Raw genomic sequence first — 144,179 nt, 5'->3', positions numbered from 1 at the left:
GGCTGCAATGAGACCTGCACGGCTCCCTGCGATCTCATCGCGGGTGGCTCATAAGGGACCTTGGAATGTCGGTCGGGGGGGTTAAATGCTGCCCTCAGAATTAACAGCTGCATTTAAAGGGTTAACATCTCAGGTGAGCCGTTTGGCTTATTGGAGCTGCTGCGGGCGGGTGTCAGCTGTACGAAACAGCCAGCACCAGCGTTGTATGGAGCGGGATCGCCCAGCAATCTCCCTCCATACATACCCAAAACATGCAGGACGTAACTGCACCTCCTATAGCGTTAAGGACTCTAGTCAGGGTCTATTAATTTATTGGTTTGCTATTTTTTAGGTGATCTGGTTCTCTATTAGATTAGAGTGTCTAGTCTGTGGGTCTGTGCAGTGACTCAGACATAAGAGGCAGTTAGCAGTGGGGCAAAAACAAGATGGTAGTCACGGTGGCTCCACTGCTCCTCCTGGCAGATGACAAACCTAATGGTCTGTTGGGCCAAGCTACAGCCAGTGGTGAAAATAATAAATGAACTAATAAAAAGGAAATAAAAATAGGTAGTTGTTACAACCTGCTACCCGCAGACTCAGATAGAGTAAGATGTTAGTTTTTCATGACTCCAGCCTGTATACAGGAAGGGACCTGATTCAGGCAAAAAATAAAAATACAAAAAGGGGGGAACTAAACAAAAATGGGGGTAGTAGTCCTTCCACTCCTATAGTACCATGTGATGTCTCAGTGCAGCTGTTGAGAAGCACTCCAGGAGGCAGACTTTGTATGAAAACAGAGAGAGTACTTGGTGATTCAGTAGTTACAATACTTGCATTATATTCGCTTGAGGTAAATCACAAACTTTCCTTACATTGTCAGCATGTAGGTTACAGACTGTGGTCTGTATATGAATGGTGGTGGGTGAGCATCATTCACTGTGGATTCGGTTAGTGAGTCTGGGACTGAGGAACATGAACATACTGACTTGCTTCTAATTCTCTCTCTGTTGCTGACACTCCAAAATAAACTTGATTTCTTTTCCTTTCTCCTCTATTCTCTTTTCTCAACAATCTTTAGGGGTTAGTACTCACATGGGATGTTATTCTTCCCACTGCACAGGCTAGACATTCTCCTAGAAGACTTTGTGAAGATGTTCGCATTGAAACTCCCTGGTCTCTATCTCTGACTGTCTTCTCTCTATGAACTCCAGGACTAGACTGGTTCTGATGAGTGATAAGATCTTCTCCTAGTTCCTTCCTGGTCTCTATCACAGGCTCCCCTGGACTAGACTAACTAACCCCGCCCACACTCAATCTTTTATACTTTCCTTGTCTACCAATCCTGAGCTAGGGAAATAGTGACTACCCAATCTGAGACTAGCTAGGGCTGACTGACAGGTGTAAGAGCAGGTTAGGGTAAATTCTGCATAGTCATATAGTGCTAGGTAGTGATAACACTTTCAACCCATTTAAAGGCATATACACATTATTACACACATAAATAAGCATATACATGACATATATGTGATGCTGTGGGACCCCAACTCTGGGGTACTAAATCTGTATTAATTTAGAGTGTCTGGTCTAGGGTCTGTATGTAGGGGGTCTGGTCTGGGGTCTGCATTAGTTTAGGGGTCTGGTGTCTATATTTAACTTCGGGCCTGTACTTCTTCAGAGGTTATCTGGCACCTGTATTAATTTATATGATCCTGTATCTGTATTCAGGGTGGCTTCACACGAGCGTGTTTATGTGCATGCATACGCACGCACAAAACCACGCGTCTATTACAACCAATGCATTCTCTATGGTGTGTTCACATGCCTGTGTTTTACAGGCATGCGCCTGTAAAGATAGGACACGCATGCACCATAGGGAATGCACGCATTGCTTTCAATGGAGCTGCGGCTGCGGCCGGCGGCTCCATTGAAGGCAATGGTCTGCCAGCACCCCTTAATTGTTTTTCAGGGAAGAGCTTTAACCCTTTCCAATCCACTGTCTGACGTTTGAAGACATTATGATTGAAAGCTGTACAGCTCTGATATCAGAAGACATCCGGCAGGGTATTCTTACTGTATATTACTGGCCGCTCTGTTGTCGGGGGATTCTCCAGCATGTCCCACACCGCAGTACTGGCTCTAGCCAGCAGATGGCGACATTGTATAATGGCAGAAAGAAAAAAGCCCCCAAGGAAACCCTGAATTCAAAATTGGATTGCAAAGGGTTAAATATAAGCTCTTCCCTGAAAATCAACCATCTTAGTGTAAAAAAAAAATGTGTGTGTATATATATATATATATATATATATATATATATATATATACCTGTCCCCAGTGGGGGTGAAGAACACATCTACCACATGCGACAGATGTTTTCTTCATCCCCACGGGGAATAAAGATTTCCCTGCTGCACCTATCACAGATGACGTCTACAGTAGAGGATCCAGCTGCCGGCACCCCTTAATTGTTTTTCAGGGAATGGCTTTAAATATAAACCCTTCCCTGAAAAACAGGCCAAAGTAGTGTAAAAAATAAGAAAAAACACATACTCACCTTCCTTCAGCTGCCGGGGCTCAGCCGCATCCTCTCTGCGCTGTCCCCGGCTCTGCAATGAAGTGCTTTCAGCAGCCAGGGAATTCAAATCCCCGGCTGCTGTAAAGAGCTGCTTCTGATTGACAGCGCAGGGAAGAGTTTATATTTAAAGCTCTTCCCTGAAAAATTACTTCTGGCATGTCGGCAGACTATTGCCTTCAATGGAGCCGCCGGCAGCAGCCGCGGCTCCGTTGAAGGCAATGCACGCACCTGCATACACGCGTGTTTTTTGCGCGTACAGGGGTGTGCACCCATTTACGCACAAGCACACGCTCGTGTGAAGCCCCCCTCAGACGTTTTTTGCTTAGAGGGTCTTTGATCCGTATTAGTTAAGCGTATCTTGCATCTGTATATAGGAGTTCTGTTCTGGGTGTTGTGAGGTGTAGTAAAGGGGCTATAAGTAAAACACCAGATAGTGTACTGTGCCCTATGTGCATTGCGTCTTCCATTCTCCCTGACGTGACTTCTGAAAAGTTGCTCAGTATACTTTAGAAGTTTGATCCCAGTTTTGCTGATACACCTAACGATTGCTGGAGCCGAGTCAACGCACAAAAGAGGATCCAGCTAAAATAATAAATAGCCGCTGTAGTTAAAGCATGAGCCGCCAACTTTCTCGCTACCTCAGCGTTATTTTCATTGAATGTAGCTGGGTCCGAGCGAGGGGGACGTCTACTGTCAGCACTTACAGTCAGGCCTGGGCTGTGTGCGAGAGATAAATAATGTGAGAGAGGTGACAAATCAGAGGCCGCTGGTAACTTTTATGGTTTAATTTAGGATGTCATTGATCTGCCGCATAAAGCTTCAACCTTCAGTCGCGTCCATCATGAATAAATCAATGTGTCTGCAGCTGGCTGCCATCTTGTCATGTGACTGAAGTGATTGATGTTGCATTGTGCATCTTATTTCCGTGGCTCTGGTGACAGCTTTGTTATTTATGGTTACATTGTTGCCTCTGTGCTACATTTATTTTATTAGAAAATCGCTCCGATAAAATATGGCGAGGACTCAAGTGTCAAGTGTATAAACAGACTCCATTTTTGTAAACGCATTAGAGTCTATCTCATTAACTAAGAGTTCGTCTGGTTAAAAAAAAATCTTACAAATGTGAGCTAATGAGGTGCGGGGAGCTGTTCGCGATCCTCATTTATTCGGAAGAGTGAAGCGAGTCTCTCTGTGAAGGATCCAACACATTTATGCATTACAAAGGCAGACTGTTTCTATAAGAACTGTGTAATGCTTCTTTTTTCCTGTGGAGGCACTGCAGGGAAATTGAACACTTGCTGCCAGGTTCTAACATTCAGTAGAGCTGATTGCTGGTGGTCATTGCCCCCGGGACACCCTGTAATCAGAACCACCTCATTACTATTGATAAGCATTTTTATTTTTTGTGTCGTAATACATGGCACCTTAGGTTCATATAGTTTTTGCCTACAGCATTAGCATAGTCAGCAACACTATTCTGTGGTCCAAAAATAACAGCTAGGATGGGTATGGTTTCTCCTTAGGGAGAGCACCTAGTGAGGAGGCATATAAGGCCATCCATGCTCCTCTTGGAAATTTTATGCAAATGGGAAGATGCAACAGTGCCTCTACAGCACCACCTATTGGAAGTCAACATTCCTGCAAGTCAAGGTCAGATCTTTTGACAAGCCTTGCAACAATGACTGGGAAAATAAGCCAAAGCCAGAGTCTTCTCTGGAAGGAAAAAAATTAACCAGCTGTATGTGGATTGAGCTTCATATATTTTTCTTCATGATTTCAGGGCTTTCATGTATTTCTGCATATTAGGACACTCTACAGGCCCATCCTAATAGAATGCTAGCAGAAATACCATATACTGCAATACTTAAGTATTGCAGAACATGGTATAAGCCATCAAACAATTGATTGCAAGTTCAGGTCCCCTATGGGCACTAAATAATAGTGAGGGATCAAGGGATCAAAAAGTTCTATGTACTCCAAAATGGTACCAATGGAAACCACAAGTTGTCCTGCCAAAAAACAAGCCCTCAGACTTGGAAAAATAAAAAAGTTAGAAGATGGAAGCAGAAAATAATTTTTTCACAGGTACCTAATCTTTTAATAGTAGCACAACAAAAAAAAGTATAAATTGTACTGACCCATAGAATAAAGTTATGGCATTTTTGCTGCAGTGTCTACTCTGTAAAAACAACCCTCCCGCCCCCCAAAGATGGATTTGAATTTTTTTTTTTAATTTCACTCACTTACTATGGTACATTAACCCTTTCCAATCCACTGTCTGACATCTAAAGATATTATGATTTAGGGCTGTACAGCTCCGATGTTGGAAGACGTCCGTCGGGGTTCTCTTACTGTATATTGCCAGCCTCTTTGCTGTCGGAGCCTATCCAACCTGTCACCTCATGCAGTACTGGCTTTAGCCAGCAGATAGCGCTGTTGTATAACGGCAGAAAAAGAGTAAGCCCCCTAGGAAAACCAGGATACAAATTGCATTGGAAAGGGTTAAATAGTACCATTGGAAAATACAATTCAAAAGTCATCTGTACTACAAAATGGTGCAAATAGAAAACTCAGGTTGTCTTGCAAAAAATGCGCTCGCAGACATCTACGCCGATGAAAAAATGAGTGAAATGGGATTTTTTTTGAAAGTGGAAAAACAAAAATTTTTTAAAAAGGACTGCGTCCTTGGGGATTAAAGGAGTTTCGAAAATGTTCATATTGCCCCATCTTCAATCCACTGGGGTGCTCCTCCTGGACCAGACCGGCGCCTTCACATTCCTCTCCTACCAATGAACCTTGGGGACCCATCACCCTGTCGCCGGGCACCGACTGTCCTTACTTGAGGAACTTTTGGTAGGTACTAACGACTACAAGACTGCCTGTTCTGGAGACCCTCTGACTGCCTGTTCTGGAGACCCTCTGACCAGTGAGCCACACATCGCGGTTCGGCCTTGTCACAGTCGCACACCTCTCCATTTTTCCCTCTTCAAACATCCACTTCAAGAATTGACTTCTTCCTTGATCTGTCCCTCCGGCAGGCGTCATTGTCACCGGATGCTCAGTGTCATTCGCTTCTCCTCTCAGTGGTTTTAATGTTCTGTATGTGAAATGTAGCACTGGATTTGATATGAAGTCATGTAATGAGAGGTAGAAGAAAGGACCTTCTGAGGAAGCAGTAAGGGCGGTATGCGGCAGTAATCACCCCCGGCTTGGCGTTCTGGCTCCTATAATGCTTTTTTGATTTGTTATCTTGTGCAACCAGAGCATTAGAACAACAAGACTTAAAAGTGCGCAGTGCGCTTCATCGGCTTATCTCCCGCACTGTGTAGATATCAATTAATGAACTGAGTAAAAATAGGAATAAGGAGCACAATGGAAATGAGATCGGCGTGCGATCGACTGAGGCCGCAGAAATGGGGTTGTATTAAGGAGACTGGGAGGACGTTTCCATGACTGGTGCTTACATGGTGTCTTAAAGGGAATGTCGCATGGATGTAATGCATTAGATTCCAGTGTATGGAAGAGAAATAACAAGATTGTTCTATTTTTTTTATATTTTAAGGATATCCATTCTGTATAAAAAAAAGAAAGAAAAATACTCTGGGGGCGGCCATATTGGAGAAACACACATTGGGGCTTAGTCACAAAGACCCTGTGCCTAAGTTATGAGAGGCCTCTTAATACATTTATCACATCTCCCCATGCACTAAAAGCTGGAGTCGGTTTTTGCTATAGGCTCTGCACAGTCCCACCATAAACTACTAGCCCCACTCACTTTTTTTAAATATCTCATGGCATGAATGCCCTAAAAGTAACAGTTTCAGTGCTTGTGCCAAAATTGCAACTTTTGAACACTAGAATTCTGGCATCCAGAGCACAATAAAGAGGTCCCATTGTTTGTACATACAGTATAGCGGGCCATGTGCTTTATGACATCAGAAGTGAATGGGAGTCATTGGACAAAAAATGTCATAAATTATTACAGCCGCCAGGAAGTAAAATATAGCCCCTCCCCCCAGATACCAGGGAGTGATAGGGAGCTGCACACAGTGCCTTATCTGTGTGTATAGGGTTACTGTCTTGCCTTATCTAGGTTTCTAGCAGTACAATAGAGCTGTCAGTAACTTCCCTGCCCCCTAATGAGATGAGTCTGCTTATCCTGTCCAAGTCTATATAGCAAAGCTGACAAGTGAGCTTTAGAAAACAGGAAGTGATGAAATACAGCCCTTTCTACAGAGACCAGGGAGTGACAGGGGTGCTGCATACAGAGCCTTATCTGTGTGTATTACTATCTCGCCTTATCTAGGTCTCCAGCAGTAAGGGTGCATTTACACACAGATGATCGCTCAAAATTTGCCAGAAACTGACAGTTTTCAGCGATCATTATGCATAGGTACTAAAGGGCTAATCAGCCCTTCAGTACTTCATATGCATGTATTTAGAGAACAGCGGGTGGTCTGTTCTCTAAATACATCGCTATTGTTCTCCAGTGGGACAGCTGCTAGCTGTTAAAGAATGATATCAGCGCTGCTCTCAGAGAATTCAGCATGCGGTCTGTCTTATCTTATCATCCTGAGGGACAAGGATTTCAAGAGGACCTGAAGTCAGCGATGAACGAAAAGTGCACGGTAAGTGCACAATGGGCACACATTTACACACAACGATTATCACTCAAAAGATGGCTTTTGAGTGAATTTTGAGTGATAATAGCTGTCTGTAAAAGTGCCTTAAGATAGAGTTGTCAATAACTCCTCCACCCTCTAATGATAAATCTACCCATTCTGTCCCAGTCTATACAGCAAAGCTGACAGGTTAGCTGTAACAAAAAAATTGGAGGTTTCATCCTGTTGTGGGTTTTAGTAGCTGGTCTGCAAATTGCAAGATTTCAAGACACAGTGTAAAAAATAGAAATATTCCTTAATGATGACATGTCATCAATGACAACCGTTACCTCTAAGAAATAAACATAGGGGAGTGTTTAAGTTCTTTTGATTAAGGCCCATTCTGCCCCAATCTATACAAGTTAGCTGCCAAAAGTTAGAGGTGCAGGTTTATTGTGGGCTCTAGTGGTCGGTCGTCAAATTGCAAGATTTCAAGACATAGTGTAAAATATAGAATTATTCCTTAAAGATGACATGTCATCAATCACAACTGTTACCTCTAAGAAATAAACCTAGGAGAGTTTATAGGTCCTCTTGATCTGGGCTCATCTTGATCCAGTCTATACAGCAAAGTTGACAAGTCAACTGCAGAAAACTTGAAGTGATGGAGCACAGACCCTACCAAAGAGACCATTGCATGACAGGGGAGCTCCATAAAGAATCTTATCTGTGTGTTTAGTGTTACTATCCTGCCTTATGTAGGCCTCCATCAGAGTGGTAGAGCTGTCAATAACTCTTCCACCCTCTATTAATAAATAGATTGCTCTACTCATCTTCCCCAGTCTACACTGAAAAGCTGACAGGTGAGCCACTGTAAACAGGAAATCTCAGTCTACTGAGTGGTCTAGTAGTCAATGTGAGACTTAAAGACATAGTGTAAGAAATGTACTTCTGCTTTAATGATGACTTGTCATCAAACATGACTGTCACATCTATGATATAAACATGGGGGAGTGTGTGGGTTGTCTTGACCAAAACGTTTCTTCTGAGACATTAGCAGCTAAATTATGGTGTTACCTGAGCTTAACCGAATAGTTGGACCACAGCATCAGCCACAGAGCCTCCAGTGGCAACCATCGTACCCACAGTCTGTACATTACTGACCTTCTTCTCTCTTCTTCTCCCTTCATCATCTTCTACTGTTTTTATGTCAATCTGAAAATGTCTTCATGGGTGAAGAAACCTGTGATGTCTGGATAGAAGCATTATGTCTCGGCTGAGTGAGTCTGTCCAACTCTGTTCACATTTGCATCAGTAGTTCAGTTTGGAACCTCCATTGCAAATTTAATACAAGGTACAGCATGGAATGCAGAGCTTCTTTTCCCATCACAGTGCTGTGTACCATGTAAGAAGCACAGTGGACCCCACTGTAAGTAATTTTGGTCCATTGGGTGCCGTTATTATTAATTGATTATAGCCATGTACTAGAGATGTGGATTCTCGAAGCTGCCATCCACTTGGCATTGGCTAGACTGGACTGGGATGCAGAATTTAAGGGATGCCCTGATCTTTAAACTAACCCCCGCAAGGTGGTGAGGACTTTGCTGCAGGAAGATCCTCAAAATAGTGATCGATTGACAGCATTATCCCTGATGAAGTAGTGTCAGGAAAAGAGCCAAGGGTCGGGTTTCCACCCGGCTCAGCTGGTAATCAAGTCCAAAGGCTGGTGCCAGTATTTATTTTTTACCGGCCATATTAATGATAAAAAATAAATGTAGGCTAAGAGCAGCAACCATGCACTATCAAATATGTCACTATATCTAGCTGCAGACACTGTAACCCCTGACCTCTCCTCCTGGCGTATACTCCCTGTATGGAGCGCAGACATCGGCAGGAGAGGTCAGGGGTTATAGCCTCTGAATACAACAGCGATGGACAGCCTCTGATTACAACAGCTAGATAGAATGAGCAACATACTGGATGATGCGGGGTTATTGCTTGGCTGCAGGTTCAGGGTGTGTAGGGAACAAAGAGGAGACCCTATTACTATTGGGGGTAACTTCTGGGGACACTGTTACTATTGGGGACACCAATGCTACTGGAACCACTACTGAGGGCACTGTTACTGTTGGCGCCACCACTGACAGCACTCTTACTACTGAGAGCACTGTTACTATTTGGAACACTGAGGGAGAAACAATTACTAGTTGCAGCCACTAAAACAATGGTGGTAAGCCATGCTCGAACCAACGAAACCACACACCCCTTTTAAATAAAAGTGGCAAGCCTAATCAAGGGTCATCAGTAAGAGAATGGTCGAGAGGTGAAAAGATGGGAGCATAGTCAGGAACAGAGCCAAAGACTAGATCCAGAAGTAGACCAATCCTGAGGGTGAGGCAGGAGCGAGGTCAGGAATAAGACCAAGGTCACAATCAGGGTCAATCTGACCAAGGTCAGGATAGCCAAAAATAGAGATATGTGACAGCATCGATGGTGCAAAACAAATCCTTCTTATTCCTCCCAGACGCACTGACAGCAATGTTTTGACTCAAGGAGTCTTTATCAAGCATCCGTTTCTCTGTTCGAGGTCAATGAGGAGTCAGACTCAAAATGAGAGCAAGGAAAGAGTAAACGCCTATTTAGACACAACGATTAACGCACATAATTTGCTCAAAAGCCATCTTTTGAGCAATAATCGTTGTGTCTAACGCGCTGCCATCGTGCACTATTCGTTCAGCATTGATTTCTAGCATGCTAGAAATCAAGTATGACTCTTATCAGCGCCGCATAATGATTTTCTCAGTGGGTGGTGCTGATAGTATTCTTTCTGCTAGTATCCTGCTGGGACTTACCAGCAGGATACCAGCTGAAAGTTCCGAGAACAAAGGAGCTGTTGGCGCTCCTGCTGTTTCTCGGAGTTATCAGCTTAGAGGGACACTGCTCATAACTGTGAGAACAAAGCAGCTGTTTGCATATACAAAACAGCTGCTTTGTTCTGAGTTATCAGTGGTGTCCAGCTCCGCCTGCATTCAACTCTTTAAGTAGCTAATTAGCTACTTAAGAGTTATGCAAAGATGATTGTTCAAAGCTGTCACTCAAACTGCCATTTGAGTGATTTTTGAGCAATCATCTTTCAGTCTAAATGCACCCTAAAAGCAGCAAACAGCAGACTGATTGGAGACTGATTGCCTCTTAGATAGACCACCAGTCACAGGGTTGCCACCAGGCTGGTAAACCACTGGCCTGGCCAGTAATTTACTCTAGAGGCTGGTGCCGGTATTTATTTTATACCAGCTATCTTAATGGATGGTAAAAAATAATTTCCGGGTGTGGGCACCTCTGGTTGGGCAGCAACTTTTTCATCAAGCACTCTAACTCACTGTAAAGTTCTCATTGGAATGCTGCTGGGGCCAGTAAAGGAAGGCACTAATTCTACTGGGGTTACTGAGAGTTGCTACATTAGTATTAGGACCACTAAATGGGCACTGTTACTGCTGGGGCCACTAAAGGGGAACTATTATTGCTGCGGCCACTAAAGGCAACACCAATACTACTGGGGCTAGTGAGAGGGGCCACTAATACTATTGAGACCACTGAGAGGAGGTACTATTACTACTGGAATGGAAGCCCTATTATTACTGGGTATAAATGCAGGTTAGAAAAAAGGGGTGGAGAAAAACCTGTGTGCTAAGAGTGGCCCAAAGAAAAGGCAAGGGCCATATGAGTTAGAAGTGTTAGAAGATATTACTGAGGAATGATGTTAAGAAGGCCGAACTTTTAAATTCCTATTTTGTATCTGTTTTGTTTTAGAAAGTAGATATAACATCAACTGATATTCCCTGTGCTACTGGGGAAATAAACGAATGCAGGCTATCTATAAGCAGAGAGATGGTGAGGGAACACATAGCTAATAGAGATGAGCGAGCATACTCGCTAAGGGCAATTGCTCGAGCGAGCATTGCCCTTAGCAAGTATCTCCCCGCTCGAGAGAAAAGGTTCGGGTGCTGGCGCGGGGGAGCGGTGAGTTGCGGCAGTCAGCAGAGGGGAGCAGGGGGGGGGGGGGGAGAGGGAGAGAGCGATCTCCCCTCCGTTCCTCCCCGCTCTCCCATGCAGCTCCCTGCCCGCCGCTGGCATCTGAATCTTTTCTCTTGAGCGGGCAGGTACTCGCTAAGGGCAATGCTCACTCGAGCAATTGCCCTTAGTGAGTATGCTCACTCATCTCTAATAGCTAACTTAAATGAATTTAAGTCTCAAGGTCTAGATGAATTACATCCTAGGATAGTAAAGGAAGCAGCAGAGGTAATTGCTGAGCGACTCGCCATAATCTTTGAAAATTCCTGGAGAACAGGAGAAGTCCCAGAAGATTGGAAAAGGGTAAATGTTGTCTCTATCTTCAAAAAAGAGAAGAAGGTGGATCCAGGAAACTACAGACCTGTGAGCCTGACCTCTATACTGGGAAAGATCTTTGAACAAATTATTAAACAGCATGTATGCAAGTACTTGAATAAAAATGTAGTAATTAACCAGAGCCAGCATGGGTTTGTAACAAACAATTCATGCCAAACGAATCTAATTTCTTCTATGACAGAATCACCAACTGGGTTGATCAGGCAAATGTGGGGGATATAGTACATCTTGGCTTTAGAAAAGCATTTGACAAAGTATCTCATATCATACTTATTGAAAAAATGACCAAATATGGGATTAACAAGGCAACTGTTAGGTGGATTCACAACTGGCTGAGTGATCATACTCAAAGAGTGGTCATAAATGGCTGCACATCCAAGTGGAAGAATGTATCAAGTGGGGTACCACAAGGCTCTGTCCTAGGCCCAGTGTTGTTCAACATTTCTATAAATGATCTGGAGGAGGGAATTGATGGGAAACTGATGAAATTTGCTGATGACACAAAGCTAGGAGGGATAGCAAAAACTATGGAAGAGTGGGAGAGTATTTAAAAAGATCTAGAAAAGCTTGCACATTGGGCGGCGACTAACAGAATGGTATTTAATAAGGAGAAATGCAAAGTCCTACATCTGGGCAAAAAAAAATTAAAAAAGCACATACAGAATGGGAGGAATTGGGCTAAGCAGCAGCACATGTGAAAAAGACTTGGGTATACTAATAGATCACAGACTGAACATGAGTCAACAATGTGATGCAGCAGCCAAAAAGGCAAACACAATTCTGGGATGTATTAAGAGAAGCATAGAGCCTAGATCACGTGAGGTCATTATCCCCCTCTACTCTTCCTTAGTCAGACCTCATCTGAAATACTGTGGCCAGTTCTGGGCACCCCACTTTAAAAAAGACAAACTGGAGCAAGTTCAGAGAAGAGTTACCAAGATGGTGAGCGGTGTACAAATGAGGAATGATTAAAGTATCTGGGAATGTTTAGCTTGCAAAAAAGAAGGTTGAGAGGAGACTTAATAGTTGTCCACAAACATCTGAAGGGCTGTCACAGTGCAGAGGGATCAGCCCTATTCTCGTTTGCACAAGGAAAGACTAGAAGCAATGGGATGAAGCTGAAAGGGAGGAGACACAGATTAGATATTAGAAAAACTCTCTGACAGTGAGGGTGGTTAATGAGTGGAACAGGTTACCACGGGAGGTGGAGAGTTCTCCTTCAATGGAAGTGTTCAAACAAAGGCTGGACAAATATCTGTCTGGGATGATTTAGTGATCCAGCACTGAGCAGGCAGCTGGACCCGATGACCCTGGAGGTCCCTTCCAACTCTAACATTCTATGATTTTATGTGTTGCCGACCCGATACTGCTCCACTTAACTGTGCGTGGTTGAACGGAGAGATAAAAAAAGAAACTGGTGGCTCGACGCAGCACTCCAGGAGCAGTCAAATTATAGAATCATTCTTAGGACAACTAGGTTCAACATCTCCTTTATTTGGTAATATACGCAACCAGCATTGGAAAACTGGTTTGGGGGCGAATCCTCTTCATCTGGATTTCATACTGTTTCTAAGCAATACCTTGTCGCCTTGCATCTTTACAGGCAACAGATGAATGAGTTTTCCCCCGAAACATGTTTTCAAATGCTGGTTGCTTTTATTACCAAATAAAGAAGAAGTTGAACCTAAGCGTTCTAAGAATTTTTATTTTCCTATCTCTGCTATTGCTACTGGGGTCACCGTTATTACCAAGGTCACTGAAAGTGGTCACTCTTACTACTGGTGCCACTAGAATAACAGGTTAAAACATACCTTGTGATAAGCCATGCCCCTAACACCCCCTTTACCTTGCCCGGTATTTTTTGACCACAAAAGTGGTAACTTCCCCAACCAGGCAAGACATCAGTGGCAGGTGCCAGTTGCCTGGTGAAGAGCTAAGCTACAGCTGAATGCAGTGGCTATCAGGACTAGAGAAGGAGGCACTGGCTACTACAGCCCCACTCCTTGCAAGAACCCCAATTAATTATCTCCACTGTGCTTCTGATGTGCAACTTTTTGGCCAAACACATAGAAAAGATGGCTTGTTGGCGCCCCCTAGTACTCAGTGCTAGAACACCTCCCTCCACACACAGGTGCACCCCTGCAGCAGGAATAGATTTCTACATCCCTCATCAGTAACTACTACCATTCAAAAAGTTGAACTCTTGGTGCCAACCATTGTGTAAGTTCTTCTGGTAGTCATGTAGTTTTTCTAGATGTGCCATTTGGGACTGCTGGAAAGCTGGATGACAACTTACAAGTCCCCATTGACTGAGCATCGCAGAAGTATTTGCATTTCGAGCAGCTGAATTGGTACTTGAATTTAATACGAAGCTTTTGTTGGCAGCAAAACTTTCCTCTGCTTGGGCTCTGCTGGGTTCAGAGTAATCTGCAGCCTGCAGGACTTGCCGAGAATAATGCGTCTTTGTAATGCAAATAGCGGAGGGAAGAGGAAAAAGGGGCACAGCTGGATGGCCGGCTGTAAGTAAAGAAATAGGATTCCTCCTAAGAAATCCCGCAGAGTCTGAGGACAGCGGCGCTCCCAGCAAGAACTTTTTCTTCTTCCTTCAGCATTGTAGTGAAAAGGCCTCTGGGTAATCAAACTCTTGACATAAAGAGCTTATGGAATCTGATCAAGAGACACGTGGGGAGTGTGAAAGTGCCGACGTCTGCTGGGGTTTTGCCAAAAACCCATCTGAGTCGTAAGAAGTCCTATAGAATTCTGCAAAGTGTGCGAATTGCAACACATCTAAGAGATCTCCTGCAAACAACTGCTGCCCGCCAGGGACAAGCGGGATAGATATGTAATGCACACATAGTTAGCACATAAAAGTTTACACACCCTCCATACGATGGAAGTTCTGAGATGCTTCAGTCCTGCGGGACTTTTATCAAACAAATCAAATTACAGTAAAATCTGTAAGAATGTGTTATCCAGGCATCAAAATATGACATTACCGACATACCATACCTTCTAAATGATGTTGAACAGGTCAGCGCACTCGGGATTTTTTGGCCGGAAAATCTGGATGGAATATTTGCAGCATACTCACCTTGTGTAAATATACCTTAACCTCTTTCCAACCTCATAACACCATGTGTTGGTGAAGCTATGGAGAGTGCTTGGAAGCCAAGTCCTCTAGATGCCCAGCGGCTATGAGCTGTTTTTGACAGCTGCCGGCAATTGTCCATGATCACAGTTATTAACTATGTTGGTATTGCGGTCACAGCTCATTAGGCATCTAAACAGTCAGTTGAAGTGGGAGGCCCTTCCGACACCCTAGTAATGGCTTCCAGGGCTGCCATGCATGGATGCTTATAAACCCTTTGCAATCCAATTTTGGATTCAGGGTTTCCTAGGGGGTTTTCTCTTTCTGCCATTATACAATAGCGCCACTTGCTGGCTAGAGTCAGAACTGCAGTATTGGACATGCTGGAGAGGCCCCCGACAACAGAGCGGGCAGTAATATACAGTAAGAATACCCTGCCGGACATCTTCTGACATCAGAAGCTGTACAGCCTTCAATCAGAATGCCTTTAGACGTCAGACAGTGGATTGGAAAAGGTGAAAAGGGTTGTCCAGTTGGAAACTATTGATTGGATTCATTCAGGATAAACCATCAATAGTAGATCAGCAGGGCCTGGGATCCCTTCCAATCACCTGTTCAACAGGCTGGTGTCCTTGTACACTGCACTGATTTCTACAGGACGCAGCCAGGCTTGGTACTGCAGGTCATTCACTTCGATAGGAACTTTGCTTGTAATACTGTAGTGGAAACAGCTGTCTCCTTCCTGCAGAAATCAGCTCAGTATACAAGTGCTTCTGCCCAGTTAACAGCTGATTGGCATGGATCCCAGGTATTAGTGTAGTATGTCTCCACTGGAAGTATGGGTTGGGCGGGCTGACCTACAGGTAATGTCCAGATCACGTTCAGGTCACGCCCTAAGCTGACAAAAGCTCCTGAGTGGAGACATACTACACTAATCCACCCTTCCTTTGTATATTCTAGGTTTGTCATCTTTTTCTCCTGGATCCCATGCAGCAGACCTCTGCTGAACCTCTTCTAATAGATTAGGCCATCAATAATTTACAACTGGATGACCCCTATAAATCCTACCTGTACCAGGGCTTAATAGGTGTAGTGGCCCAGAGTTAGGGGCCCCTCCATCACTTTAGAGAATATGTCTTGTACTATTGTCTTGAACGTAGAATGAGTCAGATTTATGTGGACTGGATGTCTGCAGGCATGAATGGGTTAATGTCTGGTCATGTCTGAGGTTGTCTGAAAAATGTATCGTTTTGTTCTGCATGGTATAAAAGTATGGTCATGTGATAGTTAGGAGGAGAAGGAGTTAGTCAAGAGAGAGTGAGAGAAATCAGTCAGTGACGAGTACAGATTGGAGACATGGAGTAGTCTGAGAGGTGGTCTTCCGTTCCCACCTAGGCCCAGCCCTGTAGAGAGACTACCTATGACCTCCATCTCTAAAGAGAGTGAAAGCCCGGACATGATGGTGTGTCGGGAGAGAAATCTAACAGATAACTTAGCCTGTGGATTACACGAATGCCCCGAGAGACTTCACTATATCAACACTATCAATTGTTTCTGTACTAAGACTCTTTATTAATCTACATGTTCAAGAGTTGAGTAAAAGCAGCAAGACCGCCCATTCCTGGTTTTGTCTTTGAAGATACTTTTCTGTGTGTGGACTACATTATTTCACCGAAGAGATCCGCAGCAGAGAAAAGAACAGTGGCGTCACGAGTGACAAACAGGACTACAGGTAACCACCGCTGACCTTTGTGATATCCCCCTGCGGTAAAGGAGGTCTCTAGCTACTCTTAGGGTTATCTCTCTACCCTGCTGCCTCCTCGGCTGAGGGCCTGCTCCTCGGGGTCCCTAGCTACCCTTAGGGTTATCTCTCTACCCTGCTGCCTCCTCGGCTGAGGGCCTGCTCCTTGGGGTCCCTAGCTACCCTTAGGGTTATCTCTCTACCCTGCTGCCTCCTCGGCTGAGGGCCTACTCTTCGGACGCTGCACAGGCAACATTGAAAAGTACTGAATTAGCTTTATGTTACAGCTGTGGACTTCTTAGAAGATACTTGCATGACTTTATGTCCATCACACGGGATTTCTCCTCCAGTACTGTGTGAATGGCAGGTTGATTTGATGGCTTTTCCCAATACCCCAGAATGAGGTATACATAAACCCCATTATGGTGATATGTGTGTAATTGTTGGACCCCGTATACATTGTACCGAAGGCTTATTAAGCTCCTGGTCTACGTCTTCTCATTGTGACAGGGACAATAAAGAGCAGGGGGTACAATTCATCACCTCTCTAGAGATCGCCTTGTGCATCATCATTCTAGTAAATGTTCCCATAATTAGCCGCCCGTCACCTCCTGCAGCTGCTCTGGGGATGCGGTGATTTATTTTTTCCCACGAAGATCCATGTTGTCTTGATTTAGATGAATCGTGGTGTCCCGGGCATGAGATTACTTCCACCAGACACAAAGCGCAGAATATGTCGCCGAGCGCCGGATCATCTGTCAGTAGGATCCAGGGTTATTACTGCACCATTTGTAGTCATGTACGGGGACAGAATCTGAAAGACGAGGGGCAGTACTAAATTATATGGACGGGATCATCCCCAACTGCTCCCTCTAGACTGGGCTGCAAGGAAAGGACAGATGATGTCACTGAGGGCAGCGTGAGAGCAGTGACCACGTTCTTTGTAAGATACAACGGAGCAGAATTTTTAATCCTCCTGATTGAAGAAATAATTTCTAATAATCCCAAATCATATGTAGAAACAAAAATAATCCTAAAAACTGAAAGCAGCCAACACCATAACAGGAGGATTTAAAGGGGTTGTCCAGTTGTAAAACTACAGCTGGCCTATTCTCGGGGTAGGTCATCAATAGTAGATTGACAGGAGTCTGCTGGCCAGAACCCCTGCTGATCAGCTGTTTGCTGGGCCTCTGTGCTCTTGCACAGAGCTGATTTCTACAGGAAGCAGACAGCGCTGACCACACTGTAGTGGCCTGTATTGGTATTGCAGGTGATTCATTTTAATGGGAACTTTGCTTGTAATACCAAGACTCACCAATGCAGTGACAATGGAGCTGTCTGCTTCCTCAGAAATTGGCTCAGTGCACAAGTAGAAACAGGGAGTCCTGGTCGGAAGGCCCTTGCCGACGAATAGTTTACAACTGGACAACCCCTTTAAGAACCTAAATGTCTCTGTTAGGCTTTTTGCACAGTTATGTGTAGAGGAGATCGGCCCCAAACTGACAGGTATTTCATCCCATCTAGATGGTGTCAATATTATAAGCTCTCCAGCTATTTTTGCCCGTGATGCGCCATTGACACATCCCAAGGCTCCGCTCATCTGACGTCTGACATCCATAGACCTCATTATGCAGCTAGAATGTGAATGAGGGAATCATTTATTGATGATGACTATCATTACTTATTCATTTTGCCATTCTTAGTCATTTAAGGTATTTAAAGAAAAATGGGAGTGTACATTATTCAAGAAGTCCATGTATAGAGAGAGTGTCTTATTTTCTGCAGAATCCTCTGTAAAAGGGAGAAAAGTCTTGAAAAGTTTGAAGAAGTATTTCAATCTTGCCACTTCCAGGATGCCACAATTGTAATTGTTCCCTATGATGCAAGAAGTCTTGAGAGAGCAGTAGTTAGGTGGCGGAGCGCCCTAGCAAAGGTGTATTGCTAGAGCGTTGGGACGGGAATAGAGAGAGATTGTCCTTGGAGACAAAGACTTTCTTTCCTACGGAAGGACTAAAGGTACTCACCCCGTTTTCCCAAACTCGCTCCCCTCTTTCTCTAAATAAAAACCTCCACGCAAATTGGCTTTTTAAGTGGTATGGCCACAGCTTGATTAACTTCCAAACAAATCTTAAGATTCTCTAAAACTTTATAAAAGCTTTAACTCTTTAGCACTTTCCATGATTGAAAAACCGAAGTCCAAAAGGCGTTGGAAAGCCCCGGGTTTGAAAACCAACCTTCTCCCACTACCACTGCTGGCATGGGAAGAACTTTCTGCCTACGCCTGTGACGACTTCCAAGAATTCCGAATCCCATATTGCATATAAAACAATGTATTCCCATGAACAGTAGCTTGATAGTTAAATCAATATGTAGCGCTACAAAGAGTCACCGTGTAGCCCAAGTCTTGCTGCACCCGGGGATCACCATCTTCTCTATCTAAGATGTTTGGCACCACTCTCAGCCGAATTTCTTTTAACTCTGGCTTCTGCCAGCTTTTTTGCCAAAACAAATGTTTACAGCATCAACATAATGCCTGTTCACTGGAGCATAACACAATTTCTGGGTGGACAATCCACAGTGTCTTTGTCGCTATCCCCAACCAGGGCATCTAGGGGCGTCCTCCCCTGTCAGACTCATGACAGACACGGTTTGGTCCGCACCAGAACTCAGGCCTGCAGCTTCTGTAGCTTTCTCCACAGCCTCTCTCCCCCTGAGCAGGAGAGTGTCTGGAGGTTTTATCTCCTCCAGCCACATCCCTGCAGCTGTCCCAGCTAATTCAGCACACAGAATTCCTGATTTTATGCCCCCTAGATGCCATCCTGTGAACTGCACTTTTATAGCGCATTTGAGCAAACATTCATCTGTCAAAGCCCCATATGTTGAGTTTTTATATTCATTGTAGACACATTATACAGTATCAACACACATTGTACAGTATATACACACATTATATACACATTATACAGTATATACACACATTATATACACATTATACAGTATATACACACATTGTACAGTATATACACACATTATATACATATTATACAGTAAACACACATTGTACAGTATGTACACACATTATATACACATTATACAGCATATAAACACATTGTACAGTATATACACACATTGTACAGTATGTACCCACATTATATACACAATATACAGTATATACACACATTGTACAGTATATACACACATTATATACACATTATACAGTATAGACACACATTATACAGTATATACACACATTATATACATATTATACAGTAAACACACATTGTACAGTATATACACACATTATATACACATTATACAGTATATACACACATTATACAGTATATACACACATTATATACACATTATACAGTATATACACACATTATATACATATTATACAGTAAACACACATTGTACAGTATATACACACATTATATACACATTATACAGTATATACACACATTATACAGTATATACACACATTATATACACATTATACAGTATATACACACATTATATACACATTATACAGCATATAAACACATTGTACAGTATATACACACATTATATACACATTATACAGCATATAAACACATTGTACAGTATATACACACATTATATACACATTATACAGTATATACACACATTGTACAGTATATACACACATTATATACACATTATACAGTATATACACACATTGTACAGTATATACACACATTATACACACATTATATACACCTTATACAGTATATACACACATTGTACAGTATATACACACATTGTACAGTATGTACCCACATTATATACACAATATACAGTATATACACACATTGTACAGTATATACACACATTATATACACCTTATACAGTATATACACACATTGTACAGTATATACACACATTATATACACCTTATACAGTATATACACACATTGTACAGTATATACACACATTGTACAGTATGTACCCACATTATATACACAATATACAGTATATAAACACATTGTATAGTAAAGAAACATTATGTACATTGAGCATGCCGTCCTTGGAAATATTTTTTATTACTGCCATGCTGAACAGATAAATAGTTGAGGATTTTTGGCCCCCGCCGGTTGTCCTCCCGGAGGACCCTCCGTCACTTCCACACAGGATGGATGGCTGCAGTTGAACGCAGGAATTGATATTGATTTACTGAAGAAACTGATCTGGGATTTATTGCAGAATAGATGAACAGATCGGAGAAGGACCTGCAGCAAATCCCGATAATATTTTAAGTATTTTTTATTTATTGTCACAGCAAAAATTAAACAAGTGACCAGAAAAAGAGGTGACACATCTAGAGATGAGCGAACCTACTAGTTTCGAGTAATTACTCGATCGAGCACCGCGATTTTCTAGTACTTCCGTACTCGGGTGAAAAGATTCGGGGGTCGCCGGGGGCAGGGGGAGGCATGACGGAGGGGGAGTAGCAGCGGGGAACAGGGGGGAGCCCTCTCTCCCTCTCCCCCTCACTCCCCGCTGTAACCCCCCACTCACCCACGGCGCCCCCCGAATCTTTTCGCCCGAGTACAGAAGTACTCGAAAATCCCGGCGCTCGGGTGAAAAAGGGGCGTGGCTGAGTAGGTTCGCTCATTTCTAGACACATCAGGACAGCCCAAATGGACTACGGAGACAATGGAGGGTGAACCTGAGTAGAGAGGCGCTAACAAGCATCGGCTGGTGCTCTGGTGAACCCCAGTCCAGCATAAAGTATTTGGGTGCCCCTTGGAAAGGGGCATCATTTATTATTTCAGATGCAATGGAGGAATAAAAAAGGGTTTGAAAAGTTTACACACCCTTTAATATTAACCCCTTAGTGACCAAGCCTGTTTGCGCCTTAGTGACGGAGCCAAAATTTGGAAATCTGACCTGTGTCACTTAACATAGAATAACTCCGTAAAGGTTTTGTACATCCAAGTGATTCTTTCATTGTTTTTTCGCCACATGTTGTACTTCATTTAGGACTTTTACCCACTAGTGTTTTTTAATTCTGCGATATCGCTGCGTTTTTTTCAATGGGACTTTCTAATGTTAAAATCGCATCGCACAAAAAAACGCAAGTTTGTGCTTTTCCGATTTTTGTGCGATGCGATTTTAACATTAGAAAGTCCCATTGAAAAAACGCAGCGATATTGCAGCATTAAAAAAACGCTAGTGGGTAGAAGCCCTTGGGTTGTAAAAATAGACCGATAGACCTTGTGTATATTTATTAAAAGTACCAATATTGGGAAAATTTTGAAAAAATTGTCATTTTTTTCACATTTTCAACTGTAATATCTCAAATATGTGCAAACATACTGTACAAATTTTTGCTAAGATATATATTTCCATCTATTTACTTTATTCTGGATGCACATTTGAAAAACTTTTGTTTTTTTTAACCACTTAGGAGACATTCAAATTTAACATTACTTTTCAACATTTTGAAGAACACTTTGTTTTCCTGCACCAAACCAAGATTGCAAAGGCTCATAGATGTCAGAATGATAGATACCCCCACAAATGACCCTATTATAAAAACTGCACCCCTTAATGTATTCACTGAGGGGGGTCAGGAGTATTTTGATCCCACAGTTTTTTTCAGAAATTAATGCAATTTAGAGGAGAAAAAAATAAAATTTCATATTTTTGCAAATATGTTATTTATTTTAAAGACAATTTTTTTTTCTATAGTGTACATGAAAATGAGGATTTACACCTTAAAATGGATACCCCTGTTTCTCCCGTGTTCAGAAACATACCCATTGTGGCCCTAATCTTATGTCTGGGTGCACAACGGGGCCCAAAATGAAAGGAGTAGTCAGTGTCTTTCAGAACAGAAATTTAGCATGACGGTGATTTAGGCCCCATTGCCCACTTGTAGAGCTCTTGAGCGGCCAAAACCATAGAAAACCCCCACAAATTACCCCATTTTCAAAATCAGACCCCTTAACGAATTAATCTAGGGGTCTACTGAGTATTTTTACTCAACAATTTTTGAATGAATCTAAGCAAAGCAGTAGGAAAAAAATTACGATTTTCATTTTTTTGGCAATCAATTTAAAAACAGTTTTTTTTGTACAGTGTACATAAGAATGAATATTTTCACCCCAAAATGGATACCCCTGTTTGTTCCGTGTTCAGAAACATACCTTTTAATCTACTTACAGGACACATGGCTAGGCCTATAATGGTAGGAACACCCATGGGATTTCAGGGTACAACTGAATAAATTCCAGGCCCCATTGCTCACTTGTGTGGGAAAACAATTGACTCCCTAAAAATAATCCCCTACCCCCTACGCACTCTTTTTGGCGTTCCCCAAATCTCAGATTAAAGTAATACTGTAAACTGTGTGCTATAACCTAAGACAGGGGTAATTATGGAGGCTGGTTGGGATGGGTACATCGGGCAAAAAAATCGGAAACTCCCTTCTGCCATGCTGTTTGGAGGTATTTCTTGACCTCAGCGGCAGGGATAGGGTGTAAAAAGTGGTGCTCTGTGAGTCTCTGTAAGCTTGCTGAGGTGCGGCGGTCTCACACAGAAGGAAGCTGCTCCTGGAACTATATGAAGGCGAGCTTTCCCAGGGCTTCTTGTAATTTACAGATTACAGGTCGCGGTCTGAATAACGCCGGGTTCACACGGCCGGATGTGGAACCTGTTCGCAGAGGCCTGCAGCGGATCTCAGCTGTGAGCCTGGCCATAGCCCTGTGTACTGCGTAATGTACTGCACATAACTGCGTACCCACACTGGCGGTCATGCGCAGTACACCTTTTTTTTGTTTGTATTTCCCGCACCGTCGCTTAGCGATGACACGGGTACCCGCAGCCCGTATACAATGTAGTTGCGTATAGGCAGCGGGTATATCCGCGGTAAAATAGAACCTGCTGCGTTCTCTTTTCTGCGAGTGGATTACGTAATTCCGACCCGCTAATGTGAGCGGAATTGTGTAATCCAATGCGACTGATATGCATATTACCGCAGATCAGACGCATGCCGAATCCGTAAATCCTATGCAGTCATGTGAGACCGGCCTAAGGTAGATTGCTACCTTTTTATCACTTGACCGGCGACCGCTCAACGAGGCCACCCGTCACTGCTCCAGGCTCTCAGCGACCATTGATAGTGGGAGCAAGGAGATTTTAAATTTCCTGGGCTACCCGACTCCTGCGCATGTGTCCGGCATTTTGCCGGCGGTCGCATGTGCAGAATCCGGGAAGGTCCACGGAGGAGGAACGTGTCGGGGTTCAAATACGGAGGCCTCTGGTAAAAGGTTTCATCTCCTCTCACTGATCGCATCGGTAAGAGGAGTTGAAACTTCAATTTTTTTTTACTTTCACGTGATCGCCATTATCCATTGGATAACAGCGAACACGTGATCAGGAACCGCTCACCACAGTTCCTGCATAAAATCTCCAGGCTCTTGGCTAAGTTTTGTAGCCAGGAGCAGGGAGACTTTAAATTACCCTGGCAATCCACGGTTTTTGCGCATGCGTCTGCCATTTTGGCGAAGGGGCGTGTGCGCAGAAGCTGGGGTAAGGTCAGCAGATAAACCTGGGGACTTAGATACATAATTTCATCCTCCCTCACAAATATGAACCATGAGGAGAGATGAAGCATAAGCTTTTTAAACTTTTTTTTAACTTTTTCAAACTTTTTATTTTTACACTTTTTTTACTTTAAATGATGACTGTTATCTATTGGATAACAGTAATCATGTCCCCGGTGATATCTCTCTGCTCCTGGCTACACATGGTAGCCAGGAGCAGAGGGACTTTAAATTTCCCGGGGCGCGAGCCCCTCTGAGCACGCGCCCAATGATTGACGTCGGGCAGGCATGCGCAGAAGGAGACTTCAGGTCTTGGAAGACCGGGACATCGCGGAGGATCCAGGGTGAGTATTTTCACCTCCCCCATGGATCCGATCCATGAGGGGAGGTGAAACTTAAACTTTTTTTGAACTTTTTAAAACTTTTTCATGATCGCCGCAATCCATTAGATAGTGGCGATCACGTGGCCCATGGTGACATCTCCTGGTTCCCGGCTGCCTTCAGGAGCTGGGAGCCAGGAGATTTTAAATTTGCCGGGGCTCTCAGCCTTCTGAGCATGTGTGTGATGTCATACATCCGGCGCACATGCGCAGAAGAGCGGCAAGGGGTCCCGGAGGACCAGTTCACTGCAGGACACCACAGAGAAGGCGGGTGAGTATTCCATATAGTAAGAGGCAGCATCAACGGCAATTTTTTTGAATAAAAGGGAACGTTAATCCATTATGGTTCCAACAGCATACACAAATGGAATTCACAGCAGTACAGCAGCGGTGGTGACAGCTCTAGGGTTTCAATCCTAAGAGGATGCATGTTTTTACGTCCTCTAGGATTAAAGCCCACTTAGCTAGGACGTAAAAAGGCAATGGGGCCATCACTAAGGGGTTAATGCAATTCTGTCACCTCCTGTGTCTTGTAAACTTTTAGCCACTTTGACCTTATTACCCCTGGCATTAGAAGAGTTGATGCAAAGTTCTGTCTGAATTTTAAGGCCACACGTTGCTGCTTTTTTAGATCTTGTGTTTTTTCGCCGAAGCAGACTGCAATTAACTGAATGTTATTGGTGACATTAGGCGGCGGAGTATCGTATGGCACGACTCGGTTTTCTCGAGGTAAATGGCTATGCAATTTATTTTTGTTGCCTGGATACAAAAAAAGATCTGCATATAAAGCATTTACATCCTGTGTCGTACCTAAAACCTACCTGATTGTTGCTACGACAACATTACAGGATTAGCGCAGGAAACATAAAGCAGACGCGCCATTAACCCACAATACAGCGGAGTTCATGTTTCCTCAAGAACCGGCGCTCACTCCGACCTGAACCTAAAAAAGAATGAATCTGCTACTAAAGTTACATGAAGAAATATATTCGGCACTGGGTGCCTTATACAGCGCGCTCTCCCATCCTCCAGACCCTTATATATATTGAATGGCCCTTTTATTAGACCCCCATCTAGTAGTGCATTGGACCTCCTTTGGTCTTCTTCACCAGTGTTGTATTTGGCTGACTGTTCAGAACAATTGGTCAGAACGATTCCTGACATCCTCCTCTGACCCCTTTCAGTGATGAGTTGTTTCCATCCACAGGATGCCCTTTTGCTGAATGTCTTTCCTTGATCACACCATTCTCTATTTACTCTCCAGTTCACTACATAAGAAAACCCCTCACAGTTGGCAGTGAAATCCTGGCCACCGACTAGTCTAGCAAAGATGACCCGGCCTTGTTGGAAGTCGCTGAGATCACTGGATTTTCCCATCTAATGTGGATTCACACTGAAACTGATCCGCGGAAAACTTGTCAAGTGATTTTAATGCTGCACTCCAAGGTTACGGTGAGAATTTCCATACAAAGAAGCACCCCGAAAGTGTTGGGGGCTTTAATTAAAGGGCCATAGTGAATATTCAGCAGCTATGCTGCTTGACTGTGTGAGAAGCGGGGAGCAGCCATATATACAGTGGTGCAGTCTTCAGAGCTCCTAATATTCTCTTGGTGATGGCCAAGAAATCAGACTCCATCACTTCATTAACATATAACAGTGAGCCATTATCTCTCTGCCTTCTTTTTTTCTGTTACTTTAAATTTCATAACTATAAAAAATAATTCAAAAAGTTCTTCGTGAGGCATCTATATTGTCACCAGGATCAGACATGGGTGACTAAGGGTTTTGAAAAATGAATAAGAAATATTTTGTAACTCAGAAGCAGCTTGCAGCAGCAGAGAGCTTCCCCCCATGTTTCCAGTGGAAAATAGGCAATTAAAGGGCTTTCCAAGATTAGAAAAACGTGGCTGCTTTCTTCCAGAAACAGCGCCATACCTGTCCGCAGGATGCAAGTGAAATAGCAGCTCAGGTCTATTAAAGTGAATGGAGTTGAGCTGCAATACCAGACACAACCTGTGGCGGGTGTGGAGCTGTTCTTGGAAGAAAGCAGTCATGTCTTTCTAATCAGCAGAACCCCTTTAATTCACTGCTGTAGTAATAATATAAATGTGTTTCTTATATCAGCCTAGGCAAACGTACATATATTTTTCATATATTCACCTTCAGGCCTTAGTCACACGGGCGTTTTTTCACGCGATTTGCGCATCGCATGACGGATGCGCATGCGCAAATCGCGTGACCGGCGCCGAAAAATCGGCCCAAAAATCGCCCGAAAATCTGCTCCTAGCCGCGTTTCATTAGAAACGGGCCGGAGCTGTCCAGCGCATTGCATTCAATGGAGACGGCAATACAGCGGCTCCATGAATGCAAGCGCTGCGGGCGAGTGTGGGATGAATTGTCGGTAAGGGGTTAAATATATAACCCCTTTCCTGCAATGCATCCTGAAAAGTGAAAAAATAAAAAAAATGTATGTACTTACCTGCTCCCGGCAGCTGGAGATCCCGGCGGCCGGCCTGCAGTGGGTGTGAAGGGGGTGTGACTCAGGCTTGCCCCTGATTGGCTCAGCGCTGAGCCAATCAGAAGCAAGTCTCAGTCACACCCATTCATGAATTCATGAATGGGTGTGACTGAGATCAGCCTCTGATTGGCTCAGGCTGAGCCAATCAGGGGCAAGCCTGAGTCACACCCCCTTCACACTCACTGCAGGACCTCCGCGGGGATCTCAGGCTGCCGGGAGCAGGTGAGTACATCCTTTTTTTTTATTTTTTCACTTTTCAGGATGCATTGCAGGAAAGGGGTTATATATTTAACCCCTTCCCGACAATTAACCCCGCGCACGCCGGCAACCCATTGCTTTCAATGGAGCGGCTGTATTGCTGCTCCATTGAATTCAATGGGCAAACATCGTTCTTCTCTGCCACAGCTGGAACAGCTGTGGCAGAGAAGAATGATTTGTCTTCTATATGTTCTCATTGGGGTCGGCGCTGCTGCCGCCGGCCCCATTGAGCGCATATAGAGAAGAGAACAGGAATCGCAGATCGCAGATAGGTGCGATCTGCGATTTCTGTTCTCTAATTTATCGGACGAGCGCATGAAAAGCGCTCATGTGTCCGATACCATTGCAAAGCAATGGTTTTAAAAAATCGCCGGACGCATGCGCATGCGCAAATCGCGGCAATAAACGCCCGTGTGACTAAGGCCTCATAGGAAATAGCTAGCAGTTAAATGGTTAACGAGCTCAATATAATACCCTGGTATGTACAAGTACAATGTTGAAGCTAAACCCCTATGCATCTTCCCAGCGCTACCTCACAAGGGGAAGAACTTCTTATCTCTTACTGCATTCCTTCGGTCCAGATTGGAATATTAATAAAGTCTGTGCTACTTGGGTATATAGGAATTACATGTTCACATAGCGACATACACCTGGGGCGTAAACATATGTTAATCATTAGTGTCATTACATACTAGGCCAATCATGAGTTGTTATGATGTTGGGGGGGGAGGGGCGTGCATGTAATTGGTGCATCATATTCAACTATATCTGTATTGTATTTTCTTTGAATAAATCAGAAAGGTATTGGAGGCTGATGGATAACAACAGTCAGCTCAAATACATATATTCATGCATTAAGCTTCTCATTAAAATCAATTTGGAGCAGATCAGTGAAATCTTCTGGAATATGATTTATTCCCATAACAACCTGATCACTACTGCAGACATAGCTCTAAGGAAGCTTTCTGCTGTTGCAAGCTGCTTCCCCAGACACAAAATAATTCTTGCTCCTCATGTTGCTCCTCTTGTTTTTCTAGTCCTGGCATCTCCACGCAAAAGTTAAGTTTTTGTCTAAGTCAAAGTGCAAAAATTAAGTTATATTGTATTAGAGGTGTTGGAACAAGGACCCTGCACTGTACTGATGAGGGGCAAGAACCCCAAAACAGTCTGACTACTGATAGGTCACTCTTCCTTTTGGAGGAATCATTGGTTTGGCTCACATGAGCTAATTTGCATACCTTTTCCCATTAAGCATTGCCTAAAAATAAGTCTCTATACACAAGCTTGGTCTCTTCAGTGATAATCAGTGCCCCCAAGCCATGTAGTTTATATATAGTACTTTTTATGGTGGTGGTGGGCCTCCCTGTAGAAGCACCCCTAAGACATAAAACAGGACGTGATATTTTCTTCGATGATCACTGAATATAGGAAGCAGCAGAAGTATTTCATTATGATGATGTAAGGAGGGAGCCCAGGTTCAAGGTTGTGTTGTAATGAGCTATGTTATGGTTCCTATAGTTATGAAATTTGGGTGGTATACTGCAGTTTGTGTATTTTTCTATGGAGTGTTGTATGTGACTTCCCATTGGCTGCAGAGGTCAGGTGGGATATTCGGAGGACTTAAGATCACAGAGAGCTGCAAACTGCAGAGCAATTCCAGTGGTACTGAGTCTTAAGAAGGACTGCATTTCTGGGAGAGAGAGCAGCCAGAGGAGTGAGAAGTCAGCTTGGGGAGCCGTATGAGACATGTCCTGGAGAATCTGTGCCTGTTAGAGAGAAACAGTGGCACAAGAAAGGAGGCAGACAGTGTTTGAGAAGCTCAGCTCCATAACGTACTAGAACGGACGACACTGAGAGAACAAAGCTTCAGGTACTACAGCTAGAGAGACTTCTGCAAGGGATTCACATTGTCCCGCAGTTCTGCAACTCGGTCTACCCCCAACAGATGTCCAAAGATGCATCAACTACATTACAGTACCAAACACACTGGAGATATGTAAGTGAGGTCGGCCCTCGGGACAAGGCTGACGTGTGCACACAGGTAGTTAAAAGAAAAAGTGAAACCAGCTCACCCACACCAGACACTATCCTGGAATCTAAGAAGCATGGTGCAGGGAAGGAAGCCGCCTCAGCCAAGGATGGATCTAATTCCAAAAAACAAGATTTCTTCTAGCACTCATATGACGTTAAAAACAAAACTTTTATCTAGCATCTTTAATAATAATAGAAGCAGATGGAAAAAGAGGGAACAATTTGCATGTTTCAAGCCAAAAGAGCCAGGTTTGTGGGGCTTGAAACATGTAAATCATTCCTCTTTTTTTCCTTCTGCTTCTATTAGGATGTTTTGAAGGATGCTATAATAAAAGTTTTGATTTTTAACTTCACATGAGTTCTGGAAGAAATCTTGTGTTTTGGAATTACACACACGTAGTGACTTAAAAGCAGGCCTGTCACTTAGAATATGTGAGCTCGAGCCGATACCAGAGGTACACATATTCATCCGCCAGTTGCAGACAAGTTATTCAATAACACTTGCGTTACTTTCGGACTGTGTGTGGGCGACCACCATTGCTGGGTTGAAACATAGGGTGGTACTATCACGTGTTCTACAGTGAAGTGTGTTGCTGATCTCTGTGGTATATAACAGATTGTTACCATCCCCCACTCACATTAGATTTAATATTGCTTTTAGTTGGAGTCAATTAGGTTGTCTAACGTTTCCGAATAACCGCATGTTGCTTATCTATTAACAGAAGTTTCTACGGCAACTTCATCTACAAGTGTATTTGTTCTAATAAAAAGTATATATTTTTGTAAGCCCGGTGTCCGCATCGCACCCTGATTCCTGTGTCGCCTGCCCCTACTGCAACAACGACACTGTAAATGCAGAGCATAATCTGTATATATCAGTATACGGCTCCTGAGAGCACAGTGTCATAACCAGAGTCCCCTGCTGTCACCTCCGCAGCAGTGCTATGGCTCGGAGCTCCGGGACTCCAGCAGATCTGCTGATTACACAGCACTGGCACTTTGTGTCCCTCGGTCATTTGCTCAAATGGCAAGTGCTAAGTGTGCATGACTGCACGATTGTCCTGCGGGCCTCAACTTCCTCCAAAGACATCTTATGTAGCTGCAAAAAATAGACTAACACAAGTTCTCCTCTTCAAAGGACAAAGACAGGCAGCTCCTACAAGTCCCCCTCGCTACACTTCAAAATGCCGCAAATTAAAGAGGATGTGAAGGACACTTTACCTTTCAGGATGAGGGTCCTTTTCTCCTGGTAGGTGGGAATTCTACAGGTAATTCATAGAATATCCTGTCTAAATGCACAAATAGAACGTAAAACCCCTTTAAGACTGCCAGTATAGGGAGGAGACAACGCTTCTGCCATTTTTTGGTTGCTAACAATGCATCTGTGAGGGTCCTTAATGTGCAGGTGCTATTAGGCTTAATATGCAATCTTTGTCCAAAAAAATCCCACCCCTAGAAAAAGTTGTCATTTTGCTGTAAAACCCGTCCTACAGTTCCATCTCAGGCAGATCTACAAATGATGAGAGTTGTGGTGATTAGATGAACGGTCTTGTCACCGGAGGCCCTAAAAGTGGTTCCCCCCTTGGCCTATAAGAGGCTCTCGGAGGCTCCTTGTGTGTAGTGACCTCTTCTTCCGCTTGTGTAGAGCTTGTTGGCCACTAGACGCCTCTACGACGCAGAGAAGAGATTTCACCCCGTTACCAGAGTCTGAGAGGGGCGCATTATTGGGATGTGAGAAGTTGGATGATCGTATCGATGAATTGTCCCCCACCGGCCATTCTGACCAGACTATTAGAAGGTATTGGGACCAGTGGATGTGTGAGGGCACACAAGGTGACCGGGCTTAGGACCCCCTGACAGACCACCAGTAGAGAGGGGCGTCTGACCTGACTGTTAGGAGGTGTTGGGACCAGTAGATGTGTGAGGGCACACATGGTGACTAGGCTCAGGACCCCCTGGCAGACCACTAGTGGAGAGGATCGATTGAACCTCCAACAAGCACGAGCAGCTCCAACTGTTTCTTTGTTCACATTCAGAGACAGGTGGTGCCATTGTTACATCCCTGTTTATGTCAGAGGCATTTCCAGGTGCTTGGCTGAAGGACATTTGGTCTCACAACGCCCATTACATGTACAGCGTCTGAGGAGCGGGCCCACAGCTGACGAGATAGAGGGGGAAGAGAAGGCCTTGTCACGGGTTCTACCATCTCCTTCCCTGGGATTAGCACAGGACCCGAACAAGTTACTGCAGGGAAAGTTTTACCAGATTTTACCTTAAAACTTCTTTCTTAGTCGTGATGGCACTGTTTAGTCCTCTGCGGTGAATCTAGAAGTTGGAAAAAAAATAGTCCACACACAGGGATAACTTTCTGAGTAAAACTGAGAAGAGTTGGTAGAGCACAATTACTTGCATAAAACTATTTGCAGTCCACAAACTTTACATCAGCCAGTAGGACACCAGTGTAGATAGGATAGGGGTGTGACAGGGAGTATTCACAGGATGGCAGATGAGTCCACAGTCCCAGTTATCTGTGGGGTTCTGCTCCCAGTGACTCTCTTGTACACACTCCAACCTTCTACCAGTATACACTCACAGTTAGAAGTCACACTCAGCGCTGCCTGGCGGTTCCTCTCACTCTGTCTCAGCTTTCCATTTTAGCACCGAGGAGGCCTGGGTGATTTGCTCCCAGGGCAGACATTAGGCCATCGCTCACCCTTTTCCCTCTTGGTGATCCTCGTAGGACAAGGAACAGTTTCTCCTACTCAACAAAAGTTCCTTTCCCTCAAGACAGGCTCCACTACTTGCACTCTTGCAGACTTGCATAGACTTAGACTCTTGCCAGACTGAGTACAGCAAACTGTTTGCAAGAAGACCCTTGTACTACACCTTGCAAACATATATATATATATATATATATATATATATATATATATATATATATATATATATATAACATGATCACGTGACAAACAACAAGATACATTTCCCAGATATAACCCAGACGCTAACCCATTCAGTGCTGCAGAGGTGCAATAGACATCAAATGCATACAACATAGAAGACGCGGACAATACAAAGGCACGAGACAAACATTATGGAGGGGCCCCATTAACTCTGGACCACTACACATGTACGGCCTCTGACACCCACCGTAGCCTCTGTTTGCAGTGGTGTTGTCAATGATGAAACTGGACACTATGGAGTGGAACCGTATTGTCTTCAGTAATGAATCCAGGTTAAGTTTGGGCACTGACGTTGGCCATGTTAGTGTCTAGAGACCTCGGGGAAAGCACTATGACTGTTACCATCACAAATAGAAAGTGTTACGTGTTGCTCGTTGGACCTGTAGTTTTATGGGTTACTAGGAGCACATTTCCACAGCTGTGGGATGATTGGTGGTGATTGGCTGGCTGGAGCAATCCACCCACCCAGCCAGCTCAATTGGTGCAGATAAGTACTAGCCCAATTTGCTAGAGGGAGTTGGACATTTATCCATTTACATCATTCCCTCTCAAAACTTTGGTGTTTTGTGTCCATGCATATTGCTTGTTTGAGTTGTTTTCCCCGCCTTCCCTGAAGACGCTCTGGACACCAGATCTCCCGGTCTGCATGTTCTGCTCCCCCTTCTCTCTTCTCCTGTATCAGGTGCTGCCTCCAGACATCAAATGTCCTTTGTTCTGTCAGATGGGTGATGTCTAATACAATGATTCCTGCTGCCGTCAGATGATTAGTATCTGACGATCTTGTTCCTTTCCTGGTGTGGGGGGAACTTAGGATAAACCAGAGGCTGCAGCCATGATGCCAGAAGAAAGTCACATGACTGCTGCAGTTTCTGATTGGATGCAGCAGTCAGGTGATAGTTATTCATAAACCAAGAGCAGGAAGACCGCAGGAGCCGCAGTGCTAGATTTATGGGTCAATGAACCGGTTATTGCCGATGCTCTTATTACAAAAGTAACTTTAATAACTCGTTATCTAGGGTTGGATATTCATAGCAGTGACAGGCTAGCTGTGTCACCGCTACATCACTGGCGGGGAATAGAGTCTCCTCTCCTTCAGCCTCACCCCAGGCTTCAACAAAGTGATGCTTTGACCCATCATCCTCTGCTCCTTTGGCACATCTTTAAGGCACCAACAGGCACCTATCACTTAGCTGGTCTGCTCTCCCCATCCTGGTGTCCCATTCTGGCCAGGTCCCAAGCCCCAAGGAACAGGTTTACTGGCTTTGCTCATTTTTGAGTGGGTGGGGGTCCTGCCTCATGAACCTCAGAGCGGGTGCATGGTTTGTCACTGCTGATCAGCGGTAAAATATATATTTTTTTATTTGTGGTATTTTTATTTATTTTTTACATTTTTTTGGCACTCTGCAGTGTTTCCTCCAAAGCATAGAGGTGTGGCAGAGATAGATTTCTTCACTTCTTGACTAGCGCACTTTGCAGCAATATTTTGCCCACAACTGTTATGCACACGGTCAAAGAGGAGCAGGAAGCGTTTATCAGACATCTACAGACAAAAAGTGCAAAGGCCAAAAACATTCAACATAAAACATGCAGCAAAAATTTGGGACACACAAAAAGCTGATGTTTCTTTCAACGTTTTTGGAATGTTTTGAATGACCCCATCATGGCCCATTTTAGCTATAAATGACCCGTGTAGTCGCACGAGGTGCTAGCCACCAGCTTGTAGGGGCAGCACTACGCTGATGTTGGCTGGGGGCGATTGCCCCCTTAGATCCTTTCATCCATGTGATTTCCTTCCTCTATGTGGAAACATCTTATGGAGCTACATGAATAATCCTCCTCGTGGCTCTTTCTCCTCCCCTCTGATGTTGTGAGGCACTGCTGTCAGCCCACTGGCACTCCCTTACTTCTTCTGCTGCATTTATGTCGTGAGCTTGGTTCTGGTGCTGTACTTATGTACTGAGCTTGGTTCTGGTGCTGTATTTGTTATGAGCTTGATTCTAGGGCTGTATGTTTGTTATGGGTTTGGTTCTGGGGCTGTATGTATGGAATAGGTTTGGTTTTCGGGGCTGTATTTATGGAGCGATTTTGGATCGGGGGCAGTAGTTATGGATTGAGATTGGTCCTGGAGCTGTAGTTATGGACTGAATTTGGTTCTGGGGCTGTAGTAATAGACTGAGTTTGGTTCTGAAGCTATAGTTATGGACTGATTTTTGTTCTGGGGCTGTAGTTATGGATTGAGTTTGGTTTGGGGGCTGTAGTAATGGACTAAGCGTGGTTCTGGGGCTGTAGTTATGGACTGAGTTTGGTTCTGGGGCTGTAGTTATGGACTGAGTTTGGTTCTGGGGCTGTAGTTATGGACTGAGTTTGGTTCTGGGGCTGTAGTTATGGACTGAGTTTGGTTCTGGGGCTGTAGTTTTGGACTGAGTTTGGTTCTGGGGCTGTAGTTATAGACTGAGTTTGGTTCTGGGGCTGTAGTTTTGGACTGAGTTTGGTTCAGGGGCTGTAGTTATAGACTGCGTTTGGTTCTGGGGCTGTAGTTATGGACTGAGCTTGGTTCTGGAGCTGTATTTATGTTGTGAGCTTTTCTGGTTACAGCATTTATTTACTGAGTTGTTCTGGTATATTTTAGTGCTGAGCTTGGTTCTGGGACAGCATTTATTCATTGAGCTGTTCTGGTGTGGGTACATTGCTATCTCACAGCTTTCTGCAGAATGCAGGTAGACTGCCCATCAGCGCAATATATGTAGTGTTCTCTTATGATGGTAGAGCACCAAAAACTATTCTGCACATTATCTAATAATAATGATAACCATCTCTATATAGCATGAACATATTCCGCAGCACTTTACAAGTCAAGGCCCGGCATTGCTACCAATAAGAATTTGTTCACATCTGTGTTGGAGTCTTTGTCAACCAACAGACCCCATAATAAGTACATAGGGTCCGGCAGGCGCTGCTGGTGTCCACTGTGTGATGTGTCTGCACTGTGGCATGGTTACTGCTTATAATGGAAACTGCAGCACAGATGTGCACAGAGACTAATCCTAAATAGTGTTACATTGTACAGTGCTGCGATACTAACCCTCGCCCTTCTGGTTGGCACTACTTGGCACTACCCATCGGAGTACTTGGCATTGGATTTGTCTCGGAGTTCCAGACAAAAATCATTTCTTCATCAGATTTGCAATTTGACAGCTTTGTGCAGCAGCTGCTGAGGAGACTTTCCTCTCCCTCCGGAGCCCCTTGATTTTCTTCCGTAATACCCGGTTTATTATAGTTGGAGCCTTCTTCCTCCGCACATCTCATTTCTCGCTCTCCTTCGGTCCACATGGGATGAGGCGACTCCTCACAATTTGTTTTTCAATTAAAAATACAGGTTTATGTGTTTCAAATTATGGATTATCCTGGACCGTGGGGACGGCGAGGAGCCGTAATAACACGGGATTTAAGCTTTTACAACTAATGCTTTTCAATTTAAATAATGTGTTCCTCACTGCGGTGTCGCGCCTCATGCCTGCAACGTCACCCCAGCTGGAAAAAATGTAAAAAAGGACATTGCTTTAGTAATGTTATTTTTTTTTAATAACCTTTCACACAACAGATTGTTTTTTGGGGCCACTGGGGGTCAAACAATATGGCTGCCATTAGTAGCCCCATCCTGGATGTCATCCAGTTCTCCCTGATTCCGGAATGGTGAATATAGCGATATTGTATATTGGGGTACGTCCACACAGAGACAGATCTAACAGACTGAGTCCTGGTTTGTTCCTGAAAGTTGGGTCCCTACTTCCCCGTCATGCTGCCACAATCATATCAATAGTCAACACATCTAAATTAATTCAGACCACGGACCAGACTCATAAGGACCATCCTCACTCCCGGCTCCTCTTGTATTCTGTCATGACACTGTATGTGCAGGGGGTGGACAAAATATGGAAACACTGTATGAAGTGCCAGAGATTTTAATCATTAGCACTGAGTTGCCCTTTTGACTCCTGCTTGTCTGAAAACTCTCCTGCCAAATTTGTGTTTACTTCACCTCTTGCCCTGCTCTGGGTGGTTTTGGGAGCAGCTGAGTGGCTCAAACTCCTGACCAATGGAAACTTGTTGCTTGGGCAGATGTTTACTTTCCTGTCATATTACTTCCACTAAAATCAGTCTCTACTTGTCTTATTAAAATATGATTTATAATGCCATGTAATTTAAGGCATTTATTTCATACAGTGTTTCCATATTTTTGCTCACCCCCTGTAAAATCATACTAAGAGCTGCATCAGGGGATGCTCACATGTAGCCGCTGTGCTGTGGTTATTGCTGCGTGGTGGAGAATGCACAGTTTACCGCTAATTGCTACAGTTTCGATACAAGTACTGATGAAGTATATGGTTTTTATGTGCTATATCTATACTTGCTGCAAAACAGCAGCAATCAGCAATAAACCGCATGCAGTTTTTTTGTCGGGTGGTCCTCGATGGCTTGGTGATAAGTGCAGCTCCATGTGTGGATGTAGAGGGGGACCTCGGCTAACTCCCATTGTTCCCAAGTGTATAATGAGACGCTGCTTCTTGAAAATGTGAGCAAGGTGACACAGCATAGGGGCGACATTATAAAGAGGGGGGGAGTCCATGCATTTAACCCTTTCCAATCCACTGTCTGACATCTAAAGACATTCTGATTGAAGGCTGTACATCTCTGATGTCGAAAGACGTCCGGCAGGGTATTCTTACTGTATATTACTGGCTGCTCCAGCAGGGTATTCTTACTGTATATTACCGGCTGCTCCAGCAGGGTATTCTTACTGTATATTACTGCAAGAAAATGACTGACACTAACTAAAGCCATCGCCATATGAGCCCTGTGATCCAAAGCTATACATATTTATCAACAAAATGAGGAACTTCCATTTATTTTAGTTTAAAATGAAAAAAACGAAAAAAAAAAAAACAGGGAAAAAGATATAAAAAAAAAAAAAATCCTATATGTCACATAAAAAAAACACAGCAAAAATAATTTTGGCAGCTGAAGAAAAAAAATATGGCAGTAAAACCACCACATGGGTAACATCCCTACAAAGTGTCTGGTCTTTTAGGACCAAAAAACCCTGGTGCTTAAGGGGTTAAAGTAAAGTGGTGAATTCAGGTGTGCAATTTTTTGTGCAGACCAATGCTGCGCATAAAAAAATCGCAGGATGTCCTGCTTCTTATTCATGGACCAGTTGTGCCTATGAACGTCTATGGGAGATATGTAGCAGACACGAGGACAGGGATGATAGATGCTCCTGCGCTGCATTGTTTATGCATGGGAAAAAAAAGGGAAATTCGTTGGGTCTTCTTGTTTTTTTTTTTTATCCATGTAAAATATGGATGGCAGACATATGGCACACGGACATAAGAAAAACACATACACAACTAAAACGCATGCAACATGCACATACATGCAAAGTGAGAGTTGTCTGTTTTTTTATGGACCGAATGTGGTCAGGTCAGCAAGTAGGTAAGGAGGCTGGCAGGGCGGCTACGGTCAGGGTCGGCTTCAGATTTACGGGGGCCCTTGGTTATTAAAATCTCCATGAGCCCTCCCCATTTTACACTTACCAGAGGATTGAAACAATGTGTCAACTTTCTATACTGTTCACGGGTATCACCGAAATAATGCTATGCTATACAGAAAGTCCCCTACTTACCAACAGGTTCCGTTCCAGGAAGCTGCTCGTAAGTACATTTGTTTGTATGTCCAAACAAATGCTTGTATAGAGGGGGATTGCAGGGCGATGCCACTCCATAAAATGCAGCTACCAGCTGTTTCTTACAGCCGACACCTGTCTGCAACAGCTCCGATAAGCTGCGCCGCTCATCGGAGCTGTTTACCCTTTAAATGCTACTGGCAGAATTTGCTTCACATTCGCTTCGGGGTTCCGTTTTCCTGTTCCATGCAGCCAACCGGCCCCGTCTTATGATGTAACTGAACCCCATTGACTATAATGGGACCTGTTTGATTTCTGTTCAGCTGCATGCAGCGCTTTTTCTTGCTGTATTTTGTTGAGGATCCAGCGCAAATATTACATGGGCCTTATATTATTGGAAAATCATTTTTTCCCCTGAATGTCAGGTGAAAATCCCCTAAAATGCATTGATTATCGGTTACGGAGAGTCGCCTGCGGCGCGGTCACACAGTTAACGATACAGCACATTTCCAGTTATGAAATGGATTGCAAAATTCATGTCCGGAGAATCAGAGGCTGAATTATATTCTCAGGAGCAGCGTGCTTGAAAGGAAATCTATGGCCTGGTCTTTACGGCTCGTATTCTGTCGCGGACTGAAAACTGAAGTGCATTGATTAATAGTTACAGCTAACGAGAAATGTCCCTTCGCTGCCACGCGAGGATGTGATAAATATCGCGCAGACGCTGGTCCCTGTAATGGAGGTATTCCCATGTTGGGCATCAATATTCACTATGAAGCACCGGCTGTCTGTGTCCGGCTGCGGAAAACAATGGAAAGAGAGAACAAAATGAGAAGCACGATGGCCGAATCTTATAACTAAGCCAACTATAACTGAACAGCGTGGGATGCGGGAAGGGTTAATCCACATACACAATGGGAAGAGCTATGAAGCTGTCTAAAAGTAAGACTGTCTGTTGCCCATAGCAACCAATCACAGCGCAGCTTTCCTTCCTCGTACTGCTGCGGTATAATGAAAGCTGCTCTGTGATTGGTTGCTATGGGCGTTGAAGACGCTGCACTTTGATGCTTGTGTGAGCAACCACATGGAAATGAATGGGAGCGATGTACAGCGTTTAGCGCAGCGCTAAATGCTGTACAAGAACGTTTGTGTGAGGGAGGCCTTATTTTTTTGTCTTAAGTACCAAAATTATTTTTGCAGTGATTTGCGCAAGCGCATCTAAAAAAAGCAAGAAGACACCGAAATTAGACGGAACCATGGCGACGGGGACGCTAGCAACGGAGCAGGTAAGTGAATAACTTCTGTATGGCTCATATTTAATGCACGATGTATATTACAAAGTGCATTAATATGGCCATACAGAAGTGTATAACCCCACTTGCTTTCGCGGGACAACCCCTTTAAAGGTGGCTTCACACAAGCAGGTTTTTGTGCGTGCATACGCGCACACAAAAACACGCTTCTATTAGAAACAATGCATTCCCTATGGTGTGTGCACACGTCCGTGTTTTACAGGTGCGTGCCTGTAAAGATAGGACATGCGTGCACCATAGGGAATGCACGCATTGTCTTCAATGGAGCCGCGGCTCAATGGAGTCCATTACAGCTTGCTGTGCGTTTGGTGTTGAGGATGAGCAATCATAAATCCTTGTCCGTTGTAGCTTGCTGTGTGTTTGGTGTCTTGCTGGTTCATGTCCGTTTGTACATTTATTTTCTGTCAGATTTGTGTCAGTTTGTTCTGCTGCCTTTGTTTGCTATTTCTGTGCTAGGTTGGCCCCTAGGGTCCTCTAGTAGATGTGTCTTGCTAGTGTAGGGACTGCAAGACACAAGGGGCCTTGCCGGGGCTTGCAGCTTAAGTTCATTGGCCAATGTAGGAACTAACACCTCGCTTTTAAATTCATCTTTACCATCTGCTGTGGAGTGCGAGATTGTGTGGAGTGTTTGTGCATTGGGTCAGTTTTGCTGTTTTGCCTGGTTGTGAGTATTCCTCTTTCAGGGAGAGTGGGGCCGCCTTTATAGAGGCGATCGCCCTGCATAGTAGGTAGGGCCTTATCATCTTCCCTGTAGTTCAGGGCCAGTGTTTAGTAACCCATGCGTGTATGCATTCCTTGGACACGATCGTGTGGATGCTTAGTTTGCCCACACGATCGTAATAATTCCTTACCACAACTGTAACAGATGACAGCTGTGGTAGGGGATCCAGCTGCCGGCATCCTGTAATTGTTTTTTCAGGGAAGGGCTTTAAATATAAGCCTTCCCTAAAAAAAAAAGGGTGATAAAAATAAAAAAACATACTCACCTTTCTTCAGCTGCTGGGGCTCAGCCGCATCCAGCTGTCTTTTCTCCTGCACCGCTCTGAGGAGTATTCAGCAGGCGGGGATTTAAAATCCCTGCCAGTTGAATGGGCTGCCTCTGATTGGCTGAGCACTGTGACCAATCAGAGGCAGCTCTCAGCTATTGAATGACAGCTGAGAGCTGCCTCTGATTGGTGTCTGTGCTCAGCCAATCAGAGGCAGCACTCACCCATTCATGAATTCATGAACAGGTGAGTGTTGCCTCTGATTGGCTGAGCGCAGGGACCAATTAGAGGCAGCTCTCAGCTGTTATTCAATAGCTGAGAGCTGCGGGGACATGACAGCAGCAGACAGATAAGTATTTCTTTTTTTTTTTTACACTAAAATTCTTCTTTTTCAGGGAAGAGCTTATATGTAAAGCTGTTTCCTGAAAAACAATTCAGGGGTGCCAGCAAACCATTGTTTTCAATGGAGCTGCGGGCAGCAGCCGCTGCTCCATTGAAGAGAATGCACGGACCGGCATTCAGGCTTGTTTTTGCACGTACATGGCGCACTTATGTATGCACAAAAACACGCTCGTGTGAAGCCACCCTAAGGGGTTAAGTCAGTTAACTCATGCATTATAGTTCCTGCAGATGTCACAAGAAGAACTGACTTAATGGCGGTTAACCTATAGATGGCCACTCGCATGAAGACTTGTGAATATTTGATGATTCCTGGGGGACCTTGTAACTACTTATCCTGCTTGAAAATGAGTATTAAAACCCGTTAATAGCAGGATGTCCATTATCTAACTTCCTCCTCCTCCAGTACCACCTGCTACTTTGGGTATCTTCAGAAGCTAACAACCCCCTGGTGCCTGTGAGGCCAGTCCAGTGCTGTATTATCAGATACTCAGATAGTATGGGGCAGATTTATGGCAACTGTCTAAAAGGAAGACTGTTTTTCCTTGTGCAAATGCGAATAGGGCTGTTCACTCTTCATTGTGACAGCCCTTCAAATATTTGTAGACAGCTATTAAGTCTCCTCTCAGCCTTCCCAGATCCTTTAAGCGTTCTTCATAGAAGCAAATTAGATTTGTCTGGCATGACTTCTTTGCTACAAACCCATACTGGCTCTCGTTAATTACTCCACTTTCATCCAAGTACTTCCATACATGCTGTTTAATAAGATCTTTCCCAGTATAGAAGTCAGGCTCACAGGCCTTTAGTTTCCTGCATCCACCTCCTTCCCTTTTTTTTTGAAGATACGGACAACATTTGCCCTTTTCCAATCTTCTGGGACTTCTGCTGTTTTCCAGGAATTTTCAAAGATACTGGCAAGTGGTTCAGCAATTACTTCTGCTGCTTCCTTTAGTATCCTAGCATGTAATTCATCTGGACCTTGAGAATTAAATTCATTTAAGTTAGCTAAGTGTTCCCTCATCATCTCTCTGCTTACAGATAGCCTGCATTCTTTTATTCCCCCAATAGCACAGGGAAGATCAGTTGATGCCCCATCTACTTTCTGAGAGAAAACTGATACAAAATAGGAATTTAAAAGTTTGGCCTTCCCAACATCATTGTTAATCAATTCACTATTTTCATCTTGTAAGCATCCAATAGCATCTTTGACTTTTCTTTTGCTTTTGACGTACCCCCAAAATCCTTTTTTATTGCTTTTAGCTCTGTTACAAGCCTCAATTCATTATCAGCTTTATCTTTTCTGACACTTGCCCTACAGTTTCTGCAGACTCCATTATATTCTTCTTTAGATATTCCCCCTCTTTCCATTTGATAAACATATTTTTCTTCCTTTTTAACATGTGGGAAAGTTCTGTGTTCATCCATCCTGGTCTCTTTAAATTCTTCCCATTCTTCCTTCTTTTAGGGATTGTTTACGATTGTGCTTTGAGAATCTCATTTCTCACTATTTCCCAACCTTCTTGGACATTTCTGTCCTTATGAACATCCAGCCATTGGATCCTTCCTATCCTCTTTCTGAGTTCATTGAAATCCGCCTTTCTGAAATCCAACCTTGAGGTCTGAGTCTTCTCAGGTCTTCTTCACCTTTTTATCCAAAATTCAAGGATAGCGTGATCACTGCCTCCTAAGGTCCCAGCCACCCTTACTTCCTCAACCATTTCCTCTCTGTTGGTAAGAATTAGGTCCAAGATAGCAGATCCCCTTGTTTTCTCTTCTACCTTCTGGAAGATAAAGTTGTCAGCAAGAGCGGATAAGAATTTGTTGGTTCCATTACTTTTAATGTTCCTCCATATCTTCGGCTTGTCCAGCCGGCCTATAGTAAATGCCTACAGTGGTGTGCTTTTTGTTGTTCTCTCCTTGTATTCTTACCCAAACAGTTCCTACAGAACTCCCATACTCTGAAGCTGGAATCTCTGTGGAGATGAATGTTTTCCTAACATACAACACAATACCTCCTCCCCTTTTATTAGGTCTGTTTCTTATAAATAAGTTGTATCCTTCAAGCCTTGTATTCCAATCATGTGTATCATTCCACCAAGTTTCCGTGATGTCTATGATATCATATTTCTCTTCCTTAGGATCTCCTATTCTCCTTGTTTGTTTCCCATGCTTTGTGCATTTGTTTGTGCATGTTTGTTTGTGATCGGTGTCTCTTGCTCCTCTATTTGCCTTCTGAATTTTTTGTCTTTGTTCTTTCTTTCCACTTCTAATAGCGAGGTTCTCAAATGTATTAATAAGCTGTATATTTTTACCGGGCTTTTCTCTTCCCTTCCTACATTGTTATAGTTTAAAGCTCTCCTATTATACAAGTGATGAAACGCTCACAGGTCCCCAAAGGTACTAAAAAGGAAAGAAAAATAAGCTTTATGAAGATTTTTAATTATTACACAAAAAAAATATTAAAAGACTTGTGGCTCGTGCTGCATAAAATCGCAAGTTTTCCATGAAGCAATTTCAGTATAACTCCACACTTGATGGTAAAATCCAGCAATCTGAGTGACTTCCATGGAGGCCTAGTAATCGGTGCTAGACTAACCGTGTTTTTTTTTTGGTGTAATGGTGTGAAGAGTATAGTGACAATGGCGTGATCCAGGAAAAACATCCAGCTAGAAGGCATTCTGTGGATGGAAACAACAGAAGGGGTCAGAGGAGGATGTCAGGAATCATTCTGACCAACAGGCTCTGCAGTCAGGAGCAGCCGAATACAACACTGGTGTTCCAGCTTACATGTGTGTACACACAACTTACCATTCCTTAAGGACTATAGCAGCAGACAACCAGTTCCAGCACCATTGTGTCTAAGAGAAACAGAAAGATGAGACTCCAGGGGGCAAAAAAGTGCAAAAATTATATCACTGAGCAGCGGAAAAACATCTCCTGGTCAGATGGATCCAAGTTTCTGTTGCTCCATTCTGATGGGAGGTGTGAATTTGCCACAAGCAGCATGAATCGATGACCCCTTCCTGTCAGCTGGTCAGAACACGTCAGCACCGCCATCTAATCTGCGGCAATTACAAGAAGCTTCCTGTCCACAGGGGCCGATATTCCTACAGAATGATTTCATCACCTGGTGGGATCTACACCACGACAAATTGCTGTGGTTCTGATGGCCAAAGGAGTCCAACGTGCCACTAGATGGGGGTCTCTAATAAAGGGGTCATTCCGTGTATAAATTTCAAGCAATAAATGAACGATTAAATCAATGGTTCCTAGAAATAAATTGCGCATTCTCCCTTTGTGTTGAATCAGGTAAATAAACTGCCCCCCCCTCCCTGTTGCTGTCAAATAAATCAAATCCTTGCGAAAATTAGCCGCCATAGTGGTAAAGATTGTTCTACCTGTTTATATTAAACTAATATCACGCCTCGCTGGTGGCGGTGATTACAGAGCAGCCATAAAGCTGTAAGCATCCGCTAAAGGAGCTTTTATTAAGAACGGGCCATGCGGCCGTCCCCATCAGCGGCACAGTGTGACATATATGTACAGTCGATACATTTCTCACAGTGACCTGCGTCGCGGCGTCTCCCCCAGTCATTGCTTTATCAGCATGTCTTCCCATCGGCGTCCTAAAATCAATCTATATTTGTAGCATGTGAGGTGGTGATTATAACAGATGATGATTCCAGATGGCTGCCATGCGGACTATTTCTTATCAGCGTGCGCCGCTGTCTTTTTCCAGCTAAGGTTATTTGCTTATCCTGATAAGTGCTTTTTTTTGTAGCTTGTCATTAAAATGATCACCAGCCATATGGGGTCGGCTGTCAGCAGGAAGCTGTATAACAACGTACTGAATGAAGGACACACAATATAAGGCTGCATAAAAAGAATGCAGCCAGTGTTTGACTAATGGCACCAATTGTAATAGTATAAGCTCACACGCAGCAGTTACCATGGGAAACAACACTGCAAAACCATATGGAGCGCCCCACTGTTTAAAGTGGTTTACCACTTTTCGCTGTTTTGCTGCAGGAAGCAAACAGCTCCATATGTCGCGCAGTGGCCTGGGTTGGTACTGCAGGTTGAGTACCATTCACTTCAATTGGACTCTGTGGTAGCAACCCAGGAGATTCGGGTATACCATATATACATTGTACTCTATAAGAACACAGTTTACAGTAATCTCCTGTATAGTCATAGAGTACAGAGTAATCTCCTGAGGTCCCCCTAGTGGTGGCTGCAGGTAGTAGAATGTTATCATGTAACTCTATGACTATACAGGAGATTACTGTATACTGTGTTATTATAGAGTACAATGTATATACAGTAATCTCCTGAGCTCCCCCTAGTGGTGGCTGCAGGTAGTAGAATGTTATCATGTAACTCTATGACTATACAGGAGATTACTGTATACTGTGTTATTATAGAGTACAATGTATATACAGTAATCTCCTGAGCTCCCCCTAGTGGTGGCTGCATGTTATGTAGAGTACAATGTATATAATGTATATACAGTAATCAATGTACAACCCTAATTTTAAAAACACTGTGACTCTGTAAAATGTAAGTAATGGTTAAGAAAAAAAAGAATGCATTGATTTGGAAATCTCATTTAACTATATTTAATTCACAATAGAGCATAGAACACATATCAAAAGGGAAAAGTAGATATTTTTCCATTTCATTAAAAAAACCTCATTTAGAAATTGATGGCAGAAACACATCTCAGAAAAGTTGGGACAGGGATAACAAAAGGCTGGGAAAGTAAGTGGTACTATTGGAAAACAGCTGGAGGGGCGATTTTCTAAGTCATATGACTGTGTACACAAAGAACCTGTTAGAGAAGCAGAGTTTCTCAGAAGCAAAGATGGTCAGAGGTTCACCAATCTGTGGAAAACTGCATCTAGAAATTGTGGAACAATTTCAGAAAGATGTTCTTCAACATAAAATTGTGAAGACTTTGAATATCCCACCATCTACAGTACATAATAGCATCTAAAGATTCAGACAAGGGACAAGGCAGACGATCAATATTGGATACTGGAGATCTACGGCCCTCAGGCGTCACTGCATTAAATACAGGCATGATTCTGTAATGCAAATCACTACGTTGGCTCAGGAATACTCCAGAGATCATTGTCTGTGAACACAGTTCAACGTGCAATCCACAAATGCAAGTTATAGCTGTATCATACAGATGCAGAAGAAGCCACAGATGAACATAATCCAAAATCGTCTGCATCTTCTATAGGCCAAAGCTCATTAAAAAAATGGACTGAGGCACGTGGAAAACTGTTCAGTGGTCAGATGAACTCAAATTTGAAATTCTTCTTTAAAACCACGGAGGCCGTGTCCTGCAGACTCAAGAGAAGAGGAACCATCCAGCTTGTTATCAGCGAACAGTTCAAATGCCTGCATCTCTGATGGTATGGGGTTGTATTACTGCCTATGGCATGGACAGCTTACATGTCTGAAAAGGCAATATCAATGCTGAGCAGCATATTGAGGTTAGAACAACCCTATGCCGGCCTCATCCATGCAAAACAATGCTGAACCACATACTAAACCCATCAGAACAGCATGGCTTCCCAGAAGAAGAGTCCAGGTGCTGAACTGGCTGCCTGCAGTCCAGGCCTTTCACCAATAGAAAACATTTGGCGCAGCATGAAACGAAAAATATGACACAGAAGACTCAGGACTGTTGAGCAGCTACAATCCTACATCAGACAAGAATGGGACAACATTCCTCTCCCAAAACTCCAGCAATTGGTCTCCCCACTTCCCAGACATATACAGCCACTTCCATCAGGGCGCATTTGTAAAAAAAGCCAGGGAAAATGGAGATGCAAAAGGGGCGGGTAAAGGGAAGGTAGGTTCCCCTGCAGAAGAGCTGTCAGAGGAGCATCTGGAAAAGACAGGGCAGATAAAAGGGCAGAAGGGTAGAGGGAAAATATGTTTTCCCTGCAGGAGAGCTGTATGGAAACAGGTACATTCTCATCCTGGAGGATACACTTGCCCTCCCTTCAGAAGAGCAGGAGCTCCCCGGCACCAGACATCCTCTTATGACAGGGAAGCGAAAAACCAGCCTGCCACTGATCTAATATTGCTCCGAAGAGAGAAAGAACTGATACAGTGTTTCTGGGAGGTGGTACTGCGACACAGGTCCAGGATACGATACAGCAGACGGAGTAACCAGAATATGCAGAATTATTTTAGAACACAGAAATAGCAATGGATAAAAGGATAATGATGGAGAAGAAGCTGAACTTGTACTTTTCAGTCCCTAGGCACTATCTACCACTAGCTAAAATGTAGGAATAACAACACTTTATGCACAATACGTAATAACAGCAACACGTTATTGACTATATCAATAATGCTGATAGCCGAGTGAGTATCAGTGAAATGAAGATGATGAAATACAACACACAGCATTATTTTTGTATCAACCACCCCAGTGCAATATCTTAGAAACAGCAGTTCCAATATACATGGGCAATGTCTCTACCAAAAACACAGTCCAAGACGCGGTTTGAACATCCGCAAATTTGCACAATGTTAGTGTCCTTTATATTACCCCTTCCTACAACAGGCGTGCTAACATATTGTCCCTAGTGGTGTGCTCAGTTTTACTGAGGCCAGCCTCACTTACATTTTTCTTGCCAATGAATGCTCTGATCTCATCCTTTGCCATAATCCGTTGCTCTCACAGCACAATGACATTCCCTCTAGCCTCTGCAAGGCTTCAATCTGGATCAGCAGCCTCCTGTCTCTGTGTCCCAGCATTCTCTCAACCAATCCGGCAGAGCTTCTTTAACAAACTTGCTTGTAGCCCCTGTACTCCATGCAGACTACTGCGCTTTTGGTCTGCAGTGCTCTGGCAACACCTCTGACTCACTGTCCCACATTCTGTGCTCTCCCTGTGGCGCAGCAAAATTCGAATGCCTAAAGAAAGATATCATGCCACTACCAGAGGAACGTTCCCAGTCCAGACCAGCCGCACAAAGTCATCATACTCACCCGATCTGCTGTAGCAGTGCCAAAAGGCCAGGAAGAGTTTGCAGCAGCTCCTTCTGACTTATGCAAGGATTTGCGTCATCCGCATTAGTTATGTGCTTTTTTTTATTCCGTCTTCCTTTTTTGTTGCTTTTGGGTAATCTTTTGGGGCTTCGTAGCCAATTACCAGTTTTCCATAGAGTACTAGTTTCAACATTTGATATCTTCACCATGCAATAGTCGTCCCAGAACCAATTAATATTGTTCGCTGATAGACCGCTGTATATTGTCACGGATCTTCCCATTACTCCTGAAGAGCATGTCTGTCTAGTTATGTCCATTCTGTCCCCTACTCTCTGACACCCAATTCTAACCATCATGTCACTGATTTGAATGGACTACTGCATAGCTTTTCAGCAAGAGAAATCTCGGCGCAGTGCCAAAGGGGTAATCGGAGATAATCTAGTCACCAATGCCCCTTTTTCACATGTATCTATGACATTTCTGAAGATCATTTTGACAGGATGTCCCCTTTAAGGTTTCAGCACCGCTCAGCCGGACAGCTCCTGCTCGCATATCTTGTATTACGCCCATTGATTACTTGTTGGTTATCGGATGCTCTTTCTTCCTATCAGTTTCTTTCAGACAGTGAACAATGAGCAGCTCACGCACTGTGCCCCCTGCTAATCCATATCTGGAGGTGCAGGTTGATAACTGTGCCCAGGCAGCTGGATGGTATTATACTCGGCTTATCTCAGCTGATAGGGAGAATAGTATCTAATATAGCATAGGTCATTTCCCGGCAGGTGGCGGTTCATATGACACAACTGCAGACACACATACAGTGCAGAAACCACGTCATACAGTTTTCCTCTGTGATCTTGGACTAGATAGGTGCCATCACGCCCCACACACATCAGTGAGCCTTGGGTAACCATGACCCTGTCACCGGTTACCGCTTGCCCTTCCTTGGATCACATTTAGTAGGCACTAACCACTATATACCGGAAACACCCCCCAAGTCTGACTGTTCTGGAGATGCTCTGACCCCGTCGTCTACATATCACAGTTCGGCACACATCCCAGTCGCTCAGATCCGCACACTTCTCTTTTTTTCCTGCTTCCAAAATCAACTTTAAGAACTGACTGGTCACTTGATGTCTGATATATCCCATAGTAATATATGCCATATGATAACATACATCCCCACCTGACAGGCATCATTGTCATCAGATCATCTGTTATTCACTTTACGTATTAGTGGTTTTATCGCTATGGCTGAGCAGTGTGGGAGATTTAAAGAGGCAGCGTGCTAACGCCAGAGGATTTTATATACGGCACACAATTACGAATAAGGCCAAGCTTGTTATTTATTAACGATGCATGTACAAAGGAGTCTGCTATTAGTCAATTAACACGGAGCACTAGTGAGGTCATTATACATGGCAGATAATCGGGAATGAACTGGTAGATGTCAGCGTTTATTATAGAGGCGTTCACCTTTATCCATCGCTGCCACAGAAAATTATCTAACAAAGTGCTAAATACAGATTATGTGTAAAGCAAAACACAGACCAGTTGTGGATGAATGAGTAGATAGATGGATAGATAGATAGATAGATAGATAGATAGATAGATAGATAGATAGATAGACAGACAGACAGACAGACAGACAGACAGACAGACAGACAGATAGATAGATAGATAGATAGATAGATAGATAGATAGATAGATAGATAGATAGATAGATAGATAGATAGATAGATATGGAGATAGAAAGATATGGCATAGATACTTATATGAAATAGATAAGTATATAGATATGAGATGGATACATAGATGGATAGATATATCGATAGTTATGAGATAGATAGACAGATATGAGATAAATAGATAGATAGATAGGAGATAGATAGATAGATAGATAGGAGATAGATAGATAGATAGATAGATAGATAGATAGGGGATAGATAGATAGATAGATAGATAGATAGATAGATAGATAGGGGATAGATAGATAGATAGATAGATAGATAGATAGATAGATAGATAGATAGATAGATAGGAGATAGATAGATAGATAGGAGATAGATAGATAGATAGATAGATAGATAGATAGATAGATAGATAGGAGATAGATAGATAGATAGATAGATAGATAGATAGATAGATAGATAGATAGGGGATAGATAGATAGATAGATAGATAGATAGATAGATAGATAGATAGATAGATAGATAGATAGATAGATAGATAGATAGATAGATAGATAGGGGATAGATAGATAGATAGATAGATAGATAGATAGATAGATAGATAGATAGATAGATAGGGGATAGATAGAGATATAGATAGGAGATAGATAGATAGATAGATAGATAGGGGATAGATAGATAGATAGATAGATAGAGGGATAGATAGGAGATAGATAGATAGATAGATAGATAGATAGATAGATATGACATAGATAAGTATATAGATGTGAAATGGATAGATATATAGATAGATAGATATGAGATAAATAGATAGATATGAGATAGCTAGATAGATAGATACTTATGTAATAGATAAGTATATAGATATCAGAGAGATAGATATATCGATAGATATGAGATAGATAGATAGAAAGAAAGAAAGAAAGAAAGAAAGAAAGAAAGAGACATCAGATGGATAGATAGATATACATGAGATTGATTGATATAGGATTATATAGATAATAATGGATGTCTATACATTACATGTAGGGTAAATGCGAAGAGTAGTGTGATGAAGCACATATATTATATGTATCATCTCCCACCCCTCCATTATCAGGATGCTCTACTCAGAGCTCCATTAACCCCTCACCTCCCGCCTGGTGACAGTCAGCACTGAGGCTGTGCGCCATCGTGTGGGTGTGGCGCACTCTCCAGCGCTGGAGCCGCACAGACACAGGCAGCACTCAGCACCAGGCGGGCACCGGGCACAGCACCATGGCTTCATCTCACGGGAAGAGCGACACGCAGTTCGCTGAATGGATGGCAAGCCTGCCAGAGAGGATCCACAGGGTGCCACTCACAAGTTTAGCCATCCCAGGTAGGTGCCCGCAGCCTAGCTAACAACTTTGTTCCCTGCAGCACCTGGTGCTGGCATCCCCTGCAGCTACTACTCATATCCTTCCATGTGCATGCTGGTATATGACTGGTGCGCCGATATACTACATGTCTGGCCGTATAGAATATGTGCGGCGGGGAGACACGTGGATGCAGCTTGCGCTGTCTGCACTGCACAGGTGTCTCATACAGCCATGTATATGACATCGGGATTTAAAGTGGAAGTCAACCTTCTGGAGGTCCTGCTAAAACCTTCCATTGATATGGATGGAAATATCTATTGGGGCAGAATAGTGATATTGGGAGGGGGTGGGTGGTGCAGATATTCTGGATGTCCTCACCTTCATCCCATAGCTTCTCCCTATCTTGTGCTCTCAGGATATGTGGGTAACACATGCTTTAAGTTAAGGAGATATTCACACAGGCAATTTTTTTTTCAGTCTTGAAAAACGTACACACGTTCTGCACACTTTTTTTTCTAAGATTGCCATGGTTACATGCAGAAAAAAGAGATCGCAATCGCATCAAATGAGTGCATTCCGTTTTTTGAAGCACACCTACAGACTTGAATGTACTAAATTGCTACAAAATAGAACATGCTGCGATTTATTTTTTTTTTGCTCGGACTGTGCGTCCCATTAAAATCACACGTGTGACTATAACCATTTCAACGTATAGGCTTTATCTCTGTCTGCTTTCTGTCCGAGAATCAGACAGACAGATTGTTCATGTGACTATACCCTAAGGGTCCCTTTAAGAGCATTAGTCATTTGTCCTCAAGTCAAGGTCTTTGCACCACTTGTGTGTCCGGATCGCTTTGCGTCGCTTGGGTGTCCGAATGAACTGTCGGCTTGAAGACAAAAGATGTGATGTAGGATGCAGCTTCAAGGGTTAAATCTGTGGGTCATATTTAAAGTTGGATGATACATTTTGTTACAATGTATCTGCTGATTAGAATCACATTAAATATTATGTATCACACTCCATTGCATCCTACAGTCTGAGGAGGCATAAAGAAAAGCTCTTTTATAAAACGCATGTGTGAACCGCGCCATAGATGTGCTGGACAATCGCTGCTCTACCATCACACAGCCCCGGATCATTAATATTCTCCTCAAGTCTCTGCTAAATTGAAGTTTCATACAGTACAATGTTAGGCACTAAGCAAAGGTTGCAGCACAGGAGACGAAGCTGCGGCTTTTCTATCAGGTCAAGCATTAGGCTGGAGAATAGATATCAATCAATAGCATCTCCATGTGGGACATTGACTCCACAAGGGGGGGTGTAAAAATGGCGGGGAGGGGGTATAATAATGGAGGCTCAGTATTCAGAGGACATCACTAAAAGTCGTCCCGAGAGCTGAAATGGGCAATTTATGGCTGCAGAATTAATTAGATGTGAATCTTATTGCCTGGAGCTGAACGGCCCCGGCTGTAGCCGTTCACAGGACGCAGGGGGCGGCGAATCGCTGACTAATTTGTAGGAGAGCGAAGGTTAACGGGGAACATGTTGGGATTATATGCCATTGTCTCAGTAGATAACTAGTGGGTGACTCTTGACTGGGAGATAACGTTTTTTTTTTAAATGTATGTGGCTATATGTTTTAACACATGCATTATAAGGGAGGGGGTCACTTTTTTAGTTTTTTTTTTCTTTATCAGGTTGTGAGTTTTATCATGTCCCCATTGTTTTATATTTTCTGCAGTTTCCTGGAGATGTGAACCTCAGGATGTATTCAGACCCTATATTTTCCGTATTATAGCCGTTTTTTCACCTTCATTGACCTCTATTGAAATACATGCAACCCATAAAAGGTATTACTGCCTCTTGGGGCATGTGGGCTGCAATGTGGACATTCACTTAGTGAATGAGTGTCTTTAGCTTGTGTATTAACCATGGTGTGACAGAGAAATGTAACTATTGATGGAGGCAGGAGTGTTTATGTATACTTGTACCTTTTAAGATGGTGGGTGTTAATTTCGTGCAGGGCGCATCTATGGCAACCCTCACGAACATCACCATCATGTTAAAACAAGATGTGATTATGTCCATAAAGGACCAACATTTAACACCTAGATGAGGGAAAGACATATATAAGAGAGGGAATGCTATCCCTAACCAATTATGGCATGGAAGACTCTGACTAAAAGCAGGGTGATCATTCCAATAGGGATGACCTCACGTCTTTAACCTAGGGGATCTAGCCTGTCCCTAGATGGAGGATAGGGGAGAGTATATAACAGATGGAAATATAAACAGGGCTAGGCAAAGGAACATAACTGACAGGAGTCTAGTGCCACACCAAACACCACACACAGGACATCATTCAGATAGGTCAAGATTCAGGCATCCAGCAAACCATCAGAGGGAGAGAGCAGACAGGACAAGAGTCAGGCATCTAACAACCATTCAGATGGAGGAAACAGACAGGACAGGACTCAGACATTTAGCAGACCTTCAATCAAATGGAGGGAATAGGCAGGACAAGGGCCAGGTATCTGGCAAACAGTTGGATGAAGGAAACAGAAAGGACAAAACTCAGGTGTCCAGCAAATCTTCGAATGGAAAGAGACAGGAGTTTATTCAGGCATCAGGATAGGACTTAGACAAAGCATACAGACAGAACATTACTCAGGTGTCTGGCAAACCATCGGACGGAGGCAACAGACAGTACAAGATGCAGAACAGGACAACACTCAGGTATCCAGCAAACATTCAAACAGAAGGAACAGGCAGGAGAAGACTCAGGCATCCGACAGCCATTCAGATGGATGGAGCAGATGGGACAAGATTCTGAACAAGGCAAAACTCAGACATCTGGCAAACCTTTGGATAGAGGGGGAACAGACAGGACTTTACTCAAGCATCTGACCACCATCGAATGGAGGGAAAAACAAGGCAGAATCTAGGCATCTGACAACCATCGGATGGGTGGCTCAAACAAAAGAGGACTTAGACCAGATAAACAGACAGGGCATTACTCAGGTGTCTGGCAAACCTTCAGATGGAGGGAACAGACAGGACAAGACTTAGGCATCTGGCAGCCACTCAAATAGAGGAAACAGACAGGACAAGACTCAGATGTCTGGAAACCTTCGGGTGGAGAGAGAACAGACAGGACATGACTCAGGAGTCCGAACACCATTAGTTGAAGGGAACAAACAAGATAGAACTTAAGCATCTGACAACCATCGGACAGGTGGCTCAATCAGGAAAGGATTTAGAGCAGGCAAACAGATAGAGCTCGCACACAAGAGAATAACCAGCCCCCATATAAGGTTGGGACCAGAATACATGGACACTAGTTATGACTGATTGGCCAACCAGTGAAAACAGCTCCCTCTTGGCCAATCAGTGAATACACCAGAGGAGGTATTGAAGCAGAAAAGAGAAGAAAGGAGCATTAAACACTGAGGGATTCCTGAGAGATGACACCCAGGGGAACTTATGCAGTGAGAGGAAAGAGCTCAGCATGGAATTCCCAGGGGATGATGGGCACAAAGCGTGATCACATGCATCGGGGATGATGTCATGACACCAGTGTGGCTCCACCTCCTAATGATGACTTACTATGGTTCCTAAATCGAAAAGGAAGAGAAGCTCTTGAGCACAAACAGCTGCTCCAACAATTGAACTGTATAGATTTGAAACATTCATGAGTGTATGTAAAGCTCTATTTATTATGAGGAGATGTAATTTAAGGGGGTAAATGTTACAGCATTGGGGGCCCAGACACTGGGGTCCCAAATTAGAGTTTATGGGAAATCTTCTCACCTATATCACCTGGTATGTATTTTCCTTGATCATACAGACCTACCATATAGTTCTTCCACCTACAAAAACCCTTTCAGTTAACTCCATATTACATTTCACCTCTAGCCACTCTAGGCACACGATAAAATCTATACCTGTAAGAGAGTTTATCAGAGCGAAACGTGCAAGCTGTGATGGTAGGGATTCTAAAAATCTGGAGGATTTACAGTCCAGATTTAGAGAGAGACAATACAAATCACGGCTGCTACAAAGAGCGTCTACTAGAATATACAATAAATCTGGACAATACCTTCTTTTTCAAGTGTCCAAAAACAAAAGTAAAACGTTTGTGCCCGTCTTTTGCTCCCCACATGTCAAAAATATTTTCTTGAAACATTTGCGTATCTTGCATCAAGATGAGAGCTTCCATAGTATCCTCGGTGGTGAATGTAGAGTGGTTGCTAACCGAGGTTGGACATTAGGTAATATTGATTACTAGAGATGAGTGAGCATACTCGCTAAGGCTAACTACTCGAGCGAGTATCTGCCCGCTCGTCTCTAAAGATTCGGCTGTTGGCTGCAGGCGGGGAGCGGCAGGGGAGAGCGGGGAGGAATGGAGGGGAGATCCCTCTCTCTTCCTCGCTCCCCCCTGCTCACTCCCGCAACTCACCTGTCACCCACGCCGGCAGATGAATCTTTAGAGACGAGCAGGCAGATACTCGCTCGAGTAGTTAGCCTTAGCGAGTATGCTCACTCATCTCTATGGTTACCATAGACCCCCTGTTTAGACTACGTGGTGGTCCTTTAAGGGACCTTTCACACTGGATGGAATATTACTCTGTTGCAGAATGTTCTGTCCCGTGTGAAAAGTCCCTAAGGGTTTTCTACAAATACGTTTTTTTCTCAATGTGCAGCTTGTAAGCATGCGGCCAACTGTACTACTTTTTTTTTTAGTTCATCCTGGCAAAGAAGTTATAATTGATTTATTTATTAATTGCAGAACTAAACATGTCATATATTGCATACAATGTATTCTTGTAATATTATATATATTGGATGCACATGCTTAAACCGAGAATATTAGAAAATCTCTGTTACATATCTAAAAATACCGCCAATCATGGGGAGTGGCACGCCATTTATACATACATCTTCACAAGACACAACGTCTTTTTCATTCTTTGGTATAGAAAGAGAATAAGGAATAAGGAAGGATCTGCAACACAAGTTGTATGGCCAGCAGGTCTATTGGATTTATTTCTGCAGTACTGGAGCACCTAACGGTTTGACCCTGAAAGAAGACTTATAGTGTTATTATATTGTTAGAATATTCAATCTGCAGATGTATGATAACTGCAATGAGTTACAATGTAATGGCAATTTGTGAGTAACATGCTGTATAGTCCTAGAAGAGCAAATTCCTGTATCCTATTGGTCCACTTGGTCATGCCATGAGTAGGAACCACAAGGTTTAAAATGTGTTGGACTGGGGTCTGTGTGCCATATATGTTGGATTTTACCAGTAATTGAGTAAAGATTATATGATTTTATGCCTCGACTGACACACCTACTTTTGAAATATGACCCCCATAATTTGTAGAACGGGGAGGCTCCAGTACCCCATTCCAACCCAGCCAGCATGGACATAGAGGAGTCAAGAGTTGTGGTTGAGCATTTGTGCTGCTGCTCCATTCATATTCTTTGAGAGTGATGGAAGCAATGGAGCAAACGGACCTCCAGTAATCTAATATTTACCGCCTGCTCTGTGATAGATGTCTGTGGCTGGAGTACCCCTTAAATTCATGCAGGATTGCCACATAAAAGGATTTTCCTCTTTGGAAAATCCATTTTGGTTAGAAGGTTCCATTGATGATAAATTGACTCTCGGTGAGCAGCTGTAATCTGTGCGAGATCCCACTAGCAATTGTTCAATTTCCCCATAGCGCCACCACAGGAGAAATGAAGCATTACACTGTTCACGTTAATATTAACGGGCTGTCCACATAATCTTCACATATGCTGGACCTTCCATAATACTCTTTATACCCACTCTCTTCTTAGGTGGGTAGATGGTGGTCTTCAAGTGGGATCCCCATTTATACCTGCGAAAGGTGGTGTGAAAAGAAAAAACAGCCACCTGATCCCCTTTTATTATCATTCCACCAGTGCCATATTGCTCTCCAATTCCTGCTGCAGCAGCGATGATTGCCTAATAATGGAACAGGTGACCACTACAGCAGATGATTGGCTGCAGCAGTCGCATGTCAAGGGGGTTTATGACATAATCACTGCAGAAGGAAGTAGAGAGCAGCCAACCCCTCCTCCCCTGTTTTGATGGCGCCCGCTCCCCGCTGCTTCCAGCTGCTGCAGTGACATCACCAACACCAGGGGCATGTGACCACTGCAGCCATTTATCAGTTCACTTTGCTCACATGTACTTCATCTCTGTTGCAGCAGAAAAACATCAGCAAGTGGACACCGTCAAAATGGGAGCTATGGGGAATTGGGATACATCTTTTTAAAATGTTTATACACCAGCTTCCAAATAATTTTGGGGGCCTGGATAACCCCTTTAACTTAAAGGAGTTGTACCAAGATTTCAAGTTAGCCCCCTTGCTGATCAGTGGTGGTCTTACCGCTGTGATCCCCGATGACCTGGGAATGGGGGTCCCATGCTGGAGGTCGCCTCTTCCCCCATAGTGACATCACTCTGAATTGGGCATAGGCTGAGCATGCAATGTCAATGCTCCATTCATTTCAATGGGGCTGACGGAAATAGCTGAGCAGCTGCCGCTGCCACTTGCAGATCCAGCCCCCCCTTTCAGACTCCTCCTCACAGCGAGGGGTGCAGTAACCTCGCAATGAGTCGGAGGGAGGACATGAGACCCCCACTGATCAGCAAGTTATCCCTTGGACACCCCGTGGATAGGGAATAACCTGAAATAAAACTTGATATAACCCTATAAATCTTTTAACAGGGTGAGTAAAATGGGTTTTCTAAAGACAATCCCTTTAAGACAAATTATTCCTATTGCCTCCTCCTGTTCCTACAGCAGGCGGTGGCACGCACCAGTACTGACAGAGGGTATTATTGCTGTGTCTCTGTCTTGGCATGTGTGGTGGAACTATAGGACATTGCCAGGGACAACTGGAGCGGGCACAACGCAGACACTGCTGAGGGAGGGGGTGCTGGAAACTGGAATATAAAATGTAATCAATTGTGGAGAAGCACTTCAAGCATTGGTCATACACGGGCGCATCGTATATCTGTCTACTTTATAAACCATAGGTCCTGCGCAGTATGTAAAGGGCGTCACGCCATCCAAAAACATAATAAAAAATCAGTCTGACCCCTGAAAAAGACAGCTTTGAGTCCCTTTTATCCAGGTTAGGTAATAATGTATCCTTATTGTTGTTACATTGATACTTTTGATATTAGATACAATGTTTCTTCATTATTGTTGTGTTGATACATTTGCTATTTACTTGCCGCCGGCAGCAGGTGTATATAACAAGGGAAGGAGAGTGCGGCTGCCGGGGAACATAATCGATTCCTTTTATTTTATTCTTGTATTCATGGAAGGATAATTGCTGTTTATTAAATATATGGTAATAAGCTTGATAAGCGCGGAGCCCTGAAATTACCGCAAACAGCTGGAAGGTGCAGCTGCTGATTTATTTATTTGCTGTAATGTTTGTATTACGGAATAAGATGCAGATTCCTTTCTGGCTCCGTCTCACATGGAATAAATGGAAACCTATTACTCCGCGTGTCGCTGACAGCTGCACCACTCCGGCTTATTAGTCCTACATTTTTTAATCAAATGCAAAAAAAAATTAATAGAGAAAAATGGAGAAATGAGGCCGGAAAAGTAGAGGAAAGTTTCTGGAAATTTAGCGGAAGATTTTGGTGACCAGGCTGAAGTCGTGAAGATTCACACGTGGAGCATTCGCCTCGGGCTCTCTGCAAATGCGCAACAAATACGCAGCTTTATAATGTGGATTTTGCCAGGGTTTCATTATGGATCTACTGCAGGATTTAACCCTTTCCAATCCACTGTCTGACATCTAAAGACATTCTGATTGAAGGCTGTACAGTTCCGATGTCGGAAGACGTCCAACAGGGTATTCTTACTGTAGATTACTGGCCGCTCTGTTGTTGGGGGGGGGGGGGCCTCTCCAGCATGTCGCATACCGCAGTACTGGCTCTAGCCAGCAGATGGCACCATTGTATAATGGCAGAAAGAGAAAGCCCCCTAGGAAACCCTGAATAACCAAAATTGGATTGCAAAGGGTTAACCCTTGTATTGCAGGGGTTGAATTCCACAGCAAAAGGCCAATTTCAGACGAATCTATAGAAATACGTCCGTTATACGTCCGTTATATAATAGATCCATATTACGGACGTGTTTCGGATGACATTATAATAATATGTCATCAGTATTTGCCCGAATAAAATATGAAGGCAAATATGCAAAAAATAGGTCATGCTGCATTAAAAAAAAACAGCCACGAAAAATACGGCCATGTGACTTAATACATAGATCTACATTAGCTCTGTATTACAGTTAGCAAAGCGAGGACCAAATATGGAGCTAAAATCTGGAACCAGCCTAAGGGCTTGTTCAGACGTGCATATATCGGTTGGGTTTTCACGCCCGACCAATATACGCTGCCCTTCTCTGAAAGGGGAGAAGGCGGAATGGGCCGGTAGCTAGTGCATTGAGCTCCCACGGCCTCTCCGCGGCACTGTTTGCAATAGAAGGGGAGGGGCAGAATTTAGCTCCGCCCCATGCAAACCCTCCCATTGTAAACAGTGGTGACAAGCGAACAGGGGGCGGGAGCTCAGTGCACTGGCTCCTGTCCCATCCCGCCTCCTTCCCTTGCAGAGAGGGGCAGCGTATATCAGTCGGCCTTTAAAACCCGACCGATATACACCCGTCTGAATAAACCCTTAATATGAAGAATAAATTGCCATGTTGCAGATTTAGAATCCGCAGTGTAAGGGACCTCTCACACGGGATGGAATTAGTCCACCGACAATCCTGCATCACAATGCTATCCCTATGGGGCTTGAATTCTGGATCTGTTAAAATCAGCGCGCCTCGACTTCAAAATGGCAAGATTAAATTCTGCAGCGGAAAAGCCTCCTGCTACAGAATTAGGGACGACTTGCAGAATTTTAGTTGTTGCAACATTCAGCAGATGTAATAAAACGCAAGAACGGAAGAAACCGCATAAAATTCTGCAAGATGTTCTGCAGATGCTAATAAATAGGACCTGCCCTATTTGTGCGCGCCAAAGAGACCCATAGAGGTCTATGAGAGGTGCGAAAAAACACATTTGTGCCCGTGTGCGTATGCGCCAAATGTAGCGCATATCTGTGATCACTGGCACTGCTTTAGGCTAATTAGCCATTTAGATCATGTTGGGGTGATTCCCCCGCCCGTGTACATGGGCAGGGCCTGCGCATATACGCTCCGTATTTGCACAGGAACAAGCGCAAAATGCACAAAGGAACAAGCATATTACGTTACACGCCATTTGTCGAAGTCCCAAGTGCATGGTGTTTGTTAAAACCCCTTTCACTTCCATTGTACTGTACATTGCTGCAGAATTTCAGCTTTATACGGGGCAATTATCATGCAAATCGCTTGTTAGATGGAGCGGATTGCGTGATAATTGTGCAGTGTAAACGCATGCAGTGAAATGACGGTCAGCAATAAATCACTGATTGGAACTTTCATCGTCGGTCTGCCGCTGCATCGCTCAGTTAGAACAGGCAATCAATCATCTATGAACGACTGCCTGTTTACAGTGAACAGAGGTGGGCGGCCGGAATGATCTCCAGCCTCCATTCAGTGAGCGACTAGGTGGCTGTACATCGGTCAGTGGTGGCAGCAGGTTTGGAGAACATGTCAGGGCGTGACTGATTCACCATCTTGCAGGATTGTAGGAGTGGAAGTCAGTCCGTGGTCGTTCCCTGAATCATGAGCCGCACGTTTTGTTGACAGGCTATGTTACCTTTTATGTGTTACTTTTTAAAACATTTTTGGGGTATTTTATCCATTTAAAATGGGTTTTTGTGAGAAAAAAATGCAGCTTCTTCCAAACTGGATTTTCTCTTTACAATAAATGTTACTGAACTTTCTTGACATTATGATGTTAGCCCTTGAAGGGGGCTGGAAGACGTGTTCATTCGATCTCTAGGATAGTACACTGCATTACTTCTGCAGTGTACTCTACTAAGCCTGTGACAGCAGCCTATTAGGCTCCGTTAAAGGCCATTCTTAATAAATGTCAGCCAAAGTACTACAATCACTTTGTAACAGAAAGTAAACTCTCTGCCCCCTTTTCTTTCAGACGGATGAAGATGTAGGAGTTGGTGTAGAGCTGCTGGATATGTCGGCGCTCATGCTGAATCCTGTTACATTAGTAACGTTCGGGGATCCACGTATTTGCTGTAAGAATAAATGATGTAAATGACGCCTCATACTCTCTACCTTTAGCTATCAGTGGCACATAAACTGTATATCTAGTAGGTCCCTCGGGATTATGGGAAGTAGAGTGACAGAAACATTACGGAAATAGCTGTCATGTCTGGGCCTCTCAGTATGGCCGGAGGCTGTATGTAGGGCTGGTGATGCTCAGGGGTGAATACTAAATATACTCCTCCACATTGTATATGGGGATATTAGTGTGCTGAAGTCAGCGCCATGAAGAGCACAATATATAGTACCATATGGTGCCCAAATCATACAAACAGAGCTGTTCTTCCAGATATTACATATCGTTAGTAAGTCTATTAGTGTGTGGTTGTAGGGGGCTCATCCCAGGACTCCACCAATTAGCAAAAACAAAGGGCCAGCAGTGCTCACATCATTACCCGTCAGCAACCTCCATATACCCCTGTTTCCCTGAAAATAAGACATACCCTGAAAATAAGACAGCATGATTTTCCAGAATTTTTGAGGATGCAAAATGATTTTTCAGGCTTTTTGAGGATACTTGAAATATAAGCCCTTCTCCAAAATTAAGCCCTGCTAACAGCTAATTAAAAAAGTCAAATTAAATAGTGTCCAGTAGAGATGAGCGAGCGTACTCGGATAAGCACTACTCGCTCGAGTAATTGGCTTTATCCGAGTATCGCTGTGCTCGGGTCTAAAGATTCGGGTGCCGCTGCGGCTGACAGGTGAGTCGCAGCGGGGAGCAGGGGAGAGCGGGCGGGAGAGAGGTAGAGAAAGATCTTACCTCCGTTCCTCCCCGCTCTCCCCTGCAGCTCCCCGCTCCGTGCCGGCACCCGAATCTTTAGCCCCGAGCACAGCGATACTCGGATAAAGCCAATTACTCGAGCGAGTAGTGCTTATCCGAGTACGCTCGCTCATCTCTAGTGTCCAGGTAGCTATACATGTAAAAAGTTAAACCTTCTTGAACAAAAATTAATATAAGACACTGTCTTATTTGGGGGAAACAGGGTGTATATATATATATTATATATATATATATATATATATATATATATATATATATATACAGCTGCAGAGCCACGATCCGTTCATAAACACACCACCAGAACTATGCTCAATAAATAGATACAATACCGGAAACAAGCTCATAAAATATATACAGCAGCAAGCTCACTACATAAATACAAAGCCAGAGCCAAGCTCACAACATGAATACAGCACCCAGACCAAGCTTAGTATATAAATTCAGCATCAAATCCAAGCTTATAATATTAAATACAATACCATAACCATCATCAGTACATAAATACAGCTCCAGAACAAAGTTCATAACATAAATACAGCATAAATACAATACCAGACCCAAGCTCATAACATAAATACAGAACAAGAAAAAAGTTCAGTACATAGATGCTGCATGATCGCCACCCCAGCAGCACAATTGGTTCATTCTGACACAGTATTAGTGTTATGAGCTTGGTTCTGGCATTGTAACTGTATACTCAGGTTCTGTGTTTGTTATGTTCTCATTCAGTATTTATATACTCAGCTTGGTTCTGTTGCTGTTTTTTGCACCAAGCTTAGTTCTAGTGATTTATCTATGTGCTGAGCTTGGTTATGATGCCGTATTTATGTTATGAGCTTGGTTCTCCTCCTCCATTTATGTACTGGGCTGTATTTATGTTCTGATATTGTATATATTGACTGAGTTGTTCTGGTGTGGGTGTGCTGCTACCTTGCTGCTTTCTGCACAAGCAGAATACAGCCAGACTGCCTATCAGTGAAATATATATATAATTTCTCTCTTATGACTGGGGTGAGGGGGGGGGAAGCAAAAAACCTGCTCGGCACAGGGTGCCATCTATGCAAAGGCCGGCACTGTCCAGAACTTCAAGCTCGTCTCTATAGGAATATTGGGTAGACTTGCAAAAACTGCTTCAAAAGAAAGTTGGAGCAGTTGCCATAGCAACCAGAGTTGAATCTGCAGTGTAATTCGTTGCTATGGGAATCTGCTCCACTAAATCGCCCCGATCACGCGATTAGCAGCCGCCGGGCACTCATTGCAGGGTACATGACTGTAATATCTATCATTGGGGATGAATGTCAGATCCTTCTCTTTGGTGCACAGTAACATGTTTGGCGCTGCTGTTCCCGCTCGCGCCGCCGCTCAGAGCGTGCATATGGATGAAAGGAATGAATGAAGCGCAGTATGTATCTCTTTCAATTAATATCATGCAGGATTTCTCTTACAAATGGAAATTGAAAATTGGCTTTCTGCCTGCATTTTGTGCTAATTTAGGAATTGATAACGGTAATGTTTAATGGATTGGCTTATGAGGATCCTGCCAGACAGAAACGCTTCCATTCAAGACTTAATGAGCTTTTCTTATCTGCTTCTAAAAAAGAAATCAAGAAAAAGTAAAGAAAGAATTTTTAATTATAAATAAAGTTGAGAATGACAGATATTAACCATATGGGGGCCATCCCGACCATACATCATGTTGTCCTGACGGACGTCATATCCAGCTTTCCACTCCTGACCCCTGGCTGTATGCTAGATTGGAGAGCCACTGCAAAGGGCCGGAGGTGATCGCCGCTGCACCCGCAGTGATCAGATGTTCACCAGCAGGTCCTCCTTCAGGGAACGCTACCTGTCCACTGGAGTCCACTGCAGGGTGCGTTCACACAGGCGAGAGCGATATCGGATCTATGTCACATTAAACGGAGCGCTCTGCATCTATGCTTAAAAAACATATTACATCTATGTACTTGCGATTTTCATGCACGTTAAAAAAATCACAAATGCCTCCAATAGCTTCAATGGTAAAAAATCGCACTTGTATGCTAATCACATGGCATGCGAGTGCAAATCATTTTTTTTAAAGATCCCACAGGAAAAATAGGACATGCAGCGGTTTTTCAATCTCACAGAATCCATGCATTATTTTCACATGTAAGTTTGGTCCGTATCGGAATCAGAAGTCTATATGTGATGGTTACCGCTCATCTCCTCCCCTCCCTGCAGAGGTCACAAAGCATGCCCACAACACTTTCCCATAGAAGTCTATATGTGATGGTTACTGTTCACCTTCTCCCCTCCCTACACAGGTCACAGAGCATGCCCACAACACTCATCCATAGAAGTTTATATGTGATGGCTACTGCTCTCCTCCCCTCTCTACACAGGTCACAGAGCATGCCCACAACACTCATCCATAGCAGTCAATATGTGATGGTTACTGGTCATCTTCTCCCCTCCCTGCAGAGGTCACAAAGCATGCCCACAACACTTTCCCATAGAAGTCTATATGTGATGCTTACCATTCACCTTCTCCCCTCCCTACACAAGTCACAGAACATGTCCAGAACAGTTTCCCATAGAAGTCTATATGTGATGGTTACCGCTCATCTCCTCTCCTCCCTACACAGGTCACAAAGCATGCCCACAACAGTTTCCCATAGAAGTCTATATGTGATGGTTACCGCTCATCTCCTCTCCTCCCTACACAGGTCACAGAACATGTCCACAACAGTTTCCCATAGAAGTCTATATGTGATGGTTACCGCTCATCTCCTCTCCTCCCTACACAGGTCACAAAGCATGCCCACAACAGTTTCCCATAGAAGTCTATATGTGATGGTTACCGCTCATCTCCTCTCCTCCCTACACAGGTCACAAAGCATGCCCACAACAGTTTCCCATAGAAGTCTATATGTGATGGTTACCGCTCATCTCCTCTCCTCCCTACACAGGTCACAGAACATGTCCACAACAGTTTCCCATAGAAGTCTATATGTGATGGTTACCGCTCATCTCCTCTCCTCCCTACACAAGTCACAGAACATGTCCACAACAGTTCCCATAGAAGTCTATATGTGATGGTTACCGCTCATCTCCTCTCCTCCCTACACAGGCCACAAAGCATGCCCACAACAGTTTTCCATAGATGTCTATATGTGATGGTTACTGCTCACCTCCTCATCTCCCTATACAGGTCACAGAGTATGCCCACAACACTAATCCATAGAAGTCTATATGTGATGGTTACCACTTACCTCCTCCCCTCCCTACACAGGTAACACAGCATGCCCACAACACTTTCCCATAGAAGAGAATAGGTCCTCAAATACAGATTTCTATTGTCCATGTGGCTGCTGTAAAGCAAATCTCTGAATGCTGTTAACAGCAGCATAGGTAAGATGACCACCCCCATAGTTATGTACCAATCATAAAATAAAATAAAAAATCACTATCTGTATCTAATTATTAAAAAAGTGATTCATTCCCTTTAAGGGCAACATTTCAAAAAGGAAATTGCTGCCCACTAGTAGAATCTGGGCCGAGATCCCTTTCCTGCCCACATGAGTCCTTATATCATTGAGTTTTCATTGTACTGTTCTGCTGGTTTGAATCCTCATCGCTGCTGTATCTTATTGACTTTGGCCATAACTACCAGGGTAGCAGGTATGGTAACTGCCATGGGGGTCCGGGAAGTAAGGGGGCTGCAACTCCATTTAGAGATGACTGTGGTTGATTGAAACCTTAATGATTCTGGAGTTGTCTGATAACAGGTTTTAGCTGTCACCCAGCAAGTGATGTCCCACCGCGGCTCATCCCAAAGTGTAAGGGTCCTTTTACACGGAATGACCTGTTGGTCACAGATGCCCAGCAGGTCGTCTCAGCGATGCTTTTACACAGGAACCATCATTGCTCAGTGAATGGAGGTGGAGTGGGCTGGGGATTGTTCCATGCTCCATGTAAAAGGCCCAGGGGCGTAACTAAAGGCTCAAGGGCCCAGGTGCAAAAGTTCAGCTGGGCCCTCCTTCCTCCATCTGTATTCATACCAGAGGCGTAACTTTAAGATTCGGGGCCCCAATGCAAAATGCTTAATACTACTAGGCTCGCTATATAGAGAAGATAGGCCTTATGGGCCCCCTAAGGGTCCTGGGCCTGGGTGCAACCGCATCCCCTGCATCCCCTATAGTTACGCCCCTGAAACAGCCCCTACAGCAGTGGTGGTCACGCTGCACACCACCACTCCACTCACTTCAATGGGAGCTGATTGCCAGAGGTCCTGAGCAGCAAACTGCCACCATTCAACTATTGATGACCTGTCTTGAGGTTAGGTCATCAATACTGCAAGAGGTAAACTGCCCAGAGTATCCCCTTAAACTTGTAAATAACGAGTGTAATTTTATGCCGCTTTCGTGGTACACCCCACTGCTCCGGATAGACTCTACACAATCTTTAAAAGTCTTGCAAGAAGGAAATATGGCATGTGCCATAATATATGATTTTTCAATTGTGATGCAAATACAAGAAAAAAAATCCCCTCCATGTACGCCCCCAAAGCACATAGACTCCAAGGGAGAAAAGCTGCTACATCTCCATTCCCCTCTTCCCCTTCTCCATATATCCCTTCACACCACGCAGACACTGAATGAGAGAACCTGCTGCATCCCCCTTTTATCCCTCTCCCTCTATCCCCTGATGGCACACACATACTGCTGGAGAGAACCTGATGCAACTGCACACCCCCTCTCCTCCCTCTAGGTTCTCAAAGTGCGCAGACCCTGAGGGAGAAAACCTGCTGCATCTGCATCCCCCTCCTCTCCTCCCTTTATCCTCTCACAGCACAGAGACACTGAATGGGAAAACCTGCTGCAGCATACCCCTCTTTTCCTTCTCCCTCTGTTCCCTCACAGCACACACATACTACTGGAGAGAACCTGCTGCAGCTGCATACCCCTCTACTCCTCACTATACCCGCTCATAGCACACATACTACTGGAGAGAACCTGCTGCAGCTGCATCCCCCTCTTCTCCTCCTCCCTTTATCCTCTCACAGCACAGGGACACTGAATGAGAAAACCTGCTGCAACTGCATCCCCCTCGTCTCCTCCTCCATTTATCATCTCATAGCACGCGGACATGAATGAGAAAATCTCTCCCTCTATTCCCTCACAGCACACACATACTACTGGAGAGAACCTGCTGCAGCTGCATCCCCCCTCTACTCCTCACTATACCCGCTCATAGCACACATACTACTGGAGAGAACCTGCTGCAGCTGCATCCCCCTCTACTCCTCACTATACCCACTCTGATCACACACACTGAGTGAGAGAACCTGCTGCATCTGCATCCCTCTTCTATCCTCCTCCCTCTATCCCTTCACAGCACACAGACACTGAATAAAAGAACCTACTGCAGCATCCCCCTCTTTCCCTCTCCCTCTATTCCCTCACAGCACACACATACTACTGGAGAGAACCTGCTGCAGCTGCATCCCCCTCTACTCCTCACTGTACCCGCTCATAGCACACATACTACTGGAGAGAACCTGCTGCAGCTGCATCCCCCTCTACTTCTCACTATACCTGCTCATAGCACACACACAGATGGAGAGAACCTGCTGCAGCTGCATCCCCCTCTACTCCTCACTATACCTGCTCATAGCGCACACACTGATGGAGAGAACCTGCTGCAGCTGCATCCCCCTCTACTCCTCACTATACCTGCTCATAGCACACACACTGATGGAGAGAGCCTACTGCAGCTGCATCCCCCTCTACTCCTCACTATACCTGCTCATAGCACACACTCTGATGGAGAGAGCCTACTGCAGCTGCATCCCCCTCTACTCCTCACTATACCCGCTCATAGCACACACACTGATGGAGAGAACCTGCTGCAGCTGCATCCCCCTCTACTCCTCACTATACCCGCTCATAGCACACACACTGATGGAGAGAACCTGCTGCAGCTGCATCCCCCTCTACTCCTCACTATACCTGCTCATAGCACACACACTGATGGAGAGAACCTGCTGCAGCTGCATCTCCCTCTACTCCTCACTATACCTGATCATAGCACACACACTGATGGAGAGAGCCTACTGCAGCTGCATCCCCCTCTACTCCTCACTATACCTGCTCATAGCACACACACTGATGGAGAGAACCTGCTGCAGCTGCATCTCCCTCTACTCCTCACTCTACCTGATCATAGCGCACACTCTGATGGAGAGAACCTGCTGCAGCTGCATCCCCCTCTACTCCTCACTGTACCCGCTCATAGCACACACACTGATGGAGAGAGCCTGCTGCAGCTGCATCCCCCTCTACTCCTCACTATACCTGCTCATAGCACACACACGGATGGAGAAAGCCTACTGCAGCTGCATCCCCCTCTACTCCTCACTATACCCGCTCATAGCACACACACGGATGGAGAGAACCTGCTGCAGCTGCATCCCCCTCTACTCCTCACTATACCCGCTCATAGCACACACACGGATGGAGAGAGCCTACTGCAGCTGCATCCCCCTCTACTCCTCACTGTACCTGCTCATAGCACACACACGGATGGAGAGAGCCTACTGCAGCTGCATCCCCCTCTACTCCTCACTGTACCTGATCATAGCGCACACTGTGATGGAGAGAACCTGCTGCAGCTGCATCCCCCTCTACTCCTCACTATACCCGCTCATAGCACACACACTGATGGAGAGAACCTGCTGCAGCTGCATCCCCCTCTACTCCTCACTATACCTGCTCATAGCACACACACTGATGGAGAGAGCCTGCTGCAGCTGCATCCCCCTCTACTCCTCACTATACCTGATCATAGCACACACACTGATGGAGAGAACCTGCTGCAGCTGCATCCCCCTCTACTCCTCACTGTACCTGATCATAGCGCACACTGTGATGGAGAGAACCTGCTGCAGCTGCATCCCCCTCTACTCCTCACTATACCCGCTCATAGCACACACACTGATGGAGAGAACCTGCTGCAGCTGCATCCCCCTCTACTCCTCACTATACCCGCTCATAGCACACACACTGATGGAGAGAACCTGCTGCAGCTGCATCCCCCTCTACTCCTCACTGTACACGCTCATAGCACACACACTGATGGAGAGAGCCTACTACAGCTGCATCCCCCTCTACTCCTCACTATACCCGCTCATAGCGCACACTCTGATGGAGAGAACCTGCTGCAGCTGCATCCCCCTCTACTCCTCACTATACCTGCTCATAGCACACACACTGATGGAGAGAACCTGCTGCAGCTGCATCCCCCTCTACTCCTCACTCTACCTGATCATAGCGCACACTCTGATGGAGAGAACCTGCTGCAGCTGCATCCTCCTCTACTCCTCACTATACCCGCTCATAGCACACACACTGATGGAGAGAGCCTGCTGCAGCTGCATCCCCCTCTACTCCTCACTATACCCGCTCATAGCACACACTCTGATGGAGAGAACCTGCTGCAGCTGCATCTTCTGTCCTCCTGCTCCATGTACCCTCTCACAGACATTGATGGAGAGAACCTGCTGCAGCTGCCTCCTTCCTTTCGCCTCATCTCTCTTCCTCTCACAGCATGCAGACACAGAGAGAGAACCTGCTGCAGCTGCATCCCCCTCTTCCATTCTTTTTGATGACTATGGATGTTTGTGAATGTTGACACCAGACATGCAGACAGGTAAAAGGGGAAATGTCAGCCTTGGAATGCTAATTGACACCTTTGTAATGTCTTATGGTACACTCATGTTTGTTGCCACCCAGCTGACCCCAAAGGCAGATATGTATAGTAAGCGGTGCATATTTATCGTTACACCAGACACACATTTCATTCATTCCCATCATACATAATATAGCCACCGGCCATTTCAGAGCTTTTATGGGCAAAGAACATGGTGAATCTACGTCTCTACATCTGGCGTGCCGTCTCTTGGGTCTGCTCACTATTATGCAGTTTATTACCATTTTATTCCATATAAAGGAGTGGGGACTGAAGGAAGGCGGAGAGGAAATTGCAAAAATAAATCCTCACAATAGATATCCATCAGAATGTAACATTTCGGTAGGATTTCGCTATCAGACCACAGATCTCATCTCCGCTAAAATGAAATCCTATATATTATGTGGAGCAAATAAATCAGTCACATTATAGGAAGAACCTCAGATCTGGGAGATATTGTGTTCTCTACTCCGCATTACCAGCAGGCTGAAGACGTCTTCAACCATACTTATACAAAGAACGAATGCCGACCACACAAAGCTAGGAGGGATAGCTAACACTAGAGTACAGAGAGAGAGGATTCAAAAAGATCTAGAAAAGCTTGCACAGTGGACGGCGACTAGCCGAATGATATTTAACAGGAAGAAATGCAAAATCCTACATCTGGGCAGGAAAAATTCAAAAAAGCACATACAAAATGTGAAGAATTGAACTAAGCAGCAGCACATGTGAAAAAGACGTGGGTATACTAATAGATTGCAGACTGAACATGAGTCAACAATGTGATGCAGAAGCCAAAAAGGCAAACACAATTCTGGGATGTATTAAGAGAAGCATAGAGTCTAGATCACGTGAGGTCATTATCCCCCTCTACTCTTCCTTAGTCAGACCTCATCTGGAATACTGTGTCCAGTTCTGGGCACCCCAATTTAAAAAAGGCATCAACAAACTGGAGCAAGTTCAGAGAAGAGTTACCAAGATGGTGAGCAGTCTGCAAATCATGTCCTATGAGGAACGGTTAAAGGATCTGGGAAGGTTTAACTTGCACAAAAGAAGGCTGAGAGAAGACTTAATACTGGTCAACAAATATCTGAAGGGCTGTCACAGTGCAGAGGGATCAGCCCTATTCTCATTTGCACAAGGAAAGACTAGAAGCAATGGGATTAAACTGAAAGGGAGGAGACATGGATTAGATATTAGACAGTGCGGGTGATCAATGAGTGGTACAGGTTGCCACAGGAGGTAGTGAGTTCTCCTTCAATGGAAGTCTTCAGAGGCTGGACAGACATCTGTTTGGGATGATTTAGTGATCCTGCACTGAGCAGGGGGTTGGACCCGATGACCCTGGAGATCCCTTCCAACTCTACCAGTCTATGATTCTATGAAATCAGCATGACAGTAATATCAGCAATATCCACACATCGCAGGAGTCGGTCACTAGATATGTTTACTGGATTGTACATGGGCCAAAGGGGACAGATTTTCTGGGACCTCAACTCTTTCTCACCCTCTGTACTCTTTATAGCAGGGGGCTAACAGTCCCTGTTTCTATCCTTGAGACCTTAGGCCAGCTTGTGGCTCCATTGTTTGAGCACTGTACATAGCATAATACATAGCCTTACTATTTAGCTAAAATATGGCAACATTGTTCAGCATTATGTGGAGGGTATACATTGTGTAAATGCATGAGCCTATTATTCGTGCATGATGTGGAGTGCTTTTCAGTACTGAATGCAGGGTATACATTGTGTGATGCATGGCTGTATTACTTGGGCACAATAAGGCAGTATTTTACAGTACTGTGTGAAGGGTATACATTATTCTATGGCCCTATTATTTAGGCACACTATTGAATATTTTGATCATTCGTGTCCTCTATGGCTCTGTATGGCTCAGCTATTTGTATATTTTATAGTACTTTTTTGTACCGGTTTACCATATTCATATATAATCTGTTACAGGAAGCCAGAAATTCACATGTTATTTTCCTTTTCCTTCCAAACAGTGGGCCCAGTAGACTTTGCTCTGGCCACCGCTGCCAGAAATATATTTTTTAGCAGTCTGTAACTGTTGGGTATTTCCATCACCATTCATGCTTTGTTTAGCCCTGCAACTTTATCCATCTTTTTAGGAGTCAGTCTGATCATTTTCGCATCTATGGTCCAATTTTTGGAGAGGGACTCTCTGCCAATCGCGCATCATAACAATACTTGATTTCATCTACACTCATTGTCAAAAAAACAATCCCTCCCCTAGAAAAAGTTGTCGGATGGATGGAACTTTCTCTGTGTGATTGTAACGTTGATATGAGTAAGTGGTTACAGTATCAGAGCAAAACCATCATTTATTGTGGAGAACTGACCCCTTGTAGGGAGGCTCTAGCACCCTGTTGTACCACCTCTAGCTTGGATACAAGATGTGATACAGGTGGGCATGGAGGCTCTAGTACCCTGTTGTACCCCCTCTAGTTTGGATACAAGATGTGATATGGGGGACATGGAGGTTTTAGTATCCTGTTGTATCGCCTCTAGCTTGGATACAAGATGTGATACAGGTGCGCATGGAGGTTCTAGTACTCTGTTTACCGCCTCTAGCTTGGATACAAGATGTGATACGAGTGGGCATGGAAGCTCTAGTACCCTGTTGTACCCCTTCTAGCTTGGATACAAGATGTGATATGGGGGACATGGAGGCTCTAGTACCCTGTTGTACCGCCTTTAGCTTGTATACAAGATGTGATACGGGTGGGCATGGAGGCTCTAGTACCCTGTTGTACCACCTCTAGCTTGGATACAAAATGTGATATGGGTGGGCATGGAGGCTCTAGTACCCTGTTGTGCCGCCTCTAGCTTGGACACAGGATGTGATATGGGTGGGCATGGAGGTTCTAGTACTCTGTTGTACCGCCTCTAGCTTGGATACAAGATGTGATACAGGTGGGCATGGAGGCTCTAGTACTCTGTTGTACCGCCTCTAGCTTGGATACAAGATGTGATACGAGTGGGCATGGAGGCTCTAGTACTCTGTTGTACCCCCTCTAGCTTGGATACAAGATGTGATATGGGGGACATGGAGGCTTTAGTACCCTGTAGTACCGCCTCTAGCTTGGATATAATATGTGATACCGGCAAGCATGGAGGCTCTAGTACCCTGTTGTACCGCCTTTAGCTTGTATACAAGATGTGATACGGGTGGGCATGGAGGCTCTAGTACCTGTTGTACCCCCCCCCTAGCTCGGATGCAAGATGTGATACGGGTGGGCATGGAGGCTCTAGTACCCTATTGTATTGCCTCTAGCTCCTATACAAGATGTGATATGGGTGGGCATGGAGGCTCTAGTACCCTATTGTACTGCCTCTAGCTCCTATACAAGATGTGATATGGGTGGGCATGGAGGCTGTAGTACTGCCTCTAACGTGGATAAAACATGTGATATGAGCAGGCATGGAGGCTCTAGTACCCTGTTGTACCACCTCTAGCTTGGATACAAAATGGGATACGGGTGGGCATGGAGGCTCTAGTACCCTGTTGTGCCGCCTCTAGCTTGGACACAGGATGTGATATGGGCCGGCATGGAGGCTCTAGTACCCTGTTGTACCGCCTCTAGCTTGCATACAAGATGTGATACGGGCCGGCATGGAGGCTTTAGTACCCTGTTGTACTGCCTCTAGCTTGGATACAAGATGTGATACGGGTGGAAATGGAGTGATACAGGTTCTGTATGGTATCCTGCGGCATATCGCTTCACATTTGCTGCAACTGAGTCTCTAGATCATGCAAACTCACTTGTAGATTGTGGAAGTTGGTGTCCCAGATGGTCCCATACATGTTCTATTGGTGATACATATGGCGACCGGTAGCTATATAAGTGTGACAATGTTGTGGGGGCTTCCTGTGACCCCCTTGTGTGTGCAACTGAGCATTATCCTGCTGGAAGTCTCTTGGAAGTCGCCATGAGAGGAACACGTGTGGCTGCAGGATGTCCTGAGCATATTGCTGAGCTGTCCTTGTCCCACGTATCACTACTAGGGGTTTGTCGTATGTGATGGCCCCCAGATCATCACACCAGCAGGGGGCAGTGTGCCGCTGTACAGCAAAGGCAGAATTTTGACGCTAACCCTGGGGTCTCCAGACAGGAACACGGCCATCATCAGCGCCTAAACTAAACCTGGATTCATCACAGAAGACACCCCGGATCCCCTCCATAGCATCCAGTTTCATCAATCACCATACCAACGCAAATGGAGGTGATGGTGGGTGTCAGAATCAGTAAACATAATGGGTGCCGTGAGACCAAATATCCTTCAGCCCAGTACATGGAAATGGTTCTGACAGGCACAGGGGTGTAACGATGGTGTCCCCTGTCTCTGGATGGCGGACAATAAAACAGTTGGAGTTGCTGGTGCTTGTCGGATGATCAGACGCTCCTCTCTACTGGTGGTCTGTCGGGGGTCCTGAGCCCAGTCACCTTCTGTGCCCTCACAGATCGACTGATCCCAGCACCTCCTAACAGTCTGGTCAGACGCTCTGCTCTACTGGTGGTCTGTCGGAGGTCCTGAGCCTAGTCGCCTTGTGTGCCCTCACACATCCACTGATCCCAGCACCTCCTAACAGTCTGGTCAGATGCCCCTCTCTACTAGTGGTCTGTAGGGGGCCCTGAGCCCAGTCACCTTGTGTGTCCTCACACATCCACTGATCCCAGCACTGCCTAACAGTCTGGTCAGACGCTCCTCTCTACTGGTGGTCTGTAGGGGGTCCTGAGCCCGGTCACCTTGTGTGCCCTCACACATCTACTGGTCCCAACACCTCCTAACAGTCTGGTCTGATGCTCCTCTCTACCGGTGGTCTGTCGAGGGTCCTGAGCCCAGTCACCCTGTGTGCCCTCACACATCCACTGGTTCCAACACCCCCTAACAGTCTGATCAGAAAGGCCCGATGGGGTACAATTCATCGCTACGACCATCCAGCTTCTCACATCCCAATAATGCACCCCTCCCAGACTCTGATAACGGGGCGAAATCTCTTCTCTGCGTCGTAGAGGCGTCTAGTGGCCAACAAGCTCTACACAAGTGGAAGAAGAGGTCACTACACACAAGGAGCCTCCGAGAGCCTCTTATAGGCCAAGGGGGGAACCACTTTTAGGGTCTTAGATGACAAGACCGTTCATCTAATCACCACAACTCTCATCATTTGTATATCTGCCTGTGATGGAACTGCAGGACGGGTTTTGCAGTATAATGACAACTTTTTCTAGGGGTGGAGGTGTTTTTGACAAAGAGTGTATATCAAAGCCTAAATTAAAAATTTGGATGCATTTCTTATTAGCACCACAAGTCCCATTACTTTTTATGGAGTTGAGTGTATAAATTATAGCTTAGACCTTCATCGAGCGCCATCACTCATGCATCCGTACGCTATAATTATCCATTTGTGTTCATATGCAGGACGCGCTGTAATCTATATTTATTAGTCTCAAGCAGCTAAAGCCCCTATAATTTGGAGCTGCACATCACCGTAAATTCTTTTGCATGTCACTATAAAGCTGCGGCGAAGTCGACTCCTCCTTTCATATTCAGAATTATGCATTTCCTAGCAAGAACAAAGGATCAAGGCGAGCAGCTTTTTGTTATAGCACGGCGTTTTTTATTCAACACTCACATAGATCCCAGGAACGAATGCAAATATATTATAAGTTTCAGGTTACCGTAGCAACAGTCAGACTTCAAAAAACATTAACAAATGATTGGTAAAGCAGTATTTAAGGAGACGATGAATTTTAGCTACTAGTTATTAGCCTCCGCTTGGGGTGTTTAACCCTTTCGGAATAGTTTTCACAATTTTGACATTCACAAAATTGTACAATATAAAGAAGATCCCCATATCCCCATACCCAAGTAGACAGCTGGCACATTGTGAAAACGCCACCATGCATTTTAGACTTGCAATCCATCATGCAATTTTGCATCAAAGCGTAAAGTTTTGTACCAAAAATACCTAAAAATTCATGTTTATGTCAAAAAGTCAGGTCCAAGTTGAGCGTGAGACACATAACACCTCCTAAAAATAAAAGTCCAAGAGGCACAGAGTTATTTAAAGGAACCTGTCACAACAATTTTGTGTGTTAAATCAGCAAATATCCCCTGCAGGGCAAGTGGAAGCAATCTGAGTCAACTTCTTTTTGTGGCCAAATGACTCCAATTACCTTTGGAAATCAAATTGTTCCCACGCTGTATGCTAATGAGTATAGAAGAGTCATATTTTCTGGAGTTGAGTCACGGCACTCTGGATTTCCTCTGAAGCCGCCCCCCAAAAACAGTGATTGACTGCATAAAAAATGTATTGCTGCTAGTGAAAACCTGCGCATGCGCCGCCCAGCTGTATTGCAGCACATGCGCATGTTTTCACCAGCACCAATACATTTACTATGCAGTCCTTCATTGTTTTGGGGACGTGATATGTTGTTGTTGGACCAATAAATCCTTAACCCTCTCATGTCTGATTCCAAATTGGTAGTATAATACGTTTTAACGAGCTCGGAGAGAAGCAAAGTAGACACCAGTCTCTTGTGGTATCACGATTGTCTAATATATTCATAGCAACAGGTTGCTTATATACACAAAGGGACGTAACAGTACAGACACATACCTTTAAAATCCATAAGTATTCAGGATAGGTTCTAACTTCTAATGATTAACATATGTTTACGCCTTAAGGTGTGTGATACTATTCAGACATGAGAAATGGATCTGGAACAAAGGAAACAAAACTTACAACCTAAACTAAACAGTTACCAACTTTAAAGAATGCAAAGGTGGGGGTATCAGCAGTTCCTTATTAATTAGAGGGGTGGAAACTGCTCCAAGAGGGAGAACATTGCAAATACAAGCATATAACATTATACACGTTAACTATTTAGCTGCTGCTTATACTAGCAGGGTGCTATATATATATATATAAATGTTGCCCGGTCTAGAGCTCTTAATACATATGTCCCCTTATGCCTCACATGATGTCAGTGGCTGTGCCATGACTCATCTCCCAAAAATATGACTCTTCTATGCTCATTAGCATATAGGAAATATTCAAGATTGCAAAGGCAATTGGAGTCATTTGGCCATAAGAAGCAGTTGATTCCGATTGCTCCCACTTGCCCTGCAGGTGATTGATGTGGGCTTAACACACAAAATCATCATTACAGGTTCCTTTTCATGGCTTTATGTCCATGTCTACATGCACATATCATCACACAATCAGCAGGACTGAAGGAACCCAAAATCTCTGTGATCCAGATGCTGAGTCGTAGTCAATAAATGTCTGTATTAGGTGCGGGCGGTGAATACATTTGCAACTGGTCATCTTTTCACCCTAAGGCTTGTGACACACTAGCGTTTTTTTTTGTTGTTGAACATGAGAAAAATGGGCGACACACAGACAGCATACGAACCCATATTAGTAATGAAGATGTTTTTTTTCTTTTGCGTTTGAAAAACGTATAACACGCAGACATTGAAAAATGCATATATGCAACAAAAATGCACGGCCACAATATCTTACTGCAGGCTCACTGTAGTGAAAACGAGATTTAAAAGAATGGTGGCCGAGCATGTGCAGCACCTCTCCATTCATTTTAATGTGGCCGATGGAAAAAGCCGAGTACAAGCCGTGAGATCCACATTGATCAGACTTTTATCATCTACCCTATGGATAGAAGATAGAAGTCCATTTTGGTACAATGATCTGGCAGGAAGGTTTTGGTGGGAGTGCGCTGGATAGAGGAGAGCATTAAAGTTTGGGCGCCATTTTGAGCAGTCCTGGGTGGAACGTGTAGTTCAAACATTTGTAAAATGTTAAAACATTTCTTCTTTCTGGGTAGTACCTCTGCATTACTGCCAGCATGACTGTGGGGCACGGAAGATTCAATCCTGTTCGTGACGCCAAGAAGAAGTAGCGTCCTGCAGCATCTCGTAGGGTGACCCCAGATACATGGCATACGCTGAGGAGCTGGGAGAGCAAGATGCTGGCTTGTCACGGTGGCACTTACCATGCTCCCTCCCGGAGGGATGCACGCAGCCAAGGCCAAGGCAGCACTGGGCCCTTTTCCAGACACCCCCGGCATGGCATTGCCCAATAAACAGTAGAACAGGTGATGAGGTTGTCATGGGTTATGCCACCATTCACCTCCGGCATAAACATTGGCAAGGAAAGAAATGAGCCACTGACAATGATATAGTACCTCAGGTTCCTGGAAATGGTCAGGGCCTGGAATAACTTTACTTGAATAAACACTCCAAGAATACAAGGCAAAGATAGACAGTGCTCCAAGTGCAGGTAGCATTAAGACTTGAACATGAGTATCTCCACACAGCAATCCTAGACTTCAGGACACCTGTGTGTTTGACAATTGAAGACACGTACCTCCTCCCAGTGGTCCCAGACTTCAGGACCTTTGGGCGTGAACAATTGAGTAGAAGAGTACCTCTGCACTGGGCCTTGTGTAGGAAAGCCTTAGAAGTGGCTCACGCTCTCTCTCTCTCTCTCTCTCTCTCTAGGGGCTCACTTACTAATCATGCTGATCCTTGCATTCGGGAAATCTCTCCTCCTCTTCCATCTTCAACACATGAGGGCTGAAGGTGCCCTCATGGGCCTCTGTGCTTTACTCTCTCTAATTCAGAAGATGGAAGACCCCTTTCCCGCTCTCAATCACTCACATTTATAGCCTCACTCATACCATGTGACAGGATAGAAATTGATACATTTACAGACAGTTTTGGCAGAACAATGAGACAAGGTGACTTTTTTCACTAAAAAGGGACTCTTTTTGAGTTATTAGGGTACAGTGCAGGAAAAGTTGTTGGAGTGATTTAGTGATTAACAGAGTGCATATTGTTATAAAGCCTAGTTAGATCACGCTGTCTACCTGTCAGTTACACATGTGAGAACCTGATGACGGGCTCCCTTTAACCCTTTGCAATCCAATTTTGGATTCAGGGTTTCCTAGGTTTTTTTTCTTTCTGCCATTATACAATGGCGCCATCTGCTGGCTAGAGCCAGTACTGGAGTATGGGACATGCTGAAGAGGCCCCCAACAACTTAGCGGCCAGTAATATGCAGTAAGAATACCCTGCCAGATGTCTTCTGACATCGGAGCTGTACAGCCTGTACATCAGACAGTGGATTGGAAAAGGATAACAAGTTTTAACTCTTTTCCTGCTCTGGCTTGCAGCTTCTCCCCCTACCTCTCCCCTACACAGCACTAGGAATAAAACTGCCTCCCCAACTTCAAACAAGTACTGCATCCCTATGGTTATGCTTCCGACTAGATATGTCCATTAATAAAGAATGGGTGACCATTGAGTTTAATAGAAGCCCTGTAACACTGTGCTGCAAAAAATGTGTAGAATTAACATTATATTTTGTGGGTTTTTAGTAGCAGGACCCCTCGCCATCAACCCTTGGCAAATAAAACCCACAAATTTCAATGGGCTTGTTTAAAAGGCCAGTGCCCCCCTGATAGAGTACTGATGTGACCGGATCTGAAATGCTGCCAGTTCCTACGTAGCTTCGAGTGGACAACCCCTCCTCCATACCATTATTATAAAATGCACAAATCGGATTATTCTAACTTTTTTTGCAGTTTTTGCACAAAACAGCCGCTGAGATTTTCTGTATTCCCTGCATGCTCCTAATTATGGTTATTTCCAGCCTTTTAGTAATCCTATTTCTCAGCAGAAAAAGGATAAATCTTGGCAAGAAGAGAAGTAAACTTGACATTTTCCATCAATGGCTTATCTTAACCCTGCGTGGTCTCTGATAAGTGCTGCTGTACATCCTCTCAGTCTGGTTAGATACAGCAGAGAACTGCTAATTAAACACCCCCAACAAAAAGAAAAGGAAAAAAAATCACTAATTTGGAGCATGTGGTCCATTAGACTAATGACTAAGTAGGTAAATAAGATTTCCTCCAAGAGACTGGAGGTCGTGAAAGCTGGAGGGCGGCCGCTCAGGACGGTACTTTTCATTAGCTCCTGTATTAGTGATACATATGGAGTGGAAATGAAACAGCTCAGCGGTAATACATGAGGGGCCGGAGAACATATGGTGCTGCGAGAACATGGCTCAACTCATGTATGAACCCTCTTACTCCGAAAATAAAACGGTGCTCAAAAATGAACTTATTCCCCATTGTGCCCCTCATCTCATACTGAGATCAAAAAGATTTATGTTCGGCTGTTGTTGCATCCCTTGTGAAAACGCCATATGGGTGGTATGTTCACACGTGGCATGTATGCTAGGGATATCTGTATTATGGCAGGGGTATATGTAGGAATCATGAGGTCCCATAGCAAGAATTATAAGGGGCCTACTACCCCCCTCCCCCCCCCCAAAAAAAATATATTGCCGAGATGGAGAGGAAAAAAAGAAGGGACAGAAGAGATGGCGAAGGAGAGCAGAAAAATACAGAGAGAGTGGGATAAAAGTGATGGACAGAGTGGGATAACTGAGACAAAATGGAAAAAAGGAGCCGGTGAGAAAGAAAAAAAAGAGAGCGCACAGAAAAAAAGAGCGGATGATGAGAAAAAAGAGACAAGAGAGAGACAAAATAAGGCTGAAAAAGAGCACAAAAAAGAGAGGTACACACATACAAAGAGTGGACAAAAGGAGATGGAGAGAGTGAGAAGAAACTAGAAATAGAAAGAGAGAGAACGGGCAAAAAGGTGGAGAGAGTATGGGGAAAAAGAGACGGAAAGAGCGCAGAAGAGACAATGAGAAAAAAGAGACGGAGAAGAGAGGTAAGAAAAGAAAGAACAAAAAAGACAGAGAGGTACATGCAAAAAAAAAAGAGTAGGAAAAAAGAAAGCAGGGAGAGCAGGAAAAAAACAGAGAGTGCGGGAGAAAAGTGATGGAAAAAGCAGAAAAAAGCAATAGAGAGACAGCTAAAAAAAAACAGCAGGAAAAAGGAATGGGAGAGAGTGGGGAAAAAAGAGACCGAGGGGAAAAAGGAAGAGACATACAGTTGAGCAGTGTTAGCCAATCAGAGCAGTGTGCAATGTACCGTATTAGGGCTCATTTACGCGACCGTATCTGTAAAACATTGCAGGGGTCCTGCAGCGTTTTACTGGTCTATGTGAGCCACTTGCGGCAGCGAGTGCACTGCGGATGACCGCGTATTACACACGCACGGACATGCGCAGTGTGACTCTGCCTTTTTTAAAAAAAATTCCCTACTCTGTTTCATAGTGGGGTTTCGTATGAATCGCCGTACATATGAAATGTATTGCATACGGACAGCGTTGCATACCCTGCTCTAGAAATGAATAGGGATCACGCTGCATGGTATGCGGAGAGATGGAGCACGCTGCCATCTTTTTCTTACGCGTACCTACAAACAGTGGTCACACACTAATGTGAATGGATCAATGAAAATCCATTTACTTTCATTGACTCCAATCGCCGCGTTTCGCGCAGGTGTAGTACGCGTCTACATAACGGTCGTATGAATGATCCCCGTGTCACATGATTGCTGCAGTCAATTCTGTCTTCAGCACTCGTGTGCCATTGATGCATACATGGTTGGTGAGGCCAGCAGTCATGATGCCATTGTTTCCTGTCTCAGTGGGGATTGAAGCATGGGGACGGCAGTGCTGGATAGGAGGCAGTCAGTTGAAGTGTGAGCAATGGCGATTTCATTTTTTTAATGCCATCCTCCACCCCGGGGCAAGTTTTTTTACGTTTTGGAAACCCCCTTTAAAGGTGAAATATGGGCAGATTCTTTAGACTCCATGCCTTATTTTAGCCGGCGCCAGTTGTGTCTTCGCTGAGCCACTTCTTTCGTGAGAACGTATCCCTCCCACAACTCTTCACACCTACGCACACCCTTAGAGCCATAGAAGCCTGATGTTTTGGGGCTGAACAGAAAATAACGTAGGAGCTTGAAGTTGTTTTTATCATTATTTTTCGTATTTACACTACGTTATCTCCTTGTGACTCGGCTTCTCCCCTTTTCAGAATATTTGGGTTTAAATACAGTATTTAGAGTTTCACTGAGTGTGTGGGTGGACGACATGTATGCCACTTATTATAGGCTTCTGGAAAACTATGATTGAGCGCTACTTCTCGCTGAAAGCAATCAAGAGCCAGCTGGATTTTCCAAATTATTATTGTCTAAGTTTTGACATTTCAGGCAGCGACTTCCCAAGTGTTACTTGTACTAAATATTTGGCAGCAAGAAAATTAAGCCATGAAACTATGAATACGAAAACGGAGCGCCGGTTCTGGTGCACGGAGAGGTGACCTTTATGTTCAGTGAATGGCGGTGTGAAGTAATACCCAGAAAATCTCTCAGAAGTACCGTATTTTGCCAAAAATAAGACCCTGTCTTATATTAATTTTTGCCCCAAGAGAGGCACTAGGTCTTATTTTCAGTGTATATCTTATTATAGTTACCTAGCAGGCTTGGTCCAGGTCCCTCCTACTGCTCTCCACAGCTCCGACATGGTTCCCGCAGTCCTTGGCTGCTCATAGAACATCACTTTCTGCTTACAAGGTTCATATATCCCGCCTCTAGGAAGTAATGGCTTCTTCGACCGCTGCTCAGCCAATCAATGCAGCGCTGGATGAACCAATGCAATGGCTGTGATTGGTTTATCCAGCGCTGCATTGATTGGCTGAGTAGCGATGGAAGAACCAAACACAGCCATCGCTTCCTGGAGGTGGGATTTATGAATCGCGTAACCAGGAAGTGATGTTGTACGAGCATCTGAGGACTGCAGGAACCGTGCCAAACCTCTAGAGAACGGTGGAAGGGACTTGGACAGCGCCTGCTAGGCAATGTATTTTTTTAGGTAGTTTACCTAGGGCTTATTTTCAGGGTAGGGATTATATTTCAAACATCCCTGAAAATTAGGGAAGTGTTATTTTCAGGGAAACAAGGTACCCAGTATGGGTCACTTTTGCCTAAACACCGCCCCTTTGTGGTTTATTTCATGGCCCAATTCTGGGAAAAATGGGAAGGCTGGGAAGTATGCAGACCCATCAACAGAGGCAGGCTTAAGTTAGATGGCACCCTGTGCAGAATATTTTCTTTGCACCCACCTCCTCCCTCGTATCATTCATAAAAAATGGTTTATATTGCACTGATAGTCAATCTGCCTCTTTTCTGCAGCAAAATAGCAGTGTACCCACAGCAGAACAGGTCAATGAATAAATACTGTGCCAGAACAAAGCTCAGTACATAAATACAGCACCAGAACCAAGGTTATAGCATAAGTACAGCCCCAGAACTAAGTTAATAAATACAGCTCCAGGACCGAGGTAATAAAATACAGCCCCAGAACCTAATTCATAAGTACAGTACCACGACCAAGTTCATAACATAAATACAGCACCCAAACCAACCTCAGTACATACAACAATTACAGTAGCAGTACTAAATAATTGTGTTGTGGGGGTTTCAATTGGCAGACAGCCGTGTTTGGGTGTCTGCACGTTGAGGGATATGGTGTTTTTACCTGCCCTCTTGTATTAGTACTGTTTATCAGTAAGTATATGGCCGCTTTCAGTGATTTTTTTTGTCTAGTTCTAGTGTTGCATCTATTTACTGGGTTTGGTTCATGTTATATTCATGTTATGAGCTTGAATCTGGTAGTTCTGGTGCTGTATTTATATAAGGAGCTTGGTTCTGGTACCGTATTTAGGTTATCAGTTTATTTTTGGTGCTGTATTTATATTATGAACTTGGTTCTGGTGCTTTATTTAAGTTATGAGCTTAGTTCTGGTATATCTGGTATATCATTTATTCCCTGAGCTCTTCTGGTACTGAAATGTTGCTTTCAGCACAAACAGATTGCCTTTGTAGGGATGGGGCAAGAAAAATGCGACACAAATTGCCATCTAACCTAAGACTGGTACTGCAAACGTACTGACAGGAGCACCACAGCCCCTTCATAATGCTGATCGGTAGGGTCCTAGACGTCAGGCATCCATTGGTTGAATATTGGTGTCCTATCCTAATGGTCGGTTATCAGTATTAAAGCCCTGGAGATCCCTTTAACAGGAAATGATAGGACAGAACTATTGTGTTGATATTGTAGCCGTTTGCTGAGTTTAATCTGAGGTGAGACTACTGAAGCAGAAGATGGTTACACTGTTGTCAGCAGTAATGAAGGAGGCTTTGGCAATGTGCTTCGTGGTGCCCTTCCGAAATAACAGGGTGTGCCGCACGTTCACATGCTTCAGATGAGCTGAGCAACAAATTGTTATGTTTGTACAACCTGCATCCTGTAAAATTACAACTCTTGACTCCAGTAAAGACTGGATGCTGGGTTTATACTCGCACCTCGGTCATGTTGTGGGTTTTGCCATCATTTTCTGAAATTGTGGAAAAAAATGTAACTTGACTGCAATATACGAATAAGCCGGTACAGTAGTGCAGGTTACCCGGAGTATCCCCCATTCCAGGTTATAAGAAAGGGAATCGCAACCAAATAAAGTGTCCATAATAATCAGTGAGAAGCCTGTACTTTTATTTGTCTGGAGCCCCCATTAATACCTGTCAGAAAACCCCTCAGAAAGTGCAGCCGTTCAGCTTGCGGGGTAACATAAGTAGCGCAGAATACAACGGTGTCACTTCATAGATGAGTTTGAAGATATCTGCCAAAACATTGGGTAAAACTGACACCGAAAAGCACTTGGAGAAACTTATGTGATAGTAAACTAAACCTTAGCAATCCATGCCAGGCAGCTGCTGCCAAGCCAAACAAGAAGATGGGATGAATCAAATGTCTAAATGCATATGATGAGAACATAGTTCTACTTCCATAGGGAACAACAGAGATAGACCATGCATGGAGCACGTCCCTTTAAACGTAAGCCACACCTTTTGTGCTCCCTTAGAGTAATAGTGCCCTTTATTGACCTTTTCACAGGAATAGTACCCCTCAGTAAACCTCTCACAGTAATGGTGCTCCACAGCAACCCCCTCACAGTAGTAATGCCCCTCAGTAAACCTCTCACAGGAATAGTGCATCGCAGCGACTCGCTCACACTAATAGTATCCCTCAGTGACCTCTCTCACAGTGACCCCTTCAAAATAATGGTGCTTTCATAGTAATAGTGCTCCTCACTGACCCCTCACAATAATAATGCACCTCAGTATCCCTATCACTATAATAATGTCCCTCAGTTACTCTCTCACAGTAATAGTGCCTCGTAGTAACTCCTCCACAGTAATAGTGCCCCTCAGGGACCTCCTCAAAGTAATGGTGCTCATTAGTGAACCTCTCACAATACAAATGCCCCTCAGTATCTCCCTCACAGTAATAGTGCCTGTCAGTGACCCTCTCACAGTAATAGTGCCTGTCAGTGAGGCCTTAGTCAGACGGGCGTTTTTTCGCCGATTTGCGGATCGCATGACGGATGCGCATGCACAAATCGCGTGACCGGGGGCGAAAAATCGCGGGAAAAATCTGCACCTAGCCGCGTCAATCGTCGCAGCAAAACGCCCGTCTGACCGGAGAAAAATCGCCGTGCGCATCAAAATGCTCATGAAACTTAGACTGGTCGGCGAAAAAAACGCAGCTAGCTGCAGTAAATGATTTTGGTGCGCACATAAAACGCCGAACGCAGATAGGCGCGATCTGTGAATCATCGTGTCCTATAATTTATCGCATATCCGCATAAAAAGCGAACATGTGACCGATACCATAGTGAACCATTGGTTCTATATATGCGCGAATCGCATGCGCATGCGCAAATCGCGCGAAAAAACGCCCGTCTGACTAAGGCCTGACTCTCTCACAGTAATAGTGTCTGTCAGTGACCCTCATACAGTAATAGTGTCTGTCAGTGACCCTCTCACAGTAATAGTGCCTGTCAGTGACTCTCTCACAGTAATAGTGCCTGTCAGTGACCCTCTCACAGTAATAGTGCCTGTCAGTGACTCTCTCACAGTAATAGTGTCTGTCAGTGACCCTCATACAGTAATAGTGCCTGTCAGTGACTCTCTTACAGTAATAGTGCCTGTCAGTGACCCTCTCACAGTAATAGTGCCTGTCAGTGACCCTCTCACAGTAATAGTGCCTGTCAGTGACCCTCTCACAGTAATAGTGCCTGTCAGTGACTCTCTCTCACAGTAATAGTGCCTGTCAGTGACCCTCTCACAGTAATAGTGTCTGTCAGTGACCCTCATACAGTAATAGTGCCTGTCAGTGACTCTCTTACAGTAATAGTGCCTGTCAGTGACCCTCTCACAGTAATAGTGCCTGTCAGTGACCCTCTCACAGTAATAGTGCCTGTCAGTGACCCTCTCACAGTAATAGTGCCTGTCAGTGACTCTCTCTCACAGTAATAGTGCCTGTCAGTGACCCTCTCACAGTAATAGTGCCTGTCAGTGACTCTCTCACAGTAATAGTGCCTGTCAGTGACCCTCTCACACTAATAGTGCCTGTCAGTGACTCTCTCACAGTAATAGTGCCTGTCAGTGACTCTCTCACAGTAATAGTGCCTGTCAGTGACCCTCTCACAGTAATAGTGCCTGTCAGTGTCCCTCTTACAGTAATAGTGTCTGTCAGTGACCCTCATACAGTAATAGTGCCTGTCAGTGACCCTCATACAGTAATAGTGTCTGTCAGTGACCCTCTCACAGTAATAGTGCCTGTCAGTGACTCTCTCACAGTTATAGTGTCTGTCAGTGACCCTCATACAGTAATAGTGCCTGTCAGTGTCCCTCTTACAGTAATAGTGCCTGTCAGTGACCCTCTCACAGTAATAGTGCCTGTCAGTGACCCTCTTACAGTAATAGTGCCTGTCAGTGACCCTCTTACAGTAATAGTGCCTGTCAGTGACCCTCTCACAGTAATAGTGTCTGTCAGTGACCCTCATACAGTAATAGTGCCTGTCAGTGACCCTCTTACAGTAATAGTGCCTGTCAGTGACCCTCTTACAGTAATAGTGCCTGTCAGTGACCCTCTTACAGTAATAGTGTCTGTCAGTGACCCTCTTACAGTAATAGTGCCTGTCAGTGACCCTCTCACAGTAATAGTGCCTCTTTATGATTCCCTCATAGTCATAGTGCCCTTCAATAAACCTCTCACAATAATACTGCATCTCAATAACTGCCTCCCATTAATGCCCCTCAGTGACCCCTCACAATAATAGTGCCCCTCAGTAACCCTGATAGTAATAGTGTCCCTCAGTATCTCCTTCACAGTATTATTGCCCTCAGTTATTCTCTCCCAATAGTAGTGCTCCCATGCAATTCTGGGTAGTACAATCATGTAGAATATTCACTGGTGGCAAGGCTGAAGCCAGTGATTGGCGGCAATGATCACGTGCTTGATGGCACCAGAGCAGTGGGGGGAGCGAAAGTGGTCAATATAGGCTGTTTTTTTATTTTGTTCCATTCCCAGCTGTATAGTTGGTATGTCCTACCCTGTGGATCGTGTCTTCTGCTCCATGGGATAGCTGGACAGCCCCAAAATCCAGGACTGTACCACTAAACCCATGTCTGTTGGGCAGCATTCAGTGAGAGAGTTACCGGTTGTGCGTTAAGCACTTGCGTGGCAGTTTACATGATGGCGCACAAATTACTTAATGTTTCATGTTTAATAGCATTCACCCTAACACCATCGAGCGGAATCAGTACGACATATCTGAGCAACAAGACACTTCGTCTGCACGTACATCCACCAAGTAACTAACCATCCTCATCGTTTGTACTATATTCTCAAAGGTCCATGGCATAATACAGACTTCGCGGCCTAAGGCCCCGTCACTCCTGTCTAACCAGCTGACTGTGATTCCGAGTTCTGTGGCAGCATGGATGCATGCACCGTAGGTGCGACATTACATCCCTAATGTATGGCTCCTGTCTCATGTCCACTTTCATCGGGTCACAACGCCCCTATTACAAAGTGCCTTGTCTTTCTTCTACAATACAACTACATATAGCTTTTGCATGCTGTCACAGTCCCTTATGGCGAAGTACTCTCCCAGTCCACATACGTCCTAACAATGTCAGAGACCGGTCTCTTATTTAACCGGGAGCTTAGTCATTTACTCAATCCATGGTGCCATCTGCATCTTCAGGAATCCCATGCGGGAAGTCAGACTCCCTCTCCTTCCATCTAGTACATCATATTTAGCACCTAGGTCGTCAGGGCACTTTGGTAGTGGTCACTTGGTTCCTTGTCTGCTTCCCAGCATGGGGATGTGGCCTGCTGTGCTGCCCCTCTGAATGGTCTGGTACTGTGTGTGTTGCAGCGCTCACACAGTCCTGATGGTCTGTGGTGTGTGCTGCTGCTGTAGTAAGCCCTATGGCACTTAGTACCTTCTTGCTTCTTCGGAAGGGGGATCTGGTAACCATGTTACAGCTGATGTCACCGAGGGGGCATAGCCTCCTTCACCTTGTGCTGATAAGCACCTTTTCTCTTTTTCCCCAATCTCCCTCCAGCCGCATTTCTGGTAGGAGGGGGAGGAGATTAGCGTGGCTCTTTGACCCGCTTGTCAGGGCAGCTGAGCGGCTTCAGTTAGGGTGACAACAGGGCACCGCTCACCCCTCTTACAAGAGCAGTGCAACTATGGGAAAGATTTTTTGTCCTGCCTTGTAACTCAATCTGTTAGACTCTGCCTTCGGCAGAGTCTAATTGGTTTGTGTCATAGCCATGGTAAAATGCACTACATAAGTAATGCAGTGTATTATCTCAGTGATCTAACAATTGCATCTTCAAGTCCTATTCGGGTACTAAAAAGTAGTCTCAAAAAAGTTCAATAAAGTATAATGAAAAGAATACAATTTAAAAAAAAATACACATTTTTCTTCACAAAAAAACAGTTTTAAATGGCTAAAATGCTCCCAAAATGTGTTTGTAAATAAAAATATTTTGTTATTTTTCATGGTGACCGCTGTTAACATAATTTTAAATAGTAATATCAGAAATGCTATTTTTCTTTTGTTTGCCTCCAAAGAAACATAATAAAAACCAAATCAAAAGTCACATGACCCTCAAAATGGGAACAACACAAACTACAACTCTTCCCGCAAAAAACAAGCCTTCACAGAGCTCCACTGCTGGGAAACTAAAAATGTTCGGGATCTAAGGGCTTATTCAGATGTCCGTATATCGGACGGGTTTTCACGTACGATATACGCTGTCCGTCTCTGCGCACTATTTGCAATGGGAGGGGGAGGGGAGCGGGGACTTAGCTCCGCCCTGCCCTACCCCTCCCATTGCAAACAGTGGTGAGAGGTGAAGAGGAGGCGGACCTCATTGCACTGCTCCCGTCCCGTCCCGCCTCCTCCCCCTGCAGAAAGGGACAGCGTATATTGGCTGGGCGTGAAAGCCCGGCCGATATACTGACATCTGAATAAGGCTTCAGAATGCGGCCATACAGTTTCAGTTGTTTTAATTTAAAAACACATTTTTATTGTGCAGGAGTAGTAAAAAATAAAAACCTCTCTATAAACTTATCGCAGTAATCCTGCGGATCAGATCAGAAAGTCATCGTGTTATTGTTACCGAATGGTGAACGCTGTTAAAGCAAAACTCGAAAACGATGGCAGAATCTCTGGGGCGGTTTCCACCACCCACAACAAAAACAAGTTCTGAAAGTTCTTCAACACATTATATGGACCCCAGAGTGCCGCCATTAAAATATACAACTCGTCCCACAGAAAATAAACCCTCGTACGGCTGTCAACGAGTTAAAGGTGAAAATCGCTTGGTCCTTAAGGCACAAAACAGGTTAGTCATTAAGGGGTTAAGCATCGACGATGCTTTCATCAGGGGTCTAATGGAATCATTCCATGTAAAGCACTACTACTCTCATCCTTCTCTGGTTTAGCTGCACCGCAGTCCCCTACTGCAGTGTTATATGGTTAGCTGTAATGGTAAGTTGTCAGTCCAGCCGGGCCCCATAGGAGCCCCAGAGAGGAGAGCATTGTGTATATGACAAGCAGAAGGGCTGGTGTTTTATCTCATTAGATGGACAGTAACATCCTGCATATTGACAACTCCATGCAGCGGAGGGGAGGGGGATGCACATACAGTGACAGACAACACAACTCGACTCCTGACGAAGCTGCACATCTCCAGCAGCTTCTCCCTCACCTACGTCATCAGTGACATTTTCTACAGTTTATTGACGTAGTAGAGCTGAATTTGACATTTGGTACAGTCTTGCATTCTCTGTAGATTTACATGGGACTGCAAGTAAACTTGTTGCATGAGTTTATCACTGAGAATTACCCCCCTTATTGACCGGCCTCTTTTGTGCCTCAATGACCAAGCGATCTTCATAGTCACATTGCAAGAGCCATAACACAAGTGTCAGGGCCGAACTCTGGCATACATATAATTAAGGATGAGCGAGTATACTCGCTAAGGCACTACTCGCTCGAGTAATGTGCCTTAGACGAGTATCTCCCTGCTCGTCCATAAAGATTCGGGGACCGCTGCGGCTGACAGGTGAGTCGTGGTGGGGAGCAGGGGAGAGTGGGGGGAGAGAGAGATCTCCCCTCCGTTCCTCCCCGCTCTCCCCCGCAGCTCCCCGCCGGCCCCCGAATCTTTAAGGACGAGCAGGGAGATACTCGTCTAAGGCACATTACTCGAGCAAGTAGTGCCTTAGCGAGTATACTCGCTCATCCTTACATATAATGTATATAATGTGTTCTAGAACTTTTATTACATTTTTTCTTTTTTTTTGGGGGGGGGGGGGTTGGGGGGAACGTGCACAGCGTTCACCATTCAGTAAAAATAACATGATGATTGTCTTATCTTGATCAGCACAATTACTGCAAAACTAAGTTTATAGAGATTTTTTTTACATTTTTTCTATTTAAGCACAAAAAAAAAACAATTGCATCAGAACATTTTTATTTTTCCAGCAACGGAGGGTTTGTTTTTTGCGCAGAGAGTTATATTTTTTATTGTTCCAATTTTGCGATACGTGTGACTTCTGGATCGCTTTTTATTGCATTTTTTGGGAGGCGAACAAAGAAAAATAATAATGCTGGCATTACTTTTTTAAGTCACCAAGCGAGAGAAATATCAAAATATTTTCCTTGCTTAGGTCATTACAGATGTGATAATACCCATTATGTTTGTTTTATAAAGATGCCATTTAAAAAAATTAATAGGGTTTTTGTGGGGAAAAATATGTCTTTTCTATTTAAACTGCATTTTTTACATTTTAATTACATGTTATTGAACTTTTTTGACACTTTTTTGTTTCTCAAGAAGAACTAAAGATGTGATCGTTTGATCGCTGTGATAGTACACTGCATTACTTATATAGTGCATTGTACTATGCCTATGACATCAGCCTATTAGACTCTGACAGTGGCAGGGTCTAATAGGCTGAGTTACATGGCAGACATGGAGGCCTTTAGCAGGCCTTCGGCTGCCATGGGAACCCATTGGTACCTTGCGATCACATTGACGAGAGCCAGTAGGTGATAGAAGGAGCCCCCTCCCCCTGTCATCTGTTCACATGCTGAAGTTGGCATTGATTGTGGCATGTAAGGGGTTGAACTGCCAGAATCTGAGGTTTCTCCATTCCTGTCAGTTAAGAGCCTTGCTGTAAATAGTCAGCTAAGCCACCGCCTTAAAAAGATGTATGTGCATGTCTAAAAGCCCATTAGTGAGGTCAGTAAAAAGATGTATTGGTGGTCACTAAAGGGTTAACATATTGCCGAAGTTATCGTGATATGTATGTGTCAGTATATCCTTTGGGCATTAATATTTAGCCTATGTTACCTTCATAACCCTTTTTTTGCTCCACTACATCTAAAATGAAGTAACTTTGCTAATAGTCTTCATCAAAAAAATGTCTTATTTTTTATGTCTGCAGCTCCTATGCAGAGCAATGTGCCTCTATGGTAACAGACAACACACCCTGTGTAGTCTGATCCTAAAATCATACTTCCTTTTATTTTTCTCCAACTTTTTGCTAATCTACCAAATGCAAGTTTGTCAGAAGTAGAGGACAGATGGAAGGGAGTATTTTTGTATCTACAGTCAGGAACTTTATGCGTTCTTTCACATATCAAAGAGAACGCTGATGGAACCCATTAGAAGTTAATGAGATCTGTCAGGTTTTCTTGATATCTGTTTGAAAACGGATCCATCATAGCAGTAATGGCTCATTAAAAATAGCAGACATGAGACTAGTTTTAGTGGAACCCTATATATATATCTATATCTCTCCCTATATATAGATACAGATTATATATATATATATATATATATATATGTATATATATATATTTATACACACACACATATCTATTGTATATCTGTAGATATATACGTATACATCTATGTCTACCTCTCTCTATATATGTAGAATATATATTGTAGCAATTAGGGGATTAGTCACCTCGCAGGATCACCCCTCCACCTAGATGGGTGGCTGCACTTCAGTGACCCATATCCGGACCAGAGTAAGTCGTAAAATTCAGAAAGTCCATTTTATTTTGGCAGCAAGTAATAGTTACAAAGGTAATAACTCTGCACTGCTGTTCAGTCACAGTGCACACAGGCAATAACCGAAATTATAGCCATCTTGCTACTAACTCACAGAGGATTCTCTCCTACCTAACACAATGGCCTTGTGGAACTACATGTTACAACACTGTCTAACAGCATACCCAACTGGGTGTCAGTCTAGGGACATCCTTCCCTGTCAGACTTGTGGCCATACCACAGCCACAGACCTCAGGGTTTCAGCCTCCTCCCAGCTTCTCTTTCAGGGAGTAGCTCCAGCAGCAGCCACCAAACTGAATGTGGCTGCAGGCCAATCTGTGTACTGCCTTGCCAAAAAAAACAAAAATTATATATATATATATATATATACATATAAAACAGACTGGCCCTTTATTAGAGCCCCCAGGTCTCTGATGATTGGCACTTTTTCTGTAAAATTCTCCCCGTGACCCCAGAGTACACGTGACAAGTTTTCTGTGGGTCAGTTTCAGTGTAAATCCACACTAGATGGGAAAGTCCAGTGATCTGGGCGACTTCCAACAAGGCCGGGTCATCAGTGGTAGACTAGCTGGGGACAAGATGCCACTGCCAACCGTGTGGGGTTTTCTCATGTAAAGGTGTGGAGAGTATACAGAGAATGGCGTGATGGAGGAAAACATCCAGTGAGAGGGGACCCTGTGGATGGAAACAACTTACCACTGAAAGGGGTCAGAGGAGGATGTCAGGAATCGTTCTGACCAACAGGCGCTACACAGTCAGCTGAATCCAACGCTGATGTTCCAACTAGCGTGTCTGTACACACAACTCGCCGTTCCCCAACACGGATGGTCAATAACAGCAGATGACTAGTTCAGGCACCATTGTGTGTGTGTGTGTGGGTGGGGGGGGGGCAGAAGAGCACCAAAATTATATCACTGAGCAGCGGCAAAACACCTCCTGGTCAGATGGATCCAAATTTCTGTAGCACCGTGCTGATGGGAGGTCAGAATTTGGTGCAAGCAGCATGAATCGCTGACCCCTTCCTGTCAGCTGGTCAGAACATTAAACAGAAGTTGGCTAGCAGCACAGCTTCCTCACCATAATATGGTAGGACAGGTTTATGATGCCCAGTCACCAAAAGGATCCGAGCCCAGGGTCCACTTCATCCACAGAAAATAGGTAGCGGTGACAGCATAGAAGGTGCAAATAAAACGTTTCTTTATTCCTCCATAGTTTACATGCTGGTCAGAACATGTCAACACCTCCATCTAATCTGCGGCAACTACAAGACGCTTCCTGTCCGCAGGGGCCGATATTCCTGCAGAACGATGTAATTACTTAGTGGAATGTACGCCATGTTGAATTGCTGCTGTTCTAAAGGCCAGAAGAGGTCCAACGCGCTGCTAGATGGGGCTAATAAAGGGTCCATTGTGTTACATAAAATCTTACCTTGCATTACTGCAGTATGTGTTTTACTATGATAGACAGGGGCGTAACTATAGAGGATGCAGGGGATGCGGTTGCACCCGGGCCCAGGAGCCTTAGGGGGCCCATAAGGCCTCTCTTCTCCATATAGGGAGCCCAGTACTATGTATAAAGCATTATAGTTGGGGGCCCCATTAAAGGTTTTGCATTGGGGCCCAGAAGCTTCAAGTTACGCCTCTGATGATAGATATACACACACGTTCTCATCCACCCTCACACCACGTCTATACTTCCAGCTCCAGTACCTTTGTGCCACCAGATGCGGGCTTGTAAGGTGCGCTCTCAGCTGTGCTGGGCCCTGCTGCTGAATGTTATTGATGGGCATTGATTTTGGTTAAGACTCTCTACCTGGGGATTGTAGATGGCCGTCATCCAGACCACACTCTGCTGTGTTCCAGGCTCTTGTTGCAGATTAAATATAACTCTGCAAAGAGGCCAATAACTCGATCAGCTTACATGTCTGTGAATGAAAGATCCAATCTGTAAATTAGAAAAGTAAGTTAATTACTGCAAGAAGAAATGTCCTTTGCTCCAAGCCTTTCATCTCATTTACCTTAGTCAGCAATGCTGGTAATTTCTTAAAGTAAAACTACTAAAGGGGTTTTCCTATTAAATATCGTTGAAGTCTGACTGCTATTAACCCGCTGATCACTAGAATGAAGTAGTAGCAGCGCAGGGAAAGTGGAAACTTCAATGCACTTCATGTGATTTCTTTCCTGATTATACTCATCTCTTCCCATCTCCTTTTCACCTGATTTCTTTTTCCTCCCTAATTCTTTCCACTTTTACCTCCCATTTTCTTCCCCCTTCTTCTCTCATTTTCACACTTCTCATTATCATCTTCCCTTTCTTTGTTTTTCGTCCTTGCCTTTATCTTTAGCCTTTCTGCCCCATCACTTCTTTTCCCCTTCACTTCCTCATCCCATTTCCCTTTCCATTGCTTTGCTTCTCCACCCCTTCTTTCTCCTTATCTTCGCTTCTCTCCTATTTTTTCCTTTCTGTTGCTTCTCATTGCATTTCTTTCCCTTCCTTTTACTTCTCCCATTACTTTCCCTTGACTTTGTTTCCCCGTACTACTGTATAAAATCTATTTATTTCTTCCTCCCTTCCGCTCCCATTGTTTCTCTTTCCCCATTTGTCTCTTCCTTCTCTCTCTTTGCTTCCCCTACATTCTCTTCTGTCTTTCTTTCCTTTCTCCATTTTTCTTTTCACGTTACCTTCCTTCCTTTTACTTTTGTGTGATTCTCCATCCTTACTTTTCCTTGCTATCTCATCATTCCCCTTCCCTTTTCCCCCCCATGCGTTCCTTGCTTTGCCCATTTCTATCCCTTTTTCCTTTGCTTCTCTCCCTTCTTTTGCTTCACCTCCCCTTTTCTAACTTCCTTCTCCCCCTTCAATTCCTTTGCATTTCCTTCTTCTCCCTCTTTCTTTTCCTCCCCCCTACTTTTCTTTCACTTTTCTCCTTCTTCATTTCCCTTTCATTTTAATCCGCCTTTTGAGTTTTCACTCCTTCTCCTCCTCTCTCATCTCTTTACCATTGCAAACTCTTCTTTTTTCTTCCACTCCCTTCACCCTCCCCTTCCTTCTACTTTTGCTTCTCCTCCCAATTTCTCTCCCTTCCCTTCGCTTCCCTTTTTTTCTTCCACCTTCCCTTCCTCTTTCCCTCCCTTTCCTTAATTTTTCCCTTACTTGCCCTTCCTTTTGCTTCACCTCCCCCTTCCCTTCATTTCCCCTTCTTTTGTTTATTGTTTTCCTTCCTCTCTTCTGTTCACTTCCTCCTTCCTTTTGCTGGTCATCCACATTTCTCTCCCTTCCCTTTGTTTCCCCCTTTTTCTCTCTTCCTTTTGCTTCTCTTCCCCTTTTTTTTGCTTCCCCCTTCCTATCGCTTCTACTGATTTCTTTCTTTCTTTGCCTACCCTCTCTTTCCTCTCCCTTACTTATGCTTGTCTTTCTCCATTCTCTCCCTTCAATTCCTTTTCCCTTTGCTTCCTCCTTTCTCTTCTTTTTACCCCCATCGTTCCCCTCTTTTCCTCTTCTTGTTTGCTTACTTTCCCCTTCCCTTCCCTCCACTTCCACCTTTCTTTTGTTTGTCTTCCCCATTTTCTCCCTTCCCTTTGCTTCTATCTTTTTTGCATGTCTTATGCCTCTCCTCCCCTTTCTTTTCCCTTTCATTCCCTTCCCTATTCCTTTTATTTGTCTTTCCCTTCCTTCTTTTCACTTCTTCCTTTCTCTTCTTTTCCTTTTTCTTCTTCTTTTTCTTCCTTTTGTTTGCTTGTGTTTCCCCTTTCTCTTCTCCCTTCCTTTTATTTCCTCCCTTCTCACTCTTCCTTTCACTTTTTCTCCTCCTTCTTCCAGCTTCCTTTCACTTCCTTTTTATCTCCCTTGCCTTCACTTTCTCCTTTCTTGCACTTTCCTTGGCTCCTGCTCCACCTTCCACTTGTTTCCTCTTCCTTTGCTTATAGTCCTCCTTTCTTTCTCTCTCTTCCTTTGCCCTTTCCTTTTGCTTGTCGTCCCTATTTATCACTTTGCTTCTCCCTTTTTCTCGCTTCCTTATGCTTCTCCTCCCCTTTCATTTTCCTTTCCTTTGCTTCCCTTTTCTTTTATTTGTCTTCCCTCTTCCTCTCCCTTTTCTTCATTTCTCCCTTTCTCTCCCTTTTCTGCCTTACTTTTGCTTGTCTTCTCCTTCCGGTGCCTTCCTTATGCTTTTCTTCCCTTTCCTTTCACTTCCACACTCCTTAAGCTTCTCCCCTTTCCTTTCCCTTTATTTCTCATCCCCTTTTCCCCTTTTCTTTTCCTTTTCCTCCTTCCTTGCCCTTTACCCTATCTGCTATATTTCATAAGTGCTCTTCCAGCCTGTATCACCTCAGTACTGATGTCTCTTCTGGCCTGTATCATCTGAGTACTGATGTCTCTTCTGGCCTGTATCATCTGAGTACTGATGTCTCTTCTGGCCTGTATCATCTGAGTACTGATGTCTCTTCTGGCCTGTATCATCTAAGTACTGATGTCTCTTCTGGCCTGTATTATCTCAGTACTGATGTCTCTTCTGGCCTGTATCATCTGAGTACTGATGTCTCTTCCAGCCTGTATCACCTCAGTACTGATGTCTCTTCTGGCCTGTATCATCTGAGTACTGATGTCTCTTCTGGCCTGTATTATCTCAGTACTGATGTCTCTTCTGGCCTGTATCATCTGAGTACTGATGTCTCTTCTGGCCTGTATTATCTCAGTACCGATGTCTCTTCTGGCCTGTATCATCTGAGTACTGATGTCTCTTCTGGCCTGTATTATCTGAGCACTGATGCCTCTTCTGGCCTGTATCTGAGTACTGATGTCTCTTCTGGCCTGTATTATCTCAGTACTGATGTCTCTTCTGGCCTGTATTATCTCATTACTGATGTCTCTTCTGGCCTGTATTATCTGAGTACTGATGTCTCTTCTGGCCTGTATTATCTGAGCACTGATGTCTCTTCCAGCCTGTATTATCTGAGTACTGATGTCTCTTCTGGCCTGTATTATCTCAGTACTGATGTCTCTTCTGGCCTGTATTATCTGAGTACTGATGTCTCTTCTGGCCTGTATTATCTGAGTACTGATGTCTCTTCTGGCCTGTATTATCTCAGTACTGATGTCTCTTCTGGCCTGTATTATCTGAGCACTGATGTCTCTTCCAGCCTGTATTATCTGAGTACTGATGTCTCTTCTGGCCTGTATTATCTCAGTACTGATGTCTCTTCTGGCCTGTATTATCTCAGTACTGATGTCTCTTCTGGCCTGTATTATCTCAGTACTGATGTCTCTTCTGGCCTGTATTATCTCAGTACTGATGTCTCTTCTGGCCTGTATTATCTGAGCACTGATGTCTCTTCCAGCCTGTATTATCTGAGTGCCGATGTCTCTTCCAGCCTGTATTACCTGGGTACCGATGTCTTTTCTCTCCATTGTCTTCTGCGCTCTCCTGCACTCGCTGCATGGAGCAGAGCTTGCAGACCTTTTTGCTATTTCTGTTTAGCTTTGCCAGGCCCATTTCCCGATGCTGAGAACAATGGTCTTGGTGCTCTGTCAGAGATCTGTCAGCTCCTGCGGTGTGATAGGAATAGACAGTAATAAGCAGGATTTTGCTGATATCATTTAGAAGTGTTATGCCAGGAGCGCAGTACGGCTTTGATGCGGCAAGGGTCGACTTTTTTTATCCTCTAAATGACTGGGCTCTCAAATTGTCAGGCAGCCGCTGGTGAGGATTACATCACTGTGCAGGCGGCTGCGCATGTTAAATTCGGATCCATTGCAATGAACAGACTGTCTGAAGTAGCTCTAAGTGTGCCAAATGGGCAGTTAAATCCAGGGATCTGCCTTTACAATCCCTTGTGTCCACCAGCCAATTGAATTAATTACAACTATATAGCACTTTGTGTCTACAGCTCCAGTGCAGATCTATGCGTTTCCATGACTACAGACTAGAACCAGAATCTGTGTAGTCTAATCCATTAATCACATGTTATCAGGGGCTTCCACTAGGTTCCAGGGGGGTATGGACCAAAGTATGCTCTGGGGCCCATTTGACTTTAGTTATGCCTTGTGAGTTGTCTTTTTTTTCTTTTTTTAAAGGGCCACTATTCCCCCAGTATATATAAATCGGCTAGTCTTACCTTTGTTAGTTATTTTTTTTCTGTCTGAAATCCCTGGCATCTTTTTCTTCAGATGGTCATGTGAACTCAGTTTGACCAGCTCAGATCTACTTGGGTTTTTGCTTGAAACTAGTCAATTTCTCAGTCTGTGTTATGCTGTTGCATGAATCCTACCACAGAAACTGCCTAGAGGGAGACACAGATACTCCTGTCACAGTTACTGATGATGATCACACAGCTGCTGTCACACAGGTATAATAGAGGAGATCACCGCTCATCCTTCTGACTGTATACTTATGGGCTGTAGCTTATTTAGAAAAATATAGAGGATAATGATACTTAAACTGTACCCCCAGCTGGCGGAAATAGTATAGCCTCTAGCTAATGTTGCATTGATGCATTATGGGATTGATATAAAACTGGTCTCAGCTTCAAGATAGTGCCTGATAAGCACCAGACAGGGGGCTGCAATGCATGTAAGTGGCTGCAATACACAGAGGAGAACTCCAGTGTGTGACTGGCAATCAGGTGACGGCGACAGGGATGGAAAACTGCATTTTCCTTAGAGTGGCCCTTTAAATAATACTTTTCCAAAAATTGCTTTCCTTTTTCCTTCTCAGTGCATTAGAGCGATACAATTAGTTACAAACTGATCTTATTCTTAAAATCCTTTGTGTTTCTGAGTTGCCGTGCCATAAAAGTAAGCCGCTTGCGTGCTCGCTGTAAGACGTTTTTAGATGGAACAATTGGATGAGAAAGGTATAATCAGGAAGATGTAAAGACAAAGCCGGTAGATCTGACACTCGCCCATTACACAGTTTGATTCATGTCACTTTCTGGGTAATGATCACCCATTGTAATGCATGCACATATTTACAAGTGCTGAGTAAATGCAGTCCCAGCAGGTCGCCCCATTCGTCTTCTCTTGTACATTTCCATTTGTTGCAGCAGGTGGAGGTGGGAATGTCATTGTCACCTCTGCTGATTACTGAGTTGGGATGTGCTGCTGTTCTCTGTGCACTGACAGGTCATTAGTCAGAGGGAAGATAACTGATCGCCTGCTTTTAAAGTCCTGTATTTTAACTCTGTTTTAGGAAAGCATGAACTGTTCTTTGTACTTTGTAGAGGCAAAAGTATGGAAACACCCAAACTGGGTTGGCAGATGGTGATCCAATTCTGCATACAAACTGCAGAGGAAGGGGAAACCCAACATGATGAACATTTTGAATGCCACCATCTTGGATTTAGCTCTAATTTTTTTTCAATGGGAAGCTAGGTGTGTGATATATCAGACTGGTGGAGAATTTCAATCAATGCCATTCAACCAGACCTCCCATTACCCCCAATGCAGTTACCAAACTTCAATGCAAATTCCAAGAAACAGGTTCTGTCACTGGTGAGCCAAAATCTGGCTGACCAAAATATTGAAATCTGCAGTGATGACACATGTGCTTTGTTCACCTGACACAAGGACGATCTCAACATGTTCTGCTTGAAATAACGCCGGCATTCACATTGCCTGGAATGAAATTAAAATCACTCTATTACCATGTGAATGAATAAAGATAGGATAAAATGAAGCACACAATTGTTTTTCTGGTGAAATTCTCTGCCAGTTGGATATATCACACATCTACCTTCCCATTGGAACAATTACAGTTGCATCCAAGATGGCGGCGTTCAAAATGGCCATCATGTTGGCAACATGACCTGACAGGTTTCCCCTTCCCCCGCAGCTTGTATGCAAAATTGCATCACTGTCTACAAAATCAGCTGGGATGCACATATCCCAACTGACCAATCAATCCACACAGCAACAGAGAAGTGTCTCCATTGGCGTACAGCACTGAAATGAACTGAACATGCTCTGGCATGAGGATCACATGGGCCAGGGCTGACTCCATGACGTCAACCCAGTCTCAGTCCTACAACCCTGCTAGAGAGCTGTGACAGTGACTCTTTGATTTCAGTAAATGAAGGTCCAAGGACTACCAATAGTCCCAAAGGTGAGCCCTACACCTGTTAAGCATTTATGGCATATTCCTCTTGATGGGGACCTGGAAAAATCTTTCCGGTATTTTTGCCTGCTGCTCTATTCTTGCCACCAATTATACCGGAATTCCAGTGGACAAACCCCATTAAAGTCAGTGGGATTCATCCATGTCTGTTTGGGTCCCTCATAGTGTTGTGGTTTTTGCTGTCAACCAACTAATCATACTGATTAAAATTTCCCTTCTCTTGTAGGATCACACGACTCATTCAGCTTCTACATCGATGAAGCATCTCCAGTTGGACCAGAACAACCGGAAACCGTCCAGAACTTTGTCTCTGTTTTTGGTACAGTTGCCAAAAAGCTGATGAGAAAGTGGTTGGCCACTCAAACCATGAACTTTACAAGCCAAATGGAGGCTGGAATAAGGTATTTTGATCTTCGGATTTCGACTAAACCCAGAGATCCCGATAATGAGTTGTATTTCGCTCATGGATTATTTAGTGCCAAAGTTAACGAAGGTCTTGAAGAGATCAACTCCTTTCTGTGCAACCACAAGAAGGAAGTGGTATTTTTGGACTTTAATCATTTTTATGGCATGCAAAAATCCCATCACGAAATGCTGGTGCAGATGCTTAAGGACATATTTGGGAACAAGACTTGTCCAGCAATCTTTGCCCAAGAAGTCAGTCTCCAGTATCTTTGGGAGAGGAATTACCAGATCCTAGTGTTCTACCACAGTCCCGTAGCTCTTGAGGTTCCTTTTCTTTGGCCTGGGCAGATGATGCCAGCACCTTGGGCCAATACGACAGACACAGAAAAATTAATTCAGTTCCTACATTCATCAATCATTGAGCGCAGAAAGAAAGGCTCCTTTTTTATATCTCAAGTGGTATTAACGCCAAAAGCTAGTACAGTGGTCAAAGGGGTGACCAGCGGACTAAGAGAAACCATCACAGAACGGTAAGTGATACCTTATAATTTCACTTACATTGTCTTTTATTGCACCTTTTTTGAAAAGAAGATGATTTAGCTGAAGTAAGTGAAAGATATTGATTGTTCTTGTGGAGATCCTGCATAGGTTAGGGAGACTTTGATGGAATGCATCTTGGGAAATATGCTAAATATCTCTTTCCAAGAAGGAGGAAAATTGTCTCTCCACTTTACCCTGTAGCTCAGTCAAGACACTGCCACAGGTCATGTTTTCTGGACTTCCTCAGTGTTGCACAGGTGATGTAATTATTGTTGGTGCCTCAGACATTGCCACAGGTGTTCTTACCATAGGATATCCTGAAAACATGACCTGTGGGGATCCCTGAGGACTGGAGTTGACAAAACACTGCTACACAGTCAATTAGAACTGTCTGAAGGCTCTTTGAGGGGTGGAATATTGACTGACATGGTAGTCACCTATATGTGGCACTGGAGAGCTGACCTTCTTTCTTCTAGAAGACCACTTCAGTGTTTTGCAGAATTATCTTTACGTTTCTTCTAACAATCGTTTATCTCACATTATTTTAGTGGTTTGATCCAGGTAGATCTAAAAATCTTATACCTTTCTACAGATACATAGATGGGTTTTTCTGCACCTGGGGCAAAGAATCAGCTTGGTGCCCCCTTGCCCTCCCATACCTTCGATCTGAAGCTGAACTCTACCACATGCGCCCCCTCCCTACCACCAATTAATGTAATATGAAAATCACACATTGGGACCCTAGTAATCTGCCATTTATCACCTATACCATCAATAGATGATTAATGTCTATTCTGGGAATGCCCCTTGTGGTGTGTTTTTCTTTACTTTAATTTTTCATATCGGTAAAGGTACCTTTACAAGGGAAAACTAAAAAACCCCAAAAGCAAATTAAAATGATAGTCATTCAGAGTGAACATAGCCACCTACAAGTAATAATACCCCCTTTTGCTTCCAGCTAGTAATAATGCCCCCTTTTGTCCCAGTGAGTCATAATGCCTTCTCGGCTCGCTTTTAGAAATAATATCCCCTTTAGCCCCCCTTTTAGCTATAATGCAATATTATGATGTAATGCCACCCTTAGCCCCCGTTGGAAATAATGACCCCTTTAGATTCCTGTTATACACAATGCCACTTTTAGCTTTTCTCCCTAAATATATGCTAAAATAAAACCACAGTATATACTCACCCCGTGTTGCTTCCCCCGGCCGCTGGTAGTCGGTGCAGCTCTGTCCCCTCTTCCACATTGGATAGACATTTGACACACATGATCTCTGCAGAGTCTACTGGGATTGACCGCAGCGATCATGTCACATGATCACACAATGCGGAGGTCAGAGGGGACAGAGCTGCACCGACTACCAGCGGCCGGGGAGTAACACAGGTGGTGAGTATATGCCGTATTTTTATTTTATTAAACACGCTTTTAAAAAAATGTTAAAATTAGGTGGGCCCAACTGTTGTGCTTGACCCAGCATTTTGAGCTCCCTTGACTGGCTCACTGGGATTTCTCCTTCTGCAGTCAGTGTGTGCCTGCCAGCACCTAGCACCTTCTGCATCCGGGTCCAGGGGCGGAACTATAGAGGATGCAGGGGATGCAGTTGCACCCGGGCCCAGGAGCCTTAGGGGGCCCATAAGGCCTCTCTTCTCCATATAGGGAGCCCAGTACTATGAATAAAGCATTATAGTTGGGGGTCCTGTTACAGGTTTTGCATTGGGGCCCAGAAGCTTCAAGTTACGCCTCCGTCCGGGGCATATGCCCCGCCTGCCCCTCACTAGCTACTCCTCTGCTTTATATGGAGTGGAGCTCAATTCTGTTATACGCAATTCCTTTCACATAGCTATGGAGCACAGGATATGCCATAAATGTCCAAGAGGGTGGGGGTGGGGGATCCTAGCAGAACTGCGGGAGGATATTGCAAACTTTTTCACATTATTTATTTCACTCAGCCACGTAAAGGAAAATGAAAAGAAATGTGTTGAGGCCCAGGGAACTCAACTGTGTGGGAGCTCTCACCAGAGTCCTTCCATGCTACAGCAGCCATTCTATCAAGCAGACATACCTCCATGGGTTTCAGAGGGGTCCCCTCCGCCTTGTGGAATACCAAAACTTCGGTACCAGCTGTTCAGAGTTTGCCCAACAGCAAGTAGTAGGTCTTCATGCTACCTAGTCATTATCTCTCCCTTGATTGGCTCGACAATGAGTGGTCTATAGACTTCTATACACAGTACTGTGCAGAAGTTTTAGGCAGGTCAATTAAAGGGGTTGTCCCGCGGCAGCAAGTGGGTCTATACACTTCTGTATGGCCATATTAATGCACTTTGTAATATACATCGTGCATTAATTATGAGCCATACAGAAGTTATCAAATGTTATTCACTTACCTGCTCCGTTGCTGGCGTCCTCGTCTCCATGGTTGCCGTCTAATTTTCGCCGTCTAATGGCCAAATTAGACGCGCTTGCGCAGTCCGGGTCTTCTGCTTTTCTCAATGGGGCTCCGTGTAGCTCCGCCCCGTCACGTGCCGATTCCAGCCAATCAGGAGGCTGGAATCGGCAATGGACCGCACAGAAGCCCTGCGGTCCACCGAGGGAGAAGATGCCGGCGGCCATCTTCACCGGGTAAGTAAGAAGTCACCGGAGCGCGGGGATTCAGGTAAGCGCTGTCCGGTGTTCTTTTTTAACCCCTGCATCGGGGTTGTCTCGCTACCTCTTTGTGTAATCCCAGACAGACTGATTGATGATGAGATCCGGGCTCTGTAGGGCCAGTTCATCACTTCCAGGACTCCTTGTTCTTCTTTACGTTGAAAATGACATTGGCGGATGTTTGCGGTCGTTGTCCTGCTGCAGAATAATTTTAGAGTTGATCAGATAACTGTTTATGATAACATTCTTAGGGTATATCCATACGCCGGAAATCACTGTAGAAAAACGCAATGTGATTTCCACCTCTAAAATCTGCATCAAAACCTATATCTTTCTTACACTGATTTTCACGTGGATTTGCATGTGGAATTTGCCCTGTCAGTGGATAAAATACACATTTGAAATTTCGAAACGGTAATGACATGAAAGCAAAAAAGTAGCGAATTGTCACCTTTTGATTTGGTAACGCACAGAAACAAGAATTTCTGCGTCAAAGTTGCACCTATGGATTTTGCCCAAAGACATTGATTTTATAGGCGGAAATCGCATAGAATTCACATCCTTGTTACCTATCCAGCAGCACTGTGCTCACTAGAAGCCGCCGGGTGCCCAGTGAAGGAAGCACAGAGAGCGCAGAGCCTTTAGAGGTGAGGGAGGATGCGGCATCTTCTGAAATCAGCTACAAAAGTGCAGCTAATTTCAAGTCAAAATCCGCACCATCAACTCTGTATTGGTTGTGGAAATGCTGCGGTATTTTCTGCTAAACAGCCCGGACTCCAGACTGATACATCTTACATAGCTAGTCCTGCTCTCAGCTGTGAAGTAGATACAATTGTATCCAGTGTAGACAATGCTCTGTGAGCTAAACAGCCCGGACTCCAGACTGATACATTGTACACAGCTAGTCCTGCTCTCAGCTGTGAAGTAGATACAATTGTATCCAGTGTAGACAATGCTCTGTGAGCTAAACAGCCCGGACTCCAGACTAATACATTGTACATAGCTAGTACTGCTCTCAGCTGAGAAGTGGATATAATTATATCTAGTGTAGACAATGCTCTGTGAGCTAAACAGCCCAGACTCCAGACTGATACATTGTACATAGCTGGTCCTGCTCTCAGCTGAGAAGTGGATACAGTTGTATCCAGTGTAGACAATGCTCTGTGAGCTAAACAGCCTGGACTCCAGACTGATACATTGTACATAGCTAGTCCTGCTCTCAGCTGAGAAGTGGATACAATTGTATCCAGTGTAGACAATTGTTACGGTATACTACCCTTGATACGCCAGCCTGGGTTGCCCTAGATCCCACCCACAACCCCTGTCTCTGCCTGCTTGCCTCTCCACTCCTGGCTAACCCCAGGCGGGCAACTGGGCGGCAGTCCCTACTCATACTAGGGACCGAGGAGGGACACTGGCGTACCTGATGGAAGGGTAGAATACTGACAGAAAAGGCAGATGAAAAGCAACCAACAGGAAAAAACTAATCAGAACCGAGGCAGATGGAAAAACCTGGCAGAGGGTAGCAACTATAGCAGACAAGCTGATAGAGGCAGGAGACCTACTAGCTAGTACACTGAGGGAAACCAATAACTGGCAGTGACTGCAAGTCCCTGCCAGAGCTTTAAACAAAAGCCTCCACCCAGGGGCAGAGGGAGGGAGACAGCCCACTCCCAACAGATCATAATGAAAGGGAGCTCGTGCACGGCAGCTGCACTCACAGTTGCGCGTGGCCTCACCAAAGGGACAAAAGGTTTCAATAATGACTTATGAAACGCCCTATGAACCCTCCATGTAGCTGGCAAATCAAGTTCATAAGCAAGCGGGTTTACTATACGCATGATTACAAAGGGACCTACGTAACGCGGTGCCAGCTTCAAAGACGGAACCCTCAATTTGAGATTTCTAGAAGACAAATACACCTTCTGTCCCGCCCTGTAAGGTTCAGATACAGACAGACTCCTCCCACTACGCAACTGCATACGAGCCCCCGTTGCTTTCAGGTTCTTCTGTACTTCTTTCCATACCCCCTGCAGCGCATCTGTGGCAACATCAACTGCAGGACAGGCAGACGGAGTAGAAATAGCTGTAAGGAAGCGAGGATGCTGACCGTATACACAAAGAAATGGAGATACCCCAGTGGAACAACAAGTACGGTTGTTTAGCGCAAACTCTGCCAACGGCAGGAACTCTGCCCACTGATGAGCCTTTTCGCTAGCAAACAACCGTAAATATTGCACTAAATCCTGGTTCGTCCGCTCAGTCTGACCATTAGTTTGCGGGTGCAATGCTGAGGAGAAGGAAAGCGACGTTCCCAGGTTTCTACAGAAGGCTCGCCAGAATTGCGCAACAAACTGAACCCCGCGATCAGATACAATGTTCTCGGGAACCCCATGTAGACGAATGATTTCTTTTACAAAAATCTTAGAAAATTCTATCGCAGTAGGTAGCTTCTTTAACGCCACGAAATGTGCCATCTTTGAGAAACGGTCTACAACAACTAGGATAGTGGTGAACTTCTGAGACTCGGTGATAAAATCTACCGATAAATGCGACCCCAGATGAGAAGTCACTGGTAATGGTCTCAGAGGCCCCTCCGGACGACAACTTTAACCGCGTGCACAGACAGAGCATCCCTTAACAAAGTCATGGATCTCCTGAGACATGCCTGGCCACCAGTAGTGTCAAGTACAAAGATCCAGAGTCTCCTGAACTCCCGGATGGCCTGCGAGAACAGATGAATGAGACTCTTCAATGACTCTGAGATGCAAGGTCTCTGGCACAAACCATCTGCCCCCCGGCACCCCCAAAGGAGCGTTCTGCTGACAATTTTGTAGATTAGGAACGAGATCAGATTCTACAGCTGCCACCACCACCCCAGGTGCCAAGATATTCTCTGGAGCCACTGTCTCACTTTCTGGCGAACTGAAACTCCGTGAGAGGGCGTCCGCCTTCATGTTCTTCTCCCCTGGAATATACTGTATGTAACGACGAAGTTAAACCTGGCGAAAAACAACACTCACCTGGGCTGACGAGCTGTGAGTCTCTTAGCATTGGCGAGATATACCAAGTTTTTATAATTAGTATACATGATAATGGGATGCCTTACCCCCTCAAGATGGTGACACCACTCTTCTAGAGACTACTTAATCGCCAATAATTCACGATTACCCACGTCATAGTTACGTTCCGCCGAACTGAACTTCCGCGAGAAGAACGCTCATGGACTATACCGAGATCTCCCGCTGACTTCCTGAGACAATACAGCCCCCGCTCCCACCTCAGACGCATCAACCTCAATAAAGAACGGTCGCCTCGCGTCAGGCTGTACTAGCACCGGGGAAGCAGTAAACGTCCTTTTGAGATGACTAAAAGCCTCTAGGGCCTCTGGTGACCATCTTACTAAGTCGGCCCCCTTCTTGGTAAGATCGGTCAGGGGTTGAGCAATAACAGAATAATTCTTAATGAATCTACGGTAGAAATTTGCGAAACCTAAAAACCGCTGGAGAGCTTTCAGATTATCTGGTCTAACCCATTAGGAGATTGCTGCCACTTTATCAGACTCCATTTGAATCTCCGTGGGTGAAATCACATAACCAAGGAAAGACACTTGTTTAGTACCAAAAATGCATTTCTCCAACTTGATAAAAAGTTGGTACTCACACAAACGGGTCAGAACCAGCCTCACATGTGAGTCCCAGTCTAGTGAGTACACCAGAATCTCATCAAGATATACGACCAAAAATACCCCCAGGAAGTCGTGGAGGACCGCGTTCATAAATCCCTGGAACACAGCGGGGGCATTACAAAGTCCGAAGGACATGACCAGACATTCAAAATGTCCTAATGGGGTGTTGAACGCGGTTTTCCACTCATCTCTCTCTCGCATGTGAATTAAATTGTACGCTCCCTTAAGTCCAATTTGGAAAAATCAGTGGGCCCCTACCACCTAATTAAATAAATCAGGAATCAGGGGCAAGGAGCACTGGTTCTTCACTGTAATTTTATTCAAAGCCTGAAAATCCACACAAGGCCTCAATGTCCCATCCTTCTTCTCTACAAAGAAGAGACCTGCTCCGGCAGGGGATTTGGACGGCCTGATATGACGTTTGGCCAGAGACTGATATGACGTTTGGGAGACTGCCCACTCCCAACAGATCATAATGAAAGGGAGCTTGCGCACAGCAGCTGCACTCACAGGTGCGCTCCCGCATGGCGCTACGCGCGACCCACACCGCACTGGCCAGGTACCCACGCCCCGGCAGCCGGACAACAAGCCAGGGGGACACGCCCCGACGGTGGGACCCCACACACCGCCGCCCTGGGAGGACCAGCACCCGCCGCATGGTAACAACAATGCTCTGTGAGCTAAACAGCCCAGACTCCAGACTGATACATTGTACATAGCTAGTGCTGCTATCAGCTGTGAAGTAGATACAATTGTATCCAGCCTAGACAATGCTCTGTGAGCTAAACACATCAGCAGGTGCACAAATCTCTCTGCTACTTTGCTACAATGTATCAGTCTGGAGTCTGGGCTGTTTAGCTTACAAAGCATTGTCCACACTGGATACAATTGTTTCTTTACCTATTCTATATATGTATCAAGATATCCTTACCGTAGTGGTAATGACCTTGGCCGTGTACCCCATTCCCAGCAATGCAGCAAAAGTACTTGGAATGGATATCATTATGTACCACCTGCCCTTGTACCAGTAACATACCCACTAACTGGGAATGGAGCTCATGTAAGTATACCCATTGGTGGTTCTGTGGGCATTCTGGGGTGGATTGGCAATACATCTGTATGCATTTTTGAAATTTGAAGTCAGTGACACTTTGTAATACAAGAAGAAAAATGTAAACTACTTCTATATGTTTATACAATGTAAATCAATGGGCGAGGTATATAACAGTAGAGTCATAGATAGAGACAAGTGCATACATTTGTGCCCACCTTACTGTCCATCTTAGAAGCCTCGCTGATGACGGCACAAGTACCCAACTTCTAACCCGCTCTTATTGTCTGCAATTTCCTCATTTTGGCTGGAGGCCCTTTATGTACATGAAGAAGTGATGTATTCCTGCATCGTCTCCAGCGGAGAACAAGTGTCAGGACTGCGTGTTTCCATAGTGTTATTTATAGGGTTCCTGGACGCCGCGTACCAGCCACGCTCATGTATTTGTTCCAAAAGTACCAATGTAGCTAAACAAAAGGCGACATTTCACAGAGTGATTCGTTGAAGGACTTTATGCCAAGTCAGGATTTGGCAGGAGGATCCTGGAGAGTATAATATATTACCAGGAATCCTATAAAGGCTCCTACAACCTGGAAGGCTTTCCAGGAACGTGTTATGGGTGCGTTCACATCTGTGCTGCAGATTTGTAGTGGATTTTGGTGCCGATCTGCAGCAGGTTTCATCCTTTCAAATTGAAGGGGCAGATCTGCATCAAAATCTGCAACAGAATCTGTAACAAATCAGGGACATGTGAACGCACCCCAATATGCACAAAGGACGCACTGACACAGAGCAAAACGATGGATGTCAAGGAGAGCAGGTTAATTGTAAAATACTTTATTGAGAAGGGCAGCATGTTTCGGTGCCGGAATGGCAGCTTCCTCAGGCCAGTGTTACCATGCGGCGGTTGCTGGTACTTCCAAGGCGGCGGTGTGCGGGGTCCCGCGGTCGGGGCGCGTCCCTCCGGCTTGTTGTGCGGCTGCTGGGGGCGTGGGTGCCTGGCCGGCGTGGTGCTGGTGGTGCGCGCACCTGTGAGTGCAGCTGCCGTGCACGAGCTCCCTTTCATTATGATCTGTTGGGAGTTGGCTGTCTCCCTCTCTCCACTCCTGGGCGGAGGCTTTTGTTTAAATGTTGGGCAGTGACTTGCAATCACTGCCAGTTATTGGTTTCCCTCAGTGTGCTAGCTAGTCTGCCTCGGTTGGTCTCCTGCTTCTGTCATCTTGTCTGCTATAGCTTGCTATTATCTGCCAGGTTTTTCCATCAGCCTCAGTTCCTCAGAGTCCCTCCGCCCCAGACTCTATTGGTATCAGAAATAAACGGTTGGACAGCGCACAATGTAGTTTTTTTGAATGCTCATAAAATTTATTTGGACAGTCCTGATGTTCATATTAGGCAACATTTCAGGCTCAACGCCCTTTATCAAGCTGGCGACTGAGCTCCCCTCTTCATACCATATTGACTGTCTGACTCACTTTTGGATGTTAGCCCAATCCAGACTGAATTTTGTAATTAATATCTCCTAATATTTCAAGTTTTTTCACATGCTTGATAAAGGGCGTTGAGCCCGAAACGTTGCCTAATGTGAACATCTGGACAGTCCAAATAAATTTTATGAGTATTCAAAAAACTACAATGTGTGCTGTCCAACCATTTATTTCTCACAATGTTGTGGGGGCTTCCTGTAACCCCCATGTGTGCGGCCAAGCATTATCCTGCTGGAAGCCGCCATGAGAGGAACACATGTGGCTGCAGGATGTCCTGAACGTATTACTGAGCTGTCATTGTCCCTCGTACCACTACTAGGGGTGACCAGCTGTCATATGTGATGGCCCCCGAGACCATCACACCAGCAGGGGGCAGTGTGCCGCTCCACAGCAAAGGCAGGATTGAGGCGCTCACCCCGAGGTCTCCAGACACGAACGCAGCCGTCGTCAGTGCCCAAACTAAACCTGGGTTCATCGCTGTGAGACCAAATGTCCTTCAGCCAAGTGCCTGGAAATGGTTCTGACAGACACAGGAGTGTAACATTGGCGCCCCCTGTTTCTGGATGGCGGACAACAGAATAGTTGGAATTTCTAGTTATTATTGGACGATCAGACACTCCTCTCTACTGGTGGTCTGTCGGGGGTCCTGAGCCCGGTCACCTTCTGTGCCCTCACACATCCACTGGTCCCAACACCCCCTAACAGTCTGGTCAGATGCTCCTCTCTACTGGTGGTCTGTCGGAGGTCCTGAGCCCGGTCACCTTGTTTGCCCTCACACATCCACTGGTCCCAACACCTCCTAACAGTCTGGTCAGACGCTCCTCTCTACTGGTGGTCTGTCGGGGGGTCCTGAGCCCGGTCACCTTGTGTGCCCTCACACATCCACTGGTCCCAACACCCCCTAACAGTCTGGTCAGACGCTCCTCTCTGCTGGTGGTCTGTCGGGGGGTCCTGAGCCCGGTCACCTTGTGTGCCCTCACACATCCACTGGTCCCAACACCCCCTAACAGTCTGGTCAGATGCTCCTCTCTACTGGTGGTCTGTCGTTGGGTCCTGAGCCCAGTCACCTTGTGTGCCCTCACACATCCACTGGTCCCAACACCTCCTAACAGTCTGATCAGAACGGCTGGTGGAGGACAATTAATTGATACGACCGTCCAGCTTCTCACATCCCAATAATGCGCCCCTCTCAGACTCTGGTAACGGGGTAAAATCTCTTCTCTGCGTCGTAGAGGCGTCTAGTGGCCAACAAGTGGAAGAAGAGGTCACTACACACGAGGAGCCTCCGAGAGCCTCTTATAGGCCTAGGGGGGAACCACTTTTAGGGCCTCTGGTGACAAGACCGTTCATCTAATCACCACACAACTCTCAAGAATATCATAGAAGAATATCTGCAGTAAGTGAAGGTAATTCCATCTGTCGGCACCCATTATGTTGTTTTGAGAATATTCTGTTAATCATGTGTTCTGCGCAGTGACAGCTCCGCTGCAAATATCATGTCTGTTGTCAGCAAAATTCTGCTCATGAATTATGGAATTCTGGGGGAATAAAGAAAAATCCCCGTTGTTTCCATGACCACGATGACGGCTGTGAAAATGTTATTCTGCTGCCATCATAGTAAATACAGGACAGACCCGCAGCTCTTCACACCCGGCTATAATGCAGGTTCATGTCTCACCTGTTGCCTTCGTTTGTGTTGACTCATTAATGCTGTGCAACTTTGTTTTTTGTATTTTTAATATGCGTCCTGTTTTCCCTCGGCTGCCATCGCAGAAAACAGATCCTAGTCGCTGTACAAGCAAATTAAAACCTGCGTGGTGTGAAATCCATATGTTTCCACCAAATAGCAAATTACCAGAAAATAATAATCTGCAGAGCCTCCTATAAAAGACCGGTCACACAAGACAGTACTGCAAAAACAGCAATTAGCATATAAAGTGTTATGGAAATAGGTAGATTCAGCATATGGAGTTCTTTTAAGGCTAGGTGACAACCCCTAAACCAGCTGTAAAGAAGCATAACAAGAGTCTAATGGGCCCAGGGCAAATTATGGACCCGGGCTCTTCAGCCCTTGTGCCACCCTGCAGTAATAGTGCCCCCATTGTGTCCAAATACACCAATGCCTCCAGTTCCCTTTAGTTCCCCCAACACAGTAATAGTGCTCCCATACTGTAATAGCACCAATTGTAACCTCATACTGTAATAGTGCCCCAATTGTGCCCAAATACACTAATAGTGCCTCTAGTCTTCTCCCTATAGATGTAGTGCATCCATTGTGCCCCTATACAGCCAACAAGAATGCTCCTTTAGTCCTGCATAAGGTAATAGTGACCCCATATGGTAATAGTGCCCCATTGTTACCTCATATACTAATAGTGCCTCCAGTGTTTCCCTCAACACTATAGTGCCCACATTTTGATCACATGCAGTAAGAATGCACCCTTAGTGCCTCCATATAGTAATAGTGCCCACGTTTTGTCCCCATACACTAATAGTGCCTCCAGTGTTTCCCTCAACAGCTATAGTGCCCACATTTTGATCACATGCAGTAAGAATGCACCCTTAATGCCTCCATATAGTAATAGTGCCCACGTTTTGTCCCCATACACTAATAGTGCCTCCAGTGTTTCCCTCAACAGCTATAGTGCCCACATTTTGATCACATGCAGTAAGAATGCACCCTTAGTGCCCCCATATAGTAATAGTGCCCACGTTTTGTCCCCATACACTAATAGTGCCTCCATTGTTCTCCTCGTCAGCTCACATGCCTTGCTGTGCCTCATGCAAAAATAAATGCCCCTTTTGTGTCCCTATACAGTAATAGTGCCCCCATTTTGCTCCCATACACTAATAGTGCCTTCAGTGTTCCCCTTTACAGCCAGAATGCCCCCTTTGTGTCCCATACAGTAATAATGACCCCATGTAGTATTAGTGCTCCATACAACAATAGAGCCGTTATCATGCCCCATGCCTCTATATGGTAATAGTGCACCCATATATTCAGATAATGCCGGCAATCCCCTATGCCCCCCATGTGATCGGAGTCCTTATACCCCTGATGGCACCTGTATTGCTCAACCACCCAGCTTTCTGAAAGACAGATATTCAGGTGGTCTTCAAGGTGCCGATGCTAAGAGCCAGAAGTCAAGGATGGAGCCAGCAGGAAGCGGGCTGGCCTACATTGCTGCCGAGCCACTCAGGTGAGGTCCTGGGGGGCTGAAGGTAAGCCAGCTAACAAGCTAGCTGGGCAACTTACGCTGGATGATGCATATGGCATTCAGTCGGCAGGCTGAGGCCCAATGTGATTAACCTCGGTGGGAGGCTGGGTGGCAAGTGGAGGCCCGAACAGTATGTACCATGGGAGCCACATTAGCATCAGGCTTCCCAATGTATCCAGTGTATTTGTTGGATATCAAGTGTGGTGTCAGCCGCAAGACATTGTCTTCTCCAACATATGTAGCTTGTGTGTTTTTTTCCTTCGGTTGACAAGGTGGTGGTTTTTGGTGAGGTGGTGGTTGTTCCTCCATTGGACACAGAAACAATGGGCATCGCAGGTACCCCCCTTATCTAAACTGTCCATTAAAGGGGTCTTCCAGGCACAAATACCATTGATGACCTATCCTCAAGGATGGGTCATCTGTAGTTGATTGGCCGGTGTCTGTCGCTTGGGAACCCAACCAATCAGCTGAGCAGTTGCATGCTGTCAGCGCAACTACACACTGGGGCAGGACTGGCCGGCGCTTGTAACTGCATGGACAACTCCCATTGACTTAAATGAGACCCCAGCATACAATTACAAACGCCAACCACTACACAAGGGGCCGGAGCAGCAGCTTCCACTTTGTGTAAAGCGGCGCAGACAGCATGAGCCCGCTCAGCTGATTGGCTGGGTTCCCGGCTGATTAATGACCCATCCTGAGGTTAGGTAATCAATGGTATTTGTGCCTGGAAAACCCTTTTAATATATGACTTCTTTCTGATATTTATTATGGTGCTACTTTTTTATGGAAAACCTCTAATTCCAGAGCACAAAATTTCACAAAAAGTCATCTTGAAGGATTAGGCATGTTGTATATTATACTGGAGCAATGTGCTGAGCCAGGAACCGCCCCTGTTGTGTGTCTGGGATTTTAGAAGTTTTTGGAATTTATTTTCATTTTTCTTGGGCAAATTTTTAGAAATTTTTGTTTTGTTTCCCCTTTTCCTACTGCTTTTTTGTAACTTAGATGTAGCAGCTGAAGTGCAGCTAAAACAACTCCGGATGAACTGCATGCTGGTTGGCTGTGAATCGCCATGGATTTTCGATGCAGTTACTGTAAAAACCGGCTTAGAACAGCAGTAAAACAGATGTCGTTTTCCTGATACGGTTTTTGGTGCGGTTTTACTGCTCCTCACCTGCAACGTCTGAAGGTTGTGCCATGTAGTTTTTTTGTGCCAAAATACTGCGCTTTTGTTTTTCTACCGCAGAGATTTTTGGTGCGTCCTTATGTTAGCTGCATGTCCGTACGGAGTTAGAAAACTCAGGACCAACAACACATTATTTGTAGTGCAGTTTTTCCTTAATCCTTTTTGATGCGGTTTTGGGTTCAGGGCGTATTCAGATCAGAATCATTCTGTGGATAGGGTTGGCTTTTCTGGACCTTTTCCGTAGGGTTCGCTATAAAAAAAATAAAATGCTGAATAAAAAAACTAGAAACCTATGTGTGAAGGCGGCTGAACACGGCGACACCATTAGTCTGACACTTCCAGGAAAAGAAAAAACCAAGAAGTAATTGTCCGGTACGGGATGTGCTCGCCGCGCGACTGCTAATCAGCTGAACGCAGTAATAGAAGTGACTGAGCTGCTAAGCAGAATCTGTTCTTACTGCACGGTACAGAATGTGAAGGGGAAAGAAGGGGCATGGTACAGAGCACACATGGTACAGAAGATGCCTGGTACAAAAGGGGCATGGTGCAGATCGTATATGGTGCAGAGCACACATGGTACAAAAGGTGCCTGGTACAAAAGGGGCATGGTGCAGAGCGCATATGGTACAGAGCACACATGGTATAGAGCACACATGGTACAGAAGATGCCTGGTACAAAAGGGGCATGGTGCGATCGTATATGGTGCAGAGCACACATGGTACAAAAGGTGGTACAAAAGGGGCATGGTGCTGAGCGCATATGGTGCAGAGTGCATATGGTACAGAGCACACATGGTATAGAGCACACATGGTAACGAAGGTGCCTGGTACAAAAGGGGCGTGGTACAGAGCACATATGGTACAGAGCACACAAGGTACAGAGCCAGGGGTGTAACTATAGGGGGTGCAGGGGATGCGGTTGCACCCGGGTCCAGGAGCCTTAGGGGGCCCCTAAGGCCTCTCTTCTCTATATTGGGAGCCCAGTACTAAGAAAAAAGCATTATAGTTGGGGGCTCTGTTACAGATTTTGCATCGGGGCCCAGAAGCTTCAAGTTACGCCTCTGTACAGAGCACACATGGTACAGAAGGTGCCTGGTACAAAAGGGGCATGGTGCAGAGTGCATATGGTGCAGAGCACACATGGTACAGAGCACACATGGTACAGAGCACACTGGCGTAATTATAGGGGATGCAGTTGCACCCGGGCCCAGGAGCCTTAGGGGGCCCATAAGGCCTCTCTTCTCCATATAGGGAGCCCAGTACTATGAATAAAGCATTATAGTTGGGGGCCCTGTTACAGGTTTTGCATTGGGGCCCAGAAGCTTCAAGTTATGCCTTTCGATACAGCACACATGGTACAGAAGGTACATGGTACAAAAAGGGCATGGCATAGAGCGTACCTGTTAGAGAACACATATGATAGGGAACGTGCATGGTATAGAGTGCACATAGTATACAACGTGCAACCCCCTATATATTCACTCCCCACCTAAATCCCCTATGTATTTGCTTCTCACCTACTCAATTTACCTTCTGGAATGAGGTTCAGAAGACCCCTATTCTGTAGGGATGAGAGAGGAAGAGGTAACACCAGGGGGTGAGAAGACAGAGAGAAGGAACCGTGGAGGAAGGACTGCAGGACGGCAATAATTTAGGCCATATGTGTTAAACTCAAGTCCCTCAGGCTGAATCCGGACCGACATCTTATTTTATGTGGCCCGTGATGTAGTCCGGATGCAGAAGGACCGAATCTCCACTTTCCCTGGAAGACCCAGCCAGCGCTTGCCAGAGGGGGTAACGCCAGCACAAGGAGCAGGTGCCATCTTGGATTCTGAACCCCGGCACGCACATCCACACCGCTCTTTTCAGCAACTCTACCAGCCCTACCCGGGCAGTCTAGCTGCCCTCCGAGGTAGGAAGCTAAAGAGGTAGAATGGGAGAAACATCATCATAGTGCAAAAAGCTCCATGGCCATGTTAAGGAGAGGTAACATTTAGGGCTCATTCACACAAGTGGATGGTCAGGAGGTGATATAGAGGGCATGTGGTACAGAACATACATAGTATAGAAAGAACATGGTATACAGCATACTTGGTACAGAACATACATGATATAGATTATAGAACATACTTGGTATAGAAGGAGCGCTCTAACTCATCTGCTAATAATGGTAAATGGATTTTTCTCTTTTTTAACCCCTGAGGGTGTGTTCACATGGCGGAATTCACCGTGGAGAAATTCCATGTGAATTCCGCCTCTAAAATCCGCATGCGAAATTTTGACGTGCGTTTGTGCATCAAGAGGAGACATGCCACTTCTTTTTAGTTCCTTCATCGTCTTCATTTCGAATTTCCGCATGTGCATTTTGCCCATCGACAGGGCAGATTCCGTATATGGATCACTGTGAATCCACGTCTCTTTAATGCAGATTTTAGAAGCGGAATTCATGTGAAATTCTGCCATGTGAACATACGCTTAGAAGCTGGAACCATTGTAGATAAAAGCTTGGCGGATCAGTGAGTCTTTATATGAGCCCCCTGAAACACATATATGTCCCCCTCCACCTATAGAACATGTGACCTGGCAAGAACTCTGCGTCCACCTTTTGTAGTTTAATTCTTCCTGACAAGTGAATGAAGTGACGACCGCGGTTTTCAGATTTTTTCGCACAACGGTCATTATTACTAATTTTACTATAAAAAAAAATCCTTTGCGCATCTCTGATGGACTCGTTGCCGTCTCTACTCTATCTGGATTAACCCAGTCTACTTCATCCTTCCAGACGCTGAAGGGATCAGACAAGCACAATCTGAATACATCAGCGTCTCGAGGCTTCGCCCTCCGATAATAGAAGAATTGCGAGCGTCTGAACGGGGGAGATGAATTATGCGACTGATGAGCAATTATTTTGAGGCTTGTTGTGCGGACTCTCCGCGGCTATTATGTATGTGTTACACGTCCGCGCAATTACTGTCGCCTGATTACCTCTCTCATCATCCTGACTGGCCGCGCGGTTACCGGAGGTTTACTCGCTACTGACCTGTCTTCACAGAGTTAATTTAAAAAGAAAGCGCCGGGCTTCCCGGTAATGGGGTATTTTTAGTAGGGTCAGTGCGAGGCCTCTTCTACATGCGGCACACGTTTTATCCACTCGGGTGACTTATCTGTAGTAGAGAAGAAGTCATTAGGAAAGCAGCGCGGTTACTTGGTAGCTCGGGCCGCTCTGCATGTGGACGCTGCGCCCCGGCGGCAACCATGTCAGCCAGGAAAAGATTTTTATTACAAGATACAAGCTAATTTTGTTGAAAAATTGCTCAGACTGTAAAAACGTATTAGCGCGAGGACGGTGCGCGTCCGGTGGCAGATGGGGACATTTATCACATACAGTGTTGCGTTATTATTTTACGAAAGAGGGAAAATGGCGCGCCAAATATATCAAAATGGCTCATGCTGAACTCAACCTGTTCATACGGCGTAATTGAAAGGGCGTAAAATATGCGCCAAACATACCAGACAGGTCCCTCTTCCTTATGCCACCTCATAACTGCTGTTCACGGCACCAACTGAGATTTAGGGTATATTTGCACAGTGTAATAAAATCCAAAATACGCATCCTCTCATTTTAAGAGCAGATACGCCTCAAAATACACATCCAAACCTCGCAACACGTATTTTGACGTGCATTTTGAAGTCCCATATCATTGGAAAGCCCGTATAACGTGAAACGAAAAAAGTAGGGACATTTCACTTCTTTTTTCCTGTGATGAATATATTAAATACGTATGGAGAAAAAACACGTAATCAAGACTGGGAAATGGTTTCCCATTACAAACTAATGGGGCGCGTATTATAATGGTGCGAATACATACTAAAACATGTGCTAAAATATGCCGTGTGAACATAAGCAAAATGGGGCAGAACTCTGGCACATAAAGCGTCTAGGAAACGCGACGTGCTGAAAGCGCCCCTCAGATTATTGTCCTGGGACGGCGAGGGAACGTCTACTTTTAATGATATTTTATATAAGCCCTGCCGTTTTGCATGATAATCCATTGAAAAATGTTAGCAGGTCTGCAACAGTATTAGGGCTAAAACAAATTGGCGTATTCGCAAATATGCTCACCGCTGTGGAGCGCATTAGTGCACGAACCAAGTAAAATTATTTTTCTTTTTTACCGTTTAAATTTTGCGCTACTGCGTGCCGGTAAAAATGTTAAAAAAAGCAGGAAGTTAGGTCCTGGCCTATCTTTCTCGTACGTATAAAAAGTATTTGCAAGAACGATAGAGCAAGTGTTATCTTTTCTTGCTCGTAATATTAATGGGCGAGAATCATGCTAGCGAGAACGGAACCATTGAAATCACGGGCGCAAAATATGATAAACACACGGCCATCTGAAAAAGCCCTTAATCATTTTGCCCCTTTTTGGTATAATGTAAGGTAAAAGGCCCCTGGTGCAAGTACCGAGTCACAACTGACTCCTGAGGTGACGTCACATCGTAATATTTTCTTGGCAGGCTGTTTATGCAGGGGAGGGGGGGGGGGGGGGATGTTTGCCATTGCCTAGTTATCTACTCCCACCTCTTGCAGCAGCATTTCCTCACACTTCCACTTCTTGCAATAGCACTTCCTCCCAATTTCTCGCTATTGCAGCAGCACATCCTTCCCACTTCAATCTCTTGCAGCACTACTTCCTACTCCCACTTTCAACAGCAGCACATTCTCTCTACTCCCACCTCTTGCAGCAGCACTTCCTCGCACTTCCACTTCTTGCAATAACACTTCCTCCCAATTTCTCGCTATTGCAGCAGCACATCCTCCCCACTCCAATCTCTTGCAGCACCACTTCCTCCCTTCCTACTCCCACTTTCTACAGCAGCACATCTTCCCTACTCCCACCTCTTGCAGCAACATGTGTTCAAATTAATTAATGATGAACATCAGAGAAAGAACAAGAGACATCAACTATGAGAAGTCACCACTGTCCTCTTTCTGAGGGGACCAATTCAGTGTTAACTTTATTAATAGTTCAAAGTAGAACAAAGAAAGATTTAGTGTCCAATCACAGGAGACAACTCCCTAAAAGTAGCAAATCATTACAAAGCTTTAGTGCTGAAGAATAAATATATAATAATTTGACATGTGCTTACAATGACTAAATATGGTCTTCAGGAAACAGTCAAACTTCCCCACTACTAATACCTCAGTCAGATTTGTGCTGCTTTAGAATGGCTTTAGACGAGCGTGCATACGCACACACAAAAACACATGTCCATTAGCCCCAATGCATTTCCTATGGTGTGTGCACATGTCCGTGCTTTACAGGCGTGTACCTGCAAAGATAGGACATGCGTGCACCATAGGGAATGCACGCATTGTTTTCAATGGAGCCGCGACTGCTGCCGGCGGCTCCATTGAAAACAATGGTCTGCCGGCTCCCTGAATTGTTTTTTATGGAAAGGCTTTACATATAAGCCCTTCCCTGAAAAACAAAAATTTTAGTGTAAAAAAAAAATAAGTGAAAAATAAACTTACCCTCCGCTGCTGCCGTGTCCCCCGCGGGGAGGCAGAACACATCTGCCACATGCGGCAGATGTTTCCTTCATCCCCACTAGTAAAAAGAATTCCCTGCTGCTACATCTGCCACATCTGTGACAAATGCAGCAGAGGAATTCTTCCATTCTGTACCGCAGCTGTCACACATGTCAGCTGTGGTAGAGGATTCTGCTGCTGGCACCTCTTCAATTGATTTCAGGGAAGGCCTTTAAATATAAGCCCTTCCCTGAAAATCCTGTAAAAGTGCTGTAAACAACAGAAACAAATAGATACTCACCTTGCTTCAGCTGCCGAGGCTCAGCCACATCTTGTCTTGCTGTCCCCTGCTCTGTAGTACTGATCTATCAGCAGGTGGGGATTTAAAATTCCCACCTGCTGAAAGAGCTGAATGTGATTGGCAGAGGTCTTCAGCCAATCACAGGCAGCTCTCGCCCGTCATTAATTCGGCGAGAGCTGCCTGTGATTGGCTGAGCACCTCAGCCAATCATAATCAGCTCTTTCAGCAGGCAGTGATTTTAATCCCTGGCTGCTGATAGATCAGCACTACAGTGCAGGGAACAGCAGGAGAAGACGCAGCTGAGCCCTAGCAGCTGAAGAGAGGTGAGTATTTTTTTTGTTTTTTACTGGCTTATATTTAAAGCCCTTCCCTGAAATACATTGACGGGTGCCAGCAGCAGAATCCTCTACCACAGCTGTCATGTGTGACAGTTGCGGTACAGAATTGAAGAATTCCTCTGCTGCATCTGTCACAGAGGTGGCAGATGTAGCAGCAGGGGATTCTTTTTACTAGCGGGGATGAAGGAAACATCTGCCGCATGTGGCAGATGTGTTCTGCATCACCGCAGGGCTCACGGCAGCGGCAGAGGGTAAGTTTATTTTTTAGTTATTTTTTTTTACAATTAAATCTTTGTTTTTCAGGGAAGGGCTTATATGTGAAGCCCTTCCCTGAAAAACAATGCAGGGAGCCGGCAGACCATTGTTTTCAATGGAGCCGCCGGCAGCAGCCGTGGCTTCATTGAAAACAATGCACAGACCTGCATTCATGCGTGTTTTTGCATGTACATGGGTGCGCCCTTATGTACTCACAAAAACACACTCGTGTGAAGCCACCCTAAGTCTGGCTGTCCACGGGCAAGGTGTCATTGCGAGATCCGCGGTGATAAATTGCATGCGAAGCTCGCATGACACGCTTTCCATAGGATAACTATGGAAAGCGCAGCCTACCGCACACGAGCGGAAAATCATAGCGATTTTGTGCTCGCGTGATTAAAATTGTGGCTTGCTGCGATTTGCCGCGATTCTCCGCTGTGAGCCTATCATTAATATAAGCTCATCGCGGGGACCTTTTAGTGCTCCCACCTCCTCCCTCGCGGAGGAATACCGCTAGCAATACTCCATCGTGGCCATGGACAAGGCTTAAGAGCTTCAGACTAAGCTATATTAACCCCTTGAATAACAAGTGTAACACAGATCATCTTAATACTTTCACAATAACCAGTTTTTCCAGATTACCGAATGGTCCGTCTCCCTAGTCATGCAATGATACATTGCCTGCACTTTTATAGGAGATGCCCATGTAGCAGCCCTAGACAATATCTCTTTGTTTTAGTGCAGATCTCTGGCATCCTGCATTAGTCAGTAATAGCCAAGAGGAATCATCAATACAGCGGCGGCTTCCGAAATAATTATAAATGAACCAACAATAGGAGCTCCCAGAGTCTCCGGAATTACTACATGCAACAGGTTCATGTTGTCTGACATTTAGTGGCTGTAATTAGGTTTCTTCATCTGAAAAGTTTATTTTAAGCTTTTTTGGCTTCCAAATTCTATCTGAATGTAGACAAAGATGCCTGTGTATAGACAATAGGGGTTTTATGTCTGTGAGGGAAAAGCAATGTCCCTACACAATCAGGGGAGGATTTGAAAACACGGGACCCTACCACCATTTGGTATGCAAACCCATTGTGCTCACAAACTGCCCAGTGATGAAGAGGTCTTGGAGATTGGCCCTACATTGTTCTCATTGAATTTCCCCCTTCTGTCCTAGTAGTATCAATATCCCCCCCCCCCCGAGTTTCATATCCTTCTCACTCCTACCTCTTGCAGCAGTACACTGCCATCCACTGCAGTATTGCACTACTCACTCCTATCTACTGCAGCAGTATACCTTCTACTTCCATCTCCTGCAGCAACACACTCCACACTTCCATCTCCTGCAGCAGTGCACCCTCTCCTTCCACCTCTTGCAGCAGCACACCTTCTACTTCCATCTCCTGCAGCAGCACACTCCACACTTCCCTCTACTGCAGCAGCACACCTCCGACTCCTATCTGCTGCAGGACTGACCTCGCTCCCCTCTAATTTAGCAGCACAATCCACATTACCATACAATGCAGCAGCACGATTTCTATCTACTGTGACAGTACAACCCCACGACCATCAACTGTAGCAGCGCTGCCCCACTCCTATCTACTACAACAGCACACACCCTCTCCCATCTACACAGCAGCCAAGACCTCCACCGATCCTTGGAATGGACTGCTGATATGCTAGTGTCACGTCCGTGCAGCACACGAGCACCTCGCTCAGCACGGATGCAGGGTGATGATAAGCACTACAGTAGCTGAAAGACTATTACAGTGTGCACCACAACTAAAGTACGTAACCCAGCTGTAAGGCCCGTGCGAGACCAGAGTACAACACTCAGCACGGCGACAGGGAACGTACATACGGTAGAAAATAGCTGTACACCAAGCTATGCTGAATGGTAGCACCACTCCAGGGAAAAGGAAGCCTGGCCCTAACTGAGCAGGGGAGGTGAAGGGTTCCTGCCTAGAAGCGGAGTATTTGTCTCGATAGAGACAGCCCCATGGTCTTCATCCTGGGCCCTGACTGTCCCTGAAGGAACCCCTGGAGAGATGAACCGAACAGCAAAGCAAAACAGAAATGAAAAGCAAGAATACAACTTAAAAGGAACCCGCAGCGACTTATCTACAAGTAGAAAAACACCCAGCACAGCAGAGCTCCAAACTCCAAGATCTCCACTATGGAACGGAATAAGCAGCACTGCTCACCAGGAGGGGTGAGAATATATAACCACTCTGCACCTGAAAAACTGTCAGAGTGAATAGAAAACCACACCTCCACCCTACTCCCAAGCAAGACTAATACAGCCTGCATCCATTCGGCAAAGGCAGACAGCACCAGCAGACTCTGCACATGGTGCATTAACCCTTGACCTGCATAACAAGGCAACAGGCCTTTACCTGTGTTGAGCCCACCATGCTGCGACTGACAAGCCGCGACAGCTAGTTAAAGGGGTTTTCCAGGTCTGGAAACTGACAATCTATCCTCAGGATAAGTCATAAATACCTGATCAGTGGGGACCTGCCACCCTACTGGGACCGGGACCACCACAATGAGCCATTTCAGTGTATGGGCTTGAACTACAGAGCTGCACACTGCAGTTTCCTGGGTTTCTATAGCAGAAAATATTCTCATTCACTTGAATGATGCTGTTTTTCAGTTTCTGCACAGCAGGTGTCTAGAATAGTCACCGAAGGGACATCTGCTGGAGCCCAATGATCACCATGTTATCATACTTATATGGGGATACCTCTTTAACTGCCTTCTTCCCACCGATATTGGGTTAGGTCTTTATTTATGTTTTGCAATATTTTTTACCATTTTTTATTGTCCTATCAAGAGATGTTTGGTAGAGAAAGAAGGTGTATGAATCTACCAAAGCAATGCAAGACCCAAACCATGGCCACCATGTGCAGGGATTTTATAGAAATGCCTTCTTGCTATGTACCACTAGGTGGCAGACCAGCCATTGTTTACTCTTTGCAGTGCACCATGTAATAACTCTTTTTATTCTAGTTTATGTAGCCAGGATTTACCCAAGATCCAGAATTGAGGATTGAGAGAGTCCCCTATAGACTTCTGGATCCTCCATGTAGCAGATTGATTGTTTAAGGATGGCTGATCTGCCTTGATGTCAACTTTTAGACTAGACCTCCAAGAACATGTACAACTGTGTTCTAAACCTGTTATACTATAGCATAGTTACAATCTATATAGACATTTGTGTCATTGTGAAAGTTTTGGCATAATAATGTATATTTTGTAGCATTCTTGAATTACATCATGTATCATAGTCCACAGCGGCAGTCACAATTCTGCTTCTTGATACTTGGGATAAGTCAGCATTGTGCTGACAGACACATCCCTATGGCTGAGCTCTGCAATGTTTGGGCATTATATACCGCCTAGCAAAGTGTCTACACTGTGCAGAACTCAGATCGGCAGAGCGATGGTTTACAACCACATGTGATACTGCAAGTTTGCAGAAATGTGCAAGCAAGTTTTGGATGGAAGTAAATCAGGACATGAAAGAACTCAAGTAGGGGCGTCCCTTCCATGAGGCAATCCGAGATTGCTGCCTCAGGTGGCAGCCTGAAGGACCTCGAAGGGCTGGCAGTAGGTTGCCTTCCGACTGGTTTTTATTGTTTACCGGCCATAATAATAGCCAGGAAAAAATAATTGCTAGCTGCAATAAGCACAAAACTCCCTCCCTCCGCAGCTCCCTTCTGGTGGCCTCCAATGTTGGGATCAATCTGTGACTCCTGACCTCTCCCCTCGGTGTGAATGCTCCTGCATGAAGCACGAACGCCAGGGAGGAAGTCAGGAGTCAGAGACTGATTACAAAGGTGGTGGCTGCCAGAAGTGAGCTATGGAGGGGGTTAGTTCAGTGTTTATTGGGATGCTGCCGAGGTCCACTACTGGGGCCACTACAGAGGCATTACTACCAGTGGGGCCACTATGGGAACACAATTGCTACTGAGCCCACTATGGCGGACACTATTACAACTAGGACTGTTATGAGGGTCGCTATTACTACTGGTGCCACTTTGGAGGTCAGTATTACTACTGAGGCCATTAAGAGGGTCATTATTACGTCTGGGGGCCATTAAAAGGGTCACTGTTACTACTGAGGCCATTAAGGGCGTCACTATTACTACTGGGGGCCTTTAAGGGGGTCACTATTGCTGTTGGGAGCCATTACGGGGGGCACTACTAGGGACACTATTACTCTGTTACTTCAGACAAGTATCAAGGGTTCAAATATGTGATGGGTATCTTGTGTATTGGCACTTTCCATGCCTGTTGCCATTTTACACTTCTCCTTGAGCAGGATAAAGGCTTGGGATACCATTGCAATGCAAGATGAATAAGGAAAGAGTTTTAGGGTCCTTTTAGGCTCCACCTACCCACAAGGATTGTGTCAAAATACAACATGCGCGATTCTTGTTTCCCCTAGTAGTATATTCAGTCTGCCCCATATACATTAGATTGCCTTCTCCAGCCTATATCCTGCCCTGCTCTTCTCCCACAGGGGACTATTGATAAGGGTATTTACATGTGCAAGGACTGAGCGCCGTCCATATCTCAGACGCACTTCTGGCTGAGCAGCAGCGGGGAAATCTTACGGTTTGGTTATTTTTTGTGTTTTTCTTACCCATAACATATTCAGTCAGCAATGGCGCAGATTACTGAGGTGTCTCCCGCAGAGAAGAGCGTGGAGAGTCTCTATAGAGGTTACGAAACGTTGGCTGGAATGTATTTAGCGGCGTTCTCATGGGGCTCGCGATTTCGGCTCCAATAATTCTGTTCTCCGCAGGATTTTATACTTTTGGAATTGGCTGCAAAAATAAAAGCCTCTTATGGCATGAGCTCTGCGGAGTGCGGGCGATTAGAGGAAACTACAAATGCAGTCATGTCATAAGAAGTGGAGAAATTCATTTTTGCATCATTTCAGCTAGTGCTGTATGTGCATATAGTATAGGAGGTATATGCTGTATTTACTTATAGTTAGTATGGTATGGTTATTTCTATACTGTATCACACGGCAGCATATAGGGGGAGGTGCCAACAAAAGTTACACGGAGCAAGACCTGTTTGCATTGTCTATAGCATGCTAGTGTTGGTCATAGCTCCAGGCAAGGGGGTTTTCCAGGACTGAACTATTGATTGGCAGGGGTCCGACACCTAGAGTATTGGGCCGCTGTGTTAGTGTACAGAGCCGATGCATTGCAGGAAGCATACAGCTCCATATGCATTTCAGTGGCCCAAAATGGGAACTCTGCCTGCAATACCACCTGAAGCCACTGCAGGGTGTATGGAGCTGTGTTTCCGCATAGCCTGGCAATCAATGATTGATGACCTATATTATCCTGAGGATAGGTTATCAGTATGTTGCAGCTTGCCTGCCGCAATCAGGTAGTGTAGTTGGGATTATGTCAAGATATCAGCCCTGGGCCCACCTGACCATGTCTTCAGGGCATGCAGCAAGTGATTCAGTGCTAGGCTCCGATGAGAGCCTTCTACCTGTTTCTGGAGAAGGTCCCCTAGACATCATCTGTTGGAAATTCCTTAGTGGGCTCTGTGTATAATGTGCTCTTCTTTGCAACCTTACTATAACATCTTCTGTGGTGTATGGACTGATTGGCCGACAGGGAGGTGTTTCCCCTTGCCAACCAATCAGCCATAATGGAAGTGTATTTATTCTGGGTCCGCCTCCACATGGGCGCTGGTTATTGTCCTGCCTGTGGTGTTTGGTGAGGCAGCGGACTCTTGTCAGCTATGTACTGATTTTTTTTCTGTGTGGGGTTTATTCTCTTCTATCAAATGCTGTGTAAGGGCGGTCTCATGTCTGCGTTGGAACATCCGGTCGGATGTTCTAACGCAGATTCGGCAGAAAGTACCAGAAAAGCGTCTGATAAAATGCCAGACAGCTGAGCAGAAACTAAACGGACCCCATTATAACCAATTGGGTTCATTCGGCATTGTTGGGTTCCGTCATAAGACGGAGCCGTTTGGCTAGGGGGATTCCCCTTCCTTGCTCCCCAAATGGAGCAGGAAGACGGAACTCCCAATGCAGGCGTGAAACCACCCTTACATATATTGTTCTTTCCATCTTCCCTTTTTTCCATATAGTGGCACCAAAATTTGCGCCCGCAATACGCTGAGAATAGATCACATTGATTTCAGTGTGTTTGATCACATTTCCGTATGTTCTATTTTTCTGCATATTCCCCATTGAAGTCAATAGATGGTGCGCAAATACGCAAGGACATGCATGAAACACTGCGTAATGGAACAGGAAAAAGAACTCATCTGGAACTCAGGAAATATTATGTAGATAATATCTCACAATGTCCAATAGAGCGCTCCGAAAAATGGCGCAGGATTTTTTATAGCTGTTGCTTGTTTATAGGAAATTGCAAAAAACGTCCAAAACACATAATGCATTTGGTTTGAGTCATGCAATCCACATTTTATTTTTTCCTCCCTTTGCAAGTAAATTCTGTCTACTGTAGTTGCCTAGAAGCTGGTAATCCAGAATATCTGATAATCCAGCACCTATCACCTCCTGTGATGGAAGGACTATTGATGTAGTGTTATTAGTGATGTCATTATTATTAGTGATGTCATTATTATTAGTGATGTCATTATTATTACTGATGTCATTATTATTACTGATGTCATCTCTGTCGTTTTTGTCTCCTCTGCAGCGCTCTCCCTTCTATGATGCAGTGGGTGCGGACGCAGAAGCCGGGTGAAAGCGGCATCAATATCGTAACGGCAGATTTTGTAGAATTAGGTGACTTTATCAGTACCGTCATCCGGCTAAATTACCTGCTGGATGAAGAAGACAATGCCACTTGATGCACAAGCAAGAAACCTTCTCCAAAACACAAGAAATGCTGCAGTGTAATTGTCTTAGCGATGTTTTATTGTCCCACACGGAACTCTTCCTACTAATTCTCACTATCCATGTCGCTTGGGTCCGTTATCCCGAAGTGAAATGAAAGTCGTTTCATTCATCATCTTATCCAGTTAAAGCTGTATAAAAAATTTAGTTTTTCTTCCAAACAGCACCACCCCTGTCCAGAGGTTGTGTGTGGTACTGCAGCCTTATTCACATTCATGAGGCTGAGCTGCAATACCAGATGCAACCACACGGACATATATGGCGCTGTGTTTGGAAGAAAGCTTCCGTGTTTCTCCTGTACAGCGTCATCCCAGAGAAGAGGGGTCACTTATATTTATGTTGCTTCGTGAGATTTTATCTTTTAAACCAAAGTATAATTGAGTTGCCGTTTTTGGACTTTATTTAACGACTTTACTTGTCACATAGAATCTCGCAACTTTTTGATGATGTTTTTCAGAAGTGATTGTGCTCATTTTTTATATACTTTTATATGCTTTTACCTTAGATCTTTAGTTTATGGTGAGTGTAGTAGCGTCTTACTCCTCCACATACAATTGGATACACCCTGATGCAGATCTGCCCTGCACAGACCACATAATCTCCCAGAAACACCCATTTTGGAGCTCATTTGCATAGGCCCTTCCCTCTTAAACTCCATTTTGTGCAACAATGCTGCAAAAAAGTAGTTGATTGGGCTATATGCTAAAATGATAAGACCTCTTTAATGTACAGCATCTGTCGAAGACCATGGGGTAAATTTGCACTCACTAAAAAGCTCTTTTGGTCAATCACAACTGACTACTTCCTTCAGGATAGGTCATTAATAGCAGATCAGCAGGATCCCCAGCGATCAGATATTCCTTCCGTGTCTCAGTGTATTGATCTTCGAAAGCAGACAGCTCCGCAAATTACACAGTGGCCAGAGTTGGTATTGCAGGCTAAGTCCTATTAACTTCAATGGCCCATTCATTAGGGGGCTGTGTAGACCAATAAATTTATCTAGATACCCTACATCATATCTCCAACCTGTAGCTCTCCAGCTGTAGTAAAACTACAACTCCTGTCATGCCCTGATAGTCATGAGGATGTGTCAGAATCATTGCATAATAGCCCTCTGCTAAATGTCTGTCCTACTCCATATGTTTTGGGGATTAAGGAATTTTCCAATGTACACAATGCTCTGTGAACTAAGCAACTTGCCCAATACATTGTACATAGCTAGTCCTGCTCTTAGCTGAGAAATGGATACAATTGTATTCAGTGTGGACAATGCTCTGTGAGCTAAACAGCCCTGACTCTAAACTGATACATTGTACACAGCTAGTCCTGCTCTCTGCTGAGAAGTGGATAGAATTGTAACCAGTACATGTACATTGTATCAGTCTGGAGTTAGGGCTGTTTAGCTCACAGAGCATTGTCTACACTTGATACAATTATATCCATTTTTCAGCTGAGAGCAGTACTAGCTCTGTACACTGAAGTGTCTGCTATATATGTAGCACATGCGTTCTGTGAGGCTGGAGCTTAATAACGACTGCCAGGGTCGATATGTTGCAACATTGTAGCCTATAGAAATGTGACCCCGATTGAGCACCATGTGGCAGATGTTCAGCTACCCTTTGGAGCTACTGTGCTGGCCTCATGAATGAGGATACCGTACGGAGCCAATGACATCATCGGCCTTGGACTAACACAGTGTATTTTGTGTGCATCACCTGAGTGTGTGTTACTGTGTGCACGAGGCCGCATGTTACTTGTTTCTTCTGCTGTTGGATCTACTTTGTACAGACATTAATATGGTTCTTGCACAATGTTGAGCATTTCATTTCTAATCTAATATATCTAATGCTTAGTGTGCGATCTCGCTTGTTCTCCGAGTCACAACGTGGCTCATAAAGAAGCTCATGTATGATGTCACTGACATGTTATATTTTTTAACAATGTATCTTGTATAGAATGATGAAAATAGGACTAAGTGTTTCTCCAGCATTAGAAAAACAGGGCTGTTTTTTTTTCTATAAACAGCGCCACACCTGCCTGCAGGCTGTGTGTGGTACTGCAGGTCAACTGCATTTACTTCAGTGGAGCTGAGCTGCAATACCATGTTTTTGGAAGACGCCTTTTAAAAGAAATTCTGTACTACCCCTTCAAGAAGGTTTTAGCCATTTTTACTTAATGAGGCTCAAAAAATGGGGTGATGGACCAGTCCCAGATTAGGTGCAATAAATCAGGCACTTGCCCAGAGACCTCCTGATCCCTAGAAGGCTATTGATGGGATTCCCATCGGACTACTATGGAGATTATGTACTAAAGCCTAAAGAACTCCAGAGGACCTGGTGTCACCAGCCCATGTTTGCTAGAACTGTGTGTTGGGGGTCCTCATTAGTCCTTGTTCTTGCCTAACTTTCTGGACAAAGCATGTGGAGAAAGGGGAGAGAGATCCTTCGTCTCCACCTATTAACAGTGACGTAAACCTGCTGAGGGCGTCTGATTAATAAAAACTCCCCCTAATACTCCAGCTACTTGACAAAAAATTGCCATGAGGACAAACCATTTAGCTTAGTGACACAGTGGGATGACATCTGAGCTGAGACTCTCACCAGAGTTTCTGTGATGTCATCATTATGGACACTTAAAGGGACACTACACATAACGTTTATCTTAACCCACTTGCTTTGTTATTCCTTATAAGCACTTATTTCCAACAAGGGAGAGGCTAAATAAGTTGCTTTTCTTAGAGGACTGGTGCAGTCATATAGGTATGATGCTTGCTCTGGGGTTGCCATAGTAATTTCAACAAATTAACCTTTCTGCGCCAGGATATTCTGTCATGTGACCATTCCTAAGAATGTGTTCATAAGAGTAGAGGCTACATGACAAGATGGCTATGCATAGAACATTTAATCTGTTGGAGTCACCATGGCAACCCCAAAGCGAGCAGAATATCTATATGACTGCGTAGTGAAGAAACTATCTGTATATAAAAAGTGTCATTATTTCAAAATCAACCATTAGAGGACATTTCAAACTCCTATTGTGTTCTGAAAAGTCCTTGAAACTTTCAGAAACATTCCATTCTAGCATGAATACCGCCACTTTTGTGGTCTGGTTCTGCTTGTTCTAGGGTTGCCATGGTAACATCAGCAAATGAACTCTTCTCTGCTAGAACATTCTATCATATGACCACTCCTAAAATTGCATTCCTAAGAGTGAAAGTCACATAACAGGATGGCCATGAACAAAACATTTGATGTCTACATGGCTGCAGTAGTAAAGAAAGTACCTATATATATAAAACGTGTCATTATAAATCAATCATTGGGGGACCTCTCAAACTCCCATTGTGTTCTGAAAACACCTCAAAACTTTCAAAAATAGTCAATTTTAGCAAAAATCCCAGTCTGGCTCTGCTTACTCTGGGGTTGCCACGGAAGTCACCATGGCAATCCCAGAGCAAGCATAAAATCTACAAGGCTGCAGTAGTAAAGAAAGATGTAACTGTATATAAAAAGTATCATTACTTCCAAATTAAAGTCAACCATTAGGGTATATTTCAAGGCTCCACCCTTTTTTTGTTCTGGAAAGATGTAGAAATTTCCAGAAACACTCAATTTAGTCACTTTTATGGTCTGGTTTAAAAGAAAATGAGGGGAAAATGAGACTACTGGCCTATCTGTAGCCTTCATCTTTCTTCATTCAATGTTGTGTGTATCCATAGGAGTGTATGTAACTTTTATGAGACTACATAGATCAGGCTGGGTGAGTTTCTTGCGTTTTATTACACTCATTGATACGACGCCTTGAATATAAATCATTATCTTAGAGCTCAGTATTTAAAATGCAAAAAATCCATTGATTTTTACATTTCAAGGCCAAAAGACAAAGAGTAAATCAGATGAAGTGGTTATAAAATACTAACAGTAACATTTTGTTTGTATACTTTTACCCTAGAACTTCCTACTTGTGTTTTTCTGTGGCTGTGTTGATATTTGTAGACATCGTAAGTTTTTTTTATTTCGTAATTTTTACAATTTTTGAAACAGTTCTCCAAATATCCCCCTCCCCTTCACTTTCTGTATTGAGAAAATTCTGTTTATCTGCAGCCGCCACTAGGGGGAGCTCATTTTATATATATATAAAAAATATTTAAAAAATAAATATATATATATATAAAATTTATGGGATAGAAATATCTATCTTCCATTGAGGCGACTGTGATGGGAGGAGTCATAGAGTTTTCCTGCTGCTGTCACTAGGGGGAGCTCACTCCTTAGCAGTGGCTGCATCAAGCCAAAATGTTATAATTTGACTGACTGTGTGAAGAAAAGCAGTTTGGAGCTCAGACCTGATAAAGATATGTCATAAATTAACAGTGACTGTTAACTTTGATTAAGTCCTTTTCGAAATTTTGCTTCGAAGGTCATATAATCTCTGTGCTCATCCCTCCACATGTATATATAGCAGTAAAAAGTACCGTAAGAACACAGATGGCTCAGGGGATATTTAATTTTACCTATTTATAAAGATGCACACTATAGAAACTCCGATGAGCCTATTATACAGTTGTAATCAAAATTCTTCACCCCTATTGCCCATTGGGTTTATTTGCCAAATTTACAAGCTTTCAGCTGTTTTCGAAAAACAGATTAGAACAATTTAAATAGCTCAATACAGCTAAGATAACAAGTGGTTTCTCCAAACAGCACACAATGCCACTTTTAATGACTAGCGCAGTATCAGAATTATTCACCCCCCCTAATAAGAGCACAAGTTTGCAAATCAGATGTTGTCTCAAGGACACCTGATGCAACTAATCAAGGGCTTCATTACTTACGTCAGGTGTGCTTGAGGTAAAACACATCAAATACCTGAAGTGGTTAGGGCCTTGTTGACTGTGACATTTGAATGCATGTAAGAAATCTCGGTAAATGTATCTTTATATGGGACGATTATTTCCTGAATTCTTGCTAGAAACAGCACATTTTTGAGTGATAATCCTCCCGTGTCCATGTGGCCAACAATGAGGCACTAAGCTTGAAATCACTCACCTGTCAGAGGAGTTTGGTTTTTAGCAGAACTAAAATCGAAGCGACTGTTTAAACTGGAGTTGCTTAATGTTTGAGTGACTCTTATTTACTGCGAATGGAAGTGGTAGTCTGGAGTGATTCCGGCCCACTCTGCCTCCATTCACTTGAATGAATATCGCTCCTGTGTAAACCACAGGAATGATAGTCGGGCAGTGGCCCCTAGGATGGCTTTTAGGCACTTATGCACACACAGTAATCCAAAAAGTTAAGGGAACTGATCATTGCCTTGTACAAACAAGGAAAAGGATACAAAACAATTGCAAAGGCGTTAAATGTTCCTAATGATACAGCTGGAAGCAGTTTACGAGTTCAAAGCGAAAGGAACACTGGCTGCACTACCTGGACATGACAGAAAGAGGACGCTATCACCGTCTGTCACCAGATTTCTGAGGAGGCAGGTGGTCGAAAATCCTTGAGTGATTGCAAAACCCCTCCAGCAAGTTCTGGTGGCAGCAGGGACTGAGGTTTCCATTTGTACAGTAAGGCAAATACTGAACACTGAAGGTCTTCATGCCTGATCTCCAATACATCCACCTCTACTGACCCAAAGCACAAGAAAAGTCGCCTTCAAAATGCTGAGACCATATAAATAAGTCACTGAAGTTTCGGGCTTCTGTTCTGTGGAGCGATGCAACTAAACTGAACTCTTTAGGAGTATGAATCAGGGCTAAGTCTGGAGGAGGAAGAATGAAGCACAAGCTGAAAATAACCCACTTCCTCCAGTGAAGCATGGCGGTGGCTTGATGAGGCTACAGTGAAGCATGGCGGTGGCTCGGTGGGGCTACAGTGAAGCATGGCGATGGATCAGTGATGCTCCAGTGAAGCATGGTGGTGGCTTAGTGAGGCTATAGTGAAGCATGGCGGTGGCTCGGTAATGCTCCAGTGAAGCATGGTGGTGGCTTAGTGAGGCTACAGTGAAGCATGGCGGTGGCTCGGTAATGCTCCAGTGAAGCATGGTGGTGGCTCGGTAATGCTACAGTGAAGTATGGTGGAGGCCCAGTGATGCTACAGGGAAGAATGGTGGAGTCTCAGTGATGCTACAGTGAAGCATGATGGTGACGCAGTGATGCTAGAGTGAAGTATGGTGGTGGCTCGGTGATGCTACAGTGAAAATTGGTTGAGTCCCAGTGATGCTTCTGTGAAGCATGGTGGTGGCTCAGTGATGCTACAGTGAAGCATGGTGGAGGCTCGGTGATGCTACTGTGAAGCATGGTGGTGGCTCGTTGATGCTACAGTGAAGCATGGTGGTGGCTTGGTGATGCTATAGCGAAACATGGCAATGGCTCAGTGATGCTACAGTGAAGTATGGCGGTGGCTTGGTGATGCTAAAGTGAAGCATGACAGTGGCTCGGTGATGCTACAGTGAAGTACAGCGGTGGCTCCGTTATGCTACAGTAAAGCATGGCGGTGGTTTGGTGATGCTAAAGTGAAGCATGGCGGTGGCTTGGTGATGCTCTAGGGTTGCTTTTCTTCCTCTAGCAGTGGAATCCTGCAGCATTTGGAGAACAAGATGGGTTCAATCAAGTATCAGGAAATCCTAGGAGAAATCATTATGTACACTTTGAGGAAGCTGAAGCTTGGGCGTCATTGGACCTTCCAACAGGACGATGATCCCAAGCAAACCTCAAGGTCCATAAAACCGTGATCTCAGAAGAAGTCCTGGAAGATTCTAGAGTGGCCGTCACAGTCACCTGACTCGAACTCAAACACATAGAAAATCTTGGGTGGGATGTGAAGATGGTGGTTGCAGGACACAAACACAAGAGTATTAGTAAGCTGGAGGCCATTGTCCATGAGGAATGGGTTAAGATTGCTGAGGAGCGCTGTCAGAAGCTCTTACTAAGGATAGGTGATCAGGCCCAGAAAACCCCTTTAATATCCATGAACAGGGTCTACTTGGGTATTAAAACAGCCCTGCCCGTAATCAAAATGGAGCCACAATTGTCACAAGTCACATACATGGCTCCATAATAGGAAATTCGCCAAAAGGGAATTTCCAAAAATTGGCCCATCACTAGGCACAACCCTCTGGGACATTATCTTCCTGTGCACAATACGATATATTTTTTTTTATGATTGGTACTTTCAATAATAATTATTTTTTCACTTTTAGTATTTGATAAAATGCCTTACATTAAGCTAAATATAGAGATGCAATCGGTAGAAGTGATCCGCTAGGTATTTATTTTTTGTTATAGCTAACTTTTAATTGAGCAAAAACGTAAAGTTCTACTTCAGTTATTGTGAATGTAACTTGTAAATCCGGCTTCTGAATTTCAGTTTGTGTCAATTTTGTAAAATATTTTGACAATTTATTTTTTGATGATTTGGATGATGGAGACGTATAAGATCTTAACTTAGGTTTTTTTGTTCGAAGCATTTTGTGCAGTTATTTTCAATAGACACTTAGAGAGCCCCAACCCCAGAAATAAGAAACCCAACGAGATGTTTTTGTGATTTTTGAGTCAATAAATTCTATTTACTTGACTTAAAGGGTTAATCCCAAGATCGATTTTAAACCTACTGAATCCGCAGGATAGGTGATAAAAGTCAGTAGGGCTTTAACGACTGAGACCTCCACTGATCCCCAATATGTTGGCCTTGAGTCCTCCTCGATGTACTCCCACAGTGAGAAGGAGCTTGGATAGAGCGGTGGTGGAGCATGTGCAATGATACTCCTTTCATTACAGTGGGGTTGCCAGAAATAGCTTGTACTTGGCTCCAGCAGTCGCATTAAAGGGGTGTTTCCATATCAGATTTTTATGGCCAAGATGGGAACTCCAAGCTCTCTGTCCCGACGACCTGTCAGAAAGAACCGAGCGCAATTTCTGAAGCTCTCATTGAAGTGAATGGGAGCTATGGAAGCAATGTAGCACAGCGCTATGCTGTTTCGGCAGCTCAGGGAGTTTCCCATCGAGACTATGAAAACCTGAGATGGGACACCCCTTAAAAATGAATGGAGCAGCACTGTGTATGCTGGACAGCCACTCCAATTAAACTCCTCCTCAATGCGGGGGTGCAGGGGAGAAAAGAGGAGGACACAAGTCCCCTGATTGGTGATTGGTGAGGTTCTCAGTAGTAAGACACCCACTAATCAGACTTTTATCCCCATATCCTGTGGAAATACCCTTTTAAATATCTGATATGGGTGTTAAATTTGTCACCCAGCTTTTCCAGAAACAGATTGGAGATGGGGAGTTTTATTACTTGGTGCCTTCCTTTTGGTACTTTGAACCCCAATCTCCCTGTTCTTAGGATCCCTCTGTGGTGTTGCAAGATGGCATCAGTCCTGTACTACTTGATGCACACTGTGCATTGGTAGTCAAACACTGCATTCTGCTTTTGTATTGGCCATTGCTGCTCACATAAGCAGTGTTGGCCAATCATGAAATTTCTTAGACTGCCGATGCGCCACCAATCCCCAGTGTGCATCTGGTAGCCTAAGAATTGCTTCTGCCATATTGGAAAACCACAGAAGCACCCCAAGAACAAGCTAATTCGTGGCAGAATGAGGATAAAGGATGGCACCAGGTAAGGTTTGGTTGGGTTGGAAGATGTTGTCACAGGAAGTCACTTGACCGCTGCTGCCAATCAGAGGCTGCAGCATGACTGGTTATTATCCTGGCATGAGCGCTCACATCCTAGGCGCCATGATGCCAGGAGTTCAGAACTGTCACCCTGCAGCCTCTGTTTGGCTGCAGGGTTCAGGTTACACAGGGCAGCCCTGCCGATCTACCAGTGTGAATGGGCTGTGGCCAGCTGGAAGACTCAAAACACCGTTCACTGTATAGTGGCCCCCTATGGTACTGCAGTTCTCCCAATAAAGTGAAGGAAGATAGCCAAGATCATCTATAGAAAATCCCACTTCATTATTCTGTGCTCTTTTGTGTTCTTTGGGATTTTTTTTTATTACATTAGAAAGATTTTTTTTAAAAGTTAGATTTTGATGAAGAAGAACATGTGGCCTACAATTTTTGTGAATGTTTCTCAGTTGACCTTTAAGGCACTATAGTTACAGTAAAGCATCTTCACCGGTTCTCTACTGAATATTTTGCATTCATTTTTATCATCAAACTTTATTAGAAAGTATGTAAAAAAAAAGTGGATTTTTGTTTTTTACAGTTTTTGAAATTTGGATTTCTTTTTTGTATCGTTCCGATTTTGCCGTTTTGATATCACTGACTGTAGTTTGAGAAAATCGTCATCATCTCCTTCATAATGCTATCAGGAAAAAAAGATACTTTATGCAGTACGATGTTCTGAGTTTTGTAAGTTCACTTGTGTCGTTTTTGTAAATAATGATAATATATTTTTGTCCAACGGAAAATCACAATGTAAAAAAAAAAATCCTAAAAGAAAAGGTGAGTCTTGTTGAACCTGCCTTAAAATATGGACCTATGGTGGATGCTCTGCGAGTACAGGGAGTGCGCCAAAACCACACGGTATAAAATAACTCTAACATTATGAAAATGGAAGACGTGAAAATAAATGAACACGAATATGTAATACAAAAATCAGGCAGAGGAAGCTTAAATCAATATTTGGAACAGCTAGCTTTCTCCAAAAATCCACAGTCAGCCTGAAGAAGGACCGCACGCTCCCCGGCAGAGGGTGGAAGTGCCGTCATACGTACCTATTCTTTCACATTAGAATAGAAAACTAGATTCTTGATTTAACCAACAACAGAACTGTAGTCTGACAGTGGCAGATACAGCAGAGATGTAGCACAATGTACCGGGTCTAGAAGCACAAAGATACAGGATGGAATCAGGGAAAGGGTGCCAACATAGGGGACCGGGACCGCTCATGTGTGTCCTCCTACAGCACATGCCACACCCTGTTCTATATACTTATAGGTTAGCTTATTGTTGCAGGATCTATCTATCTATCTATCTATCTATCTATCTATCTCATATCTATCTATCTCATATCTATCTATCTACCGTATCTATCATCCATCCTGAACAGCCCCTCTATTAGAACCCATCTAGTAGTGCATTGGGCTTCTTTGAGTTCAGAACTGCAGAAATTTGTCATGGCGTAGCTTTCACTTGGTGATGAAACCCTTCAGCAGGAATATTGGCCCCTGTGGACAGGAATCTTCTTGTAGTTGCCGCTTATTAGATGGAGGTGCTGACATGTTCTGTCCAGCTGACAGGAAGGGGTCATCGATTCATGCTGCTTGCGCCAAATTCTGACATCCCATCAGCACAGTGCAACAGAGATCTGCATCCATCTGACCAGGGGATGTTTTTCCGCTGCTCAGTGATACCATTTTTGTGCCCCTCCCAGAGTGTCATCTTTCTGTTTTTCTTAGGCACAATGGCGCTGGAACTGGTTGTCTGCTGTTATAGCCCATCTATGCTAAGGAACGGCGAATTGTGTGTTCGGACACGTTATTTGGAGTACAAGTGTTGTATTCAGCTGCTCCTGACTATGAGCCTGTTGGTCAGAACAATTCCTGACATCCTCCTCTGACCCCTTTAGATCATAAGTTATTTCCATCCACAGGATTCCTTTACATTGGATGTTTTTCCTTGATCATGCCATTCTCTGTATACTCCCCACATCAGTGCATGAGAAAACCCCACAAGTCAGCAGTGAAATTCTAGTCTAGCACCAATCACCAGACCTTATTGGAAGTCGCTTAGATCTAATTTTCCCATCTAATGTGGATTCAAACTTGTCAAATGATTTTATGTTGCAATCCGGGTAACGGAGGGAAACACCAATTGTGAGAGAGACGGGGGCTCTGATAATGAGGCCGTTCTATCTATCTATCTATCTCATATCTATCTATCCATCTATCCATCCATCCAGCCAGCCATCCATCCATCTATCCATCTATCTATCTATCTATCTATCTATCTATCTATCTATGTATCTATCTATCTATCTATCTATCTATCTATCTATCTATCTATCTATCTATCTATCTATCTCATATCTATCTATCCATCCATCCATCCATCTATCTAATATCTATCTATCTATCTATCTATCTATCTAATATCTATCTATCTATCTATCTATCTATCTATCTATCTATCTATCTATCTATCTCATATCTATCTATCCATCCATCCATCTATCTATCTATCTATCTATCTCCTATCTATCTATCTATCTATCTATCTATCTATCTATCTATCTATCTATCTATCTATCTATCTATCCTAACGGTGAACAGCTTACAATCCAAGACAATCCCTTTAAAAGTTGACAGCACCCGTAATACAAAGTTTATACATTTCCAACAGTTTGTAGATTTTCGATTATTATCACCGCTGTTATCTCAAGAGTAATTAAACCTTTCGAGCTGTCCGTATGCGGATACGTGAGCGGACGCACAGAAGTAATTGCAAAGCATCCCATTTTGGAGTCAGAACTCTTTGTATCTTGGCCTCTTCGTGGTGAGTTGCATTGACGTTTGATTTCTTTGTCCTGTGAGTAATCTTTGGGTAGCCGTCAGTATGAGTTCACGCTTGAGTGTGAGTGTCTGTCTGGTAAACAAGGCTGTGCCTTTTCTTTAAGAACAAGTAAGTGTGTGCTACAAACTGTAAGTGTAACAACAACATTATGGATACTATCTGTGAATTTCTATGATGAGAATGTGCATTCAATGTAAGAATTTGTATTCAGTGAAAAGTCTCAATAAACTTGGTACTTGTAGCTTCCTGTCCCTGTGATGAGTCTTTCATGTGATGAATGGAAAGAAACATTGTATATACTGGAAGTGCACTTTTGAAGATGTCAAAGATGATGAAACCTAATGTTTTCTTCAAGGGCTTCACTAAGAACATCTTCACATCTTCTCTTTAACCATTTCAGACCGCAGAACAACTATAAATGTCCTAAAGTGTGTTTTTTTTAATGTTTGTCTTTCTCGTGCCGCTGCTAAGCGATGATGTGGGTACCTGCGCCCATATGCAATGTTAACTGCATATGGTCTCTATTGACTTCAATGGAGGTCGTCCGAGTGGAGACAATAGCAAAATAGAGCATGCTGCGATTTTCCCTCCACTCCCAGAATACGCAATTCGTATCCGCGAGTGTGAAGGAAAAATCGAAAGTTCATGTCTTTCAATGCCTGCGTTTTGCTGCGGATCCTCTCTGCAGTTGGCGATTGCGGATTCCGCAATTGGAATCTGACCATGTAAGACCCCCCTAACTCCTTTCTTCAGCAGTGAAAGCAGCCATGTGAACACACTAATGGGACTTGATGCTAGACACAGCACAGATTCACACCTTTCCTAGCTCTAGAGTATACTAGCAGGGATCATGAGAGCGGGAACCAGGGGAGGAGCAGAGTCATTACATGACTGCCTATACTGCTAATGAAAGGAGTTAGTGGAGGGGGTGCACTGTAATTGAGGGGTCACATTGGGACACTATAATTAAAAGGGGCCACAGACAGGGTCGGCATGAGTAAGAGTTGCAAAAAGAGGTAAGCAGAACTAAGAGGGACCACAGAGGGTCTGTGTAACTAAGAAGAGCCGCAGAAGAAGCACGATAACTAAGAGGGGCAACAGAGGGAGCACTATATTTAAAAGAGGCTACAGAGGGGCATTGTATCTAAAAGGGGCCACAGGTGGGTCATTATAAATAAGAAGGGCCACAGGGAATGTGTATAACTAAGAGGAGCTACAGGGGGGGAGCTATAACCAAGAGGTGCTACAGAGGGGGCACTATAAAAGTGGTCATAAATAGGGTACTATTATTTTGTGGAGCCACAGAGGTGGCACTATTAACTATTAGCAGTTACTGAGAGGGGTATTGGGGGTAGTGGCAGTATGGGAAGAGTATTCAAAGATGCGCTATGGTTGAAAGCAGTGGGCTTTGAAAGAAGAAAAACATAAACAGATGTCACCTGCGATTACTGGAGGTACCGAAACTGCAGTCACGAAACTGGAGGTAACTGCACTGCAATTAATATCACTCAGTAGAGTAGGGGGACATGAAGGACTTAGCTTAGTGTAAAAAGGAGTGTGTCCTAATGGGAAAAAAATGCCAACAGCTATCCCTATTTTCCTTGTTTAAAAAGGTATATACGACCTATACTTGCCCATTTTTGAGAGATACCTTTAGTACCCCTTCATGAATAGGCCACACCCCCTGGATATGTCTTCCTTGAATTAGGAGTAGTGCAAATAGGCTGTACAGAAAAACACACATGGTAAAACCTTTTTGGCACAAACCTAAGCTATCAGGCCTTTAAAACATTCAGCAGACCTGAACACCATTCAGCGGAGCTCAGCAACTGCAGGTAACAGCTCATAGATCCTCTCAGTACACAGACCTGCCTGCCACAGCTGCTTAACATAGTGACCTCCCCTGACTGACTGCACGCTGTCTATAACGTAGACGTGATAAATTCAGAGGTTTCTGCTCCTCAGGGGAGGGGCTTTACTGATCCCACCAGATGGACAGATGAAATATACAGCTTTTTAAATCTGAATCTGGTAGCATCTATATTTAAGGAGCATAGCTATAGGGGTGCAGGCTAAGTCCTATTAACTTCAAGGCCCATTCATTAGGGGGCTGTGTAGACCAATAAATTTATCTAGATACCCTACATCATATCTCCAACCTGTAGCTCTCCAGCTGTAGTGAAACTACAACTCCTGTCATGCCCTGATAGTCATGAGGATGTGTCAGAATCATTGCATAATAGCCCTCTGCTAAATGTCTGTCCTACTCCATATGTTTTGGGGATTAAGGAATTTTCCAATGTACACAATGCTCTGTGAACTAAGCAACTTGCCCAATACATTGTACATAGCTAATCCTGCTCTTAGCTGAGAAATGGATACAATTGTATTCAGTGTGGACAATGCTCTGTGAGCTAAACAGCCCTGACTCTAAACTGATACATTGTACACAGCTAGTCCTGCTCTCTGCTGAGAAGTGGATAGAATTGTAACCAGTACATGTACATTGTATCAGTCTGGAGTTAGGGCTGTTTAGCTCACAGAGCATTGTCTACACTTGATACAATTATATCCATTTTTCAGCTGAGAGCAGTACTAGCTCTGTACACTGAAGTGTCTGCTATATATGTAGCACATGCGTGGCAGGCTAAGTCCTATTAACTTCAAGGCCCATTCATTAGGGGGCTGTGTAGACCAATACATTTTTCTAGAAACCCTACATCATATCTCCAACCTGTAGCTCTTCAGCTGTAGTGAAACTACAACTCCTGTCATGCCCTGATAGTTGTGATGATGTGTCAGAATCATTGCATAATAGCCCTGTGCTAAATGTCTGTCCTACTCCATATGTTTTGGGGATTTGGAATTTTTCAAGTTATTTTATGTAAATCCAATGTAGACAATGCTCTGTGAGCTAAGCAACTCGCCCAATACATTGTACATAGCTAGTCCTGCTCTCAGCTGAGAAATGGATACAATTGTATCCTGTGTAGACAATGCTCTGTGAGCTAAACAGCCCAGACTCCAGACTGATAAATTGTACATAGCTAGTCCTGTACTTAGCTGAGAAGTGGATACAATCGTATACAGTGTAGACAATGCTCTCTGAGGTAAACAGCTCGGACTCCAGACTGATACATTGTACACAGCTAGTCCTGCTCTCAGCTGAGAAGTAGATACAATTGTATCCAGTGTAGACAATGCTCTGTGAGCTAAACAGCCCGGCTCCAGACTGATACATTGTACACAGCTAGTCCTGCTCTCAACTGAGAAGTAGATACAATTGTATCCAGTGTAGACAATGCTCTTTAAGCTAAACAGCCCGACTCCAGACTGATACATTGTACATACGTAGCTAGTTGTGCTCTCAGCTGAGAAGTGGATACAATTGCACCCAGTGTAGACAATGCTCTGTGAGCTGAACAGCCTGGACTCCAAACTGATACATTGCAGTACATGTACAGTGTATCAGTCTGCCTGAACGGACCCACAGTGAGCCTCAATAGACCATAAATAAGAAGACACCAGTATTCTAAGTGGCACATGGTAGACAAGGGAATGGGGGTTACATGTTTTACATTACGACCCAGGAGCTTCAGCTAACACTGCTCACATACTGTATGTACTTGTTAGATTGTGACTAGACTCTGAAAAGACCATCAGCATCCATGCAATGTTTTCTCTTGCCTATAGCCACTGGTTTGGGGGCTTCCAGCAGTAATCTCTCAGTGGGATCTACAACTAACCAACATTCCTGCTTCCTTTGACTATTAATGTGAGGTGGCCTGGGGCAAAGTCCAACTCTCCAGGATCGGGATCAGTTGATAGATGTTATAGTCTCTGGAGAATCTCTAGAGGGTCAGGGACCTACCTGAAGTTTTGGTCTCAAGAACATAGCTCCAGTCGCTCTATCAGACACCATCCTGTCTCCCACTGCTGTTAACCAGTACTACTTTTGGTTCTCAGGTTCGGTCTCACCATTGCGAGAAGCAACAGAGCTCACATCCATCATCAACTTAATGAGTTTATTGAAGTTCACACAGAGCTTGGTTTTTGTCCCTGGGCGCTGGGATGATACAATCGATGAACCTCAGTGACATGTATGACTTCTCTAACTCTTAGTCCCTGGGGTTGGCACGTCAAAAACACTCTCTTTCTACGTTCAATGACTCTATTCTGACTCACTCTGCCAGGAGACTGCCCTAAAATAAATACCACACCCTGTATACCAGGGCGACGAGGATAATTTGGCGCATTGTGCCAGCCACGGGTCATTCTTCATAGCTCCCAGGAAGCATAGTATTAAAACAAACGTTACCAGTAGTATTTAAAGGTACGCTACACAAAAATATTTATGTACTACACGACACCCTCTTACAATAACATTGTTGAGAGACATCAGAGTGTTGTGTTTCTTCATGATGTTTGCAAATTGAATGATCAGTCCAATGAGCCGAAACTGACGGGAAGCCAAGAAAAGGGAGCCGCACAATGAAAGGTAAACACGTACTGATGCTCCCTGCTGGCACTGACTTCAGGAAACTGGCAGGATATGATGAGTAGGGTCACTGCCAGGTGGGTATGAAGAGATCCAGACCTCATTTCACCATAGCCTCACCTGTCCGTGCTCAGAGGCTGCACAGCTTATTGGGTTGATGTGAGTATTCTCTGTTTCGGCTTTCTCTATGTTGTAAAATTACTTTTTTCTTAGACAGATTTCCTGAAAATAAGCTGATCACCTGGTGCCCTATTGTGGGGACCTGCAGCAATCAGCTGTAATCTGCAGTGGAACTCAGCAATCAGTAAGCAATTTCCCTGCAGCACCTCCACAGGTGATAAAAAGTATTGCACAGGGCCCGTTGAGATCAATAGGCTACCCATATATAGATACATACGGCTGTGTAGGGGAATAGCGCTCTGGGGTTGCACAGAAATAATGGGGGTAAGCTTTATTTATGGTAAGTTGTGGTTCATATATTGTTAATGAGGATTATATAAGGACTCCATGCATACGCAGGTTTGCTGTCAACTATTGGCCAAAAGTTATAGTGCCTTTATTGTACCGTATGCTGCGATGTTGTGATTGGCGGCAAAGAGCATGTGACGGGAGTACTGAAAACCAGAAGGGAGCCGGAGAAAGAGAGTGTAGCGGAAGCCGCCAGCGTAACCCCATGTGTGGTGCTTGGTGTGCCGGT

General features: G+C 44.4%; 1 protein-coding gene and 1 long non-coding RNA gene across 2 annotated transcripts; both read left to right on the top strand.

The window, feature by feature from the left end:
• The first annotated feature begins 50,431 nt into the window (after window positions 1-50,431).
• PLCXD3 (phosphatidylinositol specific phospholipase C X domain containing 3) lies at window positions 50,432-127,871 on the top strand. The gene is made up of 3 exons (XM_066601830.1): window positions 50,432-50,555; window positions 100,143-100,851; window positions 127,267-127,871. The coding sequence occupies exons 1-3, from the start codon at window positions 50,453-50,455 to the stop codon at window positions 127,418-127,420; spliced, it is 966 nt and encodes a 321-aa protein (XP_066457927.1). The 5' UTR covers window positions 50,432-50,452; the 3' UTR covers window positions 127,421-127,871.
• On the top strand, window positions 57,176-60,818 carry LOC136626873 (uncharacterized). The gene is made up of 2 exons (XR_010792696.1): window positions 57,176-57,304; window positions 60,689-60,818. It is a non-coding gene; the product is annotated as an uncharacterized lncRNA (long non-coding RNA).
• Window positions 127,872-144,179: the final 16,308 nt, after the last annotated feature.

Source organism: Eleutherodactylus coqui, chromosome 5, assembly GCF_035609145.1.
Source record: "Eleutherodactylus coqui strain aEleCoq1 chromosome 5, aEleCoq1.hap1, whole genome shotgun sequence".
Classification (NCBI taxonomy): domain Eukaryota; kingdom Metazoa; phylum Chordata; class Amphibia; order Anura; family Eleutherodactylidae; genus Eleutherodactylus; species Eleutherodactylus coqui.
Note: the sequence above shows the minus strand (reverse complement) of the source record. Positions and strands in the feature narration are given on the sequence as shown.

What these genes read in the sequence shown, in the direction of transcription:
- PLCXD3 (XM_066601830.1), top strand. Translation starts at nt 50,453, where the DNA reads ATGGCTTCATCTCACGGGAAGAGCGACACGCAGTTCGCTGAATGGATG. An exon ending in CACAAGTTTAGCCATCCCAG is followed by an intron (nt 50,556 to 100,142) that starts GTAGGTGCCCGC and finishes CTTCTCTTGTAG; the next exon opens with GATCACACGACTCATTCAGC. An exon ending in AGAGAAACCATCACAGAACG is followed by an intron (nt 100,852 to 127,266) that starts GTAAGTGATACC and finishes TCTCCTCTGCAG; the next exon opens with CGCTCTCCCTTCTATGATGC.